This window comes from Anser brachyrhynchus (assembly GCF_964034855.1).
Source record: "Anser brachyrhynchus genome assembly, chromosome: 2".
Classification (NCBI taxonomy): domain Eukaryota; kingdom Metazoa; phylum Chordata; class Aves; order Anseriformes; family Anatidae; genus Anser; species Anser brachyrhynchus.
Genome location: NC_137695.1, coordinates 11,762,607 through 11,906,785, shown reverse-complemented (window position 1 = coordinate 11,906,785; position 144,179 = coordinate 11,762,607). Strand labels below are relative to the sequence as shown.

Genomic DNA, 144,179 nt, shown 5'->3' with positions numbered 1-144,179 from the left:
TAGAAACTCTCAGGAGTAATTTCCACATCTGAGCACAGCACACATCATAAATCCACTCCAAATGATTTTTAAATTTGTCCTTTCCAATTCCGGTTTGAATTGACATTTTGTTCTGGTTGAAGTGGCATCCTCAGACGCCTTCTCCCCTGCAATTAGCTGAGATTAAGCAGTTGGAGGAGCAGCACAGCAAAGATCAGAAATGCTCGTAGTCACTGACGCTTTGATCATGCTGAACAGCAGAACAGCAGTAGGCTGTAGTTTGTGACTTTGTTACATAAATAAATATATTTCTGAGGCTGCTTTAAAATGGTCTGTAGCAGACTGTGCCAGCAAGCAGACTGCATTTCTTACTGCCAGCAAGCAGCTCGTGTGCTGGAGTCTGTCTGCAGCTCCAGTGCAAAACACGAGACATCTTTTTCTTTCTTCAATATTTGTATCTTCCTGCACTATTTGATGACATTAAAAAGGAGCTAGGTGTGTTGCAAATGCAGATCTGGATTTATTTAATCATTGCCAATCTGCAAGTACTCAGGGGTCTGGGTTATTAGTATTTTCTGTACATACTGCGGCTCTTTTTGGAGCATGGGTGCCGGCTATCCCAGTAATGTGAGCAGCCTGAGACAGGCAGCACAGCAGAGGGTTTTAGTCACACCCTATTCATTGAATTTAATAGCAGTTGAGCAGCTAAAACCCCTTATCGGTGCTGTGGAAGTGCATCCCAGGGTGAGCGTATGCTGGCCTCAGCAGCCTGAATCCTATCAGCTAATGCTGCCTGCTTGGCTGCACCCTGGGCAGGGCAAAGTTTGATACATGGGCTGAGTTAATGTGAGCATTCGGAAAGTGAGATGATCTGTGTGTCTCACACACACTTCTTAATGCTTTAAAAAAACTTTATTTTCAGTTCCCAGTACTTGCAGGCCAGGTCTGAGATGCTACAGGAGCAACCAGACCTGGAGTACTTTGGCCTTTGTACATCCAGACAAACAAAAATTAGACAAGTATTCCCCTCGAAACTCACAGAAATGTTTAAGATCTTCTGCATTCAGCTTGTTGGCCTATGCTTTAGATTCCTCAAATGCTCAACAGCTGTTTGCAGGGCTGCTGATATTTTTATCCCTGAACTGGCTCTCTCCCTATCTCTGTCAGCACACTGGGGGATGCTTTGCCACACCCTAGATAATATTATATATATATATATATATATATATATATATATATAGTGAAATCAAAGTCACATACATAATGGGCTGCTCATCTTGTCATGTGGTCAATAAAATTCCCTAGCAGTTGCATGGCCCCTTGCACGTACGCAAAGCACATGGGGAACCAGTTGAAACAGAGTGGTCAAGGAGACCAGTGCTTGTACAGGGGAGGTTCAGAGCAGGAGCTGAAAAAGTGAGGGGAACGTAGAGAGAGGTCAGAAATGGGGAGAGAGACCCAGCTAGAGAAAATATTCTTAAAAAAAAAAAAAAAAAAAAAAAAAAAGGATGAGGAAAGAAACACTAACAAATCATTTTGTCCTAGGGGATTTCCTGCAGGTGGACTCCTGTGGTAGATCTTTATTGAAAGAATAACATCTGGCTTTCATAAATAGCTTTTGAGCAGTACCTTTAAATGAATTTGCAGAACAAGGAGGCATCATTATCTTCATTTTACCTGCGGGAAAGCTTAGGAAAAGAGAACCAATTTACTTAAAGTAAAACTTTCTTCCAGCCGGAACAGCAATAGCCTCTTGAGTCACTCTTCACTGCTCCCTTGGCAGAGGTCTGGCTCTGCCATACCTCCAGATCTCGGTGTGATCAGACTGAGGCATAGTGGCTTTGCCGTACATTTCCTCTGTTGCACAGCTAGACACATTTGTTAGGCAGAAGTGATCACTTTCTCCTTTTGTTGTCCAAATTTCATGCTTCCTTCCCCATCCCTCTGTTGTTTAATAATAAAACATGCTGCTCATCACTGCTCAGAAGCATTTTAAAAAGTTTCCTGCAGAGACGCCAGAAGAATATGGACCGGTTCCCAGACAGCTAATCCCATACACAGAGCATCCTCTGAACAACGCTGCAGGAGGGACCCCAGGCAGGAGAGCTGTACCTATGGGCAGCGCACACAGCCATGGGGATGGTTTCCCTACAGAGCTGGCACAACCCAACTTGAGGGCAGAGGGATCTGAGACGTCTCCAAGAGGCTGAGATTTTTCTTTTTCTTTTTTTTTTTGACCAAAGTTTGACAGTACCCACTGTGTCTCCCACCAGGGACACAGCAGGTAGTGGGGATGGAAGTGCAACAGCCAGTCTCCCCCAAAATCAGCTCCCGAAGCAGCAGTTTGCAGCGTCTGCAAGCTTTTAAGGTATGATGGAGCCTGGTTTTGGGTGGGAATCAGTTTTGGCTGTGGCCACTCAATCCAATCAATACCTGGTCCAGCCAACTGCCCACACGCACATTCCCCACACTGAATTTTAAAAAAGCAGGAAGGGATCCAAGAGGAAATGATCTGCGGGGGCTCAGCCACCACATCGGCTGGCAGGTCACAGCTGACTCTGCTGTTCTACATGTGTTTGCTGCTTCCGCTAATCCCAGCGGGCTGAAGTGATTTGTTTTCCCATTCTCTTTTTGTAAGCCATCCATTGGCAGCAGCCAAAGTCAATCAATTGCTTCAACCAGAGCTCGCAGTGCAGGCAGCAGTCCTACAAGGCAAAGATGAGAAGTGGCAGGAGGGAGAGAGCGGGTGGCTGGGGAGCATCCACGGACCCAACCACTCATGGCCAGAGGTTTGAGCAGTCAACCTGGGACACCCCAGTGTTACTCTATGTGAAGAATGAGGCCAGGCAACCCCATAGCACACTGAGGGCTGAGGAGCATCACTTTCACCAGCAAGAACCTCCTGGTTCAGCTAAGGAGCTGGCCATGGAAAAATACACAGGAGACTTGCAAATATGGTCAAAATCCTCATGTCTGTAGAAGCAGTACTGCTTTCCTGCAAAGCGAAGGCCACCTTGTACCGTCTCTCCTTTTCCTTTGGGCTAAAATGTAAAAGGTCTGTTGAATGGAGAAGGTATTCTTCAGGTGCTCTCCAGCAAAACCCTCTGAGGTAAGACAGTGAGAAGACCCAGAGGATTTCCTTGCTTCTACATTGCTATTCTTTTACAACCAAAACACTCAGGAACAAAGAAGCATGATAAGACACTGAGAGTAATTTCAGTAATAACCTTTTATAAAAAGTAAAAAATTATGGCAAAGTACTTCAGAACTGTCACTATATTTTGCACTCACTGTATATCTGTGAGACAAGCTCACCGCGGCACAGGACACATGTATTAGCTGCTTGCCCTTCACCACCCCAACAGCAGTCACCTTGTCCTCAAATATGTGATATCGCTGAAGTGACGGACGGCAAAGGCAGAGACCAGTATGGCACAAGGCAGTAGTGTAACTCCCTTTAGGGGAAAAAATCCCTACAGAGGGAATTTAAGCAAACAGTAGTTACCAAGTTCTAATTTTCTTTAGGCCCAGAAGTTAAAACTTCGACTTTTGAGAATTTTCAGTGAAATTTCTTGGTAACAAACCACACCTCAGTTCTGAACTCATTTAGAAAATACCACTGAATGTCACAGCAAGCTATTGGACTGGCCTGGATCAGACATCTGAGCCTCTGGTCACCAAACCAAGACCCTCCAGCCACTGGGAATTCCAAACATTTCCAAACAGCTCAATCCTATAAGATTGAAAGAAAAAGAAAAGAGAAAATAAAAAAAAGAATCGCGTTGTTTCTTTAAAAAGAAAATCATCTCTGTTCTTTTCAAATATGGAAGAGAACATCAGTGTGACCTCAATTTGTGTAATGTCAGTATATATGAAGGGGCTGGAACACAAGTCATGTGAGGAGCGGCTGAGGGACCTGGTGGTAGGGTGATGGTTGAACCAGATGATCTTGGAGGTCTTTTCCAACCTTACTGATTCTATGATTCTATGATATAAAACTTTTGATTTATGTGAAAAGCAAATCATGCTTTTCTCCATTGTACCCCTTTCTTGAGCTATACTTTCACCTAATTTTGCACCCAACTTCAAGGCACTCCACAGGCGATTGCAAATGCAAGCCATGGTATCACCACAGCCTCTTGGTTTCTTTCAAAAGGCATCTAAAAGCATCTAATTATTGCCATTCTTGCCTTTATTTTGTGCAGTGAACAGCAGCAAGCACATAGTGAGAAAATACCGAGGGCACCTCCGAACAAAGATCGAGTCTGGAGAAGGAACCATACCCGTCCGGTGCCACAACGCGGCACAGACGTGGGACGGCGTGCTGCTGGGAGAGCAGCTCATCACCATGTCCTGCACGGACAAAATCGCCAGGTACCGTACCATCAGATGTGCGTGCATCACAAAGCTGTTTGCATGTGGAAATGAAGTTTGATGCCACAAAAAAAACGATGGCTACTGATGGGGGAATAACTCACAGGTGCTGACAAAGCCTGCAGAAACAAAGACTGCCTTTGTATGCAAAGATAGACCCTATAAATAGGATGGAATGTAAATAGGACGTTTTCCCAAATTCTCCATGGGTCGTTAGTTGCTCTTTACAGTGTGACAAAAATATAAACCCTCTTTTCAGCGTTTTCTGCCAGTAGAATTTCAGTGTGCAAATAAAATACATCTTATTGCTCTTACTGGATCATTTACTGCAAAACTTGCAAACCAACCATCATGCAGATAAGCTTACCTCATCTGCACCAATAAAGTGCCCTAAATACTGTTAAGAATATTGCTAATATTTTGAATGTCATTGCTGAGCTCTCTTGTCACAGCCACCTCTGTGGCTTTCCACTCTGTCTTGTAAATATGACATATCTTTATGTAGAATAATTGCCATTTACAAATATTTCATAATTACTCCATGGTGGCACATAAAAATGTCATCCTACATGCTTTTCTCTGTTTAGAGCATTAACTGATAACAAATGATGGTTATCACAAACTGAAAACAAAGCGTGTGCAGTTGGATGCACACTTATACAATCGGTATATACCTCTACATGCGTGTATACTTATGCTCATAATTATGTATATAATGTGTATAGATGCAGCTCTCCATGTAAAATACACTACATTATAGCTATAAAAATGTAAATGTTATGATCAAATTCTCTGCTGGAATATCATTCCTAAGAACTCAGCTAAATTACAGCAGTTGAGAATTTGGCCCAATTATTAAAAGCCAATATAAGCAAAATCTTTTTAAAAAGTGTAAAGCTTTTGTTTAATGTAAATGTATAAATTATTAACTTAGCTTTAACCAGATGACCTGCTAAAGTTCAGTTGGTCTCTAGGCTTAGCAAAGCCTCGCATTTTGGCAGAAAAATGTATGACTGAACCAGCAAATGTAAATACTAACGGGCTCAAAAGACCGAACACAAAATCCACAGTCTGCTAAGTGTAATCGTCACAAATGTCGTGCTTGTATGACAGATAAAGAGCATCTCCTGCTATAATATTTTCATTTATTCATAAAGAGATAACAGAAAACCCAAACTGTTTTCAGTGGATCTCCGGCACTGTTCTTAGATGCAGCTGGGTTTTCCAAATTCAGAATCAAAAAAAAAAAAAGTTTGAGAATTGTGAGGACTGAAATATTGCAGTCTCTGTGGTTTTGAATGTCATTAGCCAGTAAATTAAATATCAGCTTTGCAAACAGTATTACATTTGCTGTTGATGTGGGTGCTGACTGTAATACACACTCGCAGAAGCTAGTTTTTCTCCAAGCACATCTGCTAAGCACGTTCAGTGAATCCTTTCCTTGTTGCCACATGTCTAAACAGCATTAATGTCTGTGAAGAAAAAAGAATCTACCACAATGTTTTTCCAGGATAAAAAAAAAATCTTGCAGGTCTCATCTTTGATATTATTATTCCAATATTATATGAATTATTGCAATGTTTATTTTGCACTGTAATTCAACTAGGCGTGGGATTTTCCTAGACAAAAGAAAAAAAAATTAGCAATTGTTAATCCCTGTTATGAACAGCAAATATTTACTCTCACCAGGGACAGTTAAAAGCTGTGAGAAAGGAGAGGGAAAAGTAACGTTTGTAGGAACGGTGGTAGTGTTGTGGTGCGACCAGTGCTTCAGAAGTTCTTTTCATGTTGCACCGTGCAAGGAGCTCCAGTAACTAGAAATGGTGGAAACCAGGGAAGAGGGGCCCAAAGGAGGATTTTGAGGAGAAAAATTCAGTTAATACAGTAGAAAGCATGGAGATGACTGGAAAAAAAAAGAAGAAAAAAAGAAAACTTTCTAAAAGCTTCTTGAGCAAATGCCCAAGGCTTTCTAGAGATGTCCCCAACCCCAGCTACACTTGCAATTCACAATTTTCCTTCCTTTTTCCTCTTCTGGTCGCATCGTGAGACTTGGTTCTGTGATTCTATTTCCACCAGCCTCCAAACTTTATATCTTTGTATCGTAACTTCAGTTGGGTTCACAAGTTCTAGTTTGGGAATCACTGTGGTAGTGAAAGCAAAGCACCAATACAGGAAATGTTCACAAAAACATGTCTAGCATGGTAGAAAATAAGCAGTCCCTGCAGGGCAAGCCGCTGGTATGTTGCCAGTGATTTTTGGCTGCTAGAAATTTTATGTAGGGCTTAGCAAAACAAAGACTGGTGAGAAAAGGTTTGGATATGACATATTCAATAAACTTCATCCCAAATTTCAGTTTACCATATTAAATACGATCTATGATCAATCTTTGTCCTTCTTATCCTCCTCACCCGTACAGGGAAGAAGTCAAAGGTTTCACCTCACCTTTGTGTCACCACATATAGAGTATTTTTTTGCCTTCATCTCTGGACATAGAAAGTACAGACGGGAGTGGAGTTTGGTGAACAATGATATTGCTGTGCGAGGGCCCTTTCCCCCCCTCTCTGCCCCAGTGGAGAAATCAGAAGGTGGTTTCCATGCCATTCTTCAGATTCCAAATATTTGCTCTAACACAATGACAGTTGACTCTTCAAATGTCTGCAGGATGCAGGAATCTAGTTTCACATCATCTGGACTTGTCTAGCAATGAGAAAAAAAAATCTCCAGAGCTGAAATTCATGTTTGTATAACCAAGATTTGACAAAAATCTGACTTGTATACTTTGGATTTTATTGCTTGTAAAAGCCCCTCAGGAGCACTGGGCTATTAGAGAATGTTTCCTCTTGAGAACCTAACCAGCTGCTAAAATATACATCATTTTGCATTATTTGCAAAGGACATTGCTATCAGAATATCAAAGATCTAAGAATAGAGAGAGTTACCCGGAAAAGTGAATAATATTCTATAAATCTTGTATCTAACAATTTATGTTCTTTCCTGCTCAGAGGATAGCCACAAGCAGAGAGTGATTTAATCAGATTTATTTGTTTTTCAAAGGCATTTAGCAATTTTTATTACTATCACCACAAATTTGAGAGAATTTGATGCTTGGTATGCATTATTTGGGTACTGTGGCTGTGTTGAGATTGCAGGATAAACAGCCTGGTATTATACCTATTCCCTTACTGAATTAAAGCACAGACACTTCTAGCATGAATACTCATGTTATTTGGCTCAGGCAGAGAATTACGAGGTGAAATTCTGCAACTGCATTATAGAGGAGGTCAGACTAGATCTTGGTGGTTCCTTCTGGCTTTAAAATCCTATGCATTTATATGTGCAAATTTAAAGTTTGGGCTCTGTGAATCCCCAGATAACCCACCCTGAATGAGAGAGTGTTAGCTTTTACACTCAGAACTTTTGTGAGTCTCACAGTGCAGCTAAAGTCAGTTCAGCCTTTTTGTGCCACAGATTTTAGGATTAAACCATGTTCTTTAGACCCGAAATTCATTAGTTACACTAACACCTAGGATTTTGACTTCCTTTTCTCTCTAATGTAATGTACACTGTGAAAAAGAGCAGTATCATGAGCTAAATAATTCTGAAAAAGATCGACTGTTTGGGGAAAAATGTGAGTAATTTAACATTTTCTTGATGGTAATCAGAAGTTATATTATGGATTTTATATCAGCAAAGACATCGTAGGTCAACATCACAGCCCTAAAAAAGCTTAGTTTTTCTTTTTTCATGGAACCAAACTATTCATACAATGGACTAGACTAAAATTCTGTTCCTCTTGCTTTCTCACACCAAGGCTGGACATGGAATCAGCTCGTATTAGAAGGTCAGTGCAAAGTTAATGCTTCTGCTGGTGGAAGTCTCCACATTTGCTGTCCAGGAACAGACAGATGTTTGATGGAAAACTTACAAGCACACACACTAAAGCACATGCAGTTAGATAAAGGATGTGTCTAGAGTTTCGCTCCTCTTCAAAGATTCAGGTGCAGTGATCAATCTTTAGGAAAGCCCAGCACTAAATTCTCACCTTGGACCCTCGTAAATGTTCAGAACAGCAAGGTCTGAAAGGCATTCAGGCTCCTACTGGCCATGGGGGTGAGCTTTGCAGCATTCCCTTGGTGCCCTGGGGCTTGGGGACGAAGGCTGTCTGTGTCCCTTTCGGTGACACAATCCCCAGCTGCACAAAGACAGCCCAGAGCCTCCACTCTCCCCTGCACAACTCTGCTGGCTTCCCACGACACACCAAGCATATACATGCACTCCAGATTTGCAGGTGGTAATTCACACAAGCAAATACATACATATATAAAACAAGAAGTTCCAAATGTCTCTACTTCTTTTTCTTAAAGTAGAAGAAATATACTGAAAAAAAATATTAAAGAATGGTATATTTCTTTTACTGAAGTCCATCATCCTGTGGTTAGATTTATAGAGGAAAGACAGAGTCTGCCACAGAGTCCAGAAACTTCCTTCTTTTCCATGAGCTTTGTCTTCTGACTCATGGAAACTCTGTCTGAGCTTCAGGCCAAGCTCCTTCCACCATGACTCAAGCCCTAGTCCCACCATGCCCCTGGTTTGCCAACACGTACTGTCTGTCCTTCCTCCTGTATGGTTTCTTGCTCTGCACTCTGAGCTCATCAGACTTACACATCTCATCACTAGCACCTGGATCCTTCATCTTCCATGCAGATAAAGTGAAGAAATTATTTCTCCCATCATCAGCCAACCCATAATAGCAGGGCATTCCCCCCTGAATAGCTGCACAGAAAGGTTTAATGATGACCATTGCCTGTGGTTTGGTAGAGAAGTACAATAGCTCCGGGAGTGCAAGGAGGAGGCCACCATGACACAGCAGCCTCATAGCATAAACCAGTGTTCCCAGGTCATTCATCATTACCATACAAATGTGTGCAAATTTGAGGATCTAAATCCAACTGGTCAGTGCTAAGGTTAACTTAAAAAATTGGTTCTCGTCTGGGTGTCCCTTTGGAGGCTGAGTTGTGCAGTGCACTGCTCTTCCCCAAGAACCTCTTCCTTGATACACCTCAGCAACTGGACTGGAGATCTTAAGCTGACCTAGGTGATGTATTTACTCTGGAGAGGTGCCAGCTCTCCGTGCATCCAACTTGCATCTAATAGTGTATGAACGTGCCAGTAAATGCATGAGACGAGGCGCTTGTCCTCTTCCAGAAGTTGGCCTCTACCAACTGCCAATCCGCAGCTGCCCTTGCAGGGTGCAGGCCTGAAGAACGTGTTTACACAGGATTTGAGGGAAACAGTCCTCACAAACATTGTCTTTATACAGCAAATAAAAGCCAGAATTCGGCGTGTATCTTGTAAGCTCTGGCCTTAAAATTGTTTTCTTACTACAGCTTCTTAAAAGGTCACCTTTAAAAGACTGTGTATTTTCTTGCTACCAGGTTAATGGTCATCAGCTTCCTTGTACTTCACAGAAACAGTGGCATTAAGCCTGGAGGTTAAATAAGACCTAGAACATCTAAATTATACCTCCCCTATAAAATGTCACAAACAGTAACAAAGGACCTCCAAGCTTGGCATTACGGCCCTGACAGTCTATTCCTGTCCCATGGATAAGGTTTGTAGTTTACATTGTAAGCTAGAGGAATCTTTTTTGAGAATATCTTCGGAGTATTGCAAGGTAATGCGGTCTTAAAGCACTGTTTCAGGATTTAGCAGTGGGAATCTGAAGAGCACTTTACAAGATGATTTGGGCACATTAAACTGTATTTAAATGTAGCGTATAAAAATGCAAGACTAAAAGTCAGTGTTAGAAACTGGCATTCTTAGATCTATTTTAGCGTTAGCCCGTCGACCAGAGCCATTGTTAACAGAAGGCTGAGCCTGACAAGGTAACTGTTAAGAAAAGCTACTTCAAAGGCTGCATATTAATGTAAATGAAAATCAATTAGCACAGCGAGATCTTCAATTAGAGATGATTTGTGCACATGATTTGTAATTCTCCCTCTTAACCCCTTTCTGTGTGACTGAGATTTCAATTTCAATCTTTCACCACGAGGTATATTCCAGAAAACATATATAAACCACCCACTGTTAAAATACAGATCAAAAACTAATGCACTAGTTCCAGTTTCCAAACCAATAATAGCTAAATGGTCATATAAATAGGAACACCACAGGTGTTCTGCTGAGCACAGGCCACCGTGAATAACAATTTATATTGTGTGAAGCATAGCTGGAAATATCGGTAATAGAAACTGTGGTACAGGAGGTTAACAACACGCCAAGTGGGTAAGACTTAAAGCTCTTAATAACGACACAAATAGTGTGTCTTTTATTAAAAGCCTTAACAAAATAAGCTTTGAAATTCATCAGCAGTGCGTTTTAACAGACGAGGTTTCCAAAGGTCCCGAGGAGACACTTCAGCCTCAGCTTCGACGGCAGGTGGACACTGCTCCCCAACACATTGTGAAGCATCGATGCCAATTTCTCCACATCTTAGTTTTGAAGCGATTTGAGGGCAGGCAGGCACCAAAGTTTCTCTTTGAATGATGCCACGTGCTAACCAAGGCTGAAAATATCTTGGGGGCGGCTTGGGGATGTATTTCCCCGAACGCCTCGCCGGTGGTGTTGGTTGGCGAGGAGCGCAGGAGCCGGCTGGGGCTCGGTGGGGCCGGGAGAGCACGGCGTCTCATTAAAGAAAGGCTGCCTTGGTCTGGGATGCCTCCCAGCTCGCCGCTGGCATTTCCATGATTGACAAACAGGCAAAAATATATTGATTTAAGGATTATCTATATTGAAAACCAGACGCTGGATTTTGTCTTTGTAAACAGTGCAGTAATATCTGCTGTTTGAACAAAAGGAAGGGTATTCTTTCCTTCCATTTAAGCACCGAAAGCTCCCATATTTAGGTGAAAAGGGAAGACATTTGTTTTTGTTGATCCTGCTTGCTGAAGATTTTGTTGTGCTTTTTTTTTTTTCAATGATCTGTGACTAAGGGAGCAGTGGGTTGATTTTCTCTTTAGTGTAAGGGTTATTAAGGAGCACACAGCATATAAGTTATTAGAGAGATGCCTGGCCTTGAAAACAGCCCTTAAAATCTTGCTCAATTAGGAAAATTCAGAATGATACAGCATATTTCTTCATAGTGAGAAAAGTCACTTTGATATATTGAGGACCCAAAATGTAACACTGCATTGCTCTGAATAATAATTTTATTTTGAAAAGCTGCATTTGAAGTGAGCACTTTGTTACAGATGGGAACACAGCTACTTTCATGCACCTAAATTAGGCTATAGAGAAATTGCTCCTTCAGAAATGAACACCCGTATTGATAGCTTCACTGTTGCTCAGAGAACTTTCCTTGTCATCCACCTTAAAAAAAAAAAAAAATGTTAGGTGCTCAGTTATCAAAGGACCAAGTTTTGTTGTTACAATTCAGTGCAGTATTCGTGTTTGTTGGTCAAGGGATGAACACCACACAGAACAAGAAACCTTCCCCCCAGTATTTGTCAGTTAAGTCTATTCCTTTTGCAAAATGCTGAACTGGCAGCCCGTTAAGGTAGGTCTGTTTATCCACAGACCAGAAACGGAATAAGTGAACACTTCCCCCATCAGTAACATGCTTTTCCTGTGCTCTGAAGGGCAGGAGCGGCAGTGCAAGGGTCTCGTTTTGCTTGGTCAGCTCAGCGCAGGGCACCTCTTTTCCTAGGGCTTGTGCTGGCATGGTGGGAATCGTGCACATGCTCAGGGCTGCTTTCCAGAATGAAGCAACCAGCCAAACACTGAACCTGGGCCAGACTTGCAAGCAAAGCTCCTTCTTTTTTTTCTTTTTTTTTTTTTTTTTCTTTTTTTTTTTTTTTTTCTTTTTCTTTCTCCCTCTTCCCTGCATGGTTGCAGCCAAACTAAGGCCATGCCAAACCAGAAAGCCACCAGCCCCACGTCACTTGCCCTCGGTAGCAGTGCCGGTGCCACCCTCATCCTGTTTCCCCCCTGCCATGAAGGTGGACACCAGCCTTGGTGTTGCTCAAGGAAATCCATCAAGACATCCAAGCTGCTTTCCCCTCTGAATCTTGTCTTGTTGATGTTGGCACCTTTTCTGCTTTTTTTTCCCCTTTCTACCGCAGGATGGTATCTGTTTCTAGGACAGCATGGTTTTTACACCACCTTCTCCCCACCAGGCACGACTTGCTCTCGTGCCATGTATGTCCCCTGTTTTATTCAGTCTCACCCCTCCACCCAATCTTATAGCCACTTTTACCTACCACTGCTGATATAGGAGTTTTGTGCCCCCACCCACCCCACCAAACCTTTCTGGGTCTTCTTTCGGGATGGGAATAATGCCACAGACATCAGCAAATCGTGCTGCCTTTCCGCCTTGATTTCCCAGTGTGTATAAAAACGGGGTTTTACCTCCCTTAAGCATTGTGAGAATTAATTAATGTTTATGAAATGCTTTTGACACATAGGGGCTGACCTGATCGTGCTTATACTATGATTTACAATAATGTAATTCCATTGACATCCCAATCCCTTTATATGCTAGGGTGAACATGTTCAGAATTAGGCAGAGAAATATCTCTAAAGAAAAGGCAGGTTCCATGCAAAGAATTTAAATGAAATAATCACTATTACCTTGTAATTTATGATCTGAACACTATTTCCTATTTTGGTAAATAAAGCTCAGATGATTTCTTGTGATGTGCATATCATTAAAATTCCAATATTGTTGAACATATGTTGTTTTTCTGTTTAGCTGTTTTTATTCTCTCCTTCAATCATACTTTTTTTTTTTTAAGGAAACGTCAAATATTAAAAACAACACCAAAATCTCACAAGCTTCCAACTGGACAGAGATATCACTGTCTAATTTTTTTACTGTCCTCAGAAGCTCATTTGAGGCATAGTGCTGTTATCTGAACTCAACTCAATTTCTTAAGCTTGCATTATTAATTTTGCATCATGGTAAGATATTTATTCAAAGAGGCAGCTAGTTCTTTCCTTTAAAAGTGATGTTATTTGCAGGAATGACCACACTTTTTTTTTTCTGAAACGAAGTTATGCAAATCTGATCAACTAAAGTAAATGTTTCATAAAATCAATGACTGTTTAAATTGTGGGACTAAATTGTTTGTATATAAATATTACCTTTTATATTCCATTTGAGTTTTATGTAGATGAACACATTACTTTAATGACCTGCATTTACAGAGGGAGACAGGGAGAGTCTGACTCTGAAATCCTCGGCAGCCAGATGGCTGCCTTTTCTTGCATGAGATTAAAAGATGTTTCTCATTCACAGCCCTGCTTCGGAGGCAAATTAATATAGCCAGCTAAATTGCTTGTGTTTTTGGAATAAAATTTAAAGAGAACTTTTTAAAGCAATTGGTGTCACAGGTTCCTAGAGCAGATTGCTCTCCAGGTACAGCATGCTGGTTTTAAACATTCAGTAATTAATGGAAAGTATTCCGTGTTAATTGACTGCTTCAGGAAAGGGAAATATAATGACTCCTTATTAATCATGAAAAGAGACATACAGCACTGAGGCACTGCAATAATTGCACTAACGGTTGAGAAATGTTAATTAATGAAAAGAACAATGATGTAAGAAATTAGCTACATAATGCTTGCTGCTGATGGAGATTGTGCTTTAAACACATTATTTAGCATGGCAGCCACTGGTTGTTGCCTTAAATAGCAGGCACCTCTCACCCTCTACTTCAGTCAGCCACAGAGTTCCAAATGTTGCCGGTGTTTTGGTTTTTAATGAGCCAAAATACACTCTGCAAAACTACATTTTCCGACGAGTTTTCAGTTTGAACTCCTGAACTCAAAACTATTCAAACAGATTGACAGCATTCAGCTTACATAAAAATATTGTCCAAGGGTAAGAGAGCACATTAGTGTTTGTGTGGTGGGGAACAACTCCTTGTTAGATGGGCTGAGCTGAGCAGGTTTGCTACAGAAGATAACTGCATCACACAACATCTCATCCTCTTTTTTGTTTTTCTTTCTTTTTTCCAATTTTTAACCAGTCACCTATCCCCTGAAGAACTCAGAACCCAATCATATATGTGCCTAGCATGATGTAAAAACGTGTAGGGAATTAAAATAAATGACGGTTCTGGCAACTAATCCACTAGTAAGGAACTCAGTCATAAACAGACTGAAGACACCAAGGTTTTCACCATCATTTTGTTGTCCCTTTGAGACAGCAGCAAGGTGAGACAGGTTCGTCTCTGGGAACACTTTAGAACGAGTCAAACTGTTGGTTACAAATAAATTGCCTATCAGGAACAGGATTTGTTTCGTATAGATGTCTTCATATCTGCATGTCCATTTGTGCAAGGAAATGTCAGCCTATGAGGTTCTCAAAAATTATTCAGAAGACCTTTGTGATAATTTTGGCAACCTAAGTCACATGGCATCTTGCCTGTATGAATAGGGATGGTAGTAATGTAGGACAAAGGGTAGGTAAAGGTAGAATGACAGAAGCACTCATTATAGCTCTACCCTTGCAATTGAAAAAGGGTATGTGCAGAAAATAAATAGATAGGTAGGTAGATAGGTAGATAGATAGGTAGATACATGGATTCTGCTAAAGACATGCTAAATTAACTTTAATCAAACCAAAATGCTTGTATAAAGAATAGTTCTTCACAGGAAGCCTCTGCAATAACAGAAGACAGAAATACGTCCCTTGAGTCAGTGGCATCACAGTAATCTAAAAACATTGTGTGGGGAGAATCAGTCCCACAGGAGTATAATAAACCATCAGTGCAGTGCTTCGTGCGTGATAGGACAAGGACAGGAGTGGTTCCACCCTTCATCCCTCCAACCCATGTGTTGGCCTTTGCTGATTTTCCCAGGGCTGCTCTCTTGTGGCCATTCCTCCACCCGTGTGTTTTCTCTCTCCCGAATTTCTTTTCCAGATGGAACATCCTTGGGCTCCAAGGTGCGCTCCTCAGCTCCTTCATCGAACCCATGTACTTGCACAGCATCATTGTGGGAAGCCTCTGTCACACTGGTCACCTTTCCCGGGTAATGAGCCATAGAATAGAAGACATTGGTCAGCTGCCAGCTTCGTACCGGCGCAATCAGCTGCTTCTCAGTGGTAAGCGAACACCTGCCTGCGAGACAAACGAGCCCCTCTCCCACTGCTAATTGCGCAGGTCACTGACAGGAAACTTTACATGTTTGTGAGTAAACGATTAGCCCGTGCCTTCTTTTTTCCTGCTGAGTATGATTGTGTAGAATGAAGAAACATGCTTTTAAATTCAGTGACCATGAAAAAGATCAGTAGTGGATATAAGCTGACTAGGAAACCCGTCAATATACTAAGTGGGAAAAAGGTATTCGTAATAAAAAATAAATAAAAAATAATAAAAAAGAGGAAACGTTCAGTACATTTTAGTTTAAATCTTTCATCCTGCTCTCCCTCACCCAGAGAGGGTACAAAGGTGCAGAGCCAGGAGAAGCTGTCCTCACATCTCTGGACCCATGCATGCAACCCCCCAGCAGTGCCCCTTAGTTGGAGCCCTGCTCCTTCACCAGTCGTACTCAGGGCAAATGGCCATCAGATGGCTGGGGGTTCATGCAGGAGGCCCTGCCTCCCCAGGACACCTCCTGGAGGCATTGCTGCTCCCTGCTGAGCCTGCTGCCGGTTTTGTGAGCAGCTTGGTGGTTCCCAGCTATTTTTTGGGCTTCTTCCATTGCCACCACTTCTTTCCAGCCCTTCTCCCTACCCCAGGTCTCTGGTCCTTTCTTCTTCATCTCTCCCCATCTCCACCCCAGCTTCCTTAACCCCCAGCCAGGCAGCAGCTGCCCAGCCTCATCCCAGCAAAATCCCACAGTCTTGAATTCCTTTCAGATCCCCATGAGGCATGTGAGTGTAAGGACACCAGCTCTGCACAGAATCAGACCCTTATTTTGCTCTTAGACACGGATAACTGTTTTCCAGGAGGATTCACTGAGACACCGGTACGATGTCAGGAGTACAGAGATGGGAGGTTGGGATGCTTTAGTGGGGTGTAACATTGCCTTTCATAGCCCTCTAGGTCCCTAAGTCAGGCAAGTGTTGTTTTATCCTTTATCTATTTCTTGTTTTTTGTTTTTTTTTTCTGTTTATATGTCCTTGTGACAGAATTAGTTTAGCTGAGGCAGAAGTGATAGTTTAGCCACTGGGGAAATTCTCAGGTTCTGTGTGGTTTAGTACATCTGGTAAGTGTAATATGCATGTATGTGTTATAAGGTGAATAGGTCAAAAGGCTTATCTTGTTTGAACAGCTTATCTCAATTTTTAACTCTTCAGTGCAGCTAGCCAAAGCCTGTGTAATGCAAGTATGCAGGAAACTGTGCTCCACACTGCTCGCCCTCCTCCGTGTCCCTCCTGCCCTGGTCCAGCCTGGGCACCACTCAGCCCCCTCTTCCTTCCCACACCACACCATGGGAGGGAGGAAGGAAAAACCTCCCCACTTCCCAAACCTGGTTGTTATTTTGCTAGCACACCCCTGCTTGCAGGAGGCATCTGCATCTCCCGCCGGGGAAGCTGTTCGCATCCCGTGCCTCTTCTGCCAGCCCTAGGTCGTTGCAAGCCCACCCATACATTAAGATCAAAATCACACCCAGCCTGACCCGCTGGAGGACTGAAAATGCAACAAGGGATTTAACCACAGAATAGCCGTTGTTTGGCTGGGTTGGACTTGCAGAGAAGACGTAATGGCTCAAGTGTGTATTTATATCCATGAGTAATTGCCAGAGATTTCAGGGCAGTTAGAAGTGCATCAAAGGGGCACTGGTGGCACTCTAAGTAGCTGCATGCTTCGTGGCTGGCTTCCTCCTTCCCTGAGACTTCTGTTTGAAAAAGCTTTCGCTTTGCTTTCAGAAGTGTTTGTGGGTTTTCTTCAGCCTAGGAGAAGCAGTGGGAGGAATCTGTCTCTCTCTGTCTACATTGTTTTTGTCTCTAAAGCCATTATTTGTAATCGTCCCTCCCCCACAAGTCCTAGGGAGCCCACACTGCAGCCCTGCTTAAAACTTACATCACCGAGGCTTGTGCTGCATTTCTCTTAGCTGGAAAACTGTGCCGACAACATATTCAGTGACTGTGGGAATGACCACCTACCAAAAGCCGTACCGAATTCATTAAAGACCAAACCACAGCAACCTCGACCAGGGCATTCCACCTCCCACTCCCCTCGCAGGGATCAGAGCAGCTGGGGATTTTAAATTGCAGGAGACCTCCAATTATAAGGAGACTGATTATTTTGGCACTTCGTCATAATGCTACGAGCATTTCAGTGGAGAGAAGAGTCATGCTGTGTGATGAGATATCGTGAAATATCTCCTTGGCCCCACAGATAAATAATCAGTGAGCTTTTCTACTCATAGTAGTCCCAGCCAGATGGAAATCCTTTCATTCACTGGAATTACTCTTGGGTGTGTGTTTTAAAAGAAAGAAAAACACTGTTTAATTTTTATTTCTCTTAAGACTGAGGCCGTTCTAAAGGGTATAGTGAAGAGGCGAGAGGCTTTGCTAGGAGGGAGAGGAGAATGAGAACAGATTTCATTTCATATCCCACAATGCTCAAGTTCATATTGCTTGTACAAAGCCTTTTCTTTTCCTTCAAGTTCCTACAGTCTCCTATTGTACTCTTTGTTGTGTTGGTTTTAAGGAGGATGTTTTACATAAAGGAGAGAAAATGATCTAGATTATTTGGGAGTTACCTTTCAAACAAAGTCAGAACAATTACTTGTCAAAAGGAAAACTTGAAGAAAAATGTTACAAAAAGGATCAAAAACAACAATCACAGAATATATCCAGGTCTGCCATCCCATTTGCGTCTGGCATGAGTCTCATGGTGTTTGCTTTGAAGCCTCTTCTCTTGCATTCAGACAACGATGTGAAAATATCTTCCACTTACCTAAATATGCATACTGACATATGATAGCTGGGAAGAAAAAGTGTGAAAGCAGAACTGGCACAGAGCATTTTCCAGGCATAATGCAAGTCCCCTGCTCTCAAAGACACCCACCAAGAGCAGAGGGAGGTCTGGGGCTGGGCATGGGACGGGGTGTACAGCCCACACCTCCGCACTGGTGGGCACCCACAGCCTGCTCTGGCCCCAGTGCAGCTTTTCTGTTTCCTCTGCACGGTGGAAACGCGGCCTTCTTACTGATTTTGTCATCTGTGGCAGCTTCTCACGGGAGGGTGTTTGCTATCGCATTTTTTTTGGCACTCATTCTTTTTGGGTGCTATCTTGACAGAGCCGATGTGTAGTGTCAAACAGCAGATTTTGATCTGTTTGCATCTTGTTCTGTACAGAGGCGTTTCAATAGCTCCGGGAGCTATCTGATTTTCAGGCTTTCAGTTTATAGTCTGTTGCCTAGGTGAACTGGAATCTTAGATGCAGACTGATCTGCTATATCAGGTGGAAAAAAAAAATTGAACGAGGTATTAATACGCCATGAATGTGTTTACAAATCCTGGGTGAGGTTATGATTTAGCTGTAATTCTCTTCTACACGGTAGTGAGTTCAGTCCCAGTGACTGAGCTGATTTCTGCAGTTCCAGCTTTGCCACCAGTACAAAGTGGATGTGCCATGTATTCTTTTCCCTTCAGTGGCCACACTTCTCTCAGTGTGTGTGCTCAGTCCTGCCAGGCTCTTGCAGCTCCCTCCCGGGGCAGAAGGGACCATGCTGGAAGGCGCAGAAGGGAAGCATGTCCCTCGCTGACATTGCTGAGGGGCCGCAGGCAGGAGCTGCCATGAAGGCAGCGTCCCCACCACCACCAGCCCTGCACAGCCCTCCTCCTCCATCACAGTCCCTCTCAGGGGCTTATCCAGCTCACCATGTTTAAAGGCAGTGGCAGATGCCTCATTTCTACCAGTTCCCACCTCCTTCCACATCATCCAGTGCCCACGTTGTCCAACATACTTGGACCGCTTCAGATTGCTCTGTCTTTTCCAGCTTGGGAAGCTCCAGATGTTAGCTGTCTGCTCCCAGAAGCACTAATGAGCAGGGCGAAGCAGAGCTCACTCCTGTACTGGAAAATAAAATACGCACTTTATTCCTCTTATCTCCTCACAAAGACTAATCTTTTCCTGGTTTCAGGCACGAGAAGAGGGAAGGAGGTAGACATCATGAAAAGGACGATGCTCAGTAAATGATTAAGAAGGGTCAGGAATACACCTGATTAGCAAAAACTCTGGCACACAGACATCCACAGCTGACCTCGCAGCCTACCCTCCATTAGAGCCAAGGGAGATCTCACCCACGTAGGCTCCATAGTGGACTGCAGATTGTTATTCAGATGTCCAAAATTGGCCATGTGAATGACACAGAGGTCATTCAGTCACCACAGGCAACTGAAAACATCACTGCTGTAACTGTCTAAAAGTAAAGATGTATCACACTTAAGCATGTCCGAAATACTGCCATGGTGAATTTAACTAGATCTTGAAGAGATTGTCGCTTCCATAGAGGGTAGGCATCTTGTGGGCAGACGCAATGCGAGGAGTGATTTTATGTGTTGGTCTCTGGTGTCTACAGGATCTTCATTAACTTGGATATAATAATCTCTCTGTGGTGCTCGAATGCATCTTTCATATTTTCTTATCCCATGTTTATATCACCTATGATCAAGAGTATCCATCACAGAGAAGGTCCCCACAACTGATAGCAGATAAATACACTAGACCAGGAAAAGCTCACTTGAAGGAACTCCTGGCAAAAGCAATTTGTTTAGTTCCTTTAAAAACTGGTCATTCCATTAAAGCCTTTCTGGAAGATTTCATTCAACAACCATGACACTGCTGTCAACACCATACATTACAAACTGAGAGAGTGAGAGTTGGGGTTGTTCAGCCTGGAGAAGAGAAGGCTTTAGGGAGACCTTACAGCAGCCTGCCAGGGCCTAAAGGGGGCTGCAGGAGAGCTGGGGAGGGACTCTTGGTCAGGGGTGTAGTGATAGGACAGAGGGGAATGGCTTTAAACTGAAACAGGTCAGATTTAGGTTAGATAAAAGGAAGAAATTGTTTACTATGAGGGTGGTGAGGCACTGGAACAGGTTGCCCAGAGGATCTGTGGCTGCCCCATCCCTGGCAGTGCCCAAGACAGTGCTGAGTGTCCACACAAGCAGAACTGGGGGAATTGCACGTTATCTCTCTAAGGTGCTCAGACCAGTCACATTTAACCAGCAGTGACAGGAGCAAGAGCACCTGCAGTGCATTCACCCAGGGACATTGCATGTGCCGCAATGAACGACCACATGTTCTCAGCCTCTGAAGGTTTGGTGCTCTGGGTGTTACTGGTGTCCTTCTCTCCTGCCAGGGGTTAGTCATGCTGATGCTCGTCAGCCTGGAAAATCTCCTGGCTTCAGCGTGAACTGGATTGTGGGGAACGCCGACCTGGAGGTTATCAATGCCACAACGGGGAAGAGGAACTGCGGGAGCCCCTCACGGCTCTGCAAGCACATGTTCTTCGCTCGATGGGCAAAGCTTCATGGCAAGGTAAACCTGACACAGTGACGGAACATTGCTGCCTGCCCGTGGTGGTCTAGTCCTTACCCAGGAATCAACCCTGTCTTGGCAATCTCATGGTAAGAGACCCTGTGGGGTCAGCTGCAGTAGCTGAGAGCACAGAGAAAGCCAGCAGCAGAAACCCAGGCAGGTTTGGAGGGGAGATGGGTGTTCTGGCTCTCCATGGCACTGGAGCCAAGCTCAAATGAGCAGTGAAAAGCCAAGACAGTGCTGAGTGTCCACACAAGCAGAACTGGGGAATTTTTCATGTCTCACCCCAAGTATCTCTTTGTCTCCAAGGGGAGTGTTCAACTCACCAAGTCTCAGAGGCCTGAGGGAAGTATTTGTCATTGCCCTGGATGCATCTACATCACTTCATTGCCTACACAGGGGTTTAGACTCCCAACTTAAACTGCTCCCAGTCTCACCCAAGTTAACTGACAGAAGGAGGTGCTATGGATTACCCATTCCCCTCTTCCTCCCCACTCCCCCAGATGAGTTATTTATCACTGATAAATCTATACAATGACAAAGCTGTTTGCCACAAGGTGAGTGACCAGGTGCTGAAGGCTTTCTGATTTCATTACCCTCAGCAGCAGTACAATCTCACGGCATTAAAACTACAGGCTGTATTAGTTAAAATAGCCACCAGTCCTCAACAGCCCCACTTTCTCTAGGAAAGATGGCCATGAACTCCCCCTATTTGAAATGGCACCGTGGTCAGCCTGCCTTCACGCTTCACTTTACTTCCCACAGACAGGAGTCAGTGGCAGGTCAGATGGATGGTTGAGAACTAGAAGGTGGAGCTTAGGGATGTAGGAAATGTAGGAAGAAGCTTGATGTGGAATAAAGAAATTAAAGCAAAAAGAGTTCAGGCAAGAAAGGAGAGCGAGAGGGAGTGGGGAGCAGGGAGCAACCACCTCCTGCCAGGGCCAGGTGGGTGCCTCAGCACCTTGCTCTTGCTGACAGGTGGGAAATGAAGCTGAGGAGATCTGGGTACGAGCATTTTGAAACAGAAATGGGCCTAACAAAATGAGAACATTTTCTGCATTCAGGCTCCAAGCCAACCCAGGGAAAAGGGGTGTTTTTTAAAGTAATTTCAAGCCAATGTTGTTGTTTTACATGAATAGGATTTGGCAATTTATCAGGGAGCACATTGTCTCCTGAATGCTTGTATGAGGCATTTTTCTGTCATTATTCCTGGTTCTGATGTCACCGTTTCTCCTCTTGCCTAACCTTTCAAGGAGGTGCTGGTGGAGGCAGGGACCAAGGCAGCAAACCTGACCCTGCCACCTCCAGGAGGAGCAGCAGGGAAAAAGCAATGCGTCTCCAGCCCTTCTCCTTTCACTGCTGTAGTGTTATTTTGCTATAATGAGGCTTGTCCAGAATCATTCTGTAGTCCATGTAGGGTGTGAAAAAATGAGGACAAGACAAAAATGATTTTATTAAGTGCCCAAACCTTTTTCCAACGGGGAAATGAATGGGAAAGAACAAGGCAGAATGATGGCAGGGAAGTCTGCAGCCGCTTCCACTGCCAAGGTCATCCAGGAAGGCATAAGGACAGGCATGGTGGGGAGGTGTGAGGATGAGCTCAAAGGGCTTGTTCTGCTCTGCAGGACACCCCAGGAAAGGAGTCTGATGGGACTCATCCATACCGAGCAGTAGCAGGGACCTGGAGGCTGGGGACAGCAGAAGGGACCAGCCTGGGCTTCGTGCCCTGTGCTCTGTCACAGTGTGGTGACACAGGTCCCGACCTGCCATGGGACGGGAGGTGAAGCACACTCCTGCTGCTACCCAAAATGGAGGGATCTTCACAGGAACAAATCCTGGGACAAGCCTATGGCAGGGCTGTAGGCGGTTTGCGGCCCATGTACCCCCAGCTGGAGCATCGCTCTCCCTCGCTGGCTGGGCCTACAGACCCCGGGGCCGAGCAGGCCCGTGCTGTGTGCCCAGATGGCACCAAGCGAAGCAGAGCAGCTCATTTCAGGCTGCGTGTTCCTGTGGACTTTTTCCTGCAGTCCCTCTTTCAGCATTTCGGCTTTTAACAGAGAAGGAAAGCAGTGTTGATCACTCGCCAAGGCTGTGCTTTGACAGTGTTTTTTCCTACAGGGTGCTATTTCCCTGGCTTGTAAGCGCTGGACCTGCCTGCTTGCTTTAAGGCATTTTCCAGATTTCAGTTTCTTTCGTATAATGTCAAAGACTCACCACTGCTTTGGCGCTGTTAAGGCTTTGGCAGGTCAGGGAAAGTTGTCTGCTTGGTCCTTGTGAAAACAGAGGGTGCGTACTGCTGCGTGCGCGCTCGGGGCCGTGAGGGCTGCAGGCGGCTGTCTGTCTGGCAGCTCGGCGCTTGCTCCGCTTTCCTGCACTGGCCTCCTTCCCTCCAGCACTGGTACAAATCCTGACACTGATTTCTGCCCTGTCCTGGGCAGGTTTCACAGCATTTCTGACAATAACAGATTAAAGAAGGGAAAGGGAGGGTGCAGCAGGAGACTTTCCTCCTGCAGCCTCATAGTGTTGCTTTGAAGCCCTGAGCTACTCAGCTAACTTGTGCACATTCTTTAAAGATTCCAAGACAAGATTTTTCCCTTTCATTTCTAAAAATCATTTTAACCGAGAGGCAGATGTTTGCCATTGCAAAGCACACTAAGATTTGCTGCTGCTGATGCCCACTCCAAGGCAAATCTGTTTACCTCATTCCTCTTTGCAACGGTTCGAAACAGTGTCGTGGGCATTCATTGCTCTCCTGTTGTTTTGGGTTTTTTTGCTGTTGTTGTTAAACCAAAAGCAAACCCAACAAGCACAGTGATAGTTTGTTTGTTGCTTATGAAATGTAGACAGGAAGATTATACGGCTACTGAAGCCTCCTGTTTCTTTTGGCTCATGGGTTGATTTTTTTATTATTATTCCATTTTTCCTCTTCTCTGACTCTTGTTCTGCAGCTGAGCACACGAACACCAAGCCATGGAGACATGCCATCGGTGTACAGCGAGGCGAAGCTGGTGGCTCAGACGTACCAGTCTGTCAAGCAGCAGCTGTTTAAAGCATTTCAGAAAGCCGGTCTGGGCACCTGGGTGAAGAAACCCCCAGAGCAAGATCAGTTCCTACTAACTGTGTAAATCACTCGAGACCTTTGCTATGTGGCCAGATCAAATCAGCTGGAGAGGAGGCTAGGCAGGATGCGTGAGCCGAGAGAATTGAAACAGTTTGGCATTTAATAGCAAACTCCATGGGAATATTTTCTTTTGATTCTGTATTGGAAATACGTAAATATAAATGTCTCTGATGCACTGAAGTCGACTTTAGAAAACCACTTTTTCACGACCCCTTCCCAAGAATGTACCTGCCCAAATAATAATGCCAATCCCACAAAGATTCTGCTTTTCATAGTTTATCGCTGTTGGTATTAACAATTTGAGGCATTAGCAGGCCACCTGGCTGATCCCAAATAGAGTTTGTTTTCCCTCACACAATCAGTGAAAGAGTTGTCACCAAATAACAGAAAATAGTACGCAGAGATGGAAGTACCCCAGGCACACAGCAGGTCTCTGAGCATCCATAATCATCCACAAAAAAAAAAAAAAAAGGTATCTAACCTCTATGCAAAAATCATCCAGCTCGCTGCCTAAATCTGTGAGAAAGAATTTGGGCCTTGAAGATATGCAGCATTTTTAAACTGATTCCCACTGCTGTCTCTGAGCACAAAGCCAGGCACCGGCTTTCCCTTGGTGTTTACACTTACTCCCTCTGGCGCCGCGGCCAAACTACTTCCCACCAAATTTTCAAATCTGGCCATGAGTTTTGCACGCTGCAAATTTTAATTATCTGAGCCCAGTTCATCCCACGTGACCTGTAGGCATCAACAGGGAGCAGGGCCACCCGGCTGTCCCTCAGTCTGCGCCGCAGGGGCAGACGCTCTCCTCTGTCCACCTCTACACTGCCCTGCCAGGGCTGGGGGTGAGGACCACTCTGCTCCAAATCAGTCAGGCTGGAGCCTCAGACCACAAAGATCCCAAGGGTCCAGCGCTCTAAACTGAGTCAGTGTGAGCTCAGGATGCTCCCTACAGCTGAAAAATCGCTGGGTTGGGTAGCCACAACTGAGACATCCCAAACTAGACAGCACGTTTGATACTTGTCTCTTTCCTGCCTCAGTTTCTCCATCTGTTAAATGGGGATAATAATACTTACCTGCTTCGTGTCTGAAGAACTTGGCAGGAGCAAAGTTCTCTGGTCAGACACCACAACAGTGTACGGTGCAGTCGCTCTTACTGTGAGCTCCACATCAGCACATAGTCCAGTTGATATAAGTGCAGTAGATACAACTACGGGCTTGGGTAAGATCTTACTCCATGTAAGTTTCCAGATTCTAGCTCTGTATAAATGGCAAGTATTATTATTATTCATATTCGTTTGCAGTCTGAAAATCAGGTGGTTTTTTTCAGTTAGGAGATGAGTAACACCTAACAACTAAACATCTTCATAACTGTGGCTGGGTTTAATATAATCTCAGCTTCAAACCATCCCAAACTTAATCAGAAGGCAGAAGATACCGTCATGGGAGAACTGAGCTTTGATAGTCCCACTGCAGAACCAACCTTCAAATGCCCTGTATATTTCTTTAAATGTTTTGTTTTCTTTTCTTTTCTTTTCTTTTTAAATGACAGAATTTGCGGGTATATAACTACTTTTTTTCTTTTTATTCCTGTGATTCTCTTTAAATCTGTATATAACATGCTGCTACTGATTTGTGATAATTGTCTTGGTATTTTCTCAGAACTGTCAAGCTGAGTTACTTTTCAAACAACATAAGGCTCATATTTTTCCATGTAATTTCCTTTACACGGGAAACTGTTCCTATCAATAAAGATAGATGCTCTTTGTATAGGGTTTATCATGTTTGGAGAGCCATATACAGTAAATACATTGTTTATTGACGCCCACAATAGAATAGCTACAGTATTTTGATGAGATTTTATTTTTAGATTATAAACTACAAGATGTATCTATAGTGTCTTGTATAAAAACAATTGTGATAAACTAGGATTTTTAAATTAGATAAAAGAAAGCTGTCCCCTCCCAGAAACCTTTTCAACAAAATAATACATTCCATATTAACTACCAAAAATATAAAAAAAAAAAAACTTAGAGTAGAAATAGTTAAGAAAAAAAAAAAAAAAGAAAAAAAAAGAGAGAGACATGTCAGTAATGGAAGCATTTTGTAGTAACCACTTTGTCAATGCTTTGACCACTTTGTCAGGAATTCTGATTAGAACTCAGAATATTTCTAACATCTCCTGAAGCTTCCCGCTACCTTCACGTGGTCCTTTCCTCCAACACAGCCATCGCTGCTGCAGCCGCCCTGTAAATCCTGGGCAGCAAAGGCACCTGGGGGCGGCGGGAGGGCTTGTGGTCAGTCCCAGGACTGGTGGGGCAGGAGATGCCGCTCGTGGTGCCAGCAGTGGTGGTCCCAGGGGCTTCATCTGCTCCCACCAAGGGAGAGGAGCCACCAGGCAACCACAGAGGAGGACCAGGGCTCTAGCAGAAACCCGTCGGACATGGGGAAGCATGTCTTCTACTTTTCCTCTTCAAGTTAGTCTTCACCTAGCACACAAGAGACCTCAAAGGCTCCTCCTTAACATCTCCCTGCCCTCATCCACCCTCCTCCAGCCCTGGCACGACATCAGCTCGCTAAGGTGACAGCAAAACGCCACGCCTGGTTATTCTGAAGGACAAAAAGAGAAGTGTGGTGAGATTGAATTATCCTTTGTTGCAAGAAATACCTAAACCTAATCTTGGCTTCAGCTGCCAGAACGAATCTAGGGGTGGGGATCTAACTGAGCCCCTGCTGCAGGCAGGCACCAGCCGATCCCTTTGAAGGCAGTGGAGTTGCACCTGCTTGCACTAGGGTTGAATGTGACCTTAGATGTCTACTTCTCGTTACGTGCAGCGACAGAGTGTGGTGGGACCACCTCCCAGAAGCACGCATGACCTACAATGCAGCATTTCCTGAAGCAAAGGAAAACTCGCTCAGTAGTAACTCTTTAGCGAAGATTTCTGTACATAACACGCATGAGTGAATGGCAATACTGTACTAATGGCTGTACATTTGTAATATTTGTAAAAAAGAAAAAGAAACAAAAAAGACAACAAGAGAAAATAAATCTGAATTTACATATGTGAATTTGCTGCTAAGTTCTGTAAATGCACTTCAGTGATACCTGATAAGTGAATGTTTCTGTTAAGTGAATAAAATGCCAAGTAAAATTGTTCTTTCACTGTTCGTTGACCATTTTTCCCAGTGGCTTAGACATCAGTTTGCGTTTGCTCGAGATGCACAAACCGATTTTTATCCATAGGTGCCACGGATCTGCAGACAGTATGTTCTCATTCAGATTTAACTGAGCTGTGTCCACCTCTAACATCATCTTTTTGGGTTACTCTCACACCCCTTTCTTGGGTCACGAGTACCATTGGCTTCCCCCACAGAGGGGCTTCAGAGGGGACGTGCTCCAGCTTCAGCCCTGCTCCTGTTGTGGGGGCTGAGCACAGCATGGTCCAGGAAAGGCAAAAGGGGGCACGGAGGTGGCAGCCCCGCACGTGCCCCTTGTCCCCATCACCTGGAGGTCCCTGCCAGGGCTTCCCGGCGTGCTGGGAGCCCCCAGCCCACACCTGGGCACTTTGGCCGTGGCTGAGTTCAGTGCGGGTGGCTCTCAGCCTATTTTCTCCTCCAAAAGTAGCTGCTAGTGCCCGACCATGGCAGACACTCTAACGCGATTTGGCTGACGAAAACAACTACAAAGCAGTCATTAGGGTAAATTATATGGATGGATTCTGTGTTTAATCTCATTAAGTTTAAAGGCTAAATACCAGAACTGCGTTTAAAACTTTACAGGCATACATCCCGGCCTCGTCAGGCACAGTTATTTCTTTTCCAACTGTATATTGGAAAAACAACAACATAAAACATGAACAAGCTGATATATCGACTAATAGAGGGCTTCGGAGAAGTGCCTGTTTCTCAAATAAAATAAATAAGTCCTTCTGCTGCAGTTAAACCTTGATAGCCATGCTTGTGTGTTGAAGAATGAAATAGCAATTTAAGAGCTTTTTAAGCCTTTTGATTCATTACTGTTGTGCCTACTTTCCAGCCTTTAGACCTGATTACTTTGGTTAGTTTCAGCTTGATCATGTGGATACACCAGTTTAGCTGGAAATCTGTGTGAAGTCACAGAAAATCTGAGACTTTTTAAAGCGTAGTGAGCGTCTGGATGCAAAGACACACACACACACACAAAAGACATGCGAGCACATCCACACACACAGGCACGTGTTAATTCCTGGCAGTCCGAGGCCTCCTGAATAAATAATTCCGGCTTGGAGAAAGGGGATTAATAATCGTTGCCTCTTCAGCGATGAAATAGTTCTGCTCAACTGCTTCATTCAGTCTGGTTTTTCTGGTAATTAAATCCTCCATTAGAGAAGTTTATGTTCTATTTTATCAACTTCCTTTGCGATACAGAATTACTTCCACTAGACCATTAACGCCTTGTTCTGCCCAGGAGAGGAAAAGGTCCTGTTCATTCTCCTTTGGCCCTGAACAGATGCCTTCACAGCAGCGATCACTGAGGAGCCACGGAAAGGAAGAGGCAGCTCCTTCCTTTACACCCAACAGGACCAAAACAACCTCCTCTAAAGGCAAATAAAGATACAAAGAGTGGTGTTAGTTGTTGGGTCTGACCAGTCCCTCTGACAGAGCACTTGGTGCCCACCTCTCCTTCTTTGGGGTCCTAAAAGTCGCGCTCAGGCACAGGCTGCACTTCACATACCCACCAAGGACAGTGTTTACCTCTGGTGCCCTTCCCCATCAGCACCACCAGCCTCAATACACCCGTCCCTGCCTTCCACAGCATATCCTTTGCCACAGATTGCTTTTGTTTCACTTGATTTTAACAAGCTCTTTAAGCTGTTTGCTCACTAATCTAGTGTTTAACTCCAATATAGAATAAGATAGATTTTTACTGTGTATTCTGAAGTAAACAGTTTTTTCTAAGTCAGGTTTGTTCGCATCCTGGTCTCAGTGGTGAAATGAAGCTTTTTTAGAAGTAACAACCTGATTTACATAGCAGCATATCCTTGACACCACCGGCTCCTAAAACACTGACCATTACCCAGAATAGTGAGACTCCATCTCAGATTTCAGTGGGAGACATGGTAACATTCAAAAGGGTCTTGTTACTCTGCCTGTCGTTGTCAACACCTAAATCCCACATTGTCGGGTACCACCCCCCGGCTCAGCCTCTGGCATTAAATATCCTCTATACGCCTTTGGACAAGCCTTGTCTTTGCTGCCTGCTGTGGGCCCGGTGCTGATCCCCACCGTGCTTGGGGACCTGTCTGGATTCATGAAACACACCTCCACTTCCCAGCTGTGGTCCTCTCAAAGCCTTTACAGGATCATGCCCAAGAGAAAAAGGACGGCCCCTCATCATTAAGCAGCCAAATTGGTGAATGATTGATGCTGCTGTCTAAAGGGACAAGGAAGCATTGTAGTCACCAGAAAGGCAGGCACTCTGAAAGAAAGGTATTGAAAGGATGTGCCTCACGTTTATATTGTTTTATGCTACCTGGAAGAAGTTAAATTACTTGTTATTATAATTTAATAACATTTTGGCATGAGAGAGAAAAAAAAATATGATAAGATCGGTGGTTTTAGGATACTTACCTGGGAAAGGGGCAGCCTTGAGTTCTTGTCCATGTTCTGTCTCCTGAGTGAAGCAGAAGCAAGTAAGCAAAGACCTGAGACCCAAACTGAGCTCAGGGTAGGGGAGCTCCTGCCCTTCAAGCGACTAGTTCGTAACACATGGAAGAACAGTCTCCGAACAAAATGGCAAGGCTCATCATCCCCTAAACCACTTTATCCACCCAAGGCTAGGTGTCCGGTTCGAACCCATTTTCCAAGCTTCATGGATAGGGAAAAGCGGCTCCGTAAGGCAGTTACCCGACTCAACCCAGTGTCTCAGAGACATGGAGAACTTGTCCTCTCAAGGGTCCGGCCTCTCCCGGCTGACAGGAGAGGGTGCCTGGCCTCCTGGTCTCGCAGGAGGACACGTGGGGAGGTGACTCCCAGCCAGGGAGGATGCACACCTCAGGGCCTCCTGTTCCTCCGTTTTAAAAAGCAGTGACTCCTCTTGTCACAGTGAGCTCTCTTCTGAGTATTAATTAATGCTATGAGGCTGTAATCAAAGACTATTAAAGAGGTTTCTTAATTTTCTTGTGTATACTGTACGTGAGGTAGATTGGTCTGCTTTTAAAGTGTGGCCTTCTTCATGGAAGAAGGCATTCCAACTCTAAGTTTCGATTGCTGACTGAATTTACATAGCTGTACATATTTAGAGGTTTAGAAGGGGGTTTATTCTTACATGACTTTGCTGCCATTGAAATCATGGAAAGGGTCCCTGCTGGCAGCAAGTAGTGGTAGGACTGGGCTGATACTAAATGCATGTTTCAGCTTCAGAGCTAAGAGAACTGCTTCCTATTATTTTTATGCCAAAACTTGGTTCCTAGCCCTGATGCACCTGTACTCACCGGAAAACGAAAACCATCCATCACTGCCATCCGAGCCTTTGTGTTAGAATATCCTTGTGGTGGCTCAGCGTTTCCCAGCTCTTTTTTCATATCTGACCCAGTAACTCCTTGACCCTCAGACAGGTGGGAATACATTTGAAGAACCTTCCTCATTATTTGAAACATTTGTTGTACAAGTTTAGCTCTGTTTTCTGTGGGCGTGGTTGTCCTAAAATATCCTTTTATCTTTTGGGGGGATTACTCAAGTAGTGATGCAGAGATGAGAAGTAACTAAACTGTTCGTCTATTTGTCTCATTGCTGACCTGTTTCTCTTGAAGCATTGTGGCAAAAGCAAAGACTGACTAATTCTGGAAAAAAAAAAGACCTTTTTTCACTCAAGAGGTGATGCAGAGATCACTCTATCCCAGAACAGTTGGTGAGCTGTACAAAAATAATAATGTTGGCCCACAATGCTATGGGATTGTCCAACCAAGGTAAAACTCTGTTGCTTTAATGCAACCCCATTGACTTCAGAGGACTCAGACTACTGTAACTGAGCAGAATTCACTTTATGAAGGGGGTCAGAGGGTTAAGGTCACATAAAAAAAGGTAGGTGAAAGCACTTAATCATTCCCTCTCCTTGTATTTTCCCTGTGCAACTCAATGATTTGCACCACTGAGCACCGAAGCAGCCTGCTAGTGTCTCTGGACAAGGCTGGCTAAGGATTACCCTGTGAAATGACATTAAACTGGTGAAGCATTTTAGTGCTTATAGGTTTGGCCAAGGAGTGCCATACTTTACTCCTGCTTCTAATTTCGCACTTCTTTTGTTGTCTTTCCTCCAGTTTTCATGGGGAAAAAGCACTATGCAGCCGTTGCAGGGAAGATTAGACCCTCATGAGAAGGTGGGAGGGAGAGTTTAGTGTGATCCCACACGTCACAGCAGTTCAGCACCTCTGTCCTGGGAGCAGGTCCGTAACATTATTTTCAGTTGTTGCTGTTTTCTTGGTTTTTGTTTTGTTTTGTTTTTTAATAAATATGCTCTGTTTCTGCTGCTGCTTCTTTCTCCTTGTTGTCTCTTGCTCCAGATATCCCTGACAGAAGGATCCCTGATCATGCCCCAAGCCAACTGGTTTTGTTGTCCTACTCACGTGGAGGTCGGGTGTTTTTGGAGTCCCCTGCTAGCTAACAGAGATAAATGTAAAACAACTCATGAAAAAAGCAGCAAAACAAGCTAAAAATACACCCTAACTGAAGCAGCTCTCCATCTTTTACAGGGAGGTTTACAATAGCTTCTGACATCATTGTTACTGTCATCACTGGCCAACCAGTTTGATAGCCCTCCATCCTCCAAGGTATCTTTTTTACCACTAGAGGAGTCCTAAGCCACGTGGGGATGAGCCAACGCAGAGATGCTGGGTGTTAAAATTACTTGGGGTCCCCCATGCAGGTAGATCTGTGCCTGCAGCAGCCGGAGAGTGTGCGGCCCTTTGCCCTTACCCAGCCCTTCGTGCCTGTTCCCCACCTGTAGCAGGGCTGTAGGAGCCACCATCAGAGCTGATTAATGTCTTCTTGCCACCAGCGATAAGACAGAGCACGCTCATGAGTCATACTGGCCTTTAATATCTGCAAGCCAGAGAAAAGAAAACTGCATTAATTTATATTCATTAAAATAAATTAACTAACTGGAGCCCTTCAGTCCTTCGCATCCCTCTCCCTGAGCACCGGCAGCAGCAGCCGGTGCCAGAGAAAAGGCAGGGGCTGCCCAGAAAAAGACGGCAAACGAACCAGGTGCCTCCGGCTCCTCTTTCAAATGGAAAAACCCTCAGTGTGTCCACGGGGCTGCTGTAGTTCACAAGCTGGTAGCTTTGGTATGTGTATATCTCTCTGGGAGTGTGTGTGTGTATATATACACCTATATTTTATCTGTTAAAGGGCCCCTTCCCGCGTGCTGTGTCAGGACACTGGTACTTAATGGCCCGTCAGCCGGTCGGTGCCTCCACTGCCAGAAAACCAGGGGTAAGGTGCTGCATGTCCTGCTGTTTAAGAAGTAGTTTTGCTTGCATTTAAGCCAGGACAGCCTCCGAAAACAGCATTGCTCCCTGCACCATCCCTTCCATTTCCTTATTCCTGCACTACACTGGCACTGGAGTCCAAGTGATGCAGAGCAGGAAACCTGATACAGCCGAAAGCCTTTTATTTTTCTTTTTTTTTTTTTTTTTTTTGCCTGTTATATTATTTCAGAGAAGGTCCAAGCGCTTGGCCTGGTTCACTGCAGCGGCAAACACGTGGTCTTCACATGTGAGGTCGCTATGTCTTAGAGCTCCCCACTGGAGAAACCACTGCTTTCTTTGCATTGTCATTTCCCTTCTTTAGAAATAAATAAATAAATAAAACTAAATAAATCTCTGTATATGTCTAAATACTTTGTGCAATCAGAGCATCGTTTGCAGAATAAGAGATGCTAATGTATAGGGAGAAGCTGGAAATCTGCACATCACAGCCCTTCAGCAGCCTGTAAAGGTTTCAGCGCAGGAGCTTGCCTTGTTCATGTTGGTGGGTAAACGGAGGTTGCTTTCTGCCTACTCTCACCAGCACGTAATGGAGCGGTTCCTCAGACAGTCACCATGATATAAGCACCTGCTCTTAATATACTTCTGTCGGTTGTAGAATTGTATTTATTCATGGACGTTTCCACCTGGTGTGTTTTGGTTCTTTTTGGTATTTCCCACCTTGCTGCACCGCTCACTGCCTGTCCCCCTCCTGCTGCCTTCCACAAGGCCGGAGCAGGCGCATGCTGCCAGCATGGGCAGGGAGCTGTAACCGAGCACAGGGCAGCACGAGAGGCAGGGGCTTGTCCCCACGTGCTTCTTTCCGAGCTTCAGCGAAGTCACTTGAACCACTCTTTTCCTCCACAGGCACACCCCAGTTGTCGAAGTCTCTTTATAAATGCCCTGTAAGGGGACAGATAACTTTGTGTTATTCCACACCCAAGCATCAGCACAACAAAGCTCTGCGAGATGTCCTGCCACCATGGCATGGAGCTGGGGGAAAGGACTCAGTGAGACAGGGATGGTGTGTCATGCTGTGGCTGAGGATTCAGCTGGGCAGTGGGGTGTCTTCCAGACATCGGTTAACATATCGATCGAGCAGCCCTGAATGTTTGGGGCTGCGTAATTGAGCAGCTGGTGTCCTCTGAACAATCGAAGCTTTTGAACTGGTACCCTAAGCCCCTTGAGCTAAAGCACCAGAGTGTTTCCTTTACGCATAAATCCATCCATGGATTATACATAATCCATGTTAAATAAACATAATGGAACATAATCCATGTTAAATAAATAAAATAAAATAAAAATAAAATAAAATAATAAAATAAAATAAAATAAAATAAAATAAAATAAAATAAAATAAAATAAAATAAAATAAAAATAAAATAAAATAAAATAAAATAAAATAAAATAAAATAAAATAAAATAAATAAAATAAAATAAAATAAAATAAAATAAAATAAAATAAAATAAAATAAAATAAAATAAAATAAAATAAAATAAAATAAAATAAAATAATGAAATAAAGCAGCAAGTCAGCCTGAAACAGGTTTAAATAAATCACATTAAAATACAAAATGGAATTTTTAAATGTAACATCTATTACTATGTCACATCACATTACTGTGTGTAATTGCATGTTAGTAACGTATGCTAGCAACATGTATGCACACACATTTTAAAATATGCACAAATATGAGTAATATGATGCTTTACCTGATGTAACTTATATTCTTGTCACATTAAAAACTAGCACTAAAACCTCTAAAAAAAAATTCCCCTGAGCACTACACCAATATATGCTTTTTTTTTTATTATTTTTTTTTTCAATCCTTCACCCAGGGAAGCACCCAAGACTTGGCTCTCGGGGTTGCCTCGACCCTGCTGTGCTCCAGGCTGGCCTGCAATGAAGCAGCCAGGTGAGTGCCTCTCCCTGCCTGCCAACAACAATCCGAAATCTCCTGTATTTCTCTGCTGGAGTATTTAGGTGCAACATGCATTTTTTCAGGTCCTCCTATCCATCACCTGCAACGTATAGCAGAAGTGTTTGGCTCCAGTACATTTACGTGGCCATCAAATCATTAGCCTGGGGGAGGCATAACACATTAATGACTTCAGAAATGTTGGTTAAACTCCAGCCCTGATCAGAGACCAAAATTTATTGTCATTCCTCTAATAGCCATGTGGTAACCAAAATGAAATCAATTTGATGAAGATAATTAGCTTCCCATCTCCATCACCACACGCTTAGAACAATTAGGTGGAATGAGCTTCCCCTGCTAGCAGTATGATACTGTGAGCGCAGACTAAAATACTTCAATAGCAGCAGCCAGGAAACGTTTACTGAGACAACTGTTTCTTAAATTAGAAATTGCTGATTCACCAGAATCTGGACACTCCCGGGAGTTTTGGTACCACACGCACGGGGCCTGGGCAGACACGAGGAGAGTGGCATCACCCCAGGACCTTGCCTGCTGGATATGCATGGTCAGGTCTTGGATCTTGGATCTCCCTCTTCCCGTTCCCGAGGGGCGGTGGGGATGGTGCCCACCCCTGGAGCCGTATCCCTCCATGCTGAGCCGTGGCCATCCCATCGATCAGGGTCGGGGGCTTTTTGGTGCACCTGTTCACGGTGTCCGAGCCGGGTGTGGGAGGATGTCGAGGTGATGCTCAGCAAGGTGGATGGGGAGCCAGAGGTTCTCCAGCCTCTCCCACCAGCTGGGACACCTTCAGGCTCTGCACCCGCCTCTCCCATCTGCCAAGACCCCAGCACAATTATCTTCCTCACGGAGAAGCCTTTGTATCAGCTTGCAGCTGAGCAGGAAAAGCAAATTAAACCTTCGCAGAATAAGGAAACCTTCTTCCATCTCTGAACCCACTGGAGCCAGAATTTCTCCTTGCCTTAGCTTCATAGGCAGAATATATTAGTGCCCACGCTAATCAAATAATGGGAAACCTGATTTGTTCGTATACTCATTAACAAGCAGTCAAACTGCTTTTCCAGTTTTCTAAAAAATAAAATATTCCATTTGTGAACATTCAGCTGATACTCATTTAATTTATTCTGAATGTTTGAAAACTTCTATAATTGCATAGATTTTAGCAAAAATGACCCATATCTTTTCAACACAGACTTTCAGCTTCACAACAACTGTTGCCAGCAATTTGAAACAGAGGTAAAAAATAAGTAACTTAGGAATGCAAGACTGATTTTTGGTCAAAGCTTTTGAGAAATGCCCCCAAGTGTTCATTCTCCACCTTTTAAAAATAAGATATTTTGTCCCTGAGATTATCGCACCACTTGGGAATGAAGGTATTTGTATTTCCTCAGGTTTTAAAATCTTACACAGTGCCCATACCTTAAAAGCCAACTTTCCAACAGAAAATGATTTATTATGTCGTTTCTATGCAATTTCTCTCCTCACATTTTTTAAAAGTCCCGTTACAGTGTCTTTGTGTTGTGTGGTGTCGCACACAAATCGGTATGACATTTGAGGCAGGTTTTTCAACAACACCCCCAGATATCACAGTGAGAAGGGTTTTATAGATGCAGGAGACAGAGGCCCAGAGAAGCTATGTGCCAGAATTAAAGCTATTTTTTGCCCTTTCATCTTCCAGGTGCGTCCCCCTTTGCTGCCCTCAGAGTCCTCCCTAGGCACAGTTTGGACACGTGCAACCTGTGAATCCATGTCTGACATGCCCAACAGAGCATGCCTGGCTTCTGCAGAGAGATTTTGGAGATGACTCAGAGGAAACTGGTAGAAGAAGAAGAAGACTGTAGGGATGGTAGGCAGAAGATCATATTGCTCTTTGGAGAACTGGGCTTCCTAGCTCCCTCTCTTGTCCTGGCAAAGGGCTATGGATTACGCCTCTCATGATACGTATAATGAACAAATTTGTATAAGAGAAATCTGTCTAAAGCTATGAAATATGAAGATACCATATCTGACTCAGGAAGATCCTGCTCCTGAAGGCTGGGACAGTATTCCCGAGAAATATCACAGCCTGCTTGTCCTCTTCTTATGCTCTTCTCTAAGGGCATCAGTTATCTGTTGTTGAAATCAAATAGTGGGGCGGGTAATTAGAGGTTTGCTTGGGCCAATAAAGCCATTCTGTAATGTTTTTACTTAATAATGTTTTTTAATTAATAACTGGATCAAGACCAAAGCAGGTATCCTCTTGGGCTTATTATGCCTTGTCTTAGGGTCTTTATAATATTTCATTAGACCTTGTTAGACCTTGAGGCTGTTGCTTTAATTATTTTATTTTTTTCAGTTGGATCCACTAGTCTGTGGCAGAAGAAGACAATAACCTCAACCAGAAGCTGAAAAGCACAGTTTATGTGCAAGGCACTGTGCATATTTATCATAAGTACATCAGGAATGAAGGCTGTAAAATAATTAGACCCAAAAAAAAAAAAAAAAAAGGTGATAGAAACCTCAATGAAGAAACTACATGAATTATTCCTGTGCTTAATCACAGTCTCTGGTATTCTCAGTGGAAACACTATGATGAATAAGCAGATCAAATGATCAAAATTCTTGTGTAATGAGCCCTACGTTAATTGCCCCACTGTCCATTGAAATACAAACGATACTAATGAAGCACACAATCTCATCATCTTCAGACTGACTTTCGTTAGGCCTCTGCTGTAAGTTATGCAACCAAAAGAAACCGTGGAATATGGTGAACTCAGTACAGGGCCTCAACTTCTACCTGGGGGTGAAACATCCTTCAGTGAGACTCTCAATGGCGGAAATACGAAATAATTCCTAATTATTTGCCACATTACAAGGCAGCACGTAGTGACCCCAGTCCCTGCCCAGCCATCACCCCCTTACCACATTGTACATCACAGACACTCAAGCCTTTACAGCAGCGGGGCAGATAAAGGCTGCCTTTTTTCTCTGTTTCAGTGGGACACATTGCTGTCACCAGAGTTCTGGAAAAGCTTTTGCTGGCTGTCGGACTGTGGGATTTAGGAAATGATACCCATCCTGCTGAGAAAATGAGCTGTGAGCTGTACTTCAGACACCCCGCCCACACACACGAAGCTCACCAGAGTTGCCACAGCCAAAGAGCAAGGTGGGCAAGGAACACATTCAGAGCAGAGGCTGGGAAACAGAGTGTTTCGGGCATTGATGAGTGGTTTTTTTTTATGTATTTACCATGCAGGGAGGGGAAGGGGAGCATCTGGATTTTCTCTGGACCTACATGAAGGTTACTTTGATCATGTGAATTCAAGCTTACTCTGAGATTTCCTTAATAAACAAGTCGTTACTTCATACATCACCTCTGGCTCTCCAGCCAAATGCCCTGAAACGCCAACAAAACCTTTGTCCTTCTCCCACACCGCAGGTTCAAGCAGAGAGAGCTCCGCTGGGGAGGTGCGTGTGGCAGGGAGATGCGAGATGTGGCCATCCCGTGCAACCCATGCTCCAGGTCATGGGGCGATGTAGCAGACTGGTCCCCTCCACCCACACAGCACTGGGATTGGATTTAAAGGTGTCTGGAAAGGCTTGGCCACCTGCTGTTAGCTGGCAACAGGCAATAGCAACAGTTTTCCTTCCCCCTTCCTCCAAAACACTTTGAGATCCCCAGATGAAAAGATAGTTCAAGTGCAAAGTATTTTTGCTTATAAAGTATTTAAGGAACATCAGTCTGACTCACAGAACTCATTTCAGACAAATGAACAACCTTTGAAAACATTTTATGGACATTATTTCCTCTCCAGCTGAACTTCATCTCTTGAATTTAGTCTTGTGTTATGGTCTGATTATTCTCAGAAAGAATTAAATTGGAGCAGGGAAGAAATGAAGGTATTCCCTGGAAATCCTTTCATTTTATTAAAGTCTCTGTTATTGCTTGTGTTGTGTTTGTCCAAACCACTTGTCAAGATTTCATTACCCCAATTTAAAACAGCAGCACTATGTCTAAATGTGGTTATGACTGAAAATGAAGGTACTCTGCAATATTCCCAGGGAGAGCAGAGCATGCTGCTTTCCTGGGCTGAGCTTAGAGAAAATAGGCTACAGATAATGTACACGTTCATCCATCAAATATCACGCTATGAAGCAACGCTAATGTGCTAAAAGAGAATTTACAGCCCCAAAACATTAGTGAGTCAGACACGTTACCCTTCTTAAGACAGGAATGACCAACACTAATCACTACAGAAGTGATCAAACGTTATTGCTCATTAAGTGCCATGGGTGAGCCTAGCCCTCTGCAAGATTAATTAGCAGCAGCAGCTTCCCCAAAAGAGCTTGTAGAGATGCTCAGTAAGAAATCAACCCCAAAATTCTCTGAAATGAGAAGTCCCAGTACCTGCCTGTTGACATTTGTGGGCACAGACCGGTCAGGAAAATGAGGCTTGGGCTTCAAGGTCTTGAGAAAGAAGGGTACAGCCCAGCGTTCTGCAGGGCAGGAGCAGGGCATGCACTGAAAATGAAACTTCTCAGGATAGAGAAAAAGGTGTCTGCATGAAGATGGCTTTCAGGAGCAGTGGTCTGCCCCTTTGCCCTGTGTGACAATGTGCTTGAGATCTGTAACAGCGAGGCTCGAGCGAAGCCTGACGTCTTGGGGTGATGATCAGTCATCAGCTTTAGGAGAAGGCAAGCCATGCTCTGGGTTTTGTTGGCCGTATCGGCAGAGCTCCGAGGGAAAACACAGTGTGAAGTATTTCAGAAGTGTTCGCAAACAACCACCCCAGGGCTCCCTGCTCCCTACCGCAGCTGCCAGCAGCCAAAGCTGGCTGCCATAGCTAGGTTGTGGTTGGTGTCACCTAGAGCTTCTTGCTTGGCTTTGGTGCCCTCTTGGTCCGCAGCTGTTACTGACACCTGTCTTTTAGGAATTAAGCAACTCCTGTACCATGCCAACTTCACAGATTTTGAAATATGCTAGAGAAAAAACCTGTGGGCAAATCACATGGAAATGCTACAGTGTGAACTTTGTCATGGTCCAGCTCCGTGCTCTTAGGTAGGCTCTAAATGTCATCAATGTTTTAATTGTATGAGATGCTGCACGAGAAGTTATGATAAATGAAAACTGAACAGAATGTTTCAAAGAAATGTTTTGAAAAGCCCCATTAATTTACCTACGGCTGGTGTCCAGTCTGAAATAAAAATATTGCTGCACATTTTTCAAAATGTGCTAGATATTCACGTTTGATCTTTGTAGCCAAAGGTTTGCATTTCTGTAATAATCATGCGCTTCAAAACAAACATTTAACTGAGACTTGACACACTTGTACACAGAGTTAAACTGCTGCTTGGGATGATGTATTTTTCAGTGTTATTATTCATCTCTAACAGCTGTGTGTTCTTGGTATCAATCAAAAGAAAAATTCATGACTGCAATTCTACTGTGCCCAGGAAGTTAGTCAGGTTTAATTCCCTTTCCCCATAATTACCAAACTTGCTATCATTCTTTCTCTGTAGGAACATATAATTTGTATTAACCCCTTACTAGAAGTGTATATATAATTTTTCCTGTTGTTTGAAAATGTGTGCCAGCACAAAGGTAGTTTCTCTGAAATTCTGAACAATAGATGATATCTGTAGCAGAGCCAGGTGTTTTGTTCCCACCTAGTGACTTATATATGTATGTCTGACTTTTTTATATAGTTTTCATTGAAATTAGCAGGACTCTGGTGTTGATTTCAACAGAAAATGTTCAAATCCCAAATCGTCTTAACTTGGCACTGTTGTCCTACAAAGGTGCTTTTGGCCCCAAATCAGAAAGCCAACCCTCCTTAATATGCAGCTAAATTCATGCTTGAATGCTGGTCAATGAAAACAAAAATTTTGTGGATCCCAAAAAAAAAAGGATTGAGCAGCTCCCATGACGGCACCAAGGACAGCAATTGCTGGGCGAGTCTGCGGGGACGAGTCCATGGTCAAATCGGGAGGACAAGTCATGGGTTGCTCACACCTGTCTCCTTTCTGGTCCAGGGCAAGATCTTCTCTGGAACAAAGCCCTGATTTGCCCCATTCACTGCTGTCCCCTTCAATGACACAGGGAACCGCGGTGGCCGTCGGTGTCCACACACGGGAGACACTCAAAAGGCGTCTGACCGGGAGCACACGCCTACCACACAGCCACCGGGCTGGGCTCAGATCCGCTGTGGCTGCGCCTCTGCCTGTGAACACAGCTGAGGCAGGAAGGGCTACACCCAGCCCTTTGTTTTATTCACACCCTCGGTGCAAGGTGTTACCCTTCCTCTCTTCTCCACCTGCAATGACGCGGTCCTGCCAGGCATTTCCAGCACAGACCAGCTGTTCCCATCTAAACCTCGTCCACTCCATGTCCAGCACGAGCAGGGGCGGGAGCTCCAGCCTGGGAGGGGAAGGATTCACAGATCCCCTCTCGGATCCAGCCACAGCCCCGTCTATTAGGCTATAAAAGCCTAACTTTGTAAGGGCTGGAAAGCAGTTTACAAGAAATGACTGCTTATGATCTATTAGCTTACATTTTTCTCTTTCTAGGAGGCTTGCATGATTTGCCAGTTAGAGGAGCACAAAATCAGCCTAATGACTGCATTCCAAGTTTTCTAAGGCATTTCTAAGGCCTGTAATCTATAAAGAATATATGATAGCTTAGGTTAATAACGTAGAGTGGCTGCCACTTAGCCTGGCACTAAGTTGTGATAAACACAGACCCAGTGCACAGAGAAGAAAATAAATATATGAGGGATGGAAAAAAGGAGATAATTATAGGCAGATATTTTACTTTTTTTAACTGCTTCTCTTATGCTAGGAAGACCATGATAGCTTCCTGTACTTCAGAACTGCCATTTTACTGAATATATATTTTGCCATGATGGAAAGAGATGTAAAAATACAAGCGGCTTGGATTTAAATTTGTGGTTTTGGAGATGTTTCATAAAGACCTGCCAGTTACTCCTCGCTTATTGGGAATAACGTGGCTACTTGAAACTTTGAATACAACCCCACAGAGTGCGTATGGGAGTGCATCTCCTATGGCGTTTGCCGTTCACAAGCCACACACTTGGTGTAAGCTGGGCGTGCAGGGCTTCTATCGATGCTGGGGAGGCACTTCCCAGAGGAGGATTTTCCCACCTGCCTTGGGGAGGTATTTCAGGAAGGAAAATTCACCCTCTGGAGATACCTGTCCTTGCCTTGACCACACCAGGAGCACAGATATCTATCCCCATCATGACCCCCCGTTCTGGAGGGGGCCATGGGGAGGTGGAATGACCTCTGGCTGCTCACACATCACCAGCACGTGCTGCCAGCCCGGCTGAGGCCCCCAGTCCCCAGAGCCAAACCAGGGGTGTCCCGGTGCTAGGGACGGTCTGGGGCACGCGGCAAACAGCAGCAGAGAGGCGGGCTATTTCCCGGGCTGCTCCATTGATTATAATGATTGTTGAAGGCAGGGATGGAAGTGAGCTCCAGGCACGGCGTGAGCACGGCGGTGGGACTGCTGGTTACGCTCAGCTGCTGCTCCTCTGGCTGCCGGCTGAATGTTTAGGAGCTTATCCTCTTTGGGGAATTACCGAGCAAGAGCTTGGCAGAGCAGACAGCATGAGACGAAATTGGTCCATAAGTTTACAGGGCAAGGTTTAATGAACTCTTAGAGTCCACGGAGGGTACCAGTGCCTTAGGTGTTAAACATGTTTGTTTATTGCTCCACCAGTTCTCTGTTAGTTAGAGTTTATACATCTTTTGGCCAAACAAAACAAGTTTGGGGGGGATTTTTCCTTGTTGTTCTGATTCAGGAGGAGATATTTTATTGGGAAATTGATTGTGTACCAAAGGCGGTATTGGAAATATGCCTGTATCTGTATAAAAGAAATCTTCTCATAAAGTGTGTGATGTTTTCCACCTACACATTGCTTTTACAAGAGTAGTTGGGACCACCTGAATATATCTAAGTGTTGGGTTATTTCCTTTCTGAAGGGAAAAATAAGAGATTCTCTGTTGGATTGAGAAAGATGTTTCAGTTGATTGCAAACTCCTAATTTAATTTGGGGATCGTTTTAACTGTTTAGCTAAAAGAAACAAATACTGCTTAGTTACTTAGAAAAATACATTCCTTCAAAGCAACACTAATATTCAGGGGTAGAAATAGTTGGTGTGTTTGAAAACCTTGTTGGTCAACCACAAAGTATTGTGGCAAACTAAAGAAATATTGCTTTAAAAGACAGCAAGGAGAAAGATTTTGTGCTATCCTTGAAATAAATACTAAATGAGTAAAAAGGAAGGAAGGAAGGAAGGAAGGAAGGAAGGAAGGAAGGAAGGAAGGAAGGAAGGAAGGAAGGAAGGAAGGAAGGAAGGAAGGAAGGAAGGAAGGAAGGAAGGAAGGAAGGAAGGAAGGAAGGAAGGAAGGAAGGAAGGAAGGAAGGAAGGAAGGAAGGAAGGAAGGAAGGAAGGAAGGAAGGAATCTAAGCAGTCACAGCGAGAGCCGCTGGAGGTGCTGGGGTTACCACCTCCTGTGGGGCTGTCCCCAGGTGTCCCCAGGTGTCCATCTGAGTGCACAGGACTTTCCTTGCTGAGGGATCTTATCTCACCCCCCTAAAAACTTGTGCGGACAACATTCCTTTAAATGACACTCCTCCCATGTAAACCAGGAGGGGTTTGGCCAGCTGTTTTTTGCCTCGATCCCAAAAGGCAGAGGTACACGGGGGCGGGAGAGCCACCAGGGCTGTGACCCCACACCGGTGAGCAGCAGCTGAGCCGGGGGCTCCGGGTCTGCCCCTGCCCGCAGGTGTGCAGCGTGACCCTGAGCACGGCGCTGCCAGCCCCGGAGCGATGTTAGCTCTGTGCAAGGAAGGGCCGAGCCCCCCATACCCACCTGCCGAAAGAAAATCTCATTTTAGTGACTCCGAGGTGAGAACTGTGTTTCTGATCTATGAGAAACTAAACAGCACGGGAGAGTTTGATTAAGCACTTTGCCTGATTAGCTAAAACACTTTTCCTGTCTTTAAACACTTAGAAATCAAGCTGCGATTTTTCTTTTTTTTTTTTTTTTTAAGTGGTGCAGGTTTTCCACTCCTGCAGCGAGCATCAGCCCCCACGCACCTGGGTTGGCCTGGGCCACAGGGTCACCTTAGCACCTGGTCCTTCAGCCGCTGGTCCCACCACCAATTTGTTCCACCAGCCCCTTGCACCGTCACGACGTGGTCCCATCAGACCCTCAGCCCACCAGCAGCAGTGGAGGCACAGGACAAGGTGAGCCCCAGCCTGGAGCCCCTGCCCCGTGGACACGGAGGACAGGGGACACCCTGGGCTTGATGGTTCTGCATGGGGTCCTCTGGGCAGATCCATTCATTCAATGATTTATAACAACAGCCAGTGAATCACTGAACGTCCTTAATATCTCTGGTAGGATGCAGTTGTGTATTGGCGCTAGCTGGCTGCTTGCATCTCCTGCCAGCGGGATGGCCGGGGGAGGTTTTATTCCCCTTAAAGGTTCACATTTGTGTGGTCGATCAGTAAGATGTTCAATCCCACCTTGACCAGCACACTGCACTGGAAAACACCTAATGCCACAAACCTACATACTGCAAATTTAGCCCTGAAGAGCAACAGAATTAACACGGTATAAAAAATAGGGATGCAATTATTAAAACAAAAACAAAAAGCTTCTGTGCTTTTACAACAGCAAATCTCGGCTGTTAGTTCTGCCTTTTGCTAATTATTGTGAAGGAAAAGCTAATGGGAAAAGACCAGGTAAGTCAGGGGAGGGAGGGAGGCACTTTTCATCAGCACATCTAAAATTAGGCTGCTTCTGTGGTTGTTTTAAGATATTTTGTTGATAGCATTTTTCAAAGCAAAATACCACCACTTCCCTGACAGACCAATTATATTCCTTTACAATGTCCTACAGGCACATGAATTATGAACCAACAGAGTTTCGCCTAACTCCTCAGACAAACTGCACATACGTAATTTCTGTTTTTTCCCATCCGCGGATCTCGGCGTGCCCTCTGGTGGCACATCGCTGCCTGCTCAAAGCCCCCGTGCCGGGAACACCCGGGGCCAGCAGCTCTGCTCGGTGTTTTTGGCAAATGCACGTGATGAGAAACTTCTGGAAATAGGAGAAAATTAAGGCAAGTGCATCCTTCGTCGCCTCAGTGGCGAGAGAGGCACCCAGCAGGCACCGACGGATGCTGTCTTCTGGCAGGGACCACGCACGCAGCCGCCGTCCTGCCACAGCCAGAGCGTTTCTTTCCTCCTTCCCTAAAGGTCTGATGTAGCTTGGTGCTGACTTACCCCTGGAAAACCAGCTCACTTGGAAAAATGGAAATATAAATCCCCAAAAAGAAGAATTCAACCCCGCGTATTCTTGATCAGGTTATGCAGCTCTGGGGGCAGTCTGAGAGATCTCCTCGTTTAATGCCTTTTAAGTGCCTATATATTCCTGAAGGGTTGTTTGTTTTTAAAACAATCAGAACTTTCTGTCAAAAAGGACCAGGGAGCATATGGGCAGGAAACTGCAGTCGTCTCCCTGCAGAGCCTTTCCTAATGAAGAAGAAAAGACTTGTTTTCTTCCCAAATAAAAAAAGGATCTGGCTCTGCTCTCAGATATCCCATGGAAAGACGATGTTGCTAATGGAGCTGCACCGCTATAAAATCAACGTCATGGAGAAGTGATGGGTTCTCTTATGGGGAAAAATAATGCAGCCCTAAGGCAGTGCTTTTAGCAGACCCCAGGGTGAGGAGCTTCCTTCCACAGCACTCGGATGTGAAAAACAGAAGAAAAAAATATATATGTTCTCACCCATTTTCTAACTGCCTTCCCCCCTGCCCCAGGTCCTCAGATGAGGATCCCAACCTTGTCTTCATGCCCCATCACCACCAGTCCCAGCTCCCCAAACCAGGGCTGTCCCACATTTCCACTCCCTGCTGAAGACCCCAGGACTGCCCCTTCCCTTTGCTGTGCCATGGGAAATGGCAGACACCAGAGCCCTGCTCCCCCCAGAGACGTAGGATCCATGTGTGGAGGCTCCAGCTCACCAGTCACCCAGTCACTAATTAAACATGCAGTAAGGGGTTGTCCTTGCCCAAGAGCTTACAGTATTAAAAAAAAAAAAAAAAAAAAAGTAAAGATATGAGGGAATAGAGGCAGGAGGCAACCACAGTCAGCAGGAGCATCTTTGCTACCTTCGGGGCTGAGCTCTAAACTATGCTGGGGGAACAACCTTCACACTGTACTTGCAGAGACACCCTTCCATGACACTCAGCAAATATTTTGCATAAATCGCCCAGTTTATGGGCAGCTTCCCCCAGTCAGAGACTTCACATTTGGTGCATCTGCAGCCCTGGGCTCCAGGACCGAAAACTTCTGCCTTAACAGGGCTCCACAGTACCCAGCTGGACCCGTACAATGGTTTGACTTGTGGGATCGAGGCCAGTGTTTGTGTTTTGACATTGTTTATTTCCAGCAGGAGCTCTGGAACTTGTTGGCAAGACCGACTGTGTTTAGAGGTCATTCCTTCCGTTGCATCTGGAGAAGAGGAGATAACTTTAAATACTTGTAATCAGCTTATTAACAAAGTGGATCAGAAGCTAGATACCATTTCTCCTATGATTTTATATTTGTAAACTTCAGGAAAACAGGTCAGAGGAAAAATCAAAAGGATATTTAATAAGAATCAAGATCAAATTAAGCCGGATTAAAACAGCTCTACATGTTATTGAGCACAACACAAGGCTTTGTTGCAAGGTGGAGTGGACGTCTAGATAAATTAATCTTTGGCCTTCAGTATGGGAAAATAAATACAAAGGAGGCTGTTCGCAGAGTAGATTGGTTGGGGCAAAAAGGAAGTCTGTTACGGACTTGTTCTAGTGCTTGCTTTTACCCTTCTCCCCCCTCTCAAGTCACTCTGAGGCAGGAAGACACCAAAGGGGGAAAAATCACTTTTTCGGTGGAGGAAAGGAGACTGGAAGGGGGCATCTCAGTAGCTGTGGCTTTCAAGTGAGAGAACAGAAATATGTTATATTTCAGGGACACTCCTAGGTGGTTCAAAGTGAGAACTCAAGTGAGCAGCTGAGACTCTTGGCAAACACTCAGTTGCCGAAGGCCTGTTGAGGCCAACAGCACTGCATGGAGACACAGGGTTTGGAAGAGGTGAAGCACATCTGGATAGTTAAGACCCCCCCCAGAATAGTGTACTTGTATCTATGTAACATTAAACAGCATTCCTAGAGCACTCGAGGCGATGCACAGCAGCAGTACAAATACAAGTAATATCTTGTTGGGTCAGGACCTTACCCTCAAGGAGATTACTAGAACAGATGCTCATCCTTTAGGCAAGGATTCTTACAATCAATAACAGAAAGTGCTGTCTCTTTGCTAAGGAGAATATTATTCCAATCTTCCTTAAATTTCAGTTACAGAGCCAGCATTCTAGGAGAAGGGGGGGAGGGCTTTTTCTTTGCTTGTTTTCATTTTTAAAGTCTCAAATTAGCCTGATTTCTCAGCCTGTGAAGACACCAGCCAGGATCTACCTGACCTGAGACTCGTGCCTCAGTGGGTTCCTCCTGAAATGCTTCTGCATCCCATGCCCCTCCGGGTATCCCTGCACTGAGTCACTCCAGCTTCCTGCAACTGAAAACTGGCAACAACACGACGTCACCTCCCCTTTTCCACAGCCCCCTCCTCCTCCTCTTTCACAGATGCTGACTTTTTTGTGTTTTTTCTTCGTCTTCTAACTCCTTCACTTGCCTTAGTGACTCAAGCCCATCGCCTTAACACCCACACACACTCTCATCCTCTTCTGAGCTTTTTGTGTCCTTTATTCTTCTTCTTTCTTTTTTTTTTTTTAATTTTATTTTTCTGCTGACATCAAAGTTTTCATTGGTCTTATATCCTGAACAACCCAGCCCCACAGGCTCTGCCCTGGCCTTCCTCCCCCCTCACCTTCCTCGCTGAGCCCCTGGCTGCAGGCCCCATTACCCCCCTGCACCCTCTGCCACCACCAGTAATGCTGTCCCTCATTAAGTCCCCAAGGCAGCGAGCCATCCACCTCCTGTCACACCTCGCAGCCCAAGCTGAAGTGCCCTTTGCCAGGTCATCATCCTGTGGGGCCAGCCACTGCCACCAGTCCTAACCCTGCTGCTCCTGCAGAGCTCCTGGGAGACATCAGACCCTGTCCCTGTGGCACCACAGGGCCCTGTTGCTGGTTTCCTTCTGGGCAACCTTGTTTTCCCCATGAAGGCCACTAAAATCCACTCAATGTTTCCTCATGCTCCCTCTCTGTACCCGTGTCCCCCTGGTCCCAATGTGTCCCCAGTGAGGAACCCCACAGGGCCGATGGGTGGCTGTGCCCAGCGTGGCAGTATCCCAAGGCCAGAGTCGTGCTCCCTTACTGGCTGCATCCATGGTTAAGGCTTCTATAGGTTATGGTAACAATGATATTGGGCTACATAACATTAATTTTTTGCACATTGTTCCCCAGAAGTACCTCAACCTACTTGTGTCTATTCCCAGCAGAGGACAACTCAACGATTTTGGGTCATCTTCTCTTGTGATATTCATATTTTTCTCATGAGCGCTTGAGTTACGTGGGCCACAGCTAATATCTGCAGGGATGTGGCTCTATCTAGCGTTTGCTCTTAAACTTTTCTTCAATGCACTGTTGATCTGTTTATAGCTGCCTCTTTTAAGAACTTGTCAATGCTTTTTTTTCAAAAGACAATACTAGTCTGACAAAAATCGATTTACTGAAAACACTGTCACAAGCACATACTTGCATGAACGTGAGGGAGACACACTGCAGCCCAGCAGGTAAAGGATGAGAAAAGTGCAGTGTTAGCAGGCAGCTGCTGAGGCCCCTTGCAGCCTGGTTATTCCCTCACCACAACACCAGACTTTGCTGCAAGCGCTGCAGAGAAGCGCTAAGCACACAGCAGCAAGGTCGGAATGTGGACAAACTAACGGCCGAGTACCAAGTGGGAAAGGGGCTGCGTGAAGCCGTGAATGCCTTCTTAAAAACGCCTCTCTCCAGCTGCGGGGCCCTCGGCCCACAGGAGGCCCAGGGAGAGATGGCGGGCCCTCAGCGCTGCAGGCGGCCCCCTCGTGGTTCGGGCTCTTTCTTCCTGGCTAGGCCTGAGCTGCTGCTGGGGGCAAAGCCCCTGGCATTGCCCCCACCTTGCTCCATCTCTCACTGGCACAAAAGTTAAGACCAAGTTTCATTTTATGCCATTTCAAATACGGTGATTGACATTCATCGCCAAGACCCTTTGCCTGCACCAATGCAAATAAACTCCGCTCACTTCAAGGAGGTATTTTCTGGTGAAACATTTGGACACACCTCCACTCTGTCACTGCCTGCTTTTACCTCAGTACTTTGTCACAGAAAGTGCCCCTCAGTAGCTCGCCTGCTGACGGGCATCCAGCACTGCCCTCAAGGTAGGCATGGAAGAGACCGAACTGCAACCCAAGGTATTGCACGGGCAGTTTCTCAGAAATAAGGCACCGGTTTGAAAGGTCCGGTCCCCATGAATATATGCATTTGGATTTGATTTCCTCCATTTTGTACATAATGGAAGAATGACGGAGGATTTTATATTTTTATATATACGTGTATATATATATATATGGATGTGTGCAACTTCAGTCACCCAACTCAGGTAACAGGCTTGCTGAGGCTCTGTAACAAACAGCACACATAGCCACCAATGTAATATTTATAGTGTTTAACTTTTCTTAAATGTGTCTGTAGCTAAACCTTTGGTTTCCTTCACTGTGGAAAACATATGCTATGACTTCCACGCTGGGGAGAAGATTTTCATTTGAAAGAGGAGCAATGAGTTTCCCAAAGAAGGTATTTATTCCCTGATCAGTGGATAGTTGTATCTGGAGCTGACACAATGTCGCTTCAGTTTTTCAGCAGCAAACTCCAGGAAGCCTTATATAACTTCAAAGGGAAAATAATCTCTCTACTTTTCTTACATTTCATTGAACTATGCGTTTGTGTCCAAGAACTTTTCAAGTACATTAATTCAGCAACAACATAAAACGTATACGAAATTAGGGTATGGTTTTCGAAAGCAGGAACCTAAAATGAAGTTTCTAATTCCACATTTAGGCACATGAATCTGATTTTCCAAACTACTAACCACCCACCAGCCTGCACAGAAGGCTGACGGGAGCTCGTCATTTCTGGAAGTTGCACCACTGAACTGCAGCATCTGACTTTTTGACAGCCTTCTGGCGAGCAGTTTGCACAAGCCTCATAAAACATCAAAGGCCAAAACAACATGTCCTGCAATTACCCACCGAAAAACAATCTTAATTAATAACGATATCATCACTACTCCCTCTATCCTTTAACTGCTGCTGAAAAGTTTTGCTTTTCCTTCATCTCTGTCCCTGCTCCTTAATGCTTTAATCCTGCCCTTCAAGTTTTTATCGTACTATCAACCTGATTTCGGTGCTGTTTATTGCTCACTGTGTCAGATTTTTCTCTCTTGTTTTTTGGATTAGTCTGCTTGCTATGTACTCAGCAACTACAGCCTCAGAGGACATGCATTACTCCATCAAAATACTCTAAGTTCAGTTTTACATGTGTACGAGGCTGATCTTAGTGACATCATAAAAATTTAGATAAGGTTGAAAAAACTAACAGGAAAATAAGAATTCGCATTTCTGGCTTTATCCACATTAAGCACTTGGGAAAAAATAGTAATTAAAAATATTAAGTACTGAAAGCACACAAGTTTAGAACACTAACATCATGGAGTTGACCAGTTATTTGTTCTCCTTTCCATCAGCTAATGGTTTTGATGTAGACACAGAATGTCACGTTTGCATAAGACTCATAGTGTCTGTATCCTTAGGTGTGTATTTTGACCAAAAGTCATTGAGGTAAACTGGAATCAGAAATTTGACCACTGAAGCCAAGAGTAATATTTTTATTCACTTGGGTTTGTGATGGAGAACGTCAAATTCTGTCATCTCAAGGTGAAAATTGGAAGGAAGGGCTGGTTTTGTCTTTCCCAGGACTAAGAGAATTATTGGAAGTACAGCCATATCTCCCCAGTGCGATCTGTACATTCAAATGCCTCTATTTTGGCTTGGCTGGGAAGCATCCCCAGTCAATTCAAATTAAATTGAAATAAACAGAATTAAGGCAAGTATTTAGAGCATTTTGGCCTGAAGTCATGCTGAAACTTAAAATGCTGAAACTTTCTTTGTAGACTAGCCACATGTACCCAAAGGGACCTTCTAAAACATCATGACCTTCTTGCAAATTAATTGTTCATTCAAAAAAGGAAGAGACTTCCAGTCTAAGAGTGATTCCTAATAAGCCACATGTCATGCTGTCATACCTTGAGTTTGTAGGATGGAGCTTGTTTGCCTGTACCGTTTGTAATCCTCTACTGGAACAGCCCCATCCCAGGAGTGCTTCCATCAACTACTCCAGTAATCACAGCACCATTGCAACAGTTGAAGTAGAAAATTGAACATATATCATTAAAATTGTGTTTATATAACTGAGGTTTTCCCCAGACCAAGGATATTGAAAACAACTACCTATTCTTATTAAAAATGCGAATATCTTTAATGTCCAGCAGTTTCCACACCGGGCTCTGAGTACCAGAACATCCCGATGTCCACATTTCGCAGCAGCTCAGAAACTGCTGCTTCTCCCTGCCCTGCTCCCATCTGTTCTTCCTCTTCTCCTCGTCTAGTCAGGGGCACACACTAGGCTCTACTCTCCCAGCACCATTTGTCTCCAGCTGACCACCAGGAGGGTCACAGTTTCACCTTTTGGGCACACACACACCTCCTCCTCATCACTTTGTTCTCTCGTTGTACCTGTCTTCCTAAGCTGGTTTTATTTCAGCTTTGCATTTCCCTTCATTTTCCGTGTTCCTCAACTGCAGTCCAAACACTTTCATCGCAAATTTGCCCAAGTTCTCATACAGTCTTGCTTCCTTCTCAAATCAGCTCTCAAACGCTGGGTCGACATCCCTGCTTACACCACAGACTCTTCATGCTCAGTTTGGGCCCTTTCTCCTCGCCACTGGAAGCAGGTGGGACTGTGTGGTTAGCAGCAGCTGGAAATGGGGCCTCAGAGTGAACCACCCTTGCGAAACCTCCAAAAGTTTTATGAAGACCCTAAGGTGCTAATTCAGCCACTTGGGCGAGATCCTACTAACGCGCACCAGCCTTAGCTCTTCACTGCTGAGAAATGCCGTGTCCTGGTAGGAAGAAATATTCTCTGTAGGACACTGATGAGCTGCATCCATGGCTTGCACAAACACCCTTCTCCAGCATGGTGCCTCTCCCAGTCCCTGGTACCTTCTGACCAGGATTTACAGTCAGAATTAAATGGGATTTTCTGTGTAAGGTCCTGCAAATTACTTATGTTCTGAAAATTATGAGCTGTGGGAATTAGAAAAGGTAACAACACTACTTATAAAATATCACAAGGCTGAGTAATTTTTCAGTGACATACTTTAGCCTCCATGGAGCATTAAATAAAAATTCCGTGCCAGTCAAAGAAGCACAGTGTGACACACAAGAGCGGTTCTCCTGCAGCTCTTCAAGTTAGAGCACAGACATCCTACTGAAACCACTCGTTTGTGCATGCGATTTACTCACAGGTTTAAAAAAAGGCGTCAGAATACTCATCCTCAACCCCCCCTCGACCCAAAGTATGAGCAGGAATAGCCTTTGTAAACGTATATAACTTGGGAGATTTAAGGTTGTAAGTACTGCAAGTTTAAAATCAGTTGCAGTAAATCCTGATCTAAATTCCTCAACTGAGATTGACTAAAATTATAAATAAATAAACCAAAGAGTTGCATTCTATCCCAAACCAGCCCCCAGGTCTGTTGTGTTATCCTGTAACTTTGGTCTTTTATTTCTGATCCATATCACCAGTGACATGAATAGCAATTTTCCAGAGCACTAGACTTTGAGGATTTGAAGTAGCAATACAGGATCCCGAAGAACACTGAAGGGAACTGCAGTATCCTACAGCTGTGCTCCGCTCTCAGGTGCTGGCTGGCACTCGGCTAAGGCACCTGAAACCAGATGGCATGGCCTGCTCTGACACGAAGCTTCTTAGGATTGATTTCAACACTGCAAAGCTCTGTTTCAAATGATATGGGTGCAACGAGCAAACCATCGTTAACCTAAAGCAATAATGATAGCAGGTTTTAGATTGCATTAAAAATATCAACCTATAGAGTACTGTGAAAAATCACATGGAGACTTCTGTTTAATCTGCATAACAAAATGTAATTACAAAGTGTCTCATACAAAACTGAAGACGAGAGCACAAATGCCACGTCTGAGCACCTTTCAGCCCATATACTTATCTGCCAGCACAACCAACTGCACTCCAGAAGTCCTACCTCAGGGGCAGACTTGGCCTTCTTCCCAAAGAACTGTGCCCATCATTGCACTGGAAGAGAATTTTTTGGGTGGAAGAGGGGAAAATGGATAGGAAGATCATTGGACTATTAACAAGATGAAATGTTAATAGCAATTTTAATGAAAAACAGAAGAACAGCAGGTTGCAAAAAAAAAAGTTGAATGTTTTAATGCATTTTGAATCATAATGAAGAATAACATATTACATCTAAAAACAAATTAGCAGAATAATAAAAAGTGGTTCCACATAACTTATAAATTCTTTTTTTCCAAAAAGATGGTTTTCACAGATTTAGGCAACAAATAAGATGTTTCACTCCAGATCTGATTGCAAAGTATACACACAACTTGTGAAAACTGATGTGCATTGCTTAGAAGACATAAAAGCTTGATTTTGCCCAGTGATCAATTTCCTGTGAAATTCTGCACAATACTGAAACTGCAACTTTCCTCCATTTTATGAAATGTTGGACATTGTTCAACGCTGAAAAACTCTCTCTGGAACATTCAAAGCCATGAAATGTTTTCCACATGTTTAGTCAAGGCAGTAGCATTTGCTACTACTGCTCAGGGGTGATTTGCTTCAAGGGGAACAGCAGCCTGGAGTTAATCTTCAGTACAGTATATAAAATTAAGCTAAGGGATAGTTCAGTATTTAGCTGATTGAGTATTAGCCTGCTCATAAGAACGTGGCTCTAGCACCTTGTCTGGTTGATTTTTTTTTCAAAAGTAAAAGTGTGTAATCATCCCGTTCCTGGTGCCAGAGGTGTGTCCCTCTGGTGATATAAAAAGCTTGCAGCAATGATTAAACTGCATAGAATCCAGTGGTCCTGTGTTACATATGTATATTAGAGAAGCTTACGCTGTCAATTTAGTTCAGCAGGACCAAAACAGTGACCTTCTCCCCCACCTCATGTAATTAAAAGGTTAGTCATTGCTCAAGATGCTATACAGGCCATGCTGGAGAAACCGCTTCTACTGGCTGGAAAGAAGTTTCTCTCTTTGTTAAGCAGCATCAACCTGCCTAAAACTCTCTCCATTACCAACTGAAAGAAAAAGTGAGCCTTTTTTCTTACAGAATAAAACCTGCAATCCAATATCAGATGGCCTTACCCAAGAATTAAAAACCCAGAAAAAAAAAAGTGAAAACAAACTCTGACACCATCCTTTAACCCTTGTTATAAGAAGGCTTAAAACTCTGCAGCTGCTTTCCTCGACCTCACTAGTTTTGGTACTTTAAGATTGCTTCAGTATAATTCTGCATTTATCTTGTACCTCATAAAAAAAAAGCTACGACGACCCGTACTATAAAGATACTGGACTACTCCATTAAATACCTTGAGCTTCCTCAATGTTGTGCACTCAAAAACCATTTCTAGGACCCCAGCTTCCCTGTAACTCCTCAACGATGCATTCACCATCCCCTTCCATTGCACTCTAATGCCTTTACGTGTTAGTTAACAGGCAAACCAGCAAACACATCGGCCTTAATGTCATTATGAACAGTGCTGTACAGGACATGAGCACAGCTACAGCTTCATGTAATCCTAACAACGCGATAGAAAGTTTTGACTACTTTACTTACGGCAACCCAATATACTCTCTGATTCCCACTGTTAAGAGTGCTTTCCCTCACCCTCCATCTTATAGCGTGATATGTCACACAGATAGGGGCAGTATCTCGCTCCAGCTAAGAAGTGTCTGTCTGAAGCAGCCTTCCTGTTCTTTTGCAGATGTCAGCTGCCACTTGCATTTACTTACATAATCAGCAGCTGTGGTGTAACGCCACATTGCCAGTGCAAAAGAGGCTGAGCACAGCGAGGAACAAAACCAGAGTAAGATCATTTGGGAGAAAGAAGGGAGACCTGTGTTAATTATCCCCCTTGGAACACGATAGGGACTGCAGCAGCCACAGCTGAGAACACAAAGGTGACAGATGATGTTTACTTACCATATTGCTCCGTTAGCCTTAAGTGTTAAATATCTTAAGGATCACATTTAGTATGATTGTCTTTCCTCTCATGTCAGAGATAGTTCTTCAGCCAGAGACCAAAAGTGCTTTTTTCTAGGCTACAGAGAGATTCAATGCATCTTGACCAACATTCACTTTTGAGGTAGTACTAATTTATTTTGTATTGCTGGCTCAAAAAAAAAAAATACGGGCAGTGAGCACATTTAAAAGCATGCTCACTGTAGGTATAAGAGAAAAAAAAAGAAAAAGAAAAAACCTATTTCCTTTCTGGGCAGATCACCAAAAAGAAGCAATCCTTCTTACAAAGGTCAGCTCACATTCACTGGTAAAGTCAAACTTTCATACATGGTTTATAACAATAGCTATAAACTAAAGTGCTTCAAAATTTGCTTGACTAGATTTCAGTGATTAGAATCATAATATTCTGGATTTTTGCTAGTGTGAAATGCCATGAGTTTTTTAGAATCACTTTATATAAGAAGGGCAGAATGAACGTTTTTCTTTTTCAAAAGAAAAAGTACAAAAAGCATTCAGAATAAACCTTGCAGCCTATACTCACTACAAGTAGTTTATATTTTCCTTCTCAAATCTACTATTTCTCCAGTAACTGGACTAAAAATGGAGTTGAAGTTGCACTATACTGCAGCACTAAAAAAAAAGTATTCTGATCAGATGCAAACAGGAAAACGTTTACAATCATATACCTAGTGAAATTCACACTTCATTTCAAACTTTTAGCCCTGCAGATTCTTTTTAACACAAGGCAGATATGTAGAGTCATGGAAAAACGTAACAGACTGCTATACATTCTCTACACCTACTACATAAATTTCACATTTATGTCACAAATGTAATGCCCTACTGTTTATCTATCAAACGCTAAATAACTTATGAACATTTATGTGCTCTATGCAACAGTGAACATATTGACCAGTGGATGCCAAAATATAAAAGTTCATACACGAGACGAACTAATTTTAAAAAAATCACATTTTCTGTACAATTCATGCAAACTGTGCACAACGTGGTAACAAGAACAACATTTGCTGAAGTCTCCATTTAAGGAAGAGCTTTTGGAGCAATAGCAGACCAATATCCGGAGAAGTCTGCGGGAGTGTAGAAGTCCATGGCAACATAAAATGCAAAAATTCTTTCAGCATTTCATTTTTCTTGTAACAAAGCGGGGATGTTGATGTTCCAGCCAATAGCCTGACGATCAAATCCACATGTGAAGAGGTTACAGATTGGGTGGTCCTCACTCCATGCCGAGCAGCACACCATCCTTCTGTGGCCCTACGACAGTTTGAGACACATCAAGTACTGCTTACAACAATTTTGAAAGCTTCTGTGTCAACAACTTAAAGTCAAAATAGAAACTTGTTCATGCTCTCACTACTTTTTTTGTATTTGAGGTTCCTAAAGATTACAGTCACTTTCATCTGCAAGGTAAAATCTTTATGACATTGAGACTGCTTAATAACAGCACTGGGTCCATAAAGACAGAAGCATACAAACAGGTGAATCAAAACTTGAGGTTTTCACAGTATGTCTGCTATCTAATTGCCACTTTATTTACAAAAGCAAACTGAATTTTGATTTTAAAACTTTTACTTATAAAAGCAATCTTAAAATAAGGAACTACTTGCTGGCAACTGCTTTCTTATGAACCTGCAAGGTTTGCTGTTGAGTTTTTTTTGTCTGTCATGTTTATAATTCAGAAAGGATAACAGTACAGCAGGAGGAATGTCATACTGAGGAAAAGCAATGCCTTATCTATTGTTCAAGTCCAATAGTAAGAAAAATACCTCAAGGAGGATTCTGACAAACATTCAAGTAAAAAAAAAATCTCCGTGATTTCTGTAGTGTTGACCTGAATGTAAACACTAAAGAAAAATAAAGGAAAGAAGAAAATTCACAATATCAAGACTTAAAAATAGGTAAGCACTAAACAGCTCTTAAAACCCTTTCCTAAATTCTGTCAACAGCTGCTGCATCCACATACGTGCTTGGTTTCCACAAAGCTGTGAGTGATGATACAGGACAGTCAGAAACCCTGCCTTTCAGATGGTTAAACATACTACTGCTTATGAAATATTTGAAATGTGCTGGAAAACTGATGTCTTCAAAAACGTATTGTAAAAGGTCCCTTTGAGTGACATAATCCAATTAATTTCACTTAGTCTAACTTGCTACATTAGCAGTGCCATGCCAAGTAGCACCACAAATGAACAAACTTGGTGGCTACAGAAAGGATGGTTGAGTAGCTGGTATCAAATATCAAGAATTTATTTGTATAAGCATGGGAGAAAAAAAGATTATCACCAAATCATACAAAGTGAGCTTTTCAAACTGCATCCCATTTTTTCCCTTTATGTTTCTTTACAAAACAAATTCACCACACGGTAATGAAAAAAGTCTGAAACCTCAAAATGAGTCACTTTTCTGACAAGATTCACGTCAAGATGTTTAAACACATTTAAAATGCCCTTAAACATTTTTATCCATTTCATAGAGAATGCAGACATTAGGATCTCTTTCACAAGAAGAAAAATTATGATGAAATCCGGTTGAAACATTTCCAATTCCAAAATATGATTTTACTTATTTGTACATTGGTCATTTCCAACAACAGTGTATTTGTATAGACAAGTGTCTTTCAGCATTTCTTCAGCTTTTACACTACAGATATCAAACCCTATTTTTAACCTTGTATGAAAGAGAAGAACAGACATACTTTAAGGCTATAAAAAAATTCAGTTACCTGTCTATTACTGCGAGGGAGGCGTGCTAATCGCACTCCTGACATGTCAAATAACCTAACCTGTCGGTTGTCATGTGGAAGCGCAATGATTCTTTGGCCAACACACACATTAATCCTGCACGTAAGAGACAAAAGTAGGTTATGCACAAAACAGTCAGCCTGGCAAACAGAACTTGATATAAATTTAAGCTCACGAGAAGTGATATAGCTGAATTTTTCCTGGTTAGCATTCAAAAGTGGAAAAAATAAAGTATTAAATCATTAAGGTGACTTTTATTGTACCAGAAGCTCTAACAGGTTTAACTTCTGCATCCCATATAAAAATCTCAGAAAATCAATACAATATATTTATTGAAAATGAATGTTGACTAAATCTGTATTTTGGAAAATCACTTTCAAAAACTCATAAATCTCTCTGCACAAGTTTAATTATAGTGACTAAAACTAAATTTCTGTTCAGTGAATTAAGAAAATAGTAACTTGAATACCTGCTTACCTATTGACTGCTGAATCTGTACGGATGGTTGCAATAGGAGACCTCATGTTTTTCAAATCCCAAACTTTTACAGTACGGTCATCGCTGCCAGAAACAACATTGTCTCCCACGGTGAAAACTGCAGATGTCACAGTGCTGAACAAACAGGAGTAAAAATGAAAAAAGGCCAAGCTCCGAAGTTTGTATTTAAACTAGCTGCTGATTTAGAGTTCTACTTCCTGTTCCTACGTTTCCGTTAGGATATATAGCTTGCCTTTCCCCCAGCTTGATGTGGGTATCTTAGAATAAAGTAATCTTATGAGAGGTTGTTTCACTTAAGGTCTAAGCGGCTTGACTGGCCAACATGCTAAGAAAAGAAGCCCAACGGTGCCGAGCCCATTTGGAGACACCTCTCACATTCCATTTATCCTAATAGGACTGGGCACTTTTACCTCATGAAGCCTTAATTCACTTTGTAGTTTCTATGTCAACGTTCACTATGCTATCAGACACCCAAAACTGAATCAGTAGTATACAATCAAACTCTTCCTCTCAAGTGCCTTGAGACCACTAGCTCAAGTTATTTTATCTTCCATTCAAAAATTTCTGTAGAACTACCGCAGGCATTTGTTATTCACGCTGCAGACACAAAAGAGATCCACAATACCTGACCTGAGATGTAACTAATAATACTTTGTACATACACCTAAACACGTTACACAAAGAGCTTCCAGAACAACTCTGCTAGCAGCAACTACATCAATCTAACAATTTCCAATTCTGATTTCAATTCCTATTCAACAATAGCTGAAGTCTGATAGTCAGGTAAGAAAAATGGCAAGTAGTAACATCAAGAAGCATGACCAGCCAGTTCTTCAAATTCAACCTATTGTGGCTTCAAATGCACAAGTTCAACCAGCGAATGACTCTCAAGAATATTTATACCAACTGGAAGCACAAAATATTACTTTCAGAAAATGTTTTTATTTTATATATATTTAGGTATATATTAAATATATATTTATATTATTAAATATCAGCCACAAACAATTTTATTTTAGAATTTTCTCTTATTTACATCTTTTACCTATTATTTCATATTGTACTGTACCAGTAGTACTCAGTATTTAAACGAAAATAGTAGTACAATGTGAATTCTCAACTCAAAAATAGTTATTTTTTGCTCACAGAGTGTACTAAGAAAGCATATAATCTCTCCCTAAAATCATTAGGAAAGGCTTCTCAACTCTGTTTCTGCAGATTTGATTTAATGACCTATCTTGTAACTTGGGTCATGCACATCAATTTCTTAGAATTTAGTAATTTTAATTTAAGTTGTCAGTTGTTACTGTCACTTTGGTTGTTCTGCAGAAATTTGAATTCATGTCCTACCCAAGCTGCTGATTGAGATTAGCACTAGCCAGGTCACAACGGACCAGTTTATGCAAGCCTCTTAATTTAAATTGACACCAAATTAAGTTTTAATTAGGATGAAGGTCCACTTTATTCATGACACCAAGTTTCCTAATGCATTATTAGAGTGTAGCTAAGCTATCAGGGAGATGATTATAATAACAGGCCTTTGCCTCATCTTCTGGACTCATGAACCAAAAGTCAAGAAGTTAAAAGATACATGAAGGCCACAACCGAGGAGTCTTCAGATAAGCACCTTCGCATTTGGGAAGAAAATTCATCCACACGATCAAGTTACTGCAGACTAGAGTTGGTACGGTCTTGGCACAGAACCTGCCTTCCACCTGCCTGACCTCCCCACGACTTAGTAATTTCTGCATTTCCTTCCCCAAGTTCTAGAACACAAGCTGCAAAATACCTCACAGGAAAACTTTTCAGACTTCCACTGAACTCCATATCAGTGTAACACATTTGAAATAATGTTTAGCAGTTTAAAGTTGACTATTAAATCTGTACACTTTGCGCACACTGCGAGACCACCTTGTACATGACAGCATGAGGAATTCAAGTCGTAGAAAGACTCCAGGTGAGTGAAAAGGCAGCATTTTAGTATTCTGCTACAACACACAGATATGATCTGTTTTCCCATCATACATTTTGTTCCAATTATGGTCTTAACACATTCCCAAACTGTCTTTAAATAAACCTCCAATTTCGGATGCTTTATTCCACAACTTTAAACAGTTTTCCAGCTTCTTTGATCTCGTATTGGTTCTCCTTTATCACTTATCACTGTCAAACACAGTTAAGTACAGTTAAGTCTTTTTGACCACAGAAGGTCTCTCTTTCTTAGATTTATCATCTTTCAAATGAAAACATTCAAAGCCTTTGCCATGCAAACAGAACGCCAGCTCTAGGTTTGCTCAGCTCTTTCTGCTCCTCTCAAAAGGAAAAGATTTCCAAAATAAACCAAAATCCTTTTCTGTAGTACTTTCAGTTTAACTACTCATTCAGATATTACTGGGCACATCAGGAAGAAGTTTGTAAAACAGAAGTGCAGTGAAGTTCTCCTGTAGCTCTCTGTGATGACTGGGAAAAGGGTAGAAAGGCAAAAGGAAAGCTGCCATGCTGTTTTCCGTGATGTCCTTAAAGGCATTTAGTAGTCTTCATCCTCTGGCTCCCATCCCAAAACTCCACTGGAAGGCACTGCAGACTGAGATATGCACTATTTACAAGCACACGTGACTACAATAGCCTTTTTCATAAGGAGCTCTGAATTCAAAGGCTAGATATAAAAGCACTTTTTATTGCAAAAAGGCAACATTGAGAAAACCCACTTCCTGAGAAGCAAGCAAAGCAAAGTCTGTGTGGGAAGAAAGAAGTTGGCAGAGCAGCCAGCATCCCAATAACCTTTCAGAAGTATTGCCTCCCTAATCCCACCCACATCGCAAAATTAAAAGGCTGCTTTCTGCATTTTCATGGGGCTGCTTTTACATTCCATCGATACTAGTCTTCAATTTGTTCTAACCCAACTTAAATTGCGGTTAACGTCCCCTTGGCAAAATTAATAAAAAGTGTCAACAAAAGATCATCAGACCCCCGTGTTAATGGAATGCTAGAAGACATTAGGTTTTTAATAACTCAAAAAAGATGACAGGTATTATAGGACGTTAAAAAAAAATGGCAAAGAAGCAGCAGTCTTATGACACTTCAAACCACGGGTCCCACAGGGAGTTTGGTGTGCTACGACCATTCTCCAGAAAAGCTTCAGCCTCCGCCAAACCCCAGCAAAACTCATTTATCTTGTCGTAGGGAGCAGCCGAGCGTGTACTTCCAGCTGACAGCGTGGCACTTCCTCACCACACACCGCTGCCTGGCCTCGAACATTCTGCTCCCTCCGTGGGTCTCAATCAACAGAAATACTGTAGTGCTAGCACTCCTCATTAGGCCGAACAGCTGTCTCCCCAGTCACACTGAGACACGGAACTGTTTTGCATAACAATCTGCTGAAATTTCACACACAGGGAAAAAAAAATGATGTGGAAAATGTTGGACCATGAAATGCTGATGCAGAACACTTACTGGCAACGCACCAAAAAAGAAAGTTAACACTGCTGTTTCCATTTTGATTTGCAACCTATGCTGGGATTTGCTGTTGAATACTCGGAGAGGACGTGTTTTCCTGGCAGTGGGAAGGCAGCTACTAAAAAGCACTAACCTGCTTGTGGGCCGAGGTTCTGGAGAAAATGAACTAAGAGAGAGTTTTCGGATAAACACACTCGATGTACACCAAATCATAGTTAAACAACAAAATTGGAGTGTTCCAACTCGTGTTTCGTATTCCAAGCGGTAAAATTTAGGAATGAAACCTAAAGAAAGAGGTATTTGGGGCAGCCTTTCCTGTACACAGGAGTTTACCTGCTGTTAGGGGAACTAAGCATATCCTCACACAGAGCAGCCCACAGTCTGTGGGGAAGCCTGGACCTGGATTTAAAGCCTCCAGACAAGGACAACAGCCTGCCCTGGCCACAGGAGTACCACGTAAGGAGTACACCAATACCTCCTCATCTGATCGTGCACTCAGGTTTTAGAAGTGCTAAGGAACTTAATTCCAAGAGCACACACGCAACTCCCAAAGTCTGTTTCTGGGTTTATCTCCGAATATCAGCAGAGCTTCTTCCTCCCACTTAAGAAGCACTAAAAACAAACCACGGAAGAATTAACACAAAAACGGTGGGAATTCAGAGACAGCTTCACGCTGAAAAGTCATCTCTAGCGTTTAAATCAACAATGCCTATTTCAAAGATATGCGTTTCATGACATTCAGAGAAAACAACCCGTGTCTCTTTTTCTCTGTCTTAACAAAACGATACAGGATTGAAAACCAATTGCTAGCTTTTATGAGAATCACTCAATGGCAAGTTAGCAAATTAGTTAAGGTGCAGATGTCTTTAAAATCAATTCCATTACCTTTATGATGGGATAAAAAAGGTTCATTTATCCCTGCAGTCTTGCTGCATGTGTTAGGTAAGCTTTAAAACAACAAAACACTACGAAGTGTTTTCCATTGAATAGGATATAAAGAAAAGGCCTTTGGCTATGCTTTTTTGTGGGTCATTTGAAAAAAAATCATAGTACTTTTAGAGCATGCATTCACAAATGGAATTAAGATTCTCTCCACCTACTGTAGTAAAGCTTAAAGCATTCACAAACAACTAAATAGATTTATTGCCCACATCTCTTTTTTGAAGTGACTGACAAAAACTCCAATGGCTAACATCGAGTACAGTGAAACTCTGTGTTATATACCCCATTCCCCCAAATAAACGCATGGCGGATCTTATTATTATTATTATTTTAAAAATTACTAGCTACAGAGGGTTTAATTGTAAACAGTTACTCTTCCAGATAAAAAAAGATGTTCACTTTATATTTTTTTTTTTAAGTAAAACCAATTTTCTCTACAAGAAAATTAGTCAATGACAAATTAAAAAGCAAAAAAAAATATAAAATTATCAAAGAATATTATCTTTTAAACAGCTTTTTCATCAATTCAGCAACTCCATGACGGTGCAGTAACTCTATTTATCAAAATATTCAAATACTGACAAACATACAACTAGCTTTTATGGAATGACTCATTATCCAGGATTTCAAAAGTGATTGCAGTACGTCTCTTTATTTCTGAGTGCATACTACTGGTTATATAGCAGAGAACTTGCTAAGATAAGATCAGTTACTTGGAACTCTAAGCAGTATGCCCTACAGCAAGTTTCCTTGCTGTACAACCCTACAGGAGGTTTCTTTTCAACTAATTTTCTCTATAATGCTACGTACATTCCTTTTATAGGAAGAAAGGATTAAACTTCATCAAGTTTTGATTATTCTCTCAAAATAAAGATGGCAAAAATATTTCAAGAACAGAGACAGTCTAAGTGTCATTTTAAGGTGTTTAGAATCTCTCTGATATCAACTCCACAGCATCACATTCTAATGCCTTCCCTCTTGTCTGATGATATAATGTTTACAAGAAAAAAAGCTAAGTTGCATACTACTGATTATTGGGGCTTACAAACCCAGTTATGTTACCATTTTACACACGTGGTACTGACACCCTAACAAAACTCCTAACTTTGTGGAGGAGATGGAACAAGATAGATACAGTAAGAGAAGAATCATCGAGTTAATCAGTAAGGCTTGGGCAGAAAAACAACAGATTTCACAGACAAATTTTGCACTTCCTACAGAAGCTGAGTTGAGAGACCCACACACGGGGAATGCCAAAGGCATTCCTTGATTAGGAACAGTAGAAAAATAGTAGACACAGTAAAGCATCGCTGATGGCATTAATAGCTGAGAAAGACCAGGAATATCTCAAGAAGACCCAGTGCTTGAAACTGGTTGAATTTCACTGACAGCATCCAACAAGGTATTCCCCCTTCGCCCACATCACCTTGGCTTTCAAAGGTGAGCAAGACACGCAGCAGGGTAAGAGAATTAAACCTTGCAGAACAAAGGATCTGGGAAAGCCTGCTGACCTTGGCAAACTTGAGTGTCCATGAAACTAAAACAATCATTAGTCTCTTAATACAGGATGCCATTTTGACATTAATTCCACACTCATTAAATGTCAGAATTCAACCCAGCATCCTAATCAGCTACTAATCAAGTATTTTTACATTTTTTAATTCAGATTTTACAGCAGAAATAGGAGTTAGAAGATGAAAAGTTGGAAAAGTGAGACATTATTTGCACTTCCCTCGTTTCACAATTCTCACAACAAAGCACAACTCACCATCAGCCGTATATTCAGAGATATATGGCTAGCAGAGGTACTGGAGCCTTCCGCACATCTCCTGTAGCCACACATTTGGAATGAAAGTCGAAGGCATATGCAGTAGTCTGGAAATGCTACAGGCCACCCCATTCTGCTCTTCATCAGCAGTAACACGAGATCCACTTTGGGCAATTTTTCTCTGAGTTTGCCCACAAAGACGTAAGATCCAACAACTAACACATTCATCTTGATGCACTGGCTCAAACTAGCAACAAAGATTTGAGCCTGAGAACTCAAATTATGCATTTTTTTCAGCCTAGGTCAAAAGCACCTGCTCAGATGATGTTTCTGAAGCCAGAAACATGCTTATTGCCATGACAAGTTGGTGCCTAACGAGGCATTGAACAATCAAGAAGCATTAACAAAGGGCATTCAACTACGAGCTACCCAAAGCTGCTTTTGAAGACAGTATTTCACACCTTGAAGGTGTGAATCTAGAAAGATCTCAGCACATGTAGAATACCTGAAGAAACAGAAAAACATTGACATTCTCTAGCTCTTTCAGATTATTGCATATTCCTTCTCCTTTCACTGTGTGGCTGCAGATGACAGCAGTGGAAAGCTCCAGTTCACCTGCTGTATGCAGCCTCTGAACCTCACAGGCTGAACCTCTGCTGCTGATGGGAAGTAGTCAATGAATTCCTTGCTTTGCTTTGTGGGTGCAGCTTTTGCTTTACCTGTTAAGCTGTCCTTATCTCAACCCAGGAGTTTTCTCACTTCTACCCTTCCTGTTCTCTCCCCTATCCCAGTGCAGGGGAGTGAGCAAGGAGCTCTGTGGTGCTCAGCTGCCTGCTGGGGCTAAAACCACTTAAGTGCGAAACATAGAGGCTTGAACTCAGGAAATCAGCTCAATTAACTTGCAACAGGTCAATGTCTGGATGATATTGTATCCTTTTCCCAGGGCTCTGTTAAACATCTCATAGAAGGATGTGATTGGAAATTAACAGTACTAGGAATATAAATTCCTTGCGGTGCATGCAGAAAAATCAGACAGGGAATAGTAGTAAGTGATACAAACTGGAGGTATACCAGGTATAATAAAAAGGCAAGATAAAATCCTGTTGCCAGAAATTAAAGCTAGACAAAGTCACACTACAAAAGCACAAAAAGTTTAACAAGGAGGTTAAATGCTGGAACAAGCAACTTACAGGATGTACCAAGGGCTAAGTTAAAACCTTTATTACTGAAGAACCTAATATAAAATTGGACAATTCTTCTAAATTTACCTCTTAATTAAAAATAGGCATCAATGTAAGAAGCCCAAGACAGATGTGATGATCACAACAGGTTCCATCTGGCCTTACTGGACAATGTTTTATTTTCTTGGACTATAGCAGAACTGTGATAGAAGTAAACTACAAGAAATACCCCACTTCTAGTAAAGCAAACAGTTATATGCTCAGGACGCCAAAATAACAGGTGATTTCTTAGTCCATTTACTTAAAATACAAATAGACTCTCATCTCTGGTATACATACACCTGTTCTGACAGAATATCACTTGATCACACAAGGCAACACACAGTAATTGCTTTTTGTTTTTGGAAGTCAACTTATAAAATCATATTCTGTATGTAACAGTCTCAGTCTGTTACATTGCAGTTTATTTTTAAAAGATAAAGTGCCATTTTGACTAAATCTTAAATCATTACGGCTAATAAGAAAGGAATTTGAAATTACACTATCCACCTACGTCTTTAGTAGGCAAACAGACACAAAGCATAATATGGCACTGAACAGAAAATGTAGTTTCTGAGCAGGTTTAAAGTTTTGACTTTCTCCCTCACATTCCCAAAACTAAAAATTGCTTTTGGAACCAGGAATCACATGTCTGATGGCAAAGTTTTAAGAGGCAGAAGTGGTATGCCACCTTCTGAGTTCAGAGGCTGGCACCTAAGAGCCTCTTTTACGTGTGAGTTTTTTTTCTTTGACAGCTCTCAGCTGGGGCTGCAGGCACCCAGGCTGGCGGCCACCAGCAGAGCTGTGGTGCCATCTGCTGGGCGCTCTGGTGCCTGTGCTCCTGGCTCTGCCGCCCCAAGGCTGTGCCACCAAGCAGTGAACCATTTAGGAAATACTGCTCTTACTCTCCCACCAGAAGCTTTACTGCTTTCAAGAGAGAAGCAAGTGCTACGAAGTATCAAATATGGCAGAAAGGAACCAAACTTCAATTCCGAACCATATATTACTAGGGTTCGATGATGGTTTGGATCTCAGATGAGAACAAAAAGGCAGTAACAATACTGACTGTAGGTGAAAATAAAAACAATTTTCACAGAAACTCTTATCTGTTCTCCTTCAAATGTCACACAGTAGTACTCAGTTTCCAAAACAACAGCCAGAGCTCATGATATATTAAACGTATACGGTAAAACTAAGTAAAACTTACAATTAAAGGTGATTTTAAGTATGAAAATTGACTTTTCACAGACCAGATAACCTCCAGAGGTCCCTTCTAACCTTAACTATTCTGTAATTTGGTATTTGGTGATTTATTTCACACTGAGCATCACGACAAGCAGAGATGACCTGTTTGATCAACTGCAGCAATACCCCTAAACTACACTGTAACTGATGCAAAAAAAAAAAAAAAAAACAATAGCCTTATAAAACAGGGAAATTAACTTAGTACCTCAAGGAGCACATGAACGTCTTTGCTTGGATAAGCAACTGAGGACATTCATACTTTAAGAACTTGTAAAAAAAAATTTTTATTATTATTAATCGTGAATTAAATGACACTTACTCTGTGTGGCCCTGAAAGACATTCACAGAATGGATAGAAGGATCTCTGAAATCCCACAGACGGAAAGTTGTATCGCGGGATGATGTCACCACAAGACGCTGGGTGGGATGCGTACAACAATGCGTTAGCTCTTGGTCGTGCCCTAGAAGCACAGATGAGAACATGTAAGGTAATGAAAATAAGACTTTTCATTTCCACATATGCTTGGAATGAAGTGCTGGTGATTTTAAACAAACAGTAAAACAATAATAAGCATCATTCCAAACTTTCATTTTACTATTGCTGTAAAAGTTTAGAACTGTATTTAGAAGCAATAAAAAAAAAAACATGAAAAATTACCACTCATTTCACATGATTATTAAGTAGCCATAGATTATTGCTACTTAATATGCCATGAAGACAACAAAAACACTTTGCTAGAGCTGAAATTTGGCTGAATTCACTTTACAAACAACTGCTTCATAGGCCACGTATCACATGCTTGAAACAACACAAATTCATGCTCACAGGATTTGCCAGGTTGGAATTTTAGAAGCCACTGCAGCACTGAGCAGCAGCATAAGTCCTGCACACGCTCACACCACACTCCAGCAAAACAACTTAACTTTCCCAATGTTTCTGTATCTAAAAGTAATCCCACGTATAACACTAAACCACCGATTTTATCTTTATGTGAGTGAAGAAATACCTGTAAGAGAATGGACTAGTTCGGAAGTCTCTACATCATACAGATTTGCTGTCCTATCCCACGAAGCTGTCACAGCTTGCTTTCCCCCCACAAGCCAGTCGGCTGCTATGACCACTCCTTGATGGCTTTTGAGCGAAGTTAACGGGGCTCTGATAGTGGGACAGTCACTAGAACCATCTCCGTCTCCATCAGGTTCATCCTTATCTGAGAACTCAAATTCATCTTCTCCGGACACTTGCTATAAAATGCAATAGGAAAAAGAATAAAAATAAATGGGAAGGAATGTCTCAAAGTTACATTTTACAGAGTAAATGCAACCAAACCCCTTTAATGTGAACATGGGTAGCTTAATTCTCTAGAACCTAGCCTACTCAGGTATCTACTATGAAAATCTTAATTGAAGGCATAAGACAGGTGAGTTAAGTGCATTTTTAATAGCTTCTTCATTTTCAAATCTCTCCTGGACTGTTTAGCTCTGAATATCTGTCCACCTTACTGTCTGGCAAATCTTTTCCGTAAATCCTCTCGCTCTATTACCCTGAGTTTCATTCCCATGCATGTATCACAGGAGTTTCTTACCTTTAATTTTTTTAAAAAAAATCAGAAGCATCTAGCAGGACGCTATTTTTTAATCTTTGGGAAGAGAATCATTTACAGTAATATTTTTATCCATTAGAATTAAAATCCTGACATCAGGATTTGTCTGTTGGTCTTTACATCAGAACTGCATGCTGACAGAAACCGGATACAAAATAAACTCTTATGCTAAGGTAAAATCATCCATCTCTGAATCCTACCAAAATACACCCCTCCTTCACCATATTCAGATGTGAAAAAGTAATATTTGTACTGCTCTTTCAAAATAGAAATTCCAAATCAACTCAATTGAATCAAACATTTGCCATTTAGAAATCTACCTACATATCTCTTATCATACAGCCATCTCCTGCCCCTACGCAGCTTACTGAGAAGCTCTCACTATGAGCTACATTTGTCTTCACAATTTAGTAAGGGTGACTTGAAGTCAAATACAGCACTTGACAGCCTACAGTAAATGGTGTTCCCAGGCTTTTATTCAGTCAGCAAATGTCAGTTAGTATGACGAATACTAGCAAGGGTCAAACAGAAATCAGATTTAGAGATACAATTAAATAAATGCCAAAAACATGAACCTGTACCACCAGTTCTCATCACAGCAACTACAGCTAATACAGGTACCTCGGTAAGGTAAGGTACAAGAACTTAACTAGTTTAACTTAACTTCATTATTATTTATGATTGTGCTAGTTACAAAAAAACATACGTGCCACCTCATTTACTTATATGCTTATCACCTTCAGAAAAAAGTCAGTGCTTGCAGTTTCATAGCCTATTCTGCACTTCTATTCTGATCTTCAAAAACATGAATCTTTTTTTTTTTTTGAAGGATGCTGAAATATACCCGTTCAACTAAAACCTTAAACCCCACCTTTTCCAATCCTGCAATCATGCAATTTTTTAATTACATATAAATTTAATGTTCAGTATTATCACAACACCCATATCTGATGAAATTGCTGTGCAATTAGTTGAGTTGCAGTAAGTTGATTGCTTACACTGCAGTCTGCAGTTGGCTGAGGTGCAGGCAACTGTACTATGTATCTCCAGATATGAGCTGTCTGGTCTCCAGATGCTGCAGAGGGGAAAAAGAAAGCACAAAGAAATGGAGGGGGAGGCAGAGAGGGAGAGACTGACTAAATAAGAGCATTTCCATGAGAAATAAAAACAAGCTTTAATGTTACATATTTGGCAATAACATCTGTGTGGCATCTAACAGACACAATTGTTACTTTTTTGGCAAGCAAGTTTCAATGAAATGGCCCCTGGCTTCAATACAGATCAGAACATAATTCATTCTGCAAAATGTAAGTATCTACCAAATTAATCCTTCTTACAGTGAAAATATCTACTTAAATACTACAAATCAAAACTCTAATATCACTGCTGTTCTAGTATGGAACATTTGAAGAAAGTATTTAATGCAAGAGCCATCTTTCATTTGCTATTTCCCAAAATGCTAGGGTTCTTCTTCATTCAATGATTTCTTCTGTTACATGTTTCTAGCACATTTTTAATGAGAAAAACAAAACAGCAAGACTGAAGCTATTTTGCCTCTGCCTTAAGCAACTCAGCTTAACTAGCACCAGTTCACAGCTCAGCAGGTATCATTTGATTTTAGACTTCACCCGTTTTTCAAAGAAACTTACCCATTACTAAACAAGATTCTCTTTGTTATGGACAAAACAAACATGCTCCTAATACTTAGGGGGTACAGTGTTGAGAGTGCTACATTGAGAAGAAAAACAGTCTGCTATGTGTGTGCACAGACTTCGAAAGTAAAATGTATGTGAAAACGTTTGGAGAAATGTCTTTTTAATAGAACAAGTAAGACAGGTAAAAGGAAGTTCATCAGCCTTATATGCTTTTGGGTGTCAGTATTCTGGATCAGGGAAGGAGGTGTTTTTCTCACTTGTACCCCCCCCTTTTTTTTTTTTCATTTAAAGTAGTCATGTCAATCAAGTGACACAGATTGTCAACGGAAATATTTTGCAGAAACACCTCTCAGAAAACCAGAAGTCTCACTATGGCTAGTTTTTTGCTTTGTTTTTCATTTTTGGTTTATTTGTTTTTGTAAGTCAGTTTACATAACAATATTATTTATGGCACTGCAACACTAACTGCAGTTAGCATATGAAAACAGGAAAATCCAATTAGCCGAACTTAAATCACCGTTAGCCTAGCTAGAAATCATACCTACCTTCTTTTAAGGTAGCCACTGCTGAAGCAGAAAGCAGCAGCATTTTAATTTCTAACCTCAATAGCAATTATCTTCATTTTACAGTGAGTTACCCCAAAGCCGCAAATTGAATCCAGATCTCTTTAATGCCGAGGGTAGTACCCTAATTGCTGGACCATAAAAAACACAGCACTAACCACATCAGACAGTTTTCAAACCCAAAGCTTAATGACAATATTCTCAGTCCTGAAAACCTCGTTACACTACTATCCATATTTTCTTTCCTTTTTTTTTTTTCCTGCACATTCAGTATCAACCTTCTCATTCACTTCTGGAAACATAATTTAACCCAAAAGGGCTAAGATCTATGATTCCAAAGGTCTGTTTTGAAGCAGGTAAGCACAAGTGACAATATGATATGATAAACTGATGGAAAGATCTAGCTCTGATTTCTTACACGTTCAAATATTAAGATCATTGTATCAGCAATGATACTGACGAAGTGGTGAGAGGGGAGACAGTAGCAAACAATGCACTTACTTTTCCAACACGATTAAAATACTCAGCAGATGAAAACAATGTACGTACCTGTAAGAGCCACTTGCTCAGTTGGATGAAACTTTATGGAATTTACTGTGTAAAACAAAGTAAAGCTTTAAGCTAGCATACTAAAAGAATTATTTCACAATGCTTTATCATAAAAAGTATTGAGACATCAAGAAGTCTTCAGTTTTAAATAACTTCTTGTCAGATAGCAATCTCTTAGGTGAGAGAAACCACAATGATATTTGAGTACATAAACCTATGCAGTATCAAAGAAAGCAGTCACTGTCAATCACAGATACCACGGTACACATTTTCTAGCAAGTTATTTCCTAAACCTAGTGCAAGTGTTTCGTGTTAAAAAGGACAAACAAACTATATTCATGTAATCATGTGCAAGATGGCTGGAGATAAATTCACTTTGGGGAAATTTAGAGCAGTAAGTAATCATAATTATTTATAACATAATGAAAACTTCCTATATAGGACCATCAACTTCCTGATTAATGCTACAGATTACAGGAACAAATGCCTAAAGATCCAATGGAAAGAACATAAATTAGACTTCAGTCCTGCAAAACTACATGTAATTGAAGCATGATTGTTTTAAAATACAGTTCTGCAAGAATTCTATCAGCCTACAAAGCTGTTCTTAGTTCAATGTATACGATTCAATTGCTTACACTACTAAGCACTTTCATTTTCAAAATCCTTAAGCTTCTCTTCAATAGTTCTTCAGGAAAGAACTTAAAAATCATTTCTATCATACAAGTAAAAGAGATGTCCATGATCTGAAGAGAGTGCTAGAATTTAGTAGCAAGTTGAAAAAGTTACTCATTATTCATGCTGAACTACCTCAAGTCTACTAACTGCTGTCATCCAACATCCCTGCTCTATTTCCAATCAACTGTCAAACATAAGTAAACAAAGTTTAACTAAATACAAGCTATATGAACTCAAATTTAACTGTAATTATTTTCTTTTAAAACTTAGTTTACAAACTGTTTAAATATAGTTTGGAGTCTTTTATTATTTTCATGATTACCCAAAAAGCAATTTAAAAACAAACTAACAAACAAAAAAATCTTCACGTCAACACAGGCGCTGGGTGCATGCTAGCTAAGTTTGTGGTTGATGCTAAATTAGGGGAAAACGCTGATTCCCTTGAGGGTAGAGAGGCCTTACAAGGCTATCTTGATAGATGCAAGTGCTGGTCAACCACCAATCGTATGAAATTTAACAAGAACAAATGCCAGATTCTGCATCTGGGACAGCATAATCCTGGATGTACATGCAGGCTGGCGGACAAGAGGCTGGCATGCAACCCTGCAGAGAGGAGTCCGGAGGGTTTTGGTTGATGGTAAGATCAGTATGAGCCAAAGACATGTCCTGATGGCCAAAAGGGCACCATTCGTACCCTCACCACATTGCAAGCAACCTGAGAGACCTGTACGAGTTAAGTGTTACCTGTTGTCTCTACGCATCTATCTATTGGGCTTTAGAATCCTTAAGCTACAGGAGCTAGAAGTCGTAGCAGCAAACAAAACTCCTGGCTGAAAGCAGCTGTCCTTACTGCACAGAACTTAATCCTATTTGTGTCCTTGCCGCAAAGCTCACGTGATGTCCCAGCTGCATTACCTAATCAAACATACCAGGTTAATAATGGTGTTCCTCATCTTCTGGCTGCATGACTCGATGCTCCATATGAGATATGAGAGCTCAACTCTCATCAGCAAGTTAAAGCTATGGAAAACATCACCACCTTTGGTCTATAAAACCCAATATTCTTACCCATTACGAGGTAGAAGGGAGCTAAACAGGTGCTTGTTGTCAAACTGGACACCAAAAATGAAGATTAACATCAAAACACTTACTGCACTGCATCTTTCCACCCAAAGAGCAGTACAAAAACACTAAGGTCACATTTCTGAAATGTTCATGCTGGTATACAGGAAGACAAATAGGGAATTAACTGTCTTCAAAATAAGACTTTAATACCATGCAGTAAATTATATATCGAATCACACATTGAACAAGAAGTGAAGATTGATGGTCACCCAGCACCTGTATCTTGTATCCCAAATAAAACACAGCCTCTACAAAATAACCAATTTCTGATTATGTAAGCTTCTCTTTGTTCTGCATACGCATGAAGGCCTTAATGAATTCTGATATTTAACTTCTAAGTGTTTTAACCGTGTCTGTTAAATTTCTTTATATGGAGTTGTTTATTCATTCAGCATTTGCAGAACTGTCTTAATATTCCTCTCTAAAAAAGAATCGCATTAGAAAACATTCACTGTATGAAAACTAATGGAAATTTACAGTTAACTTGCTAACAGTGTTGGCAAACCTGACAGTAAAACCACAATAAACATTTTTGCAGTTGTCCAAAACACACTTCCCCCTCCCAAACGCATTCTGCTTCCAGTTTACACAACACGCCCTTATCTTACCTGATCCAACGTGCCCTGCATACTTGACAAGGGACTTCCCCGTTTCTATGCTCCAGAGCAAAGCAGTATGATCTACAAGATTAAAAAACAGCTGTAAATATTGTTACAAGTGTATACTTTTAACTCTGATTCAACAAGCTAGTTATCTTGGGCTGTACAGCACACCATACAAAACGGACTTCAAAACCAGGTAATGCCAACTCCTCTTGACCATTAGCTTACACATAAAATAGAAAAGCTTCCAATCATTACAACTTAACGCAACTCTCAAAACAAGTAAAAGGAATTACCCCAATCAGATTAATCTGCAGTAGATATCAAAAGGCCAATTCTACTTGTGGTATTTTTCCTACCTTGAAAACTTGATTTTTGGATCACAACAGGTACCTTGAGTAAGTCAGTGACCCACAGGGAAGTTAACTGACACACACTTCAGAAACATCAACAAGGATGCCTGAATTTTCTGAAGGTTAAATGCATTTCAAGGAAAATCCAACTTAAGAATTTTCGAGATACTGAATTTCTTTATATCGACTTTTTCAGAGCTGTGCTCATTGGTGGAGTGAAGTATTCAGGAATGCTTTTGATCTACATTTGCTATTGTTTAAGAGACTACACCACAATTTTCAGAAGATTCAAGCAACGCAAAATGTTACCAGCAGATGCAGTTCCCAAAACCACGGGCTGAGTTTTCGCAACACTGACATCCCAAATACCGTCCCTGTGGCCAACATATTCCTTTACCAGTTGACAGATTGCCCTTGATGTTGTAGTCTTAAAACTGGAGACAATCTGAAAAGGCAGAAAGACCAAAATCTTTTTTTCCACACCAACACAAGATTAAGTAATTATTTCACAACTACAAATAGATAGCATTTTTTTCATGCCAATTCTTTAGTTTTCAACAGTTCACTGTTGTCAAGAATTTGACACTTGATAGCAGGAAAGTGAGTTTGGATGCAAACATACCACATGATTTCTTATAATATGTCCCTTTTTACAGAAGGCTAAACAACTTTGTACTACAGTAATACAACCTCTTTGAAGTAAAACACTGTACAAATGCAGTGCACACTTCCCATCAGTGTGGGTAAGAGATTGCCAGCAACAACGACAACACACCTTCCTATTCCCTAACGATTCCAATTCCTTAACAATTCCAATTGTCTATTCCCAAACAATTATAACTGACAACTTAAAGACAATGTAATCTTTGAGAAAAATCTATTAAATAATTCTAATAAAAAAACAGAAACATTTTTTCACCTTTTTAAGTTGCAAAAAGCTAATCAAATCAAGCTTTAATCTGAGAGCATCTGACAGTTTATTTGCACAACAACGCATTTTTCAAGATATGTCAAACTCATCTAAGCATCTGATAAATACATTCCCTCAATGTTGTTAAGGGAAAACAGAGAAGACTCAGTAAATCCAAATTAGTATGTGCATAAATAATAATAAATCAAAGGAAGAAAAAATCTAGCAAAAGTGTGAAAACTACAAGACATTATAGTACAAGAAAATAAAAGCCACTCAGTATCTATAGAAAAGTAACCCACTTGCAGAAATTTTGTATTTTCAGATGACAGGGGACTTTAATACTTTTAAAGAAAAAAAATGTTTCTCTCTGTAACACTTCCAGAGACAACTGAAAACAAGAGTGGTGAAAGATTAATTCAGTGAGAGCAAAGTCTCATTTAAAACTACCCTCTTATTATCCCACAAATCTCTTATCCTGCATGCAATTATGGGAAGGTATCTGTCCAGCTGATTCAAAACCTTTAAAGCTTCAACACAAATCACATTAAGACATCTACAACGTAGCAGAAGTTAGAAAATTAAGCCTACATTTCAGATACAGTAAACTAAGGTTAAAATCTCGTTAGTTTGTGGCATCAAAAAAGAAGGTCCAAAGCACATCATTAAAGCAAATGATTTTTAAGAAATGTTCTTAAAGGGCATCTTCCAGTCTTAAAACTAGGGTACATTCCAAATCCTGAGCACGTCAACTTTCCAGTGGCAAAATGATAATGCCCTACATGAATTCCAAATTAACCGTTAATATGCATTTCTGTTTCATGGCAGCAGAAGCAATGATTATTAAGGCTGCATTGAAAAGAGAATGGGCTAATGGTAAAGTTATTAGTTCAGCCATACTACAGAGTTTTATAGGTGATGAATACAATCCTGTGGGTGCAGCCTTAACACTGAATATTGTCCTTGAACTAAACAGAATCTATCTACGAGAAACAGAACAGCAGAATTCAGTAAGGAACTAAGTAACAGTTACGGACTAATACAGCACTCAGCTCAAATTCCAACCTTGAAGTTTTTCAACTCTCAGACCCACGCTCAAACTACTTTTACACTCTGTTTTTCTAATTTTGAGTCGAATCCTCATGCAAAAGTTGTATGGGAAACCTAACTCCTATTCATCAACAAGCACTGATGTTTCCAAAACTGCTGGGCAGTACTTTCACTAATTCTTTAATAGAAAGGCCATAATACTCCTCCTGGAGTATCAGCAGTTTTGAATGAACATGGGGGATAAAAGCTCAAGAATATTACATGTTTATAGATAGATACAGATATTTATTTATTGACTCTTTCTCTACACACAAAATCTTTTAAAATATATATATATATATGCACACACACACACACACACACATGTATACACTCCTCTTTTGCTGTCTCTCACTTCACATACCAGTAATTGGATTAACTGGATCTTCCCTGGGTCACTTTCTGGTTCCTTACACATTCACAAACATTTTCCCAGGAAAGGAAAGGAAGTATTTCAATACCATGCAACTTTCTAGATGGCTCTGCACTGCACAAAGCTTTTAAATTATTTGAGCAGACCTCAGATTATCATATGCAAGTGCAAATAACTGAACAATATCTTGACAGTGTTCCAGCTTGTCCTATTTGTTAAATCAATACAGTTTCCTGTACTTCCTTCTGTACAGAGATTTGCTAGTGAGAAAGCAATTGTTTGCACGTAGTGTCAAAACACTGTTTAAAGATGTCTCTGAAATGGACAGGATACATTAGAAGTAAGAATGAAAACTTGGCCAAGTCAGGATCAGCAACATTGCACTGTGACTGACTAATGGAATTTACGGTCGAACAACATTAAGCACTGAGGTTAAACACTACCTCTACCAAAACGTTTTATTCCCTTCAACTGCTCAATGGACAGGTGAAGAAATACCTTCCTTTAAGAGTCCTTTTCCTGGTCCAAAAGAATCAGAGATCCTGGAAGATAGTTCATGATGAAGCAAGTTATGCAATTTCAGTTTATTTTAGGATTCTGCATAAACTGTTAATGTGCTCCTGACATCTTATAAACTATTACAGCTGGGGGTTGTTAACATCAGCAATAAAGTTGCCATCAATGCATGAATTTCATAGAGTAATTCTTGCATTTGCAGAACATTTAATTTAACGTTAAATAACAGCATCTTGTCCATTAACATACACAAAAATGACTTTTAGAGTACCAAGCACTAAATCTACTCTCTCTCCAGGATTTGAGCACCAGTGGGTTACCCCAGGTGCCAAAAGTATCCTTATTCTCTGATACGAGTTTTGCCAACTTGAACGTTCTCACCTCTCCTCTTTACATCCCAGTAAATTCTGATTTAAAGTTGCAGAAAGAAATACGCCACCACATTCAACCATGTTAGTTATCAACTGATGTAATCAATACGATGCTTATCGTAAATTAAATTCTTGTTTCACTACTCAGGACTACTTCGATGTGCATGCATATCGGAACACCGGGAAACAAAGCACGTGCTCAGGATTCTCCCAGTTTCCCATGCTGAAGTTATGAGGTTCACCTGTCTTGCCCAGGAAAGAATGAGCACTACATTGCTAGCAAGTAAAAGAAGGCAAGCATTTAACAGCAGCCTTAAAAAAAAGATAAAAAATAAAGCAGAAAGTATTAATTGATAACTCCATAGTATTGTACTATTAATACTATGTTATCCCTACATAAGTGGCCTCAATAAAGGATTTATGAGTCATTAGCTATTAAAAAAAACACACAACGAAGTATTATCTCTGGTCACCAGCTTGGCAAGAATAAAAAAGAAAGTTTGAGAAACAAGAGGAAAAAAGGGGAGACCAAGTAAAGCATGAACTCAGATGTATTTCACCACACTATTCTTATTCTCTCACTTTCAAACTACTTAATAGATTGTACTTCCAAGACACCTGCAGTCATTCTATTGCCTGCAACAATAGTCTCCACAGAGCTTCTCATAATTAGGTTCACAACCAGATCTCACTGTTTTTTCCTCTGAGACACCACATTTTATTTACTCTTAACATATCACAAAATTATCCTGAGACAGGGCAGAAAGAGCAGCAGCTAAAACTTAAAAATGCAAACAAGAAAAACAAAAGTACTGAACATACATAGCTGTACAAAAAGAAAACCATCAGAAAGGGTAGTTGTGCTAAGAGACCCGACAAAAAGTTAGCTAGCTACTAATTTGCAAGGCTTGTGACATAAAGAAAATGAACTCATAGTTAAAAAAAATAAACCTACACTACACTGCCTATTCGTATCTTAGGTTCCAATTTCAACTGCAATATCCAAATCTATATTCAAAAAAACCAGTCATCTAATTTCTGTTTCCCTCTTCAAAACGTTAGCTATCTCTACAGAAGAGCAATCTCACACAAACATGCACACACATGCACATGCCCTTCCCTCCAACATTCGCTCTTTAAAAATGTGAACAGTTACTGTAAAAAGGTGGTGGTAGCGTGGCTGAAGCAATGAGTAATAGATGAATCCAAGATAAAGATACTGTTCCTCATTAGGCGGGTTCACATAAAGCACAGCACTACTCAGCTTAAAGAAACCATAATTTACAACTTCAGGACAGCCACGTTAGTCTCATGAGTACACAGTGATGAGTAGAGGTTTAATTGGTCTCATACCTTGCTAGTAGATGCCTTGTAAGTTGTCTTTAATTTCTGAGAAAGCTGACTGGTACTATGACTGGCTGTTGAGACAAATAAATTTAAAGGAAGATATTTCAAATACAGCATTAGCTTATTTGTGATAGGTAACTGGCATTAATTCCCTTTAATAAATTCTAGCCAGCCAAGTACAAAAAAAAGTACATTCAAAAGGAGTATATAGAATTATTTGTAGTTCTCTTACCTTTTGTTTTCAGTTGTCCTTTGCTCAGTTCAGCTCCATCAATTGTCTGTCCTTCAGCTGCTAAACGCTCATTAAGTGTATCAATCTCTCTACGTACTGATGAGAGCAAAAATTCACATTAATACAGAAAAACTAAGTATCATTAACAACGTCATTAACATACGATTTAAGAATTGTTATGTAACGTATGCACACAATGTATTTTGCACTAAGGACAGGAAAACAGATCAACTGTGATTTTATAGAAACGGTTCTCACCAAGACATAAACCAAGGCTCATGCTGAATGTTCCGGAGATCAACCTTGACCCAGATTCCAAGGAAAGCATTACTGGCTTCTAATTACTGTTGCTTTTACTATCAAACGTGACTAAAGATTAACAAAGCAACTTCTGTGAAATAAATGACCCACCTTTACTGACTGAAATCCTAGAGAAGGCAGTAAACTTACATCATCAGAAATATTTTAGCCACACAACTAATATGTCATTTCTTGGCAAAGATTTTACTCATCATGAAATAGTATTTTCCCCCGAATGCTTGTCTACTGCTAGTTTCAGGGAAAAAAAGGAAAACAAACATGCATTTTACACTCTGAAATACAGTAAAAGTGCTGAAGAATGACGTTTACATTTGCATTTAAGTGTTTTAGAAATATCAACTCCAATCAAAATGTTTTTGCATGTTACACAGAGCATGTATTTGCAAGAAGAATCTGCTTTTCTGTCAATTATTGATGACTCTTGCTAATGCCATTTGAACACCAGAGTGATGGCATAGCTAAAACAAATCAGGTACTTGGAAGTGATTTCCAGTTGCTGGGCTGGTTTAAAGTGCCCCAGCTTCATTTTATAAAGATAAAGATGGCTTAGAGTTTTTCCTCAAAATCTGGGCTGATATTTTTCAAGCATCTTCCTTAGGTGAAACATGATTGAGAGGCTTTAGCTAAGCAGTTTTTAACTGTTCTTAAGTCTAGGTCTGTCTTTTCCACAAATTCCTAGGACTACTATTTTAAAAATAAATAAATAAATAAACACTCATTCCCAGACTTTGGAATAAAGCTTTCAGATCCGGGAGAACGTAATCCATCAGGAGAGCGGTTTTTGACATTTCTGAGAAATTCACAGAAGTCTCAGTCATAAGCACTAGAAGGCAGTTTGCAACTGTGTATCAAATTCAAGTGCCTGCAATGAGCAAAGCAAGGTTCTCTTTCCTGTGTTCCAGGTCACATGCACCTAAACTTATTAAACACAGACTGAAAGAGAAGTAAACAAAGAGACAAGCTTGTCCTAACAGATGACTGAAACAGACAAGCCTGGCAGACTAAAAGAAATGGCTGCAAAAAAAATAAAAAAAAAAAAAGACTGCAGCCTGGAAGGAATCAGAAAAGGAAGAAACTAGAAATTAGCTGCAATAAGGAAAAGTGGATATATGAACAGCCAGGAAAGAAAAACTGAGATTCTCCACATAAAATAACTGCAACACTAACATAGGAGTTAGATCATAAGGCACAATAACAGACTCAGCATCAAAAGAGAAAAATTCGGAAGTTGTCAGGGAGGCAGAAAGAGATCACAAATGCCGGGAGCAAAATATAACTACCGGGTAAAAAAGAAAGATGCAGAAGTAACAGAAATGGGATGGAAGGAAAATAACCATGCTCTGGAGGGTACAGGCAAATTCGCCACTTGTTTTCTGACAAACATTTGTGAATTTCTGTAAAATTTGGGGGGAGAAGGGGGACATATAATACTTTTTTCTTACTTCCAGCCAACTTCACAACAGGAGGCTGAAAACTGAGGTGTGCAAATTGTCACTACTGCAAGAAGTGTGTAGTGTTGCTGACGGCCTTTAACCACCACTACCTCCGGTTTTTAAAATAAGAAAAAGGCAGCACATTTTCCAAAAGCATGCAAGAATGTTTTTGTAACATGAGTGTTTGCTTTAACTGTGATAACAGATTAGGTTTGGAAAAAAGTTTAACTGGGAGCCAAGACAGACAGATTCCACAATTCAGAAGCCAAGCCATACAACACAGCTTCCAGAACCCAACAAGGAAAATTTAACAGGGTCTTCACAATATGGTTGCTTGTGTTACTTACTTTGGATCCTCTTACATCACTTTAGATCATTTATATTACAATACAGTCATTACACATAGAACATTTTTTCCAGGTAACACCTGGAACGTACAGCGACAAGGAGACAGCCACTTGCCTTTTTTTGCCAAGAGCCAAGGAGGGTATCACACATTAGTCTCGCTACTTGCGTCAAAGAGCTAAGAAAGTTATTTTTCTGAAAGGGGACAAACGCTGTCTTTCACTACAAGTTCAAAACAATTCTTGAATTCCTCACAAAAATTAATTAATTAATTAAATTACAGTATCCAGTGTAAGCTCTTTCAACTAGAGCTGCTATATCCTAAGTCCAAACAGTTCGTAAGTTGCTTAAAGAAAGATATACTCACATTCCAAATTTTCAATATACAGATTTTCAAACTCCCGCTCTATTTGTCCAAAAAGTTCAAGGAGTGTGTTCCGAACAGAAGATGGTAGCTTAGAATCCTAGGAGGCAAAACACAGTTTTATATTTTTTTTTATCATCTATATAACAATAATAATAATATGTATTTTTTTATATATATATACATATGCATACATAGAAAATTTTACTCTGAGCTGCAGCTGCCTTTCAATCTTATGCCAATTTTAGAAGTTTTCTACCTCTCAGCAAAGAGGGAAATTAAAGCTTCTTCTAGCACAGAACACAAAACAAAAAGCTTTGGGGACATTTCTGTCCAAATAATTCATTTTACATATGCTTTCTCTTTCAAGGGACAGAATTCAAGTGACCAATTTTTTCTGTTGTTTTTACTAGAGAACAATTATAAAAATGTAACACAATAAAGGCAAAAAACGGTGAAAAAAATGTATTGTAATGTCAAGATTCTTCTAGTTCAAGAAGAAAAATACTTCTGGTTGACAAAGCAATTTACAAGTTGACTATGCACTACTTAAGAAACTGCTTTGTGATGATACCTTACTATCAAACCTTAAGACAATCTAAGCTTTTAAGCAGTCACCTACTTTTGTCACTAGCCATAACTAAGTGTGAAAGAAACAGCAATGTCTAATCCTTCCCTCCCCCATGTTATTCAAGACTCTCCTCCTCGCAGAAAATATTTTGAGATAAGTTTACAGAGAAGGGCTGAATTTTTCTTCAGCATAATCAGCATCGCAGTTCTGAGGCATAAAAACAAGTACAAGATAAAGCCACTAACACAGGATTTAAAGGGCCCAACTTCAATACGCAGTTCAACCACAAGCTTCTGAAGGCAAACTACTTAAATTTTATTCATCTGCCTCTAAAATACCACATTGTCTTTAAAGAAACACATACCAACCTACGGAGTACTGATTTCTGCTGGGATGCAAGGCTCCCACTCTATCAGTTACTGAAGACCTTTGAGAAGACAGCAAGTACAGGAAAAGGCAAATGACTGCAGCACACTGATAAATTTGTGACCCAGTACTAACAAATATGTTATAAAATTTAAAGCACGGTATGCTACTAAGAAGTGGTACATTAGAAAGGAAAAAATACTGTCACAAGGATGATAACTAGAGTAAATTAATCCGCTAGCTGGCCTAATCTACAGTGACGAGCTGTCCCTGTACATCATGCAAATAAATTATACTAAAACTGTTCTTTCCTTCTGCTGCTGATAGACCACAATATGTAGTTGGCTTACTGCAGGCATCATTTACCTACTTAGCCAGTTGTTTTAAGAAGAGTTTCCACTTAGTGAGCCCTACCCTAACGCTGAAAAAGCTCAACTGTTCCTTTGTAGCATATCTAACCTGTCATCTTGGAATTCATCTAGCAAAAATACAGGGAATATGCCAATTAGCAACTTTTTTTAAAAAATTTAGAAGTATATACCTTAAAGTCTTGAAACCATAAGCTCTGAACAAAAAAAGAAATTGAGTCAGCTCCTGCCACAGCACAAACCACCACTATTTCAGGTCTTGGAAGTACAGGAAAACCATTACTGAGTGGAACATTAATACAGAAAACCACCCAAATTAGAGTGAACGTCATTATTTCAATGCAAGTTTAAGAATGATTATGGCTTGTTTTGTTCTTACGTGTTCCAGCAAACCCAAACCAAAAGAAATTGTTTTCATTCCTATAAACGGACTGAAATATGAAGAAGCATGTGCACACTAGCCATTAGAGGGCAGCATGCATCTTTGATCAAGTCAGCATCTAAGCGACCAGAATTTAGCCTAACATTCTGGTTCATACATTCAGGATGACTTAAAAAAAAAAAAAAAAGAAAAGCCTATCATAATCCTCACTTTGTATTAGCTAACAGGTTGTCTCTGGACATCAAGCTTAAAGAGAGGAGCAAGAGCAACCAACAGCCACAACACAGAGCACGCCCGCTTTGTGCACAGCTCTGTCTTACACCTGTTTCATGGCTACTTTCAACATGGAGAAGCAGGCACAGTGCTGAAAGAAGCGGCCCTACACTCCTCATGTCTCCCCATTACTCTGTTCTCCATCGTCATCTGCCTCCCCCCGGAGAGGGTACTTTTGTTCATGCATTCAGAGAACCAGAACATCAAACAGATCCAGATTAAAACCAGCCTGGGATAAAATTGATTCAACAAGAACACTACACAAATTAAACACTACTAAAAGAAATACTGAAATTCGAAGAATTATTTCTGATTCAACTACCCACTAATTCCACACAGCAAGGTTATAAAAGACACTAAGCTAGCTTACTGAAACTCTAGAAACAGGGAAGGAGAAGTAGGAAGAAGTTTTTAATTTACTTGTCAGAGCCTGATAGCGTTAGAAAATCTAAACCTGTCCTAAAGTAACCAACACGGTAAAACACACCCACTTCCTTTACTAACTTGAAAGTTGGCATTGCTTAAGTTAGCTTATTAAAATACCATGTAAAAAGTATTTTCACAGATAGGCAGACAGCATTATCTAGGTTTCATGCGGCTTGCAGCTCTGCTGTGAAGTAGCTCTATGCTCTCTAGACGTTAGAGCTGGCCACTGGCTGTTCAAGGTTAAATTAGATCAACAGAATTAACTAAGACGACACACAAAATATTTAAAACATCTACATATTACAGTGCAGTACACCTGTGGAGTCTGATAAGAAATACTAAAATAAGTTAATGTGGTTTTTTGTTTGTTTTTTTTTTGTTTGTTTGTTTTTTGTTTGTTTTTGCGTTTTTTTTTACTACACAGAAGCAACAGCATGACCTCTCAGCTGCCCTTCCCTCCTTAAGTAAGGCTCTAGCAGCCCAAACATGAGCAGTTTTCTGTCCGAGGAAGTATTTCCATCCAACTTCCAGATGACAAGCAGCAACAACTTAGGCTCTGTCAGTTCTCAGAAAACTAACATTGTCATTAAGTGAACAATAGATTCAGCACAAAAGCCTGTCACACCAGAGAAAACACAAGCTGTTCACTTCAGAGTATCTGCAGACCAGAAGAGAAAGTGAGGTTTCTCATAGCTAAACGCCGTTACTATTTCAAGCCAACTCTCTGATAAACATCAAGTTTTGCATCATCTTTGCCAGGCCCACACTAATATTGCACATTCAACTTGAAAGCAGATAGTTTTCAAACTGCTACTTGCTTATCTTTGCTAGTACTGCTATAAGCACCTCCTACAGGGGTCTTACCTACAGTTAATTTCAATATTTAAGGTGAAGCATTCCAAGTGACTCCAAACTGCACCCACTATAGAAACTGACATGATTTTAAAAGTTACAGAAGCTTGTGGCTGTTGTTCTTTCCCTTAAATTAACTGCACAGAAAATCCCACCTGTATCTGAGCCAAGTTCAAAAAAAAAAAAACACACCACAAACAAAAATCTAAGTTAGCTCAAGCCTGTCAAGTGGGCAATATTTATTTACTTTATGGAAAGGAATGCAGAAGAGTGTTCTCACTAATACCTTCCCTATCAGAGTTGTAATAAACAAGTATTTCAGTTTATCGTACTCCTAAGTTACTTCTATTCCAATTTCAAACTTACGAAATCAAGAACCAGTCTTCACCTTAAAGGTACGAGGAGACGGCAGGGGGACGTGCAGCAATCTGAACAGGCTGTTTCTTTGTATTTGTTAATGGTTTCATCATTCATGTAAGAATATGTAAAAGCTAATAAAAAGCTTCCCAAGTCTGAAAACAACCTGAAACGCTCAACACCTGCGTCAATGGTCTTCAAAGACAGTCAGCACTTGAAAGCAAACATGTCTGCAGTTTCTCCAACTTCACTGGATGTATTTCATCACTTACGTTTACTTAGCTTCTTCACATAGGAAACTCTTCATTTAAAAACAAAAAAAAAAAAGCTAAGGAAGTTACCCAAGCAGTAGCGTACTACCTTACCTGCCCTTCCAGCATGTCTCTCTGCAGCGCGGCCCGTTCTTGCTCGGAACTGTTGATTCTTCGGATGGAAAGGCTGTGCGATTTACGTTTCTGCTTTGCTTGGCGAGCAGATGCACAACTTCCACTTTCTATTGGCATTACTTCAAAAAAACAGCTTCACAGAGGCTCCTATGATAAACTAAGGACAAGCATTAAATGTCACAATTTGCTTTCCCAAACGAATTGGAGGTTTTTGGTTTTTTCCTCAAAATAAAATTCTACTCAATTTTGGAGTTCTTTGGGGTGTCATTAAAACAGAGAGATCCTATTACTCATAAGTTCTAAATCATATGTATAAATGCAAATAAAGAATGGAATCATTTCCGCATTACCGTTTCATTAGCTTACAAACCTCCGCAAAAGGAAAACAAATTCCACTACCTTGCTCATTTTGGTGAATACCAGCAGCAATAGCCCCAAAATGCTTCCAGGAAACAATTATTATGCGTACTATAGTTCACTGAAATGCATGCAAAAATTAAAACCCAGCTGGAAAATGAAAGCAAACAGACATGATAATTTAAGGACACTGTCAGGTTCAAATTGTATAAGGCAACTTTAAGCACTAGCATATGAATTTCAGTACACGTGCTTGTTTACATACAGCAGATTTTAATTTTAATGACATTCTGAAAACTACTTTTTAACATTTTTGACAGCTCATGGTTTCACTTTCTTGGATAGTAAAAGTGCACTTGCCTTAACGTGACCACTGAAAGCAGGCCTGACTTACCAAGTCGTTGCTGTTAATTTTCAAACTTTGTCAACATTTTAAAGGCAATTATGCGTTCTGAAATCCTTAAAAAACCTGACAGTATCACCAGATAGCATTACCATGTATGATCTACTGCTTTCCCCTGTGTAAGAAAAATCAAATCATATTTGATTTCTTGCATAAATACATGGAGACTATGTTCTTTACCATCAATTTTTTATTATTTTTAAACAAACATTTAATTTCTGGATTTTTTTTTTTTATTATTACACCTGATATTCAACACCAATTATTTTAGCTTTATGAGGTGTACCAGCTGTTAAACATTTTGAATGTTTCAGGATTAGTTATTCAAAATTTTTTGATCGTGAACATTGAGAACAAAATAAAAATTCATTCTCCAGCATAAAAGATTTCTGAAACAACAATTACAACTTAAAATAGCTGCAACAGTCTGCAGAGAAATAGGAGAGCAGAGTTGGCAAAGCTAACAAGGCAACTGAGCTTCCTTTCAGACAAGATGATCAAAGAAAAATTTAAAGCAAACCCAGGGCCACTTCCAATTTAAGATCCGCCAACACACTAGATCTCAAGCTAGGAATGAGCACCATAGCTACGAACAAGATTAGGCATTAACCACTTCGGTGTTTTGGACATGGTTTTTCCAACTTTTTAACATATCATAAAGCCAAGGAAAAGCAGAGCTTACTAAAAACACAGTATACCATGAATAAAAACAGCTTCAAATTTGCCTTGTTTTTTATACATCTTTTTATATCTTCATTTTGTTGTATAAATGAGCCTAGATTTAATTAAGGTTTTGATGCCCATAATCCTCAAACCTTCTAAAAAATATAATTGGTATTTCAATTAGTTGCTGGAACACCTGAGCTCCAGTAACCTGACACCAATCCCCGAGTGGATCTAAAATAAAATTCAGGTTGCACCACCAGTAGCTTGTCCTTCACTGAAATGCTTTCATTCATTTCCACCGGACTCTGCAGTCCTCCCCTGCACCTAATCCCACTGGAGCTCTTCGTGTGATTAAGCAGTAGTAAGTAATTACCTATATTCACAAACCAAAGGAGAAAGAAGAGAAAGAACTATCATTTAGTAGTTTCTTATTTCACTAGGTTTCTTTTTTCCCCTGTGGCTGGATCCCTCTATCATAGAAAGACAGGGCTGAAATTACAAAAAAGCCAACCCCGTAATCGAGTTATTGCCAATTTTCTGGGCTTCGCTGAGTATTTTCCTGTTCTTGAACACGTGGTCAACAATTAGGAACAGGCTTTCAGCACTCCTCACATTTGTGTTTCTTTCTAAAGGCATCAAGCACTGCTGGAGATTCTCCTCTTTCTTATCTCACCTGGGAACCCATCTTTTGGTGGTTTTCAGTTTACCAGTTTCTGTGGTGTTCGTGATTAATTTTTGAGGCCCATTGCAACAAACTGTGCACACAGGCATAGATGTGTTGAACAGCTTTATCCCTACACATACACACAGTTGCATATAATCATACAAATCAGTTTATACCATTTCACTTCAACTCTGCGAAGAGAAATCTGATTTCTAATTCCTGCCAGACACCAGCTGCTAAGCTGTAGGTACCGACAGAGATGTTAACAGCATTTATATTTACTCCTTACCAGGCATTGTTTTAACTGTGTTAGCTCCCACCTGCCTTTCTCTGCCAAGCTCCTTCATTTTAGAGGACGTCACCAAGCTACACTCTTTTCTGGACTGCTCCACGACGTACAGATTCAGCAGCTCTACATCGGTACGTTCCACCACGTAGAATTTAAAGGGACACGGTCAGGCAAGGTTGTACTTTTACACAGTGAAATGCTCCCATTAACTGCACGAGAGTTCCTATTTTCAACGCCGCTAAGCAAACAGAAAAGGTAAGAGACACTTCCATATTGTACGCACTTCACCCGCAGCCAGTGTCACTGCCAGGAGCCACGCTCTCCTCATGCACCAGCAGGACCACGTCGCTCATGCACTGCTCTGGAGACAGCAAAGCATGCACGCTCCTCCCCAGGCCCGGCACCAGGGCACAGCCAGAGCAAAGCTGCAGCCAGAGAGGCAACAAGCAGGCACGTGTATACAGAGGACAGGAAGGAGACAGGGGACTAGCTCAACTCTCTGGAATATTAGTCATAATTCCACCCAACGGCCTCGAACTTTCAGGAAGGGAGCAGTAATTCAGAGCTTATAAAAGCAAGTCGTAAATTCGGGTGGAAAAAGGAATGACAGTGTCCCTTTAAATATTGACTTCTCCTTGACAATTTCAGAAGTGTTTGGAGGCCACGGGGAGAAGCTAGGGATTTTCCAAGAGCAGATTTCACAGAACAAATCCTTGGCAATACGATACTAAAATATAAATAAATAAGGTGCTCATTTCTAGCAGTTACCTGATTCCCCTCATTACGTAAGGTTTTCAAGCAGTGAAAATTACCTGTCCAGAATATCAGTGTCATGTTACATATCCTATGAAAACCATATTAAATATTGATTAGTGAAACAGTCAGCAGTATGCAAACCAAAGTTTTTCACATTTCTGAAACGTTTGTAGTTAGAACACAGAAGACTACGGGAAAGGGGGGAAGGGAATACATCAATACAAGTTAGGGCTAAGCACCAAATCTGAGTCAAACAAAGTAAGAAAAAAAGACATCAAAATGACCCATTATATACTGTTAGTCAGACGTAGTTAATCAGAGCTTTGGAATGCTATAAACGGGTTGTGGGAAGACGCATTCATTTCCCTTTGCCTAGCAATACTACCAGGAGGAACAAAAAGTCACCAAGAAGCATGGGACTAGTTTCCTGAACCAAATGAGGCTGAATTCACAACAGCTAAAAATTAGCATAGAGTAAATAAAGCTGAACAAAAGTACTTCCCAAGGAAAAAAAACAACAGAAAAGGGGGAAGGCTGTTGTATTACTAAACTACACTCAATAAAGGCACACCAGTAAACCAGCACTGTACTGTTACAAAGTGAGCTTGTACGACACGTCGAGCACTTCTGCACGATTGTTTGGGAAAAGACTGCTTGCATAGGGTTCTTCACACAATGATCTGTCAGAGCCTCAGGAGTGCTACCAAATGAATTTCCAACAAAGTCAGTCAGCAGAAGTAGGGGAAAAAAATGTGTCCTAGAAAACAGTCTAGACCATAGGTGATTACCGCTTTCTGAATGCAAAGCTACTCTGGCATTTCATTTATGCTGTTTAATTAAACTATCATATTTTATAGCATGTTAAATTAAAGTTCTGCCACCTACCTTTCTGTAACAGATGTTACCATGTATTCAGTCACAGGAAATATTTCATCAGAGTTAACAGCAAACCAGTTACTGTTTTATTCAGCTACAGTAAAGAAAGGGCACTGAACAGACGTGCACACACAGGTCTTACTAGACTTAAAAATTAATTCACTGCAGCCATCAACTGATTCTCCTTGCACGCTTCTGCTCTCGAGCATGGAACAAGAACAGCAGACTGCTGAAAGGAAAGAATTCCTGGGGTATGCATGCTGCTGAAGCCAAGGAGAAAATCTGTTTTAAGAAGTGTCAGAGCGCAGACAGAATGGCTACAGTACTGCATTTCCTTTTTTGTTCATTCAAGACAACACACAAGGCTGGAAAGGGAAAGCATCAGGAAATTTCAGCAACATCTCTTACCCAAGATCTCCCTGCTCCATTTTGTTTAAAGTTTAGCAATGCTAACACTTACTATTTAAAGGATCGTCAGAAACAAAACAAAACAATTTTACTGGGTTTGTGTGCGCTCTTAAATCTCTTGAACAGTTTCAGGTCCCTCTGTTTCAAATATGTTTTAGAACAAAATTTCAGCATATACTATATAAGAAATGGAGGCTTATTGCAACAGCAATTATTGTCCTGTGCAACAATAAAACCTTAAGATACAAAGATGCAAATTAACGTGTCTTTTCATAAAATGGGGGGGGGAAGGAAAGGGGAAAGAGGAGAACGACTGCAGTTATGAAGTTCTCAATTACATGTAACTGAGTTTGACAGCATTACTCATGAGTTAAGGGAATTTAAAAATCAACCTACACCACTACAACGTTTATTAACATGCAAAGGAATCAAATTTAGAAGAGTTTTGAGGTTTTCACCAAACAATTAGTTTCGAGGATGCTATACGTTCAAGTGCAGTTAATTCAATGCAAATGCCAAGAACACAGCACACCTGAGAAGGATCAGGCTAAGCAGACTTCTTTGCAAGGCTCAATGTTTTTCTAAAGATAAATATTTAGGAAACAAAACCATTCCGGATCATCCTAGATGATGCTAGAACCACTGAGAAGTGTGCTCAAACCTAACAAAATCCACTCGAGCATTACAACGTGATTTTTCTTTCCCCTAAATTTAGAACAGCACGCTCTCAAACAAAACTGGATGTTACTTGAAACGTAAGAGGGGAGAGCAGCCCCCAGTGAAAAGGTGACAACCTCCCTTTGACAGCAAGCACGGTAAAGGAACCGCACAGATGAATTTTAAGTATGTTATACAGCTGGGAAGCGATGATAAAAACTTCAATGCATTAGCAGGAACCTACCCCGAGCAAGCTTCTAACACCAACATTGAAGAGTAAAGCAGGGCAGTTTTGCTGCTAGCAAGCTTTGATCTTGCTAATTCAACTCTGTCAGCAAATATTGCGATCAAAACGCAACACAGACCTAGCCTGCCGACTGTTAGTCTACCAAAGCAAAAAATTATACCCCTAGCCATACATACTTGCTTTAGCTGATATTAAACAATAATTATTAAAAGTAGATGGCTTTTTATTTAGAATATGGAAGAAACCTGCCCGAGTCCACTAATAATCACCAGACCAAGACCTCTGAAGTGAAATTGCTGATGTCGTGAAGGTGCACAACGTTCCTGTGAGAGCTCTGCTACCTACACTCACGAAATGGGCTCACTGTTTCTGCTAATTTAAACAGCACAGTGTACAACATAAGCTTACATTTAACACTAGTTACTTACCTCTGCAGTATACACTGCGCTTTATTTTATTAACAAGTATTGATTAGCTGACTTTTCTTGAAGAGCTCAATAAACAGCATCAAGTCCTGCTAAACTACTTTCTGCTGGTTAAATCCCAAAGAGCAGCCTTCAAACATACTTTATTTCCTTAGCTGTGTCACAGAGCCTTTAGCTCTCGTTCCTGTATCAGCATATCCCTAATAGCTTGGAAGTAGTCTAGATGCGTGCACAGGTATGCAAATGCAAGACCTGAGGGTGAGGAATCCCAAGGAAGCTCAAGCACAAAGGTGGTTTAGCCAGATATTTATTTAAGGAAGCCCTGCATCTAATTAAGAGGTCAGATTCTTGCTCTGCTATTCTCCAAACAATACATAGGTGCTTACTACCAATGTACTAGATAAATTGCCATCACATGTGTATGCAAGCAAAGTGACCTCAGGTATCACTGCCTTTCATTTGGGAATATATCAGTTGCTAATAAATTATTTTACTGCTGAGACATCAGCAGAAGCAAGCAACTTGGATGCTCATTGTAATACACCTAGCAAGCCTTTCTGAAGCACCAAGAAGCAACCCTCAGACAGCACACCCCTGAAGCATTTCCTCCTGTGGCCGAGCAGGGAGAGCTACCAAATCTTCCGACAGCACACACAGCAGCCCTGCGAGTACCCAGTCCCACCATTTTGAAACACCAGGTCTCAGAACAGTCTGCAGGGGTTATTCGTTGAGGAGAAAACAAGAAACCCCTCTGGCTTAGGAGACTGTCCTGGTCCCTCACTGCTCGCGTGCAGAGCACTAGCAAACTCATCCCATAGAGGTTTGAAGTGGTGGCATCTGGAACAAGCCCCACACCCAGGCCTACACCTCACAGGCTACAAGCCTTAGTTAGCTCCAAGACTGAAAAATTGCACAGCGTAACCCCTACCTCACCTCAAACATACAAAATACAACGCGGCTTCCCTTCTTGCTGTGTGACACGCAGTAATTCTGGTTTGCAATTTCTGGATCGTGTAACAGCAAGCTACTCTTTTAACACATGTTCACCCCACTCACAAGGCTTCTCCCCTGACTATACCAACGCTCCCAAGCACTTCAGCCCGTACCTGTGGCTCTGCATCCACTAAACAAGTCCTAAATTTAAAAGAAACATGACGTTATGAGCATGTCTACATTAGAGAGAGACGGTCTCATCTCAGAGTTATCTTTAAATTCAACATACCAAACCTAGTTTAGGGACACGTGTACACATAAACAAGCGGCATTAAAAAAATTTACACTGACCTTTGCCTTAAATTCTAACACTTTGTGCATGCTCTTCTCAAAAAACCTGCCCAAGTACACAACACATACAGCTATATTTAAAGTTACTACAGAAAGACAGGGTAGGGCTGACGCACGCACAGATCTTATCTAATATAAACTACCCATAAGAAAATGCACCACAGGATTCTTGAGGTTGCCAGATCTCTTTTAAAAATCTGATGTTAGAAAAAACGACAACAGCAGGCTTGCTTGGAAAACAGTCTCAGAACTTTGTTTAGGCAGAAGGATATCGCTCTGATGTTTCAAACCCAGTGCCTGAACAACAGAGATTTGTATAATTTCAAGGTGTACTCAATGACACTGAATCACCTCAAAGAAGCTGTTCCACCAGTTCTTTAGGTAAATCCTCCATGAATTACTGTTACAGACAGCGTGCTTGAAAGTGCTGTAACAAAACAAACTTCCACAAGCTGGAAGGGACAACGAGTAATAAAAACACATGTCGAAGTTTCCCTTTTCTCACAAGACATCATTGAGCAACATCTCAGGGCTTAGCTTGACAAAGTTTCCCTCACCTCCACATAAGCACCATTTTTTTCATTTCCTAAAACTGGAAACAAATCTACTCAACATTTCAACACGTGAAGCATATTAATTCCTCCCTGAAATTTGTTTCCACAGTTTTTAGCTCAGGGAAGGATAAAGACAAACTGCAAGCGAACCTTTACAGGCCTGAATTCCATGCATTTGGGCCAGTTCTGAGACACCCTCCCACTGCCGGAGGCCAGGTCTACCCGATGCCTCCCCAGCCAGCATCCCCCGTGCTTGCCCAGCCGTGCCCCGCTGCAGGGGATGTAAAACGGGGCCTTTGGGGGTTTTAACCCCATTTCTGCGTGATGAGAGGGTCTGCACCGAGCCGTGAGCCGCGGCGTTTGGCTTGTCCTCAGGACACACAGCAGGAGGTAAACAAAGTTCGCCAGCAGCCTCCTGAGGAAGCGCTCCCATTCCCACCGCCTGCAGGACTGGACCATCCCTACGCCCTCCGGCTCGATTAAAGAATAAAACTAAATATATATATATATATATAAAATAGCTGGCAAAGGAAAGCGGGCAGGCTCGCTCTGGGCGATTTTCGTTTTTAGGGAGGGATGCGCCAGGCGCTGCCGGCGGGAGCCCCGCTTCCCTCAGCGGGCCCCGAGGCGCAGGGAGCCCACAGCCCGGGTCCCCCCCGGTCCCCACAGGTCCCCCCCGGTGCCCCCCGGGTCCCCCCGGTCCCGTCCCCTCGGGGCAGCCGCTGCCGGCGGCGGGCGGGAAGATGGCGGAGGCGCGCTGAGGGGAGCGGGCGCGGCGGCCCCGCACTCACCTGTCAGCACCGGGCGGGCGGCGGGGGGGCAGCGGCGGCGGCGGCAGCAGGAGGAGGAGAAGGAGGAGGAGAAGGAGGAGGAGGAGGAGGAAGAGGAGGAGGAGGAAGGCGGGCGGGGCAGCGAGCAGCCCGGCAGCGACCCGTCGCGGTGCTGAGCAGCCCCGGCGGCGACATCCGGCAGCGGGCGGAAGCGCAGCGCGGCCCCCGCTCCGCCGCCATGGAGACGGGGCCGGGACGGGACCGGGCGGGAGCGCGGCGCTGTGGGGTCCCTGCCCGCTGAGGGGTCCCTCTGTAGCGGGCTGCCCTCACCGCACCCCGTCCTGCCCCAAACCCCGGCCGTGGGCGTGTGGCGTGGGGCGAAACCCGCCGCGGAGTTACAGCGGGTCTGGGGGGGCTTGGGGAGCCCCCAGCAGGGAGGCACCTGTGTGGGGAGCAAGGCAGGGAGGCAGCCCAGGTGTCCCCCTAAGCATTCTCCTCAGCATCCCGCAAAGTGTCCCCTTAAGTGCCCTCCTCGGCATCCCCCTCAGCTTCCTCCCAGGTGTCTCCTTAGGGGTCCTCCTCAGCATCCCCCTCAGTGTCCCCCTAAGCATCCCCCTGTGTCCCCCTCAGCGTCACAACTGTTCCCCAAGTGTCTCCCCAAGTGTCCCCCTAAATGTCACTCTCAGCATCCTAAGTGTCCCCCCAAGTGTCCCCCTTCAGCATTCCCCTGAGTATCCCCCTAAATGTCCCCCTCAGCGTCCCCCTCAGCATTCCCCCAAATGTCTCCCCAAGTGTCCCCCCAAGGACCCCCTTCACCGTCCCCCTCAGCCTTCACCTAATGCTGACATTTAAAAAACCCGGCCTGCTTTTCCTTACTGCACCCTCACCCCTGGCTGAGGAGGGAGATGAAACTTCACTAAATCACAGACAGAATTCCCTACTTTTTGATACAGAAAGGCAGAGAAATGCCGAGTCTCGGTGCTGTGCCAAGCGGGACCGCCGACACCGTGACAGAAACAGAGAATCAAAGGTAGCCGCCGCGGTCTGCTAGCAGGCTGTTCGCTTTGAGGCTTACAACGCGTAATTGAAATGGGATTAATTCCTGTGCTGATTAACGCTTAGAAGAAGCCCCGATGTAAAATTCATTGTGGCAGATTATGAAAGTCAGAAGAGGCCTTTGCCTAATTATTTGCTCTCTTTCTTCAGATTATCTAGCGGCCTCTGAAGAGGTCTGTAAAAAGGCCAGAAGAATATGGGCCTCGTTGTGAGGGCTAAAAATGTTATCACATTTTCTTTTCATGTGCTTCCCAGCTACAACTATGCCTTTCGATCTCTTTTGTCTTTTATTCCTTTCTACCTCCTTTTGTGCAGTCATGTCTTAATTGCAACTGTACTAACAGGAAAAAAAAAAAAAAAAAAGTGGTTTTTTTTTTTTATTTACTAGCATCTTTTTCTTCATTGCAGGTTATTCCAGAAGATAACCAGCCTAATTAGTTGAGAGCTTCCCGTAGCTTTCACCTATTCCCTTTTTCAACGCCCCCAAAAGGAGAAAGGAAGGGAGCAAAAAGAGTAGCTAAGTGGCTTTAAGGAGAGAAAAAGGGGGAGAGAGCACAGGCAAACGAGGATGGACAAGGAGTAGAACAGAGTTGCCTGGGAGGAAGCTTGAGCACAACCTGAGCAAATGGCACCGTTTGATGCTTTGAATTCTCCTTATAGTTACTGCAGGTGCAGTTACCTCAGCCGCGTTATCTAAGGCACCGCTGGAGCCACCACTATTCAGTTCCTAAGTAAAAAGTTGTTTAAGCCTCATTATTCCTACCGAAATTACTTCATCCTAACATAATTGTTAATGTAATGTAATGGAAAAAATGTCCAGAAAGCACAGGAGAATCAACATTTGAGATTTCCCTGAAAAAAAAATGCTTGGCAACTGTCTTCTCTGGAACAGCTCACTCTCTAACAGCAGGGGGCAATAAAGATAACACTATTTTTTATGCTGTAGAAGCGATGCAAAACAGTGCAGTAGGGAAAGACAGGGGTTTAAACAACTCCTTCCTTGACACGGGGTGACTAACCGTAAAATCAACAGGGCTTGTATGGATGCAGTTGCCTTTTCACGAGAAATGCGTGACAAGGAGCACTGTTGTCACCCTAGCCCTGGGCCTGGTTTTGTTTTGCTGTTGCATTACAAGGGTAGCAAGGCACCGTTTAACAAACAGTAACGCATACAGGACAAACTGCTTTTCACAAACTGCTTGTTTTAAAAAAGACACTTGCACAGGTACCAGTACAGGAGCCTAGGGAAACGTAGGGCAGGATTAGTTAGCATGAGTCTTTTTTTTTTTTTTCAGTGCTACAGTAAATGTAGTGGCAAACATTGGGTTGTCCTTGACACCGCCTTCCAGACCGTCTGCAGCTGCACTTCTGCACCCGTGGCTGGACTTGAGAAAACAAGATACGAGGCTTGGGAAACCAGCAATGGAACAGAATAATAATTGAATCCGCTACATAAAAATTTTCCAGGCCTGCAAATGTAGCAGGAAAAGGCAGAACTTCCTGCCCAGTGCTCAAACCAAAAGAAAGAAAATAAGTAAATAAATAAATAAATAAAAGAAAACCAGATCTAGGGGATAAAAGCACTCCAGGGTTATTTTTTCCTTCTTATAGGAAACCTCTTAATAATTCCTGGCTAAAAGAGCTGTTTCCTATATTATTCATCGTCACCTTATGCTGTACATGCAACTTTCCGTCATAAGTCTTTCCATCACACTCGAGATAGCAAACTGCAAATACAACATCCTACTTATATATTTAGCATACATGTGTTACATTTTCACTACAAAGCCATCTGTCCTCTCTGAAGCAGGCTAAAACCAACCCACTTTCCTGCAGTTGGTCTTTTAAGAAAGCAAACAGCAGAGTATTTAGGACAGGGAGTTATTACCTGCCAATACAGATAAATTCCAGGCTGGCGTTAGCTCTGCACGTAAGTGTAGCCTTCAGACGGGTATTTTCTGAAGAGCCATGACTCAGGGCAGAAGCTGACTTCTGACAAGGGTGCTGCAGGGAGATCAGCAGCTAGGTCTACAGCTGAGAAGGCTGAACTGGAAGTCTTAAGCTTTAAAACAAGTGAACAGGAAGCTTAAAAAAAGGCAGATTGGATGTGAAGGGTGGAGAGAAATGAAAACTTGTTTTCTTTGGCAAGTTGAGAACTGAGGAGAGGCTTATTCCTCAAGTCTGTGTGTTCTGAGGTCAAATCCCGTGGAATTCTGCATTTATTTATCCTGCAGTTTACTGCCTTCTAGTTTAACTTCCTGGGTAATTATGATGTTTTGCTCCAGTTTGGTGTATTTGCATTTCCTTTCAACTCAGTAGACAGCAAAATTCTGTCAGTAATTTGCAGCTGGGTGGATTTTCAGGTGAAATAAGAGACTTCCCAGTGGTGACAAGTGTTTTCCTTGTTGGCAGAGTATCGGAAAACAGCCAGCAGACTTCAAGAGATGAATAAATTAAATCAAGTCTTAAAGCTATATATATGTCACTTCATGCACGCTTCTTTTCAAGCAGGGCAGAGCAAAACTTCGGAGGTTTCAGTGTAATGCATACCATTACCAAAACTAGAATCTTTTATTTTCAACACAAATAGTTTGTTAGCAGGTATAAGGCAAAGCAGGAGGGGTGTGAGTGAGACGAAAGATGATACAAATGACATAAAGCACTTGGTCCTGAAAGAATCCTTAGCGAAATGCTTGGGACGTCTCTCACTTGTCTGTTTTGTGATAAGAGTGTATTGTCATCCTCACATCCTTTCTGGCTCTCATCAGCCACTGGGACTTGTTGCTCACAAACACCACTCCAAGTGAAATACTTCGCTTCTCTGCCTAGGACAGAAACTGTAGTTTTTTTCTGACGGTCAGGTTCTAAAATACCTTTACAGAAGTTCTCAATAGCTATTACTGGGAATAAGATCTTTCTTTTCCCCGTAACCTACACGGACACTTGGTATGTCTCCACCGTGCAGCCTGCACATCGCCGTGCACGCCCGCTGGTTGTCTCTCCTGCATGCCAAACGTCAGCTTTGTCCCGCTTACAGAAGCAGCTCTGGGTTTAGGGCAGAAACTTCTACACCAACAGAGCTTCCCTCTTGGAAGGCCGATCGTTAACTGCGTTGTCTCCACACGTGGTGCTGGTTGGTGTGTCCATCTCGGTAGTTAGAGTGGTTTTGGTAGATCTACATAGCTTATATTTAGTCACGTTAGGATAATGAAAGAAAAGTTACTATTTTATTTTATTTTATTTTAACTTTTTTTTTTTTTCACAGGGAGCAATGAACCTAGCGAGTGTTTGATCTGGCAAAGGACATCAGGCATCACCACAAGGCCCAACGTCCAGTTGCTCGGGACAAAACGCTTCAGTGAGTGTGTGCGACACAAAAACCTTTCAGTGACCGGGCAGGCTGTGGGTGCTTGAGCCCTCTGTGAGGGCACCTGTGGGTGTTTCTCCTTCTGCGCTTTCTACAGCTAAGGGGCTGTGCAGCGGATGGTATTTATATATATATTTATTTATTATTATTATTTCTTGTGGTGCTGCCTGGTTTCACGTTGTCCCTCCCCCCCCAAATGCTGCTCCTGTGAGGGGCTCTGCCCCCGCGAAGTCCCCTGCCAGGCACCAACGTCTCCCGCCTCAAGCGGGTCCCGCCCTTCCCACCCTGATTGGCTAACTCGCCACTCCCCCCTCTCCTCACTGGCCCGCGCCACCGCCCCTCTATGCGCCGATTGGCTGCGCTTCACGCCCGTCCCCCCGCTCCCTCCCCCCTCCCCCCCTCCAATCAGGCCGGGCCCCGCCTCCCGGGCCGCCCGCGCCGCTGTGGGGCGATCGGGCGATGCGCTGACGTCGGCGTGCCACCGCCCGCCCATTGGTGGCGGCGGGCTGACGGGCGATGTGGCGCGTGCTGCGCGTCCTGGGCAGCCGCGGGGCCGCCGCGGGGCCGCCGCGGTGCGTCAGGGGCGTCGCTGCACCCGCTGCTGCTGCTGCTGCCTTGCGCGGGAACTGGGCCCGGGCCCTCAGGTGAGGGCGGAGGGGCTGCGGGGAGGGGGGCGCGGCGGCGGCGGCGGGGCCCCAACGGCCACTAACGGTCCCTTAGCGGTCCCCAACCGGCCCCAACGGTCCCCAACCGACCCCGGCGGGTCCCCAGCGGCCATCAGCAGGATTCCTGAGGGAGAGGGCGGTGGGTGCGGGTTCGGGGAGCGCCCCCTCAGGGCAGCCGGTCCCTCAGGAGCAGCCCGGCCGAGGGGCCGTGGGGGGGCCCCGGCCGTGTGACCGCCCCGTCCCGGCCCGTCGTCCCGCAGCACGGTCACCGCCATGCCCGAGGTGAACACGGACAGCCTGGACGAGCAGCAGGTGCGGCTGCTGGCCGAGATGTGCATCCTCATCGATGAGAACGACAACAGGGTGGGAGCGGACACCAAGAAGAACTGTCACCTCAACGAAAACATCGATAAAGGTACGGACGGTCGCCCGCGCCTCGAGCCACAGAATCACAGAACGGCTCAGGTTGGAAGGGACCTCAGAGCCCACCCAGTGCCACCCCCTGCCGTGGGCAGGGCCCCCTCCCAGCAGCCCAGGCTGCCCCCAGCCCCATCCAGCCTGGCCTTGGGCACTGCCAGGGATGGGGCAGCCACAGCTCCTCTGGGCAGCCTGGGCCCGGGCCTCACCGCCCTCTGAGTTAGACTGAAGGTTTTTACAAGTATCCGAGTCATACAAGTGTGGCTGAATGAAAGGCTCCTTCTCAGGTGGGTGCTGAGCCTCCCTGCCTTATATATAGCGTCTGTGTTGCAGTAGGGAGGAACAAGCAGTTGGAGGCAGCAGCAAAGCAGAGAAATGTGTGATCATGGACATAAGCCCTATGCTATGATAAATATTTCTGAATTGCATTGTGTTGGTAAAATGGTATTATTTTCCTGTTATAGATACTTGATTTTATGTAGTTTTTTCTAAGCAGTGCCACTTGCTTCTTTGCCGGGTTCTCCTCATGTAGAGGAGGCTTTGATGTCCGTCTTTAACTAGCTAACATGGAGTTCTGCTTCAGCTGATTCTAGTGGGAAAGGGTTTTTGGTTGTCATTTTAATTGGTGATGGTCTTTATTTTAGGCTAGTCATGTTTGTGAATCTCTTAGCAGTTTGTGACTTTCTTTTTTCTAGTTATGGGAAGCATTTTCCTGAAGAGCGAGGAATAATAAGCTCAGAATTGTTTAAAAAAAGCAATTATGCTGTGCTTGAGGGAGTTCATTTTCTGTTGTAATTTTTGCATCGTTGTTCATAGTACTTTGTTAATTTCATAATGTTTAGCATATATTGACACAAAAACCTAAACAATAACTCTTTTTCGTCAAATCCTTGATTTTTAACACTTGAAAAATTTTGAGTTTATCAACAAATGAGGCCGTTCTAAGCCCTGAAATTTTGTCTTCATGTGATTCTTCTCCTTTGTAAAATAACTTTTTATGTTTTTGTTTTTAGGGTTATTACACCGAGCATTCAGTGTTTTCTTATTTAATACAGAAAACAAACTGTTACTGCAGCAGAGGTCAAATGCTAAAATTACATTTCCAGGTTAGTTCTGAAACACACTGCACATAAATGTTACGTTTAAATCTATATTTAAAAATATGTCAGTCTAATTTTGCAGAGTAACTCCTTCTGAGGCTTTAGAATTTTCTCTCTTTGGAGAGGAGATCCTTGTAAATACTTCTGAGATGCACTTCTCTTGTGGATGAAGCAACATAGTGGGAACGTGAATTTATTGGTAGGCATGTTGGGAAATGATTGCTCCCTGACTTGTTTGATCCTGTTTATGGCAGAGTATATGTTGTTTACCTTATCTGTTGCAAGACGTACTGTATGGCAGTGGAGAAATTGCTCTGGCAGCTGTGGAGAATGCTTTAATTCCTCTGGGAAGGACATACGTTTGATTTATCATGGAACTGTTTCTAACTTGAGAAAGGAAGACCTTTCCTTCCTTCCAAGCAAATTTTTATTCTACAGACTGATTTTTTTTTTCCTTGACTGTTAATTAATCAAAATGCCTGAATGTAGCTTGTAAGTCATCAGATTCCGTTTTAGATGCTTTTTGAGCTAGACTGTTAAAGGTGAAAGGTTGGCTGATCGGTTGCTCCACGTTACTGATAAATAATTTTTAATATACTTGGAGTACGGAGAGTACGTTCTTACAACTTTTTACAAGCATAAATTGCCTGTTTACTTACTGTCAGCTGGTCTTGCAAGCGCTGGAGGTATTGTCAATATTCTTTTGCATATCAACTCAAAAGTCGCTTTAACCAGCATCTGCAAGGTCTCTTCAAACTGGCTTTTGAAGTAGATGCTGTGCAGTCAGAGAACGCGTGTGTTTGTGTCTGTCAGCCACTAACCTGCAAAGCAGCACACGACAGGCAAATCCAGGTACATAAATGGAAAGAAAAATAAGGGGATGCAAAACTTCCTTCCTCTCTGAACCTTTTCTCCAAATGAGAACAAAAATGTAGTATGGTGATTAGCTGGTCTACGTCTCAGGCTTTGTTTTTTGTGTTTTCTTTTAACGATTTATACATGTTAAAAGTGTGCTAACTGAAACTTCTTGCAGATTGTTTTACCAACACTTGCTGTAGCCACCCACTGAGCCACCCGCTGGAACTGGAAGAAAATGATGCCATTGGTGTTCGAAGAGCGGCACAAAGACGAATGAAAGCAGAGTTAGGAATCCCCATGGAGCAGGTAAAGGAGAGAGGGCAGTTCTTAACAGCGTGTGCTGACTCACAGAGTAACTGCAGCTAGCAGATGGGGGCAGCATGAAATCTGAAAATGAATTTAATTTTGGAGGTGCAGAGGGCTTAATGCATTTGAGGCCTCAGCAGTAACGCAGGAGTGTATTGCTTCAGCTCTAACTATGGGTGCCTACATTTTCTCCTGAGCAGGCTATCCTGCTTGCCCAAGAGAACTTGCACCATCTGTGTACGAGTCCCTTTGTGATTCCAGGTTTCTTGTGGGCAAAAGGGTGCCCTGGGCACCTGGTTTTCCTTCCAAAACAACTGCACTCCCTGCTTCTGCCTGCCTTCTGGTACGGTGGCAATTTGGGAGTGCACAGAGAGCAGGGTAAAGCTGGCTGGATTATGCTGGTGATCAAAATCTCCTTCCACGCTTTGCAGCCAGGTACGTTTGTGTCGTGGGACACAGAAGCTGCGGGCTGTTGGGGAACACGATGGTTGGGTGATCCCCTGAACTAATGCCCTGCTCTGCTGTTTGCACGGATCCCTGTTGGGTCAGCGTTACACGTGCTCTGTCAGCAAGCGCTTCTGGCCTGGGTGTCAAAGAGTTGTTGGGCCCTTGGGTTGAGAGAGAAGGGGCAGGTACAAGTGGCCGTCCGTCAGTGCCTCCAGAAGCGTGCTGTAGGCTCCGGGAAATGTTATTTGAAACTGAAGTGTACAGAAGAAATCCTGTCAAAATATTATCGGGTGAGTCTGCCTAGAGAGATGCTGTGCAATTTGTCTGATCAAAGTGCAACAAAAATTATTCCTAGTAATTATTTATGAAGGAAGTGCAGTGCAGCTGTATACTTGAGGGGAGGAATAATTTATGCGGCAGGATGGTAATAGCTGGTAACTCTCTGTAACGCCCAGCAGTTGAATTCTTCTGCCTTGCTCCTGGTTCTGACATGTGTTTTGGTTGTAGGTAACTCCAGAGGAAATCGTCTATCTGACCCGAATTCACTACAAGGCCAAGTCTGATGGGATCTGGGGTGAACACGAAATAGACTATATCCTGTTCGTGCAGAAGGATGTAACGCTGAACCCCGATCCGAACGAGATCCAGAGCTACCGTTACGTGACGCAGAAAGAACTGAAGCAGCTCTTAGACAAAGCCTCCAGGAACGAAGTCAAGATTACTCCGTGGTTTAAACTGATAGCAGAGACCTTTCTTTTTAAGTGGTGGGATAACTTACCTAACTTGGGCAAATTCGTTGATCATGAAAAAATACACAGAATGTGAATGGCTGCAGTGAAAGATGCTGAAGGCTAGTAATGATGCGCTAAGCGTGGGAACTCACGACTCAGGTGCAGAAAAGTGGCCCGCATGGAGCACGTTTAACAAATAATGTTATACAGAGGTGTTTAGAGCCTTATTTTTCCTGCTTCTTCACCCCTTCTCCCAGCCCCGTTCCCCTTGAGTGAATTAAGCTTGATGTCATTTAAAATGAGCAACAGTCATACAAGAATCCCCCTTGGGTTCATCTTTCTCCGTTGCCTCCGGTGATATCAAAGAACCCCCGGCCCGCATGTGCCCGGCTGGCCCTTCCTTGCAGAAGTGCGTGCCCTGGGGAGGGCGCTGGGCTGCCTGCTGCCCGGCTTGTCCCCTCGAGGTGACTACATCTTCTGAAATAGCGATTACGAAGGAATTTGGGTTCTGTGTTGATGTTGGGAAAAGTAATCTCCGAAGGAGAAGTGATTAGTTCAAAGTGGTTAGGGTGATTTTAATTGCAGAGCGCATCGCTTCAACTACTGTACTGTATAATTAACCAAGCACATAAAGGTTAAGTAATTGGATTGTGTGGACTGAGTTTCCACACAGACTGCAAGTGCTGCGTGGTGTGCTTTAGATCAAAACACTGATTTCTCACTGTCCCCCACCTGTTTAGCTGACAACCAAATACTGGCCATCGGTATAATTAACCATTAATTTTTAGGTATGGATGGTAGGTACCTAACATAGGTAGTAGCCTGTCCTTGCAAGAGGGATATGCACTAGGTAGCTCTTCCTCATCTTCCAGAAAACAAAGGCCTCCTGCTGCAAGTTCTTTTTTTGTGCAACATCTGCTGTGATAATCTTCCCAAGGTCCTGGAGAATGCAAACCTCAATACCGAAATTCAGGATTGAGAATTTGGGGGTTTATACCATGTCTTAATTTCAGTTAATCAGAAGGTCCAACAGAGTGTAAGAGCCAATCCATTGTGATCGTGCCTTTTCTTCCCAGCCCCAAAAAAACTTAAATTGATTTCTTCTCTTAGCAGACCACTCAATCCAGGTACCTTCGGGTCATTTCTTGGTGAAATAGGGTATTGTTCCTACTGGCTCTGCGTGTCTGTGAGCTGTGGTTATAACTAGTCTGTGCCTGGTGGCAAGGTAAAACCCAGTTTTTCAAATGCTTTGTGTTTTTCTCATCCCACTTGTGCCAGCAGCTCTACGCTTACGGTTTTAGGGGCAAGCTGTTGTATGTTGACCTGAGCGGATTTATTGTCATGAAGCAAATAATGGGGGGGGGGGAATAGTAATGCAGTGTAACAGCTCTCGAATTCAGTTCAATCAGCCACGTTACCCAAGTAATGTCTTTGTAGTCCTTTTGAAATACCTGGAATACTTTTTAAAGATCGTCTTAAATATAAGATTAATTAAATTAAAACTCCTGACCTAAAAACGTAGACTGTGCTTTTCTTTGCAGACTTAATTGCCCCATGAACAGACTGCCCGTTAGGCGTCACTGAAGCAATATGGCTGGGAGCAAGAGGGCACACACTTAGAACAAAGGTCTCTATTTCACATAGCCACCTGGGGCATGAGCTGACAAAGCGTATCCTGAATAATGGACGTGAAGCTGAAAGCAAAGTTTTGCTAAACAGTTCTGTAAAGTTCTCTAACTGTTTTGATATTAAAGGTTTTCTTGACGTTGAACTTATTTGCAGCGTTAAAGATAATTTTAATGCTGAATTTATTACATGAAGGAGACGAGGGAAGGAATACGAGTGTAAATCCACAACTACAACTCCACTATGTGAAAACTGACACCTGAGCACTCCCGTTCCCCCTTGCGTTGGGCCTGGTTGGGAAAGTTTTCGTCATAGTTGCTCACAGGGTGCTGTGTTCTGGATTTGTGATGGAAAACACAGCGTGGCTCACACAGTGAGGTTTATGCCCTGCTGAACGGCGCTTACGGAGTCGAGACCTTGTGCTGCTCACGCCGCCCTGCCAGCGAGCAGGCTGCAGGTGCACCAGGAGCCGGGGGGCACAGCCAGGATGACACGGGGACGTTCCCTACCGCGGGGCTTTCGGCCAGCAATAAAAGCTGGGGGCAAAGAAGGGCGGGGAGACCGTGGGAGTTACAGCACTTTTGTTAAGCGTGCTGGCTCCTTTGCTAAACAGCTGCCTGACGGTGGGAAATGGTGACTGAATTCTTTATTTTGCTTTGCTCGTCTTATCTCAATCGTCTCAGTCTCAACACAGGAGTTTCTCGCTATTGCCCTTCTGGTTCCTTCCCCCGTCTCCCTGGGGAAAGTGCGCGAGCAGCTGTGCGGTGTGTAGCTGCCTGCTGGGGTTTAACCACAACACCCTCTGCTATTGAAAAATAGTTCCAAGTAAAAACAAGATCAAGGATTCTCCTCCTTACCTCTTCATATATTTTTACATGTCTTACTGGGCTCCAGTATAAACTCTTAAAACTGTGCTTCGTGTTTTGTCCATGCAACACATTTATAATGCACGCTTTTACGAACTTACAGATATTTTCTACCTTGTTTTTGACCAACTAGGGACAAAAAGGGAATATTTAAAGTTTGACAATGCATTTTGCCTTGCACGTATACATTTTTTGTTTTCAGCTTCTGAAGAGAAAAAGTCTTGACATGAACTCAAAACATTTTAGTCTGATCCTTATTTTTAAATACTAATTAATATTAATCTGAAATATGAGTAATCTAGGTTGTAATCTTCCCTGCCCATGCTTTTACAGATCGTTAGGCTGCAGGGCAGCACTAAAACTACGACTATTGCTCCAGCTGCAGTCACCGTTCAGCTTAGTTAACTGGCAAGTGTTTTAATTCACCCAAACCGCTTTCAGTGCCCAACCCCTAACTGGATGCAGTGCCTGCCCGTCTCCCGTCCCTTCCCACCAGTTCCAGCCTTACCTGCAACATGAACCCATCGCCTACATCTGGGAATTAACAGGCACGTAGAAAACCAAGCTTCGTTGATTCAGTTCCTCATGAAGCTGTGTGTTTTTAATTCTGGTGCCAGCTTTATTAACAAATACTTTTTTGGTATATTTTAACCTCATTTTAAACCTAGCTTTACATAAAATAGGAAATGCTTTATTGCTCCAGGAGAGTCAGCAGTGTCATTTTTCATGTCTATTTAGAAATGGCTTCTGCCACTGGTACTGACAAATTTCTCATGCTATTACTACCCCACTTAGAGCTGCAACATCAACGTATCAGAACTTCTGGAGCTTCAAATACTTTACCCCTAAGTCAAGCATGTGCTTTTTTTGCTATTCTCTATTACAAAAAAGGAAAACAGAACCAGAAGTGAGTTTTAATAAAATCATGTTTTAATTCAGAAGACCGCTCATCTTCTTTGTGTTTTACCCGATTTTCTCTTTCCGGCCAGCAGATGTTTTGGCTTGGTGTCAAATATGTGTCTGTCCGCCTCTCCTTTCCTGCCCATGCGATTCATTTTCGTCTGAGCTTTCTTTGCCATGGTCTTGACCTTCTTCACCATCTATTTAAAAACAAGCATACAAACGTGCTGAGTGACTTCCTCGGCAACTCAGGTAACTAGCTTTAACTTTAAAAAACCACAAAGCTAGAGGATTTTAACAGGGCATTAAATACCGCCCAACACAAACCACCATTTGCTACTCTAGCATAGTATAAGTTTAAGTAACACTAAACTTCCTTACAAAAAACACTTTTTTTTCCCCCCAATACACTAAAAATACGATCACGATACCCCTAGAACTCACTAAAGGTGGAACTCCACTATTAGATTATAGAGTATATACAGATTTTAGAACTCTTCTGGAATAACTGCATTTCAAAAAAAAAAAAAAGTACTTTCTTAGTCTGTATTATTACATCTTATTTCTAAGAATGAACTAGGAGTTCTTAAAGTACAGAGAGTTCAAACAGATGATGAAACTGCAAAGGGAAGAGAGAGGAACTCTCAACGAGCACAACCAACCAGTATTGCCAGTTTCCCAGAAGCCGGTTTAAGTAGAGTGGTGCTGTTCCACCCGCTGTAAAGGGCAGGTGACTTTAACAAACCTTTTCATCACGGAGCCCGGAGACATCCCGTGGCGGGCGAGAGGAGCTGCGACTGCGTGCCACAGACGTAGGGGTTTCGGACTCGTCACGTTTACGTTTCCTTGTGACACTGCGGGACCTTCTGGCGTAATGTGCCTGAAATTCAAAGCAGCACTTTGGTTATTGAAAACGGAAACAAGCAGCTCGGACATAGCCCCATTTCTTATTAGGCTAACATGAAAAAACAGGAAGTAAACTGCTCTGATTCACCGTCATAATGCAAACAGCTACTTCGGATACCAGAAGACAAAATGATACCTGAAGCATTTTGGTTACTCCACAATAACAAAAGACCTTGTCATCTGGTGGTCACTGTCTTTCTGTCCCAGAGTAATGTTCAAATTTCGGTGAATATTAGCATATTCTTTTCAAAATTATGAATTCCATTCTTATAATCTTTTTTTTTTCCACTAAGTTCATACATAATGGATAAAAAGACACAGACAAACTAACGGATAGCAATGCTGAAGCTAATTTGCAACAGCAAAAAAGCAGTGCAGCAATCTCCCCTGATTAGCGCCTGTTTACAGGACAAAGCCCTAGGGAACCATCATCCCACAGCCTGAGTATGAAACTCCTCCTCGCTGAGATAGCCTTAAGTCAACATGGCATATCAGCCCCGAGAAGCGTGAATGCTTCCTTCAGATGGGCACTGCTGACACTCCTTGTTTCCTAACCCCTTGTTCAGTTAAAGAATTCAAGGTCTCAAGATCTACATATCCATAATACTGCGGGATTTGCTGTACAAAAATATATTTTTTTTTTAACTTACGATAAAAGAAAATGGCTCCCTAAGGCAAATCTAGGTTTGAAGTACTTTGACTTACATCTAAAAATGCCAGTCACAGTATCAAAAATTCAAGTACAGATCACAGCATTAATGAACTGTAAAAAGATGAGCCTGATCCAGTATCACTTTCTGAAATATCACTACTTCTGACATAGTCGTGTCTCATCCAACACAGCAGTCCTGAAAATTAAACCCAGTTCTTGAATCGTCTACAATTCCAAAAGACTTCTAATAGAAAGCATTGCATATATACATCTGTGATTCTACAGAAACATACATTAGTACATGTTTTCAGCCAACCCAACAGGTTATTCTCACATCACTCAAAAATTCCAGCATCAACCGCCTCATTTAGGTTTCCTGTTTCCTCCTTAATAGATTCCACCTCTCTCTTCTGTCAGCTGTGACACGCAATTCACATGTGCACAAAGAAATTTAGCATATAACGGAATTGATCTCTCTTAGATGAGCACAGTGTTAAATTAGCAGAAACTTACATCATCTTTGTTAGTCATGTCAAGTCCAAGATCACTCATTTCTTTCTCTAGCACCTTCCGCTGGACCTGTAAAAAGACAGTTAGGAAATCATGTTTCTTTTAAAAAATTGTATTTATATCTTAATTTTGTCTTAATATGCGAAAAAAAGAAAGATGCAGCAACCCAACTAAACAAGCTGAATTATACTCTTAGAAACTTTTCCTACAATATGTATGGAATCCTATAAAAGACTCACTTGTGTTACAGAAAAAGAAAAAAAAGAAAGGTTTGGCCTCCATAACTAAGTAGTTATCAGAACTCCTAGGAGCACAGAAGGAAGAAAGCAGCAAGGGAGAGGGTCAAACATGAGAAAAATCGATCAGTGCCCAAAATTATTACGTGGTTTTATAAGTTATTACACATCAACAAAGTCTTACTACAGAATGTGTCCTATACTTGCCTTCTTAGCCGTTCGAGGCATCCTCGGCCCTCGAGTATCTTTTTCCTTTGACTGCAGGATTTTCAGTTTCTTTTTTTCTCGGATCTGTTTTGCCAGCTGTCGGATTTCCATCATTTCTTCGTCTTCGCTTTCTGGTTCACTGTCATATTCTCCAGCAGCTTCTCTCAGCTCTTCTTCTTTCTCTAATTCTTCCAGTTTCTTAAAAGAGATTAAATGAAAATCAAGATGCTCATCAAATCCTTGACTTACAATCCTCAACATCACATTTTTGTACGGCGCAGGGCCTTTTCAAGACAGCATGCGGACACTTCAAAGATGGAACTGTGTTATTTTAGGGCCCCTCCAGCCATGCGTAGTGCAGTTAGTGGTACAGATTACTGAGCAAGAATCCAAGGGGATTCAAGTCCCATGAAGACCTACTTGATCACATCACATCGCATTGTCGTTTGGCTATATTTGTACAGCTGCCCTGAAGCTGCCCACTGTGTGAGCTCGGATGTACTGTACTGTGACCTGTACTAGTTGTGCTCTTTCTGGTAACACACTCCCAAAAAACCTCCTATTTCTAATTTACCGTGATTCTGGAGCACTAGCAATTCAGATGAACCCAACTGCACAACCAGCAGGCTCCGCTGTCTGCACTCAGAACTTCTGAAGAACCACCAGGAAATAAGGATGGTTTTTGTTATTAAATAAAAATGCTATAAATTGAGAATTCAGTCTATTTTGTTTGATAACTACATTCCTTCTGGCTACAGTCATAGAGTAAGGAAACACAACTTCCTCTGCAACACTCATATCTTAAGACTCAAAAGATAAGATCGCCATTAGGTCTGAAAGGGTAAAGTAATTTTCCATTCTTCTGAAACTGTGTCCTTGATCGTTCAGAAAACAGTATCTTTTCCCATGGCAAGCGCAGACAGTGTAGAAGAATTTGTTTTCATAACATATTGTTTTTATCCAGGAATACAGCAATCTACGCTAAACGAATAAAGGGACGAAGATGCAAGAATGTGTAAAAAGTACAAAGGAAAACTCACTTTCATTATATCTGGATCAATGTAGTCGAGGATATTGTGACCTTGCCATATCTCTGGTATCTTGTCATACTTTTCAGATGCATTCATTAAGTCCCAGTATTCTTAAATAAAAGCAAACACACAAAACCAGACTTTAATAAAAAGACAAAAACAATTTCAAAGAACGTTCAATGACGGAAAACAAGGCTCATCGCAATAAAAAAAATAAATTCAGATCCCTCTGTGGCAAAAACATAACAGCATCTCTGACGTATTCATAAATACCTCTGATCCCCTGCCTATTGCCAAATATTGTTCGGTAATGACAAGTCCACTGCAAGCTATAATAAGCAACAGATAGCCAGTTCTCATATTGATGCTTTCTTAACAAAGTCAGCATCAACAATTAATGAGACACCACAATATAAAGTGAAAGGGAATGAGAAGACCAGTCACTCTGTCTGCAACTCTAAAATGGGAAACCACTAAGAGACATTACAAACCAAGGAAGAATCAATGAAGATCACCGGTTTTAGAATAGGAGAAAAGGATTGTAAGAAATAAAAAGGTGGCACTGTTACTCAGTTGAACGGAGTCCAGGTTAAGCGTTCTCCAGTAAGACTGAAATAGCTAAACTTTATTGATCAATAATAACACTGAGACATATAATACTTACTCTGAAGATCCAAAACATAATCATCTCCCATTTCAAGTTCAAGATCTCTCTCCTGCAAAGACATATGCAGCTTTATACATCTCATAGCTGTAAATCTATGTGCTATTATTAAGCATTTAAAAACCATCCGCTATTTCCTAATTAAGAGATGCCACTTACTGTTTTCCTCCTGGGTGTGTCTACTTCCATGCGCTTCTTCCGTGCTACTGCTCCCTCGGGTATAAAAGGCAGCCGCTCCTGAAATTAATGCAACAATTCATCCCAATAAAAAAATAGGAAGAAGTCTTGAAGTCTTGAATCCATTTTTTTATAAAGCTATAAATCACCGTTTTAAAATAACGGATTTTGAAAGAAAGCAAAGGCCCAGGCTGACTCACCCACCAGCAACGGCAGTTATAGATTCAAAAAAATAAGCAAATCTCATCATACAAACTGTTCACGTGTTAAGCAAAGAGAGAATTCTTTTCCTTCTTAAAGAGTACTGGAAAATATACTAAAAAGTGTAAATATGTAACATACCTTGTCATCTCTTTTGGCTGGCATGGCCAAGTGTAATCTATTCAACACTTCATTCACTTTATTTCCTTTCATTTTAGTATCAACACGATGGGCTAACAGTCTGTCACAGGCCTGAAAGCGCACATGGCAACAGAAGGTAAGGAATGAAGTCATCCTGACCCAACAAATAACACCGCAAGCTTTCAATCCCAAATATCTAGCTTTGTATTTTATCTTCTGTCTTACCTCTCTAGCTCTCAAGAAAGTATCAAAGTATTTTATATAAAAAAGGAGCATGGGAAGATGCATATGATACTGTTCTTTTGGTATAACCCACCTTTTATAACGAGCTGACTATAAGAAAAAGCAACAAGACCCTGAAAAAATATCACCGTAATTTTTGAACGGTATTAGATATAAGTTTCCATTTGCCCCCAAGTCCACAGAGGCTCAAAAGGACATTAAGGATAGCATGCTTAAAGCTTGTCACTACAACGCACAGTTTAACTGAGATTAAATTCATTCAAATGAGGCAAAAACATCCGCTGTTCCTTTTGAATGAAACTGAGAGAAAAGAGACGTACCTCTGTTTTAACCTGGATTACACCTTCTTCTGTTAGAGTACTTGTCTCTATGACAGAAAATCCTTCTGCTTCAAAAGTTTCAAATATTTTCTGAAATAGAAACATTATGCCAAGTAATTACATTCTGCCCATTTCTTAATATATCATTACATTAAGAACTGAAATTTTAATCTAACATCAATATACGGAACTCATTACTGAGTATTTCATTAAAATGTGTTTCTAAAAACATGAGAGGAATTTATAACTATAGTTCTATTGTTTGTTGTTTTTTTTTTTTTTTTAAGTAAATAGCCACTTTCTATATGGTAACTGTAAATGACACATGAATAAAAAAAAAGAGTGAGAAAGAAACACCAATTCCATGTGTCCTTGAAGTCACAGATACAAAAGAACTAGCCCTGCATATACACAAACTGCTGCCCAACGGGAGCTCCTGCTGCAACTGGCAGCAACTATCAGTTCAGCCTGAACTCTTAGTGAAATGGCATTTTTGATCAAGGCCATTCAGTCTTCCAACTACTGTAGTAATTAACAGTAGTTCTCACAGCGTGTCCAAGATTTCTGAAACCACTAGGGAGCTGCTTTCTGTTTGGCATTTACAATAGGCAGGCAAGTACATACATTAGACAATGCAAGTACATACATTAGACATATGGATCGAGACCCAGAAAACTATTTTCCATTACACTATTAGACAATGAAATTTAGAAATGATCATGTAAAATTTTTTGCCCAATATAAATTATGCAAACCCATGAATCTTGCATAGTATTTCTGTAAATTTCAGAAGAAAAAGAGAGGTGGGAGTAGTCGTCTCACCTGACTCTCTTCAGGAAGTTCCGCAATTCTCTTCACATCACATTTGTTTGCAACAATTATAAGTGGCTAATAAAAAGAAAAAAAAAAAAAGAATCATAATCCAAGCTATTGCATTACAAAAAAAAAAAAAAAAAAAGGATTTTATTAATAATGTAAAGCAAACCTACCTTGTTGGCAAATAATGGCTTAATGTTTCTGAAGAGTTCTACTTGCTCCTCCAGGCTATGCCCACACTGTTCAGAGACATCCATCACATAGAGCACAGCAGCACGAAGATGTGCGAGTGCAGTTATAGCCTGCATCTCAATGGTGTTCCTGTCCTCCAAAGGATGATCCAAAATACCAGGAGTATCTACTACCTAAAATGAACAGAATTAGCTCAGGCCCCATTACAAGGTAATTGATACTCTGTAAGATGTACGCAATTTCTGGTCGATATTATCCTTTTTAGACAGCAGTATTCCTTCCTTTCATTCATAAATAAGACTGTAAACTCAGCCAAGTTGAGAATGGGAAAATGGAACAAAGGGAGAAGAATGAGGTTTCAGAATAACCAATACTCTAAGTAGTGAGCAAGTACGGAAAGCCCTGCCCCAACCTGGCCCAGGATTTGATGGTGGTAAGAAATGAGCTGTCCTTAGTCAGACGTTCCAGTTCCAATTCTTCCCTCCAACTAAAACCACATACATACATACACGTTTTTGAAATAGATTTGGACTGCTGCCTTCATTTGGCACACTGTATTAGAAGATGTTGCAGAGAAGCTCTCAGACAGTGTTTCTTATCAAGACACAAAAATGCAACTCACATTCCAAAATGGCAAATCAGATTACAACCAGTTAATTCCTGTAAGAAAATGCAGAATAGTGACGGTTCTTACCTGCCAACGCAGATACTTGTAATCCATATGTCCCACAAAGAGAGATTTGGTGGTAAAGGCGTAAGGCTGCACTTCTACATCTGCTCTTGTAACCTTAAAACAAGTTATTCACACACATTTATTGATCATTTCCTAAACTTGCAAGGAAGATATCCTAGTTGTAACACACTTCCTTTGCTACAGAAAAGCTAAAAACTAGTTATTCTGGTTGTTTCTCTGCAAGACTTTATCTATTCGAAAATATGTTAATCATATACATGCTATTTTGGAAAAGATAATGATTTTGAGTGCAATCTGTTGCAAGTTTCCATATAACCCTCCAGAAATTTCACTCAGTCTCTATCCACACATTTAAGTTTCCCACCCCTCATATCAGACAGTGCTATAATGAAATCAAATTGCTTAAATGTTACTTCATCTTAATTAAATGGTATCTCAGTATAATTAAAACAAAACAAAACAAACAAACAAAAACATTCGCACACACCTTATTTATAAAGCTAGATTTTCCAACATTTGGATAGCCACACAACAGAAGAGTTCTTGTATTGGGATCGATGGTTGGCAAACGAGACAAATGCTGTCGCACTGAAATGTTGAAAAAAAGTCCTAAGTATTTGGGATAATTTCAGTTTGGATGGGAGAAAAATTCATATTCTGAAGTATTTACTCGCGACGTAATAATATTTTTGGACATCATAAATTTATTGAGTGATTATTTATGAAAATATATAGTTGCTTGTTAACTACAGAAGTATCTACACACAACAACAACAAAAAAAGAAATTTATCAAGTATTTTAAAAATAAAGACCACTGTCTCTTAGCTAGAATGAGCCAATCAACACAGCCTGAAGGAATAATGAGCCTGAAGTAAGAAGTAATGTTTGGAAAATGTTTAGTACTAATCTTTCAAAATATGTAAATGAAAATGATAAATAAAAGCATGGCTGTGATCTTTAAGCGAGGAAAAACATTTTATAACCATTAGTAACAAAATAAAGTTTTAAATTTAAAAGGAGAGAACCACTCAGTTGAAAAATAAGTTCTATGTATTTGGGGGTTTTGGAACTATTTCTAAGTTCCCATTATCTCCATTCCATATTAAACACATTTTTCTCTTTTTAACTGTTATTCTCTGTACAAATAAATTTTATATTCTCTTTATGCTCCTTTGTTTTAGCCTATTTATTACACAGACCTTGCTCCAAGTATTCCAAGCTTTGTTTCTGTCTTTTGATAATCGTGCACATTCGTCCCAGAGCAGCACGTTTCAGTTGCTTGCAGCGGTACAGAGAATCGCCGTACTTCATCAGGCGCACGTAGTCTTTAGCAACACTGCAGAGACAATGAAATAAGAAGTTAGCTAGCAACCTACCACACAGGTAGAAAATCAAAGAAATGAATGTCCCTTACTTGTCAATCAGATTCTTGGCAATATTAATCTGCCCCAACGCCAGCTTGTAGTGGTCTTTGTCATAGAGAACGTTCATCAAATCTGCATAAAAAGGATGGATGTCCTAAAAAAAAAGCATGAAGTAAAATTAAGGTTCATATTTTCTGAAAGATGACTATGTCTTGGCAACTATGTAAGTTCATCTTTTTCTCTAATATAGCAACACAAGTGACAATACAACCTAGACTGTTTTCATTATCATCTTACCTAAGGAAAACAATATCCTTGGTCATTACATGCATAATTCTTAACACATCGAATTTCTTCTGCAAGCATATCCTGGAGGCATTCATATAGTTTCCATTTCTTCTTTTGCACTATAAAATACTTTCCAACTTCATCTTAGAAGGCTATTTTAGTTACTTATGTATTTATTTGCAGAAACTTCATCAAGAGATTATAAAATGCAGAAGACATTTGTGGAAATACTTCAGTAATGATCACTGGATACAAAAACAGCAGGAAGGTATAGGGCTGCATGAGGTACAGCTGTCCATAAAGAAGTCCCACCGGACACCTGGATGCAGCTGTAGCTGCTGGGAAGTTAAGACTACACGTGTCTTGTCAAAGTGCACTTCCAACAATATCCTCTGTGTGGCCAAGAATAAGGTTTTTGTTGTCAAATTAACACTTCTGAAGAACTGAAGATGGGAGGCAATGTGACATGCTTGGGTATTGCTAACTTCCAGTAGGTGTTTTGTAGGAAAGACTGACCATAGGAACATAATGACTTACATGTACATACATAAAGAAGAAACACACAAACACAACATACTTAAAAAGAAACTTTCTTTCTCATCATTTAACAGCAGTTTCTGGCCAACACTAGCTCATCAGCTAAAACCTTGAAAATGCATCCTTTGGCAATCACCCAGGGGCACAATTCAGGCTTTTCTTAGTAAGAATAAAGTATTTTTGTAGAACAAGTTTGCCTAAATTTACTCTCAAAACTGTGCTGAGAGTTATTCTAAATCTTCCACGCAGGGAATCAGTAGTGTGCTGCTCAGGCCAAAATAAACTCTAATAAAACCACTGTTGCAGAATAATTTCTGATTCATGAAGTTCCTTTATGATCAAACGAACAAATACTTACATCTAATTTGGGGAAGTCTGTTAAGATCTGAGTGAGTCTATCATGGTAATTCTGTTGAGTATATTTGACTTTTCGCATGTAAAACTGTCGAATCCGATGGATTTGGTAATGTTTATGAATGACGGTTGGAGTCTTTCGCTGAGTCTTTGACAATGTCAAATCTATGAAGTCCTGCAATCAAAGAAATGTTACTAATGACGCAAGTTGTCAAGTTTTAATACAGTGATAAAGCAGTAATTGTATTTTGGTGGAGGAGCAGGTAGAGCAGTTAGGCCCATTAAGTGGTGTGGCCCACAGCACTGCTCTGCAATGGATGAACTGAGCATGTTTCAGGGTAAAACACCCGAACCACAGACTTTTATCTCCAAGCAGTAACAGAAAGTTTGTGCATTCTGAGTGGGGTTTTCCTGCCAATTATTTGAGGTCTGACCTCCTTTCCCCAGCAGAGCTCGGGAAATGGCCCCACTAATGCCCAGGCTCGGTTGTCACCACCACAGCCCCAGCATGGCTAACACCCCACTGCTACGGAACAAAACTCCTTCGTTAAACCAGGAAATAACTTTATTTTCGATAAATGCATGGCGCGGAGCGGGGGAGGGGGGGGAACAGACGGGATTCCTGTCAGGGCCAGCCCCGCCAGGGCAGCAGAGCCGCAGGACCCCACCTCAGGCGGCACCCCCGCGCCCTGCATGGTACAGCCCGCCGGGCCGCCCCGCACTGCCCTAGGGCGAGCCCATAAGCCCGGGGGGGGGGGGGGGGGGGCGAAGGCCGAGGCCACGCCGGGCAGCGCGGGCGGCGCTCCCCTGAGGCGCGGCGGGAGCAGGGGCTGCCCGCGCTGAGGGACGGGGACGGGGGGAGGACAGGGAAGGGCACCGTACCTTGGCGGACGGCACCACCATGATCTTCTTGAAGTTGTAGAGCGCCATGCCGGCCGGCTGCCCGAGCCCCACGCTGCCGGAAAGGGGGAAGAGAGGCCGTGCCTCTCGCGAGAGCCCCGAGCTTCCGTGCCGGGGAGGCGGGCAGAGAGGGAGGGATGGGGGCCGGCCGTTACGTGAGGGGTTTGTGGAGTCTCCTGGGGGAAGACCCGAGCAGGAGCAGGCGCTCAGGCTTGCTGGGGCGCTTTACAGCAGGGCTGTGCTGCGCCTTGTCGCACCGTGACAACCACATGTACCCTCATGTGTTCGGCCCGGGCTCGCTGCCTGCAGCCGTGAGGGGCTCCTGGGGCACGGGGAGGAATCGTGGAATATCCAAGTTGGAAGGGACCCCAGAGTGTCTTGGGATCGTATGGGGCTTATGGGGTGTTTAGGGAAAGGATCAGAGCAAAGGAGGAATCAAGGTTCCACGTGTTGGGGCAGAACAGGTGTTAGAAAATAGAAAGGGGGATAAAAGAAGCCAGTAACACATCAACAGGCTGGTCAGTGTGCTCGCCCGACCGTGGGCTTTGTGCCAGTCACCACAGTCTGTCCTTCTGTCTTATTAAACTCAATTTCTAACTGTTCACCTTGTTGAGAGACATTTTCATTCCACGTTCATTCCACATTTTTCATTCGACGTGTGTGTACAGATCCAAGTACCAGGGAACGGGCAGTGGTTCAGAGGGGCCACACGCCGGGCACCAGGAACAGCAGCACAAACACTGCGTGGCTGTGTATATCGGTGTGTGTATGCATGTAACTGGGAGACCTGGGGATCCAAGGGCCAGCTACCGGATGGTTCCTGTGTCTGGGGCTCGTTATGTGGAGGGGTGCATAGGGCAAGGCTGTGTGAAAGAGTTCTGAACACCAGCAGCTGGAGCAGGGCTGTGGGCTTATGAGGTTCACACAAGAAAGTGCCAGAAACTGGAGACCAGGAGATACTGGGCCCAGCTACTTGGTCTGAGTGCCCAAGACCGGCTACTTAGACTGATAGAATCATTAGAGTTGGAAAAAGTCTCCAAGATCATCTGGTCCAACCGTCCCCCTACCACCAATATCCCCCACTAAACCATCTCCGTAAGCACCACATCCAACCTTTCCACTCCTGCGTGTGCTGGCACTTCCTGGCACGGGCTGGGACAGTGCCATTGTGGACACACATGCTAGCGCGGGAGGGACACCAGTCTTTGGGTGAGGGAATTTAGCGCACCCTCAGTAAGTTTGCAGATGACAGCAAGTTGGGGGGAAGTGTCAATCTGCCAGAGGGCAGGAAGGCCCTGCAGAGGGACCTGGACGAGATGGGTTGGTGGGCAGATGCCAATGGGCTGAGGTTCAACATGGCTAAGTGCCGGGTTCTGCACTTTAGCCACAACAACCCCATGCAGTGCTACGGGCTTGGGGCAGAGTGGCTGGAGAGCTGTGCAGAGGGAAAGGATCTGGGGGTGCTGACTGATGCTCGCCTGAACATGAGCCAGCAGTGTGCCCAGGAGGCCAAGAAGGCCAACGGCATCCTGGCTGGTATCAGGAACAGTGTGGCCAGCAGGGCTAGGGAAGTGATTGTGCCCCTGTACTCTGCTCTGGTGAGGCCGCACCTCGAGTACTGTGTTCAGCTTTGGGTCCCTCACTACAAGAAGGACATCGAGGCCCTGGAGCGTGTCCAGAGAAGGGCTACGCGCACAAGTCCTGTGAGGAGCGGCTGAGGGAACTGGGGTTGTTTAGGCTGGGGAAGAGGAGGCTCAGGGGAGACCTCATTGCTCTCTACAGCTACCTGAAAGGAAGGTGTGGGGAGCTGGGGGTCGGCCTCTTCTCACAGATAACCAGTGATAGGACTAGAGGGAAGGGCCTCAAGTTGCGCCAGGGGAGGTTCAGGTTGGAAATGAGGAGACATTTCTTCTCAGAAAGAGCAGTCAGGCATTGGGACGGGTTGCCCAAGGAGGTGGTGGAGTCCATATATTTTGTACATTTTCTGCTAGCAGGTTATGCTGATCAGGTAGAAAGGGGAAGAGGACCAGGACATTCCATCTGTTGTGTGCGTGTATATGCTTATCATGGGTACACACCCAAACATCCCCAAACACACATCCTCTCACTTCTCTTTTTTTTTCTTTAATAATAACTTTTGGTGGCTTGTCTCACACAAAACTGTAAAACCTTTAAGATAAAGGCATCGCTTGAGTGAATTCTGGAGCAGTTTGTGATCTTGACTACACCTTGTGCTCTGTTCTTCGTTGCTTATCTCTAGCAAACATGAGACCCAAACATAGACCAAGGACATAAACTTGAAATGCACCTAAATGCAGGCCTGTAATGCAATGTGCTTGTCCGTTCCTGTTTTCTACTTGGCACTAACACTAAGCTGGCATGCACCGAAATACATCTGTTTTAGATAAATTACATTTTATGTGATACACTTCGGAAAATAAGTTAGATTAAAAATTGAAAATTCTTTGGCTTCCACACTTATTTTCCTCTCTCCACACAAAGCATGACATTTTCCACTTGAGAGAATCTAGTCAAGTATTACTCTGTCACTGCACATTTTTCTACAGTACTAGAAATTCAAATGCACAATTCCTTCCACATTTCCTTTATTTCATCATGTTACTAATTTTGCTGACACGCTCCAATGCAGTGGAAATTTTTAAGGTATTAGAAAATTAAGAGTCCCTATAATCAGTCAAGCCAGTAGCTAATCCTTTCCAGAAATTAATTTCCGTAATGACTGTATGAACATCATTTGATAATAAACACGCTGTTAGAACCATCCCTGTTGCTATAGCCTCTCAACGATGCTGCAGCTGCCCCATTATGATGAGCGTGCTGCTTCATAAATATTTTGATAATAATACTTCAGTCTGCTTTCCTGATGCGTTCTTGAAGCAGTGAGGTTTGACTTCACATTTTATGTGTGCACATTTTATATGCGATTTGCCTCCAAAAACATGGGTTTATAGAGCAGAAGGAGCTCTTCTCTAGCATATCCCCAGGTCTCCCCAGTTTCTGGCACTTCTACATGTGGACTCTGATCCCCACAGCCCTGCTCCACTTGCTGGTACTCAAAACAGTGACACACAGATGTGCGTTATGCACCCCTCCACAAAACTGACCCCAGATGCTGGGATCATCCAGTAGCTGCCCCCTGCATCCCCCGTTCTCACACAGCGTGTACGTTGCTACTCTCCTGAGCAGTTTTGAAGAGAACTAGTTCCTTCCAAGACAAAATGTGGGTACCGTTCTGGATATTCTGTCCTCTGGAGACTTCTTCCAGGAGCCAAGAGAGATGAGACCTTATCAGGCTGTTTTTCTTTCAGTCCACATGGTTCTTTACCCCAGCTGGCCTTCTGCACTCCGATGTCCTTGTTCATGTTCATGCCAAACTCGAGGCATAGTTTCATGTTTTAAAAACATTGCTCCAGTAGACTGTAATTCATACCACTTTGAAATTAAAAACAAAATTGTTGTTGTGCCTTGTACGAGAGCAGCTAATAGCAGCCAGCAAGACCCAAACCATGCTCAGAGAGGCGCTCAGGAAAATCAGCATGAGAATGGGCATCCTGAGGGAGCCAAGGAAACACTCTTCTGTAACAAATGCTCCTGCAGGACATGTGTGACATTGTGCTGTGCCTAGCTATGGCATTAACTTGATATCCATAGTTTCTCTGAAGTGTCAGCTGACAATTCCAAACGTAGCCTCAGATTTGAGGGGTTGGGTCTGAATTTGATTTGTACAAGGGTTTGTTGTGTTGGATATACTTAAAAAATTGGAGTGTTTCGATTAGATAGACCAAATCTTTGCTTTCTTGTCCCGCAAAATGAGAAGACCAGTTCACAGTGTCAGAGAATCACAGAAGGGCTGAGGTGGGAACAGACCTCTGGGTCCCTCTGGTCCAAACCCAGCTCAAGCAGGGCCACCCAGAGCAGGGTGCTTAGGACCACATCTAGGCAGGTTTTGAAGATCTCTGGGAAGGGAGACTACAATCTCTCTGGGCAACCTGTGCCAGCACTCAGTCACCCTCCCAGTAAAGCAGTATTTCATGATGTTGAGACAAAATCTCCTGTGTTTCAGTTTGGGCTCAATCCTTCCTGGCCTGCCACTGGGCACCATTAAAAAGGGCCTGGCTCTGTCCTCTTTGCACCTTCCTTTCAGATAATCCTATACATTAATAAGATCCCATGCTCATACAGGTCTCTTCCATCTGTAAGTACATTCATTCTGTAGAATCTCACCCAAATTAAGTTAAAGTTTAAACCATTTCAACAATTTGATGTTGCAAAACTATTTCCAGCATCAGCTCTTATGTATGTATGCATTCAAGTTTTAAAGCTCATTTCTCAGGCAAACCCTACACGCACTGAACCTCGCCCAAGTGAAAAGCTTAGCCTCTTGTTTCCTTACCAAAAAATATTTTTGAGTGGGGTTTATTAGATAACCTGCTGGTCTGGCAGCAATATCCAGTCCCCCTCACCTTTGATATCAACACCTTAAGTCAAGCTGGTCAAAACCTTAACAAGCTGGGCAGCAATATATTAATTCTGAAGGCAATTTTACTTCAGTGGGGTGCTCGGATTTCGATGGGAGCAGCCCGGGCAGAAGATGCCTGTCAGCCTGAGAGCCGCCAGCCTGGGAACCAGGCCTGTGAGCCAGAAGCATCCTTGAGAGGCACCGCTGGCACCTCTGAAGTGCAGCTGAGCACGTGGGAACCGGAGGCATCCTGCAGATACCACGGATAAGGGCAAAAGCGAGGATCCGTAACAGCAACTTATCGTCTGACAAAGAGAAAACAGTCTGGAAGAAAGGGGAAAACATCCTGAGAAAGTGGGAACCAGCACTGCTGTTGTCTGTGTTAGCTGGAAGAAAGGAAAACAGTCTGGGGAAAGGACAGCTCTGCCTGAGGGACTTGGAAACACCCTCGGCCATTGGTTGTCCCAGGTGAGAACCGGCAACCAGCCGCATCCATTGGGTGCTCCAAGAGGTGGTGCCCTACGCCCCCCTGGGTCTCCAGGGTATATCAGGGCCCTGGTCTCCGTCCAGAATGGAACCTCTCTCTGGGAGCACGTCCCGTGCCGCACGGACTTCTCCTTGCCCTCCAGGATTCCCGACACAAACCGACCCTTGGCTGGGGACGCCTGGCTGCTTCCAGACGCCGTGACGCGGATCCCCCTCGCAGTGAGACTTTGTTCCTTACTTGTTTGGGCCCACCGCTGGGGTCGGCCTTTGCCGGCCCATTTCTGAGGTGGCTTTGAGTCCCCTTCTGGGATGGGCTTGATAGTGCTTGGTACCGGTGTCATTTTGTATAGATAGAAGCATATCCCTGAGCATATTAGCAATCAGTCATAACTAGGTTTGCTGCTTTCCTGGTGATGGGTTTGTTGTAACCTGTAGTATTAATATATATATATATACTTGCTGCTATATTATTGACTGCTACTACTATAGATTGCTGCTGGTATTGATTGCTGCTACTATTAATAACAATATATCTATATACTTGCTTTCCTGGTAATAGAACATAATAGTTGATATATACGTGCTGTTTTAGTCATAGGTGTACTTGATAGTGGTGATTTGTAGTAACCTGTAATAGCGTAGAGAAACTTAGGAAATAAAGCCTCGGTGTCCTCGTGTATTAGAGAATCCTGTGAACCCACTGTTGTGATCTCTATAAAGCTGCAGGCTCGGTGACCCTTTAGGTTTTGATATTAATTGGTGTAAGAGGTCAGCTTCTGTAAAATATACAAATCATGGATGCTTGGGAAGAGGCAGTAGAAGAGCAGCGAAAATGGCAACAGGATAAGGGATGGAAAACCCCTAGGTGGGACAGGAATTGGGTAGCTGAGAATTGTTTCAACTGGGAAGCCTTGCGAGCAGAGTTTCAGAGGTGGCAGGAGAGTCATAAAAGTAAAGGCAAGGAAGGGAAAGGGTCCTTCATTGGGCTCCTCACAGAGGCATTAGCAGCCGCAGGCACTTTGTTTAAAACTACACGGCAGAAACTAGAAACTGCCTCACAGGATGCCTTGCAGCGAGCTAAAGACGCCGAAGCACAAGCGAAAGATGCAGAAGCACGAGCTAAGGATGCCGAAGCACGAGCAGCTGCCTACGAATCTCACAGCCTTATTAAGAACCGCTTGCTGCAACAATTAGAGACTAACCTCAGACCCCTGGCTTTAAGCCAGCTGGAGCAAGAGCATACGCGCCCGGTCTCTGAGAGTGAGATCATTGGCGAAATGCACACGCTGAAAACCGATAATGAGGATTCCGATTTTAGCAACGGGCTGTCTACACCCACCTCGTTGCCTGAATCTAACCCAGATGAGACAGCCGCTCTGTACCCCATCACACAGCTCCCGGCTCCTGGCGGAGATGAAGGCTCTCCCCTCCCTCCTCAGGTGACGCTGGCCACTTTAAATTTTAATTCAGGACAGCTCTGGCAGAAGTTCGTGCAGTTCAGCAAGAAATCGAGCGAGGACTGGCTAGGGTGGGTGGCGCGATGCTATCAGATGGGAGCTGGAACACTTATTCTTAATCAGAGCGAGGCTAAACAAATATTCCTGGGAGGGGGGATAATTCTTCACAACCCCGATGAGGGGGCCGAACAGAACACCTTTTCTCTACTCTCTTCAATAATACATGCTGTCAGACAAATGCAGGTGCGATGGGGATACAGCCCCCCTCCTCCCTGGAATACCCGTGATGGGTTTGCCAAGTGGACGATGAGACTGGCTGCCTGGGATGCCCTTAAGGCCCAGGGGGCCATACCAGAGGACATGATGTCTATGATGGCTACAGAAGCAGGGAAATCGAGGCTACTGGAAAACGCAGCGTATGGGGGAGCAAAGGGTTTAGCCTTAATGCTGTACAGTAGGACTTACGATTGGAACACTATAATGGTTCAAGGGCTGCAGTATTGGGTAGCCTTTATGAAAAGCACCCCCAAATCAACAGCTCGCCAAAGGGAAGGGTGGGTCAGGGTCACCCAAACACCAAGAGGAAGTCACAAAAAGGGGCAAAATGTTCGTAAGTTCCCCGTTGAAATGAATCGGTCTGATACAAGAAGATCCCCTGACAAACAGGAGCGAGACCTGGAACGGAGACGCTTATGGGGTCTCCTGCGAGGGATAGGATTCACGCCAGGACAATTAGACAAGATGCCCACGTTCCTCTTACAGAGACTGTGGGATAATCGCAAAAGGGATTGCTCCTGCACCCCCAGCGTGAGTGATGAGAAGCTGACAGACAGCGTTGATCCACCTGCTCCTCTGATCCCGACCCCAGATAACCCATCCCCTCCCCCAGTCTCTGATTCAGGAAACTGATGGGGGAACCCCCAGCTTCCAGCCCAGGGAGTTCTGACGACCTGTCCCAAGAGGCTGAAACTTTTAGAATTAGTATCAGCAAAAGTCTTTCTATGCCATTAATAGTAAACGGTAAATATTTTGTTGTTGTTGTTGTTGTTTTCTCATGGATATGGGAGCCCCAATATCAATGAGCAAAGCGGAGCATGCCCCTGGATTAATTAAAAAAAAAAAAAAAAAAAAACGAAAAAAAAGAAACAACAAAACTTTAAAAGGCTTTCTGTGACAGGAATTGCTGGAAAAAGACAAGAGGTTCCTGTAGCCAAGATAAATCTGTGCCCAGTGGAAGAACGCTGAGAGCTGTAGTGGCAGTAGGACCCTCAGGTATATTAGGTGTGGATAAATTAAAATCTCAGACTTTGAAGGTTCCTTTAGGCACTTGAGTGCCAAACCATCAAACACAGAACTCTAATTTCTGTAGATGAAATACCAGCTGAAGGGTCTACTGCTTTTCTATTACAGGCTGCTCCTAAATTACCTAGAAGTACCTTAACTCATGCACAAAATATCGTATTGGCCCTGAAGCCTTGCAAGGTGTAACTGCTGTCGGTCAGGATTTAGAACAATGGGGTGTTAGTCAGAAAACTCTGTCCCCATATAACTCCCCTGGGTGGCCTGTCCATAAGCCTAACGGCACCTGGCATTTGTCAGTAAATTAGCAAAAATTGTGTGAAAATAGTGGAAATAGCGGACCCTTACATGCAGCTGTTCTCTCTGTTACAAATCTTATTTTTGCCGTACAGTAAGCACCCTGTCCTTGGATGTCTCCCCTGGACAAGGCAGAAGTATTTTTCATGGTCTCATTGCAAGCTGAGGATCAAGAGAGCTTTGCTTTTACCTCAGCAGAATCCAGTACGCTTTCGCCTGATTGCCCCAAGAATTCAAATATAGCCCTATGTTGTCACATCAGGCTTTGGCTAAGGAATTAGAACACGTTTGACAGGAACCAGGGGTGAAAGTGTAATATTAATATATAGATGACATTTTAATCAGAGGAGATTCCCCCAGTAAGGCCCAAATAATAGGTGATCATACGAAGCTCAGTGACGAAGTCCTAGCCAGATGGTTCAATTTTTAGGCATAACTTGGCAAGGTGGCAGAGGGTTTATTCCCTAAGTTAGACTCACCCTTCAATAAAAAGGAGCTCCGACAAACCTTAGGAACATTAGGATTGTGGAAATCCCACGCTCGACGGTTTAGCATAGTTGTTCGACCCCTGTGCAATCTGTTAAAGCAGCGTGCTACCTGGGAATGGAGGGTTACTCCTGAGGAAGCATTGCATTCGTTTATTATGCCATGTTTCAGTACACCAGGCTATGGCTCCGGTAACACCAGCCCCCATTTAGCCTACACGTAGGACTGACAGAAAGAGGTTATCAGTGAGAAATATGGCAACAAGTTCCCAATAAAGTCCGATGAACTCCTGTATGATTTCGATCAAACAGGTGGCAGGGTTCCCAGGTATGATATTTGCCTTGGGAAAAATCGTTACTGGCTACTTACCCAGTCCTCTGCAATACTGAGCCCATCACATCAGATGCACCCTTAGAAATCCAAACCCTGTCCCCTATTCTTTAAAGAATTAGGGAGTCTACTCCAATTCCGCAGGCAATTTGCACGCTCAGTCCAATTCAGAGAAGGGGGACGTACCTTGCGCATTGCACCTGGATCGAGGGGAAGCCCAGGCTTACAGGGAGCTGAATGGAGCTTTTGGTCTTCAAGAAACGTGTAGACGTAAAGTTTAGTAGCATGGTTTGGTGGTGAACTTGTCAGTACTAGGTTAAAGGTTTGACTAGCTGATCTTAGAGGTCTTTTCCAACCTGAATGATTCTATGATTCTGTAATATCCAAAGACCACCCCTGGAAATTCCATCCACCCTCACTCGGTCAGGATGTCGGGTTTACACAGAGATGCCGAGGCTTGGTCTGACATCTGGTTCACAGCTGGACCAGCTCCGAGGGCTGGAGGGGAAGGGAAGGGCAAGGCTGCTCTCTGGCGACCTGAGGACGGAACAGCTCAAGCACAGGAGCTGGATGGGGCGGCTGAAGTGGCCGAGCTCCTGGCCACGGTGCTGGCCCGGGGCAGGAAACATCGAGTCCTGTGCAGCAAGGGCTCAGTGGCTCCAGTATTGGAAAGCTTCTGGTAGCATCCCCACTTCATGTAACTTCAACTTCAGATGTAAATGATCATCATCAATTATATATTGGACAAACTGTCCTGTTAAATCATCCGCAAAGGGAAGTTTTCCTTGCATATTACAAACTCTCCTTCAAACTGCTACATGGAAGGTGCTCAGTCGGCAGGGTAATGAGCACCTTACTTCTGAACAATGAATGTCCCAAATACCTAGTATCCAAAAGGAATGAAGCGATTTTGTTTTTCTTTCAGGTTATCCAAGCTGCAACATCAGCAACTGGGAACTCGGACCATTTTCCTGGGATCCTGGTTCTACCTTATTCAGCGAGCTGACTGACCGGCAGCTTGCCATGGAAGGAAACAACGTCAAGAGCAATTTGCTTCCCTTCTTATAATTGTTATTTAATATATGCAATGATTGGCTTATACCTAATAATCATAATCACACTCATTCACTTACCCCTGGGATGGAATAGCAATCACATCGGTTAATTTATGAATACAATTTCTTGAGTGGGCAATGAATCAAGCAGTTGGTGTTGCTTATACCACCCACGAACACCGATTGCTAAATTTTGGTGCTTAGCAGAACCCATCCCTGAGGCATCTTGGTCTCAAAATAATTTGGCATACTAACTCCCCAGTACTCCAAATTATTGAGGACTGGGGCAATGCAAGACATGAGCACAGACTGGGAGAAGAACATGTTGAGAGCAGCCCTACAGAGAAAGACTTGGGAGTTCTGGTGGACAAAAAGCTCGACGTGAGCCAGCAGTGTGCGCTTGCAGCTCAGAAGGCCAACTGCACCCTGGGCTGCATCAACAGAGGGGTGTCCAGCAGGGGAGGGAGGGGATTGTCCCCCTCTGCTCTGCCCTTGTGAGGCCCCACTTGGAGTCCTGCGTCCAGGTGTGGGGCCCCAGCACAAGAAGGATGTGGGGCTGTTAGAGCAGGTCCAGAGGAGGGCCACAAAGATCATCAGAGGACTGGAGCACCTCTGCTGTGAAGAAAGGCTGAGAGAGCTGGGGCTGTTCAGCCTGCAGAAGAGAAAGCTCCAGGGAGACCTCATTGCGGCTTTTCAGTACTTAAAGGGGACTTATAAAAAAGATGGAGAGCGACTCTTTGCTCAATCAGATAATGACTGGACAAGGGGGAATGGTTTAAAACTATAAGAGTGTATATTTAGATTAGGTGTTAGGAGGAAATTCTTCACTCAGAGGGTGGTGAGGCACTGGCACAGGCTGCCCAGAGAGGTTGTGGATGCCCCATCCCTGGAGGTGTTCAAGGCCAGGCTGGATGGGGCCTTGGGCAACCTGGTCTAGTGGGAGGTGTCTCTGCCCATGGCAGGGGGTTGGAGTTAAATGGTCTTTAAGGTCGGTTCAGACCTGAGCCATTCTGTGATTGACAACAAACCTTCTGAAGCACATTCATATGATAAGGCCCCATGGAGCAATAAAATGCCCCAGGGTACAAGTTCAACTTCAGTGGGAAAGATGAGCAGTGGTAATTACACCTGACATTACAATCACAACCAAGTGCACTTTCAATTTAAATGTGACAAAATACGAACATAAATTGATTCTGAACTGAAATCCTTATGGACCTGTGATAACGAATCTGTACTTACAAACAAAGGTGGTTTTAGGGGATGAAATTCTGGACTCTCACATCAAATGTTAATTATATGAACTGTCAAAGACACTATAATTTCACCAGTCCTCATTCTACACACTATAGTCCGTGCAGTAACGGCTGGCTGAGTACTGACCGTAGTTGGGATACATGCAGCACAAACAACGGGTCTGGCTGTGTGGATTGTAACCCCTTTTGGACAAGCCAATCAAGCCAAAGACGCTTAATGAAATGTAATTGTTCTTCTAATCCATGGTGTTCACTATGCAAGCATTGCAATAACTCTGTACAGAGCTGGTAACTTTTCTTCTTTTTTTTTTTTTTTAGTACCTGGATGGTTCTGGCTTTGTGGCACTAATACCTGTAGGAGTCTACCACCACAGTGGGCAGTACTTGCACCATAGCCCATCTCGGCCTCCATGTTTTTTGTTCTAAAGATTTAACGTGAAACTTTCAACACAACTGTAAGTAATAAGCGCAGAGTATCTGAGCCCTTAGTGACAAGACCAATTAAATTTCAGAAATGTGTACATGCACTGTGCCCAAACTTGGGTATGCTGAATTGGAACGAGCTATCGTTAACATTTCTGCTACCCTTTGTTGCAGAATATCAGGACTCTGAGCATGTAACAACACAAGCAATTTGAGATAAGCCAGACAGAGGCTTTATTAACTACAATCATAGCGAGAGAGCACCAGGGCAGCATCTGTCCCTGTGCCCCCGTGTTCTCCACCCAGTGGCTGCAGAGACCCACCTCATTTACTGTTTCAAAGAAATGAAAGAAGTAAGGAAAAGCATTCTAATGTTAACAAAGCCAGGTGCGCATTGTCAGGAAGAATGGACTGCAGCCAAAAATATATATGTTAACGAGGCCAAGTACCCATTGCTTCATGGATGGGCTCCTTGAATGTCTTGTTAACTGCCAAGACTGACACTGTGGTGGGGCTTGTACAAGGGACACAGAAGTGGGAGTTGGAAAGGATCAGACTGCTAGCTTTTGGTCAAAAGGCATGTGCCTTTTGTTAGGATAAACTTCCTAGTGAGACCTCTCGAATCTTAAATATTAATAGTTTTTGTATCACACCTTGAAATCACACAAAATGCTACTGTCGGTGCTCTAAAGACTCTACAAACTGAGATAAGTTCATTCTTACAGTTGACTATCCGTAATTATTGGGCCTTGGACCCTCTTTTAGCCTCACAAGGAGGTGTTTGTATGTTCATAAACACTGCCTGTTGCTTTTATGCTAACAAATCCAAACGAGTTGAATGCAATGTTAACATTACTCATCAGCGCCTGTACCTTTCACTGAAAAAAACCAACAACAAGCCCTGCTTGGAAGCCTGTCAGCAGAGTGGTCAGGGTCTTGGTTGTCAGACCTCGGACCATGGGCATAGCACATTTAACGGTATTAGCTCTCAATCTAGCTGTAGGATTTGTGATTTTCTGTATTGTATCTTGTATCAAATCACTGTATCACTTTTATGTAATCCGGTACTTGCTTGTGTCTCAACTAACAAACCATCCCAGGAGGCAAAACAACACTGGACATAAACGGACATAAGTCTCCTCCGCCTCACGCACTAGGAGGCAAGAGAGACGCACCCAGCACGGTGTAGTCTCACTCCTAGTGACCCACAGGTGGCCCTAGGCCAAAAGGTGGAGTGATGGGGGCAGCCGTAAGGTGACCTGGCTATAACGGGGGACAAACTGACAGGAAATGACTGCTGGAACCCAGGCAGAAGACGCCTGTCAGCCTGAGAGCCGCCAGCCTGGGAACCAGGCCTGTGAGCCAGAAGCATCCTTGAGAGGCACCGCTGGCACCTCTGAAGTGCAGCTGAGCACGTGGGAACCGGAGGCATCCTGCAGATACCACGGATAAGGGCAAAAGCGAGGATCTGTAACAGCAACTTATCGTCTGACAAAGAGAAAACAGTCTGGAAGAAAGGGGAAAACATCCTGAGAAAGTGGGAACCAGCACTGCTGTTGTCTGTGTTAGCTGAAAGAAAGGAAAACAGTCTGGGGAAAGGGCAGCTCTGCCTGAGGGACTTGGAAACACCCTCGGCCATTGGTTGTCTCAGGTGAGAACTGGCAACCAGCCGCGTCCATTGGGTGCTCCGAGAGGTGGTGCCCTACGCCCCCCTGGGTCTCCAGGGTATATCAGGGCCCTGGTCTCCGTCCAGAATGGAGCCTCTCTCTGGGAGCACGTCCCGTGCCGCACGGACTTCTCCTTGCCCTCCAGGATTCCCGACACAAACCGACCCTTGGCTGGGGACGCCTGGCTGCTTCCAGACGCCGTGACGCGGATCCCCCTTGCAGTGAGACTTTGTTCCTTACTTGTTTGGGCCCACCGCTGGGGTCGGCCTTTGCCGGCCCATTTCTGAGGTGGCTTTGAGTCCCCTTCTGGGATGGGCTTGATAGTGCTTGGTACCAGTGTCAGTTTGTATAGATAGAAGCATATCCCTGAGCATATTAGCAATCAGTCATAACTAGGTTTGCTGCTTTCCTGGTGATGGGTTTGTTGTAACCTGTAGTATCAATGCATATATATACTTGTTCTGGTGTAACCCTGGTAGGCAGCTGAGCACCACACAGAGAAATGTAATCAGAAATGTAAAATTGAGAAAACTCTTGGGTTGAGATAAAGACGTTTTAACGGGTAAAATGAAAGCTGCACCCACAAGCAAAGCAAAACAAGGAATTCATTGACTGCTTCCCATCAGCAGCAGAGGTTCAGCCATTTCCTGGGTAGCTGAGTCCATCACATGTAATGGTTGCTTGGGAAGACAAACACCATAATTCCGAGCATTCCCCCCCTCCTCCTTCTTTCTCCCCAGCTTTCATTGCTGTTCACAACATCCCATGTTATGGGATATCTCTGGTTATTTGGGGCCAGCTGTCCTGGCTGTGTCCCCTCCCAGCTCCTCGTGCACCCCCAGCCTCCTCGCCGGCAGGGCAGCACGAGAAGCTGAAAAGCCCTTGGCTCTGTGTGAGCGCTGCTCTGCAACAACTAAACATACCAGTGTGTTATCACCACTGTTTTCATGACAAATCCAAAACATAGCACCATAGAAGCCTCTATAAAGAAAATTAACTCTATCCCAACCAAAAAGCAGCACGTTGCTGACATATTATTGACTACTGCTGCTATTGATTTCTGCTACGATTGATATATATACACTTGCTTTCCTGGTAACAGTTATAATAGCTTGATATACGCTTGCTGTATTAATCACAGTTATACTTGATAGTGGCGATTTGTAGTAACCTATAATAAAGTAGAAAAACTTCGGAAATAAAGCCTCCATGTCCTTGTGTATTACAGAAGCCTGTGAACCCACTGTTGTAATCTCTGGAACTCTTAAGATCATGACAGATTTTAAAGCTGCATCGTATCAGTTGTCAGTTTGCAGAAAAACAGCCAGTCCCATTCTGGCCATCACAATGAAGAGACGCAGGCCTGGACGGAGCTGGCAACTTCCCCGACTTCTTGCTCTGTAAGTTGGATGCAAAGGTCAAGGCCAAGGAATCCTGGCAGAAGGCGGTAACAGAAACTACTGCTTCTTCTCTCACCACTACTCAGGCCTTGATCAGAGAACATCAGACTCTAAACTGCCAACCCAGTAGCACTGCATTAAGTACAGAGAATAGAGCTATAAACAGGCAATCGTGCTTACACATATCTGCAGTACCTGAAATAGCGAGAGCATGATTTTATTTTGAAACAGTGTCAATTGGTATCAGCACACAAAAGGCAGGTAAGGGGAAGTCTCAAGATTGAATTAATAAGTATCAGACTCTTTTTACTAAATTATCATTACAAAGGGCACGCATAGTAATAGATCAAAGAGCTCTGGAGAGCAGCATGCTGCTGCAGATGAGTAATGCCTTCTGATCTGTCTTGGTAACATGCCTGAGACACTCTTAGGAACACTCTCAGGAATGCAATATATGCATGTTAATGGCTGTAGCTGCCCTGTAATCCTGGGTAAACTTTCAAGTTGTTAAAGGGAGTATAATGAGGACATACTGTGTTATCTTCCCCAGCTCCTCCTCTTTAGAGTTGTTTGAGGAAAAAGATAGCTTAACCGAAAGGGAGCTGGGGGAGCCTTGTGGAAGTAGCCCCTCATCCTCAGCGTCTGGATGCACAGGGGCTGCATCCATGTTGCCAGAGCTGGCGCACAACTGTACATCCAGGGAAAGGCTCATGAAGGGCTGCCTTCTGTGCTTGATTCCGTGCAGGCATCTGACCAAGCATACAGGCTGGGACAATCCTCAAAAGCCTTCAAGAGCCCCAAGGGGAGCTTCTGAAATATCCTGTCTCACCCAGCTTCCCCGAGGCGTCAACAGACAAACCGAAGTAAACAGAGCCCCTCAGTAGATCGGTTACTGATACTTAATTCCTGATATTGTGAAAATATCCTCAGGACCAATCCAATCTGCTGATTATTATGGTTAGGAAAGAGTTGCTTTGCTAATCTTTCTGAATATGGATGCTCAGCCTCAGGGCTGGCGGAGTTCCATAAAGCTTTAAGGAACAGGTAATTCCTCTGCAAAAAGAGGTGCCTTTTGTCAGTTCTGTCAACGCTCTGGCCCAGACAGAGTGGCATCCATGGGTTATGTTCTCAGAAGGAGTTGCACCCAGCCTTTGTTTGCTGGAAGAAGCAGCTCACAAAGTGAGTGCAGCCCTGCGTGCCCTGGGCACCTCTCTGAGGCACCTGAAGGGCATGGTGGCCTATTGCCCACCTTTTAGGTCCAAAATAAGTGTTGTTTTTTGTTTGTCTGTTTTTTGTTTTATGCTCCACTAGTTTGCTTTCTAATATTGAATGACCACCCTAATTTTAAATTACTGCAAATCCTAAGTTGCTGACCCGTCTGTGACTCCCTGTAGCTCCATGGAAAATGAAGTGCTGGCAGGGTCTGTGCTGGCACTGCCTGCGACCAGACGCTTTTTCCAGAGCAGCCCAAGGTGTGGAATTCCTGGCACTAAGGATAAAACTGCACTCACAAAGGGCTAATCACTTTTGCAAACCTGCCCTAAATGGCAATAGGAGGAATTAGCCTAGGAAAAATTTTCCGTGTGAGAAAGGAAAAGGCAAGAAAAGGAAAGGAAATAAAAAAGAACAAACAGTAACAGCAGCGTTGGAAAGTAAGGCATAGGAGGGCAGTATTAATATTTTATCTCATCACTATTTTATTTGGCCTTAATTAAGACTTAAGAACCTTTAAGATCCAGAAGTGTAAATATCAGCACGAATCAGGATTACTGAATGGATATCCCTTACAGTGCAGAAGCAGGATGTGCTTTGTGCTCAGATACTCACATCTACTTCTTCCACATTTCGTATTTTTGGAGATGATTTCTAGCATTCTCAGATTTTTGCACTTGAGAACATCTGCAGGTGTCATTTTGCTGGCACATGTAATTGCAGGCACATCTCATTGTACTTACATGTCTATTTTGTTTTGGCTGGAAACCAAGCGATTTGACATCTAAACGCCCCTGCAATCAGCTGTGACATAAACTGTATCTACAGACGTATTCTTGATGTAAAATTGGAAACCGAGTTGATATCCTTCTAAAAAGTAATGCCTTCATCCTCACGTTGCTGGACCGAAGATGGTAGGTTTCAGGTTTTATAATAATATCGGATCTTTGTCAGCATCTATTTAAAAGGTGCCAGTAATGACATTTGAGAAATAAAACATCTCCCTGTTACTGTTGAACGCGGTGATGCAGCCAGGTGGCTGCGAGCAGAGCAAAGAGGACTGGGAGGTGGCAGCTCAGAAAGCCGTGCCGCTGTGCTAGCAGTCAGCAGGTGGTGCTTTCGAGTCGCAGCTCTTCCACACTGCCCAGAGCAGCCCCGTGTAAAGGGAGCTCTACGGCATCCTGCAGCATCTTCAGCTGTGGCTTAAGGCATGGCAGCGATGCTTTGGCCAAGTGCTGTATTTGGGGCTATTTATATCGTTTCCAGCTGGCCTAACCACTCCGGGTAGACGTAACCTCTGTAGGTGGCCTCGGGATCTTCTGTGCTTGTGGTGTGTCTGGGGAGCTCCTGCTGGCTGTCCGAGGGCTGGAGCTCGTGGCCGGGTTCGCCCTGTAGTCCCCCGGCCATGTCAGACCGCTGGCGGCCTGAAGACCGAAATCATCTGCCGTAATCAGGAACGTGAAAAGGCAGCAGCCTGCTGTTTAGCTAGCCAGAAACATTTCTGCAGTTCCGTATTCTTGTAGTCACTGAGGTGAGAGAAGAGGCAGGACATCATCCCGACATGAAACAGACTTCCTCGGATGAGAGGAGTTTCCCCTCCTCTGAACCGGAGGCCACCAAAGGAGCCGACGTTTCACAGTTTGAATTTTGTATTTTCTTTACATTCTGCTCATGACCTCTTTCGCCCAACAGCCCGTTTCTCCACCCATCACAAACATTTTCTTTCCACATCCTTCATTCGGTGCTGTACAGATCCATATATCGGTCACAGCGACGCTGTCCTTGTCAGTCACGGGAGGGCTGACTGGCATCCTTCCTGAAGAAAAACTAAAAATGTCTGCCTGTTTTGTCACTCCTCCTTCTACAAATTCATTTGTTTTTATTTTTTTTCCTTATTCTTTCATTGATTCTTGCTCTATGTGAAAGTCCTCGCAGTATTTTTTCTAAGCCATTAAATCAACAACAGCCCCTGAGATGTAAATGTGAGTTAGTACTCAGCATGTCAGGCTTCCTTTTGTTCTCACTTCTGTATTTGCATCTGCCACACAAACACCCTGCACTTTGCAAAGACAACATTTGTGTTACAGAGATTAAAACAGAACAAAACAAACAAACAAACAAAAAAACCACACACACACACACAAATAAAAAAACCCCACAACTTCCTTACCACTTTCTTCCTGTCTGGGTTTTTGTAAGGTCACCTTGTCCCTGTGCCGTTAGAGAGCCTTGCAGAAGTACCCAAATGTCTTCAGCAGTTCTTTAAATAATAGTGGGGTAAATCCAGGAGCACCTTTGTAGCAAACTGGGATAGTGAGTGTTTTAATGATTATAATTTGCTATATAATCTCATATTTACTATGAATAATTGCTACAAAGGTAGCACAAGAAACACAGGAATATTGAACCTGAAGGGCCCAGCATATTACTCCTTGGGGAAGGTGTTACCACAGCATCATTTGTAAAGCATTACTAAAACCTCCCTTTATTTTATTGTTACCAGACATACATACAATTTGCAATACATACATGTGGGTGTATACATATATACACACTCTTTTGTAAATATATGCCTTTTACATACCTATACAGACTTACATAATCACAGCACAGTCTTTGTCTTCAGGATTTACTTCACACATTTTCAGGGAATTACCATTTGTCAGGTGGTATACTGGGCTGTTATTGTTTGCTGAAACGTGCATGGTACTTGACAGGAAGCTCAAACTGCAAGGAAGTAGCAGGGGGAAAAAGGTCCCAAGCTGTTGCTGTACAATACTTGATAATACATAGGAACTCTTCTACAGTGCTTTTCACTTTCCCAACTTTCAAAAAACCGATTAATTAATCTTTGCAACACTCCTGCATATGAAGTACCATTCTCAAACAATACTTTAATTAGCAGATTTCCAAAAAAAAGATACAACAGAAGGCTCAAGGGACAGTCATTTTGGAAGGAGCAGCAATGGTTGCACGTGTGTTGCTGCTGCGTGCCTGTGATCTGACCCAGAGCAGCTGCTACCCTGGACTACAAAGTGCAAACAGAAGTGTAATTAGTGTTCAATTACTCCTGCTTTCAGTGCATTAACATTAATGATTGGGAAGTACTTCTGCTCTGTGCTTGCGTCTGAGAGAAGTCAACCTGAAATGCCCAGTCACTGAACTGGGAGTTTTGTTGGGATTAGAGAACTGATGCACAATTTACTGATACAGAACAACTCTCCCACTCAGTCTGCAGGCCAGTGCCATGTTCCTGATCCCAACCTGTTGCTCTGCAAGGAAAGGTGTAAAGCCTGGGTTGTTAATAATTACTTTTGTTTGTCCCACCCATCCGCAGTCAGAGAAAGAGCATCTTCAAATATTCAAGGTGACGAGAAGGAACCTGGGGCCTCATCTACCGTGTGCATTGAGAACAGTCTCGAGCCCTCGTGTGAAGCCCTTGTTCTCTGACATCCCACTCCATGTACTCCAAGGAACTGGGACTAAAATTAGGGCAAATCCAGACAGGATATATAAAAGGAATGGCGTGCTTTAGGGTCTGCATATGGCACATTGCTGCATATGGTCAGACTCTGGAGCATTGTGTTGTGTCCAGCTATTTTCTGGTGCTGCCATCCCAGGGCAAACGGAATAACCTGCGATCACTTCTAGAAGGGCTCCGACAGCCCCTAGGAGCACTGCCTGGTGGTGATTCAGACAGCTCCGTGGTGATTCAGACAGCTCCTGAGTCCTTCTGCCCGTCTTAGGGTGAGCTCCGGCGCCTTGAGGGCATGCCTTCAGGTACCACAAACAGAAAGCCACAGCATCAAAGGGGAGTGCCTGTGCTGCGTGGAGCATGGCTCAGCAGCTTCCCCCCCAGAGAGCCCAGGTGCGGGGGCTTCTCTGAAACACAGAATCACAGAACTGCAGGGGTTGGAAGGGACCTCGAGAGATCATCGGGTCCAAACCCCCGCCAAAGCAGGTTCCCTAGAGCAGGTTGCCCACGTGGGCATCCAGACGGGCCTTGAATATCTCCAGAGAAGGAGACCCCACAACCTCCCTGGGCAGCCTGTCCCAGTGCTCTGTCACCCTCACCGTGAAGAAGTTCTTTTGCGTGTTGGTGCGGAACTTCCTGGGCTCCATTTTGTGGCCATTGCCCCTTGTCCTGTTCCCACAAACCACTGAGAAGAGGTTGGCCAAATCCCTCTGTCTCCCACACCTCAGGTATTTATACATGATGATGAGATCACCTCTCAGTCTTCTTTTCTCCAGGCTGAACAGACCCAGGTCTCTCAGCCTTTCTTCATAGGGAAGATGCTCCATATCATCTTTGTGGCCCTCCGCTGGACTCTTTCCAGGAGATCCCTGTCTTTTTTGTACCGGGGAGCCCAGAACTGGACACAGTGCTCCAAGTGAGGCCTGACCAGGGCAGAGTAGAGGGGGAGGATCACCTCCCTTGACCTGCTGGCCACGCTCCTTTTAACGCACACCAGGATCCCGTTGGCCTTCTTGGCCACCAGGACACACTGCTGGTTTATGGCCAACCTGTCGCCCACCAGGACCCCCAGGTCCTTCTTCGCAGAGCTCCTCTCCAGCAGGTCATCCCCCAGCCTGTACTGATACATGTGGTTATTAAACATGGTGCTGTTAAACTTGGTATGAAGCACGGAGCTTGTTCAGAGCTCCCAAAGAGCTTGCAACAATATAAGTCAACCTCTAGTATGAGCAGCAAGATGTGCCAGACAACTAAGTCAGTTGGCAGCTCCATTAGCCGTAACAGCTTTCAGATGACCCAAAAGCTACTGGAGTCATAATTAATAAGGTCAGTTCCCATGAGCGGTGTGGTGATCATGGAAACTAAAGCTCAGCTGAACAACAGGCACTGTTAGAAAGCTAATGGTGAGGTCATACATGTAGGAAACAAAAATGTAGGTCATAGTTATAGATTGGTACTTGGAAAAGAATGACTTAGAAAATGGTTGGGAAAGCCTGATGAGTTAACTAAGAACACATGAGCTCCCAGTGTGATGCAGCAGCCAAAAAAAAAAAAAATCTGGTATAAACAATGTTATTTCCTCTGAAAGCAACAATACTGAGGACATGACTGGAATATTGGCTCCTCACTTCTCATTTCCATTTCTTAAAAGAATATTGGCAAATGTAAAAGTGGTCAGAAAAATCTATAGTAGTTGAGATCCTTCCAGTGCCTAAAGGGGGGCAACAAGAAAGCTGGGGAGGGACTCTGTTAGGGAGTGTAGTGATAGGACAAGGAGTGATGGCTTTAAACTAAAAGTGGGGAGATTTAGATTAGATATTGGGAAGAAATTCTTTGCCATGAGGGTGGTGAGGCCCTGTCCCAGACTGCCCAGAGGAGCTGTGGCTGCCCCATCCCTGGCAGTGCCCAAGGCCAGGCTGGATGGGGCTGGGGGCAGCCTGGGCTGCTGGGAGGGGTCCTTGCCCATGGCTTGGGACTAGACATAGACTAGAGAGAATTAAAAGCCCATCTTGGCCTGTAGGTCCAGCTCAAAATAGCTCCCCTAGACCTTTCCTAGCTACCATATGCCATCCAAAGCTAGCCACGTAGCATCCCATGCCTCTCCCTTAACACATACGCTACGCCATTACCTACGTGTTTCACATTCAGATACACTGCAAAAAGCCACATCTGGCTGGCTGGGAAGCAGCTGTGTCTGTGGTCAACATCTGCAAGAACCATGCCTGCACCCACAGCTTCTTTGGCAAGAAGATTTTCCAACAGAAATGTGAAGAAATAGCAGACATATAAAGTTCAGGCAGCTTTTTAAAACTGAGCAGTGCTGGATTGCATTAAAGAAGTTGGAAGTTGTGTATAAACATGGAAAGGTCGGAAAACAGTCTTTGGCTGCAGGTAGGAAAGGCCAGCTTTGGCACCAGAAACTGTATCTGGTACTTGGGAGACCACGATGGTGCTTCATGGTCCCTTGGCAGTTAGGTGTGCATGCCAGAACTTGACAGACACACTTTTTTTTCAGACTCTTCAGACTCACAAAAGCAGCTGAAGAGAGAAAGACCGAGAAAGGGAGAGGAAGAGAGAGGACCAGGCAGGCCCTGACTCCAAATTCTGGTGTGTTCTCCACCGTCCTTGGAAGCAGCCTTGGAGAGATCAGCTGGCTGAGAGCACGCAACCAGATCGCAGGGCAGAAACCTCGCTTCAGCAAACTCTTGATGAGGACGTCCATGTTACTGTAGGGTAAAGAGGGCCTGAGAAGAGGACACGTGAGCTGTGTTCAGTGACAGCTCACTGACTCGTGGTCTGCAGGCCCTGGCAGCCAGAGGATGAGAATCAGCTGTGTTTGGTACCTCGAGGGTGCCTTCCAAAAGCATTTCACCTTGTCCTGACCTTGCCAGCACAAGCAGAAACACAATTTCTGTCTGTTCACAGGGGTGGTCCCCTGCCTTGTTTGCTTGTGAAGCAGCTGTAGTGGTTTAATGGCCTGCTGTTCTTCGGCTTGCGCGTTTCTAACAGCTTTTCTTCATAGTCAATGGAACCCAATGGTTATATCCTCTGCCCTGGTCCTGCACCTCATGGCTGCTACCAAATGAGGCTGGTCTTGCCATAAGCCACAAGGTGATTCCTACCCTCTGGGATATCGGAAGTAGTACAGGGACTGTTAGCCTGGGGTTTGCTGGAAGGTCGGCCACAGAGCTGGCAGGTATTTGGGAGGTGAGGTTTCCATGGCCCCACTAACAACACCACAGGCGCAGCCAGAGGATTCCTCCCTGCCTAAAGTCTATCAACCTACACCATAACATTTAATAACTACCTAGCAATGTAACTCCTTCCCATTCACCCCAGCCAATTCACCTTTTTTAATCTGAGCAAGAATCAGAGCGGTGAGACCTGTCTTTTGCGACGGGGGGGTTGCCCCAGCTCACGGGCCGGGCCTGCAGGAGTGAGGAGGTGCCACCGCGGCGGCGCGTTGCGCAGACATCAGGTGCGGCCTGGCCTCGGGGATGCAGAGACACCCGGTTCGGTGGCACTGCGTGGGTCTGGGGACTGCTGAACCCGAGCTGTGGCCCTGCCTGAACCCAGGCCTGGTTGGGAGCTCGGGTGCAAATAATCATTGCTCCGAAGCGAGCCACCCGCTGCTCGTGGCCGTACCGGGGGTTAGATGCCTACTGGTGTTCCTTGTACGTGTCGAGACATAAATAAACTTAAGCCACCTAAGGATAAAATTACAGGGCATAAAACCCCCGGAGATGCTGATGGATCAGGCTGCGTTTCCAGGGCCCGAAGGGACCTGCTACGTCCCATCGGTGGTAGCAGTCCCCAAGGCAGCCGGTCGCACAGTGCTCTTCCCGAGGGATTAGGGGCTCTGGGGTATAGCAACACCGTGTGAGGGGGGTTTTGGAGGGGTGCTCTAGCAAACTCTATGAAGTGTTACTTTCTTTTAAATAAAAGCACTTCAGAATTGTACAAGCGCAGGGGAAACATCTGATGTTAATTCTTTGCATTATTAAAATTGAAAAAAAATAGAAATTAAGCTTCACTAAGGAATAACTGAAATATAGCAATTATTTTATGTCAAATTACAACTTGAAGCAATCCTTTATCTCCACATTATGAATTCACAAAAGCAATTGCAGCATGTTTTTAATTATTAACTACTACATAATGGAGGAGGCAATACAATATACTAGAGATTTTCTTTCCTCTCTTTTTTTTTTTTTTTTTCCTTTTTCCATATGGGAGATCTGAATTTAAATTCTGGAAATGTCTGCAAATCAAAGCGAATTCTCAAATTTCAGCCTCAACCTTTCACTGTCCCCAGGACCAAAAATAATGCCCAATTAAAAGGACCGTCTCCAGGAGCTAGGTGTGGGATAGCAGTGCTGATGCCATCCGGTTCCAAGTGCAGAGCCACGTGAAGGGACCTTGCACAACGCTTGCATAGTAATGTCAGCAACCCCGCATCACTCACCCAGAAAAAAAAGGAAACCCGATGACATCATTCATCTTCCCTGTCAAGTGACCCGCAGTGCCACAGAAATGGATGTTTGCTGACACGTCTGTGTAACCGGCAGTCAGGAACAGCTGGAGTGTCGAGCACGGCATTTTCCAGTGAACAGTGCCGGAGTCCAGAAGCTGTTCGTTGTAAATGCTGTACGGGCCGAATGCAGAGCCAGCTGAATTCCCTCTGAGTGAGACGGACGCTTGATGGGTATGGCTAGTCAGCTAAGCTAAGGTGCTTTTCTACGCCACTTGATTCCTCTGAAAGAGTCTGGCAGTGGAAGGAAATGATGCTCTTTGGGTGCCCCCTGCTCCGAGGGCAGCACGGGGCTGAAACCACCCATGCCAGATTTGCTCCAGCGTGTCCCGCAGGGCTTGGGCATGGTTCAGGAGCGGTTCAACTGCCTGAGCACACACCCTGAGCAAGGAGCAGGCCCCCAGACCCTAAAGGCAGCCCCCTGCTCCACTCCTCAAGGGCTGGGTTACCCACAGGTCAGATGGTAGTGGTGTATCTGTAGTGGTCATTTCTGTAGTGGCTGACAAATATTTATTTTCCTACTGTTTGTTTCTAGGTGAAATCCAGTTTGAGCGGTTTAGGTCAGTGGTTCCTAGTGTGTTTTGACATGTTACAACAGCAGAAAGGTAGAGATCGACGCTGTCTCTATTGAAAAAAAGAGAATGGAGCAATAGCAACCCAGCCTGCCCTCACATGCAGCCCTTTCAGCGGCTGGGATTTGCCATCCGGGGGTGGAGGACAAATATCCAATGATTATGTCTTTAAACAAAGAGGGACACGCTGTACTCAGCCCGCAACCTTTCTGTGAGCCCAGGCTAGGAGGCTGGGCTGGGCACTTTGGATTTGGCACTGGAAAGACAGCAAATGGTGTGAGCCTGGCCCCTCTGTCAGGAGCCACAGGGCGAAAACGCAGCTCAGTGCTAACACGGGGAAAGAAATGCAGCCTAAATTCCACGCGTGAAAGCTGTTACTGAACGACACATGAGCTCTTACTGCATTTTACACTGAAAGACAAGCTTTTGGGTTAGAGGTGTGTGCAGATGGATGAGGTCAGCTGTACGGACCGTGACAATGTGGGTGGAGTTCCCTGTGAACGTACGGGCTGCGCCAGATTGTCTTCCACAGAAACGACACAGTGGCAAAACAATCGATGCTGATAACTAGAGGAATCTCTAGGAATATCGTGCTGATGCCCGCACAGCCATCTTCCAAATCCTAGAGGTTAACCAACATCGTTAACTTTGATCTTTGCACACTAGGCTATAGATTTTAGGAGATCCCCTACAGGAGATTAATAATCAGGAGACTGCCTACCTCACAAAAACCAGTGCGGTGAAAAGCACTTTTCTCAAGATTTAGGTAAAACAGAAATTGAGAGAAAAATCATATAAAGGTACAAGTTAAGCTGAAATCTTGGTTCTACTGAGTTCAAAGGCTAGATCCTCTTCTAGACATAATTCTATACATACGCATACATAATTAAGTGCTTCTGAGTGCCCTGTTAATAACAAACAAGCAAATTTAATGATTTCAGCTGATTTCAGAAGAGGAAGGATTTTACCTAACTTTCTATATGTATTCATGTATTCATGAATATATCAACATGCACTGCATATAGGCACTGAGACACCGATGCAGTTTTTCTAGGTGGCTGCCCAAACATAAACTATTTTCAGCAATAGAGCTTGTTCCTATCTATCTGTACACCCTACTTCTGTCGCAAAAGGAAAGCAAAGATCTGTTTTAAAATCTGAAATTAGGGATGGAAGAGAGATACTGAACAGCTACTCCATCGCCTTTGAGCGCACAAGGGGAATTCTCGCTGCACAGGTGTTGGTGCTTTGCCAGGTGCAGCTACAAGTGGCGCATGGGAAAGGTCTCTCTGCATGCCCAAGGCTGTTCCTCCACAGTCTTACTGGTCTCACTGAAAGAAAATACTCTGGGGACATTCACCTCTTACTTTCCTCTGGTTTGTCCTACCTCCTACATATCTTATAGTAGAAATGTTGTCATTCATTCCTGTCCATACGCTGCTATGATTACTGCACCGGCCAAGGGGCTCATAGGGGTCTTTGGCTGTGGGTCTGTCCCCTTCAGAAAACAGACAGCCAGGCAGCTCTATGAGCTTCCCTTTCCTTCACTTTCTGGAGACCAAGGCTTGCTTTAGAAAAGAAATGGAGTTTGCTGTCTGGGCTAAGCATAGCCGTGATTTATCTCTCCATATCCGAGGAAGGTGTCTGAGAGCACTAAATTCTGCATTACATTTCCAGAGAACTGACACATCTCAAGGGCACACGTGTGAATCCCTGCAGTCATTTTCATGGAAGGAGTTTTCCTTAATGAATTTTTGCTTGTGAACTTGTTATGCTCTGATATAGGTAGTGAATTACCATCCTTCTTAATGCTAATTACTGAGAGCTAAGTTTGGAGATATTGAAGATTATGCCCAGGGTCACTTTTTTAAAAAGATGGTTATGGTATTACAATTTCTTTACTCCAGTTTTCTTATATACACTGTGTGTTACGTGGTTTCTCAAGCAGTAAGACATGTACAATTTTGAATCTGCCTAAAGGTGCTCTCCAGTGCACAGGCAAGCTGTTGGGGTTTTTTAAACAGTAAAGGTATTTGTTGCCCAAACAGCTGAAATCTTGCCCCATGCTTTATGAAATTAGCTAGATGGGAAATAGAAGTCTCCCCATACTCAGTCAGACTGAGCTCTTCAGAAGATTCATCAGTCTTCCAGTACAGCATCAGCGTGCAGCAAAGAGCATCTCAGCGTCATCTAAACGCATGTATGACCTAAGACCTGGGGTATGAATTTCTCTCATGCACTTACACTGAAATCCACCGAGCACATTATTAGTGCTAAAGGGAAAAATATGCTATTCCTGCATGAAGAATGTCTCTTGCTTCCCCTGAGCAGGTCACCTTGCACTGTCAGACAGACTAGGCACAGAGACCGATGCTGCCGGGTGTGAAAACCTCAGAGAACACGGGGCAGGACTGGGCCCTAACATGTGCACAGGACCTCCAGGTATGATGCTACGTTTAGTATAAGCAGCACGTCTACAGTGGCTCCTTATAGCTCTTTTTCTTTTTTTCTTTTTTCCTTAAGAAAGCTGCCAGACAAAGCAATAAAGAATGTTTCCTGTCTTTTACAACTTAATGTGACTGCAGTGCCTCAGCTGTACTGGAATTCAGTCAGTGGTGCTATGGGCTGGCTGCAATTCACCCTGTCCTCACCTCCTGAGGGTACAAAACTGCTGGCGTGCCCCCCTTGTCCCACCTCCCTCCTTGCGGACCCTGCCAGGGTCTGCGGCTCACATCAGCAGGGCTGAGGATAATGCAGGAATTATCTTCCTTTAAAAGAGAATGCTGTCAGAATTCAAATGGAGAAATTAAATAGAAAGCCCAGTGCTAGGAGAAGAGAAAGAGAGTGTCTCAAAACGAGTGTTGGTGACTCAGCCCTGTGCTCGCTTTGGCAGAGCCGGCTGCTGCGGAAGGCAAAGATGCAGTGCCCGAGGAATAGCCCCGCTGCTTTGGTTTTGTAAAAAAAAAGAATCAGGAGTGCCATAGATAGATCAGACACACTAGCCTGAGATGGGTGGAAACGTTTCATACAGTTTTGCTTATTCTGAGTTGTCAGAAGCAGAGAACCCCCAAGTCTTGCTCATTTAAAGGGTGAGAGTGGCTGACATTCAGACAGCGTTGCAAGGATCGGTATTTATTTGGGATTTTCAGGGCTGCGGGCTTGTCTGGAAGTGCAGCTGAAAAGCTGGTGCCAGGTGCCAGCAGCTTCGCCAGGTCCAGAGAAGCTGGCAGTGGCATTGCCCAGGAAGGCACAGATCTGTGATGCTCAGCCTACCCGAGGCGGGTTGCTGGTCCCTGCCTAACGTCCTAGCGACACCGCAATGCTGGCCTGACGGTCACACAGTGTCAGAGCAAAGCTCTGCAGCACACCAAACCTCTGCAGAGCAGACCTGAGCTGTGCGTGGAATGAGAGAGGTGCAAAGGCTTGCACAGCGTCACTTCTCCGACTGCTTTTCTATTAGCAGAAAGCCCATCCAGCCCGGCAGCCAGAAGCAATTTTCGTAGGAA

At 43.2% G+C, this 144,179-nt stretch overlaps 4 protein-coding genes across 11 annotated transcripts in view; 2 read left to right on the top strand and 2 right to left on the bottom strand.

The window, feature by feature from the left end:
- Positions 1 to 28,167, top strand: part of ADARB2 (adenosine deaminase RNA specific B2 (inactive)) — a gene marked incomplete at its 5' end in the record, with an annotated part of 313,600 nt that extends 285,433 nt beyond the window's left edge. For 2 of the 3 annotated variants that reach the window (XM_080578921.1, XM_080578919.1), the window contains 4 exons: positions 4,185 to 4,353; positions 15,279 to 15,460; positions 20,674 to 20,852; positions 23,801 to 28,161. In XM_080578921.1, the coding sequence (XP_080435047.1) occupies positions 4,185 to 4,353; positions 15,279 to 15,460; positions 20,674 to 20,852; positions 23,801 to 23,977 (707 nt within the window). In that variant the 3' untranslated portion in view covers positions 23,978 to 28,161. Of the gene's footprint in view, positions 1 to 4,184; positions 4,354 to 15,278; positions 15,461 to 20,673; positions 20,853 to 23,800 lie in introns of all 3 variants that reach the window. The other variant, XM_080578920.1, reaches the window with a different exon arrangement.
- Positions 28,168 to 52,971: 24,804 nt separating this feature from the next.
- WDR37 (WD repeat domain 37) lies at positions 52,972 to 96,565 on the bottom strand. Of its 5 annotated transcripts, XM_080578255.1 has the most exons (15): positions 93,496 to 93,680; positions 88,310 to 88,341; positions 85,098 to 85,275; positions 81,141 to 81,237; positions 78,675 to 78,770; positions 78,449 to 78,513; positions 74,146 to 74,281; positions 73,490 to 73,561; positions 71,079 to 71,123; positions 69,310 to 69,386; positions 67,715 to 67,952; positions 67,027 to 67,168; positions 58,056 to 58,190; positions 57,560 to 57,674; positions 52,972 to 56,091 (listed from the first exon to the last, which is right to left on the bottom strand). In XM_080578255.1, exons 3-15 carry the CDS (start codon positions 85,233 to 85,235, stop codon positions 55,960 to 55,962), a joined length of 1,488 nt encoding a protein of 495 aa, XP_080434381.1. In that variant the 5' UTR covers positions 85,236 to 85,275; positions 88,310 to 88,341; positions 93,496 to 93,680; the 3' UTR covers positions 52,972 to 55,959. The 5 variants fall into 5 exon arrangements, with proteins under 5 accessions (XP_080434381.1, XP_080434384.1, XP_080434380.1 ...); XM_080578258.1 differs by lacking the exons at positions 88,310 to 88,341; positions 93,496 to 93,680 and adding an exon at positions 96,419 to 96,565; XM_080578254.1 differs by lacking the exon at positions 88,310 to 88,341.
- A 1,767-nt stretch (positions 96,566 to 98,332) lies between these two features.
- On the top strand, positions 98,333 to 103,938 carry LOC308188617 (isopentenyl-diphosphate Delta-isomerase 1). 2 transcript variants are annotated; one of them, XM_080577822.1, is made up of 5 exons: positions 98,333 to 98,541; positions 98,823 to 98,977; positions 99,993 to 100,085; positions 101,113 to 101,243; positions 102,198 to 103,938. In XM_080577822.1, the coding sequence occupies exons 1-5, from the start codon at positions 98,414 to 98,416 to the stop codon at positions 102,513 to 102,515; spliced, it is 825 nt and encodes a 274-aa protein (XP_080433948.1). In that variant the 5' UTR covers positions 98,333 to 98,413; the 3' UTR covers positions 102,516 to 103,938. The 2 variants fall into 2 exon arrangements, with proteins under 2 accessions (XP_080433948.1, XP_080433949.1); XM_080577823.1 differs by having other exon boundaries at positions 98,477 to 98,541; positions 98,750 to 98,977.
- Positions 103,939 to 105,821: 1,883 nt separating this feature from the next.
- GTPBP4 (GTP binding protein 4) lies at positions 105,822 to 116,387 on the bottom strand. The gene is made up of 17 exons (XM_080577821.1): positions 116,230 to 116,387; positions 115,352 to 115,522; positions 114,219 to 114,322; positions 114,004 to 114,140; positions 113,291 to 113,391; positions 112,804 to 112,896; positions 112,091 to 112,282; positions 111,924 to 111,989; positions 111,102 to 111,191; positions 110,539 to 110,649; positions 110,179 to 110,256; positions 110,020 to 110,071; positions 109,365 to 109,465; positions 108,325 to 108,522; positions 107,885 to 107,950; positions 106,559 to 106,693; positions 105,822 to 106,013 (listed from the first exon to the last, which is right to left on the bottom strand). Exons 1-17 carry the CDS (start codon positions 116,275 to 116,277, stop codon positions 105,861 to 105,863), a joined length of 1,896 nt encoding a protein of 631 aa, XP_080433947.1. The 5' UTR covers positions 116,278 to 116,387; the 3' UTR covers positions 105,822 to 105,860.
- Positions 116,388 to 144,179: the final 27,792 nt, after the last annotated feature.

Bases quoted from the DNA above. Each gene is read 5' to 3' on its own strand.
- LOC308188617 (XM_080577822.1), top strand. From the start codon at position 98,414: ATGTGGCGCGTGCTGCGCGTCCTGGGCAGCCGCGGGGCCGCCGCGGGG. The intron at 98,542-98,822 runs GTGAGGGCGGAG...GTCGTCCCGCAG, and splicing joins AACTGGGCCCGGGCCCTCAG to CACGGTCACCGCCATGCCCG. The intron at 100,086-101,112 runs GTTAGTTCTGAA...AACTTCTTGCAG, and splicing joins TGCTAAAATTACATTTCCAG to ATTGTTTTACCAACACTTGC.
- GTPBP4 (XM_080577821.1), bottom strand. From the start codon at position 116,277: ATGGCGCTCTACAACTTCAAGAAGATCATGGTGGTGCCGTCCGCCAAG. The intron at 108,523-109,364 runs GTGAGTTTTCCT...ATCTCTTTTAAG, and splicing joins TTGATCCAGATATAATGAAA to AAACTGGAAGAATTAGAGAA. The intron at 107,951-108,324 runs GCAAGTATAGGA...GTCTTTTTACAG, and splicing joins TGCCTCGAACGGCTAAGAAG to GTCCAGCGGAAGGTGCTAGA.
- WDR37 (XM_080578258.1), bottom strand. From the start codon at position 85,235: ATGCCAATAGAAAGTGGAAGTTGTGCATCTGCTCGCCAAGCAAAGCAG. The intron at 78,514-78,674 runs GTAAGAGAACTA...TTGTCTCAACAG, and splicing joins AGGACAACTGAAAACAAAAG to CCAGTCATAGTACCAGTCAG. The intron at 73,562-74,145 runs GTAACATTTTGC...TTAATCTTGTAG, and splicing joins TTTGGGAACTGCATCTGCTG to ATCATACTGCTTTGCTCTGG.